This window comes from Hordeum vulgare, chromosome 3H (assembly GCF_904849725.1).
Source record: "Hordeum vulgare subsp. vulgare chromosome 3H, MorexV3_pseudomolecules_assembly, whole genome shotgun sequence".
NCBI classification, from domain to species: domain Eukaryota; kingdom Viridiplantae; phylum Streptophyta; class Magnoliopsida; order Poales; family Poaceae; genus Hordeum; species Hordeum vulgare.
In genome coordinates this window covers 600,363,532-600,507,710 of record NC_058520.1, presented here as the reverse complement: position 1 = coordinate 600,507,710, position 144,179 = coordinate 600,363,532, and the positions used below count along the sequence as shown (strand labels likewise).

Here is a 144,179-nt window from a genome sequence, read left to right as displayed (position 1 = left end):
TGGCCGTCGGACAAGCTTTACCTTCTGGCCCTGATGCACGCTGGCATGACCGTGAGATTCCAGCTGGCTTTGCTAAAGTCGGGGTGGATGAAATCATGGCGGGGTTTCATGATATGGAGCTCGACATAGCTGGACCGAAGATGAGAGGACACTCGGAGAAGTACTGGGTGGAGTCATCCTATGGTATAAGAACTACATCAAGCTTCCAGGCTCGGTCCCAAGGACAACACTGCCTCCGAGTCGTCGTAGGTCACCTACACCTCCATTACCTCCAAGCCCTTCACATGACGTCGGCCAGCACAACACGAGTCCATCTCAATCACCGCCGCCGGACTTGGGTCGTCCATCTCCGCCGCCGCCCGCTCCGGATACTAAGCGGAAGCGTGCCAGCAAGAACACTCCGCCGACGATTTCTAAGCGACGGAGCCCCCCAAAGCGCAAACGGTCGCCCCTCCCAAAGGTACCTCATGCTAATCTTCCTATCAGACCTTATGATCATACCCCCGAGGAAAACGCCAGGATAGCAAAGGAACATCATGATGCGCAGATGAAAAAGAAGGAACCCGAGCCCCGCCCGGAATACACCGAGAAGCAAATAGCATTTGCAAAATACTTCACGACCCTTCCATCACAGTATGACTTACACCATAAGCCTGATGACTATACACGCACATTACAGAAGGAAGTGAAAAAGAGCAGATCACGTGCAAGTGCAAGTGGGAGCAAATCAAGTTCAACTACAAGCAAGAAAAAATCAAACGTTCCTCAGCTTGGACAACATGCCAAACAGTCGATCCCACCCCTCAGGGTGTTAACCGAGAATGTCCCCCCTCCGGTGCAGGGGCAAGATTTGGAATTAGCAAAGAAGTGGGCGGATGAATGGGGTATCCCGCTTGAAGACATTCTGGCTTCCCAAGACGACAGGTTACCCAAGGCTGTGGTAGCCCCTAAGCCACAGTTTGTCATGGGAGCGCCTTTGGTCAGCAAAGATGATCTCCCAACAAATATGCATTACTTGCATACATGGTACTTAAGTGAATCAAAGAATGGGAGAACGATGATCGTGGTGAGTGTCCCACGGGAGTACTACGGCCACCCCGAAGAAATCCATATCGACTTTGATGAACTCTTCCAGATGTACAATGGCGACGCCCTCGACAAATCGCTTATGAGTTGCTATTGTTTGTAAGTTTTTCAATTCGTTGTCTACATATAACTTGTTTAGTTATTTCAATTCATTGTCTATATATAACTTGTACTCTATTATGCAGAATGAAGATTCTGGATTGTAAAAGTAGGAACATCCTAAATATTGGGTTTATTGACCCAGATAAAATACATATAGCGACGCTAACTCATAAACCCAAGGAGACAGAGGAAAACCTTCTAAGGTTTCTAACAGATCAAAATTTCTGTGACCACATACTGTTTCCATACAACTTCAGGTGAGGGTCTTTACTCTGTTGTGTCCATTCACTTATAAGTGTAATTGATAAGCTACTGACACACACACACACACACACACAGATATATATATATATATATATATATATATATATATATATATATATACATGTGCAGCTTCCAATGGATTCTGTTGGACATTCAAATTGATAAGGGAAGAGTTGATGCCTTCGACCAATTATCGAGATCCTTGGAACAGTTCCAAAGCCTGCAGGACATGCTCCAAGGGTAATTTCAATCATTCTTGCGCTCTATCGGTCTCTTTCGATGATTTTCTGATATATCAATTAATGAAAAACTTAGCAAATCATTATCCTTGTCGGGCAGGGTTTGGAAGCGGTTCAAGTGCGTGACTCCCGGTATCGAGCCTGAGAAGCTGACCTTTAGAGCGGCTCAGGTAAGTAGTAGTATGATATACTTCTATTTTCAATACATTTATGATGCTAGATTATTATTTTGATTATATATATTCTATTCTCGTAAAGTGCGACCAGCAGCCACGGGGACGCATCTATGCAGATACTATGTTTGCGAGACCATTTGCACGTTTACCTCTGAGCAAAAGGATCACAGATTCGACGTAAGCAATGAACATTCACACATCTATTTTTACCCGTCATTCTTTGTTATCATGATTGATATTCATATTCATCTCCTCTTCTTATATAGTACACGACCATGAGGGAGAAGGTCCTACCAGAGCAACGCGCGATTGCTGTTGCAGAGGAGCTTGCGACCTTTCTGAGGACGGAAGCTATAGATGACAAAGGACGATTTAGTGTAGCTAGGGGCCATTACTGATGTTCGTCCATGTAATCGAATAGACGGGCTCTAGTCCCGATAATTCAGATCTCCGTATAATTGTATATACATGCTCGCTTGTAAGATAAGTTAATCTTATATATATATGCATAATTATTTCTATTTAGAATTATATCAAAACTAATTCCCGAACACCAAACGAGGCATCATGTTAATCTCCCGAACACCTAAACCCTAAAACCCTAAAACCCAAAAATAAACAAAATCTGAAACTCTTTAGTCCCGGTCCGTGTAATGAACCGGGACTAAAGGGCCTGCCCCTGAGGGGGTACGAGGCACCCACGTGGAGCACCTTTAGTCCCGGCTTGGAACAGGGCCGTGACTAAAGGTTAGGCCTTTAGTCCCGCCCCTTTAGTCCCGGTTGGTGAACCGGGACTAATGCCCCTTACGGGCCGGGGCTAAAGGCCCCGTCCCCACTAGTGGTAGTGGAACATCTTCACGTCCCTCGAACCGCCCCACGAACCGTCCCACAAACCGTCCCGCGATCCGTCCCACGATCCGTCCAATGAACCGTCCCGCGATCCGTCTCACGGACCGTCTTGCGATCCGTCTTCATGATCCGTTCCGATCTAGTGCCGACGACACCTCGGCGTTCAGCACACGTACAGCTCGATGACGATCTCCACCTTCTTGATCCAGCAAGAGGGGGTGGAGAGGTAGAAGAGTTCTCCGGCAGCGTAACGGTGCTCCAGTGGTGGTGACGATCTAATCCTGCAAGGCTCCGCCCGAGCTCCGCAGAAATACGATCTAGAGGAAGAACTATGGTGTCTAGATCTGAGTTGCACGTGGAAATTTTTTGTCTCAAATCAGCCCTAAATCACCACTATATATAGGAGGGAGGGAGGGGAGGAGGCAACCTCGAAACCTCAAGGTTTGGCCGAAATTGGAGGTGGAGGAGTCCTACTTCAATCCTAGTTGGAGTAGGATTCCACCTTCCCACTTGGAAACTCTTTCCACCTTGTGTTTTTTCCTTCTCAAACCTTATGGGCCTTAGTGGGAACTTATTCCAGCCCACTAGGGGCTGTTTTATCTCTTCCCATAGCCCATGAGACCCCTTGGGGAGTGACACCCCTCTCGATGGTCCCCGGCACCCCTCCCGGTACACTATCAATGAGCCCGAAACTTTTTCGGTGACCAAAACAGGACTTCCTATATATTAATCTTTACCTCCGGACCATTCCGGAGCTCCTCATGACATCCTGGATCTCATCCGGGACTCCGAACAACTTTCGGTTTCCAACACCTATAGCTCAACTATACCGAAACATCATCGAACCTTAAGTGTGCAGACCCTACGGGTTCGAGAACTATGTAGACATGCCCCGAGGTACTCCTTGGTCAATATCCAATAGCCAGACCTGGATGCCCATATTGGATCCTTCATATTCTCCGAAGATCTTATCGGTTGAACCTCAATGTCAAGGATTCATATAATCACGTATGTCATTCCCTTTGTCCTTCGGTATGTTACTTGCCCGAGATTTGATCATCGGTATCCGCATGGCTATTTCAATCTCGTTACCAGCAAGTCCCTTTACTCGTTCCGTAATACAAGATCCCGTGACTTACACTTAGTCACATTGCTTGCAAGGCTTGTGTGTGATGTTGTATTACTGAGTGGGCCCCGAGATACCTCTCCGTCACACGGAGTGAAAAATCCCAGTCTTGATCCATACTAACTCAACGGACACCTTCGAAGATACCTGTAGAGCACCTTTATAGCCACCCAGTTACGTTGCAACGTTTGATGCACACAAGGTATTCCTCCGGTGCCAGTGAGTTATATGATCTCATGGTCATAGGAACAAATACTTGACACGTAGAAAACAATAGCAATAAAATGAAACGATCAATATGCTACGTATATAATTGTTGGGTAACGTAGCATATATTCAAAAAAAATTCCTACGCATATTCAGATATTCCTATGGAGAGACCAGTAATGAGAGAGGGGTGAGTGCATCTTCATACCTTTGAAGATCGCTAAGCGGAAGCGTTGCTAGAACGCGGTTGATGGAGTCGTACTCGCGGCGATTCAGATCGCGGTGTGATTTCGATCTAGTGCCGAACCACGGCACCTCCGCGTTCAACACACGTGCAGCCCGGTGACGTCTCCTGCACCTTGATCCAGCAAGGAGGAGGGAGAAGTTGGGGAAGATCTCCAGCAACACGACGGCGTGGTGTCGATAGAGAGACAAGGTTTCCCGGCAGGGCTTCGCCAAGCACCGGCAGAGAGGAGGAGAAAGAAGACCAGGGCTGCGCCGAGGGAGAGGGAAAACTGTGTCTCCAAGAGCCCAAAAGTGCCCACTATATATAGGAGGAGGGGAGGGGGGGTGCCACCCCTAGGGTTCCCATCCTAGGTGGTGCGGCAGCCCCCCAGATGGGAGGTGCGGCGGCCAGGGCAGGGGGGAGGGGTGGCGCACCCCTAGGTGGGCCTTAGGCCCACCAGCGCCTAGGGTTTGCCCCCTCTCCACCTCCTGCGCCTTGGGCTGAGTGTGGGGGGCGTGCCAGCCCACCTAGGGGCTGGTTCCCTCCCGCACTTGGCCCATCTAGCCTCCCGGGGTCGTTGCCCCCTTCCGGTGGATCCTCGGGGCCATCTCCGGTGGTCCCCGTGGTCCCGGTACGTTACCGGTGATGCCCAAAACACTTCCGGTGTCCGAAACCATCCGTCCTATATATCAATCTTTACCTCCAGACCATTCCAGAGCTCCTCGTGACGTCCGGGATCTCATCCGGGACTCCGAACAACTTTCGATAACCTCGTATAACAATTCCCTATAACCCTAGCATCATCGAACCTTAAGTGTGTAGACCCTACGGGTTCGGGAGACATGCAGACATGACCGAGACACCTCTTCGGCCAATAACCATCAGCGGGGTCTGGATACCCATGGTGGCTCCCACTTGCTCCATGATGATCTCATCGGATGAACCACGATGTCAAGGATTCAATCAATCCCGTATACAATTCCCTTTGTCTGTCGATATAGAACTTGCCCGAGATTCGATCGTCGGTATACCTATACCTTGTTCAACCTCGTTACCGGTAAGTCTCTTTACTTGTTCCGTAGCACGTCATCGTCTGACTAACTCCTTTAGTCACACTGAGCTCATGATGACGTTCTACCGAGTGGCCTAGAGATACCTCTCCATCACACGGAGTGACAAATCCCGATCTCGATTCGTACCAACCCAACAGACACTTTCAGAGGTACCCGTAGTGCACCTTTATAGTCACCGAGTTACGTTGTGACTTTTGATACACCCAAAGCACTCCTACAGTATATGGGAGTTGCACAATCTCACGGTCGAAGGAAAAGACACTTGACATTAGAAAAGCTTTAGCATACGAACAATACGATCTAGTGCTACGCTTAGGATTGGGTCTTGTCCATCACATCATTCTACCAATGATGTGATCTCGTTATCAATGACATCTAATGCCCATGACAAGGAAACCATGATCATCTATTGACTAACGAGCTAGCCAACTAGAGGCTTGCTAGGGACACATTGTGATCTATTTATTCATACATGTATTACTGTTTCCTGTTAATACAATTATAGCATGAACAATAGACGATTATCATGAACAAGGAAATATGATAATAACCATTTTATTATCGCCTCTAGGGCATATTTCCAACAGTCTCCCACTTGCACTAGAGTCAATAATCTAGTTACATTGTGATGTATCGAACACCCATAGCATTATGGTGTTGATCATGTTTTGCTCATGGAAGAGGTTTAGTCAATGGGTCTGCGACATTCAGATCCGTGTGTACTTTACAAATCTCTATTACTCCACTCTCGACATGGTCCTGGATGGAGTTGTAGCGGCATTTGATGTGCTTCGTCTTCCGGTGAAACCTGGGCTCCTTGGCTATGGCAATGGCCCCAGTGTTATCACAGAAGAGTGTCATTGGACCCGACGCGCTTGGAACCACTCCAAGGTCGGTGATGAGCTCCTTCATTCAAATTCCTTCATGAGCCGCTTCTGAAGCAGCTATGTACTCTGCTTCACATGTAGATGCTGCCACGACTTCTTGCTTGCTACTGCAGTAGCTCACCGCCCCACCATTCAAAACATATATCTATCCAGTCTGTGACTTAGAGTCATCCGGATCTGTGTCGAAGCTAGCGTCAACGTAACCCTTCAAGACGAGCTCTTCGTCACCTCCATAAACGAGAAACATTTCCTTAGTCCTTTTCAGGTACTTAAGGATATTCTTGACCGCTGTCTAGTGTTCCATACCGGGATCACTTTGGTACCTCCCTACCAAACTTATGGCAAGGTTTATATCAGGTCTTATACACAGCATGGCATACATAAGAGAGCTTACGGCTGAAGCGTAGGGGACAGAACTCATCTTCTCTCTATCTGCTGCCGTGGTCAGCGACTGAGTCTTACTCAATTTCATACCTTGCAAAACTGGCAAGAACCCTTTCTTTGAGTTTTCCATATTGAACTTCTTGAATATCTTGTCAAGGTATGTACTTTGCGAAAGACCTATGAGGTGTCTCGATCTATCTCTATAGATTTTGATGCCTAATATGTATGCAACTTCTCCAAGGTCCTTCATTGAAAAACTCTTGTTCAAATAGGCCTTTATGCTCTCCAACATCTCTATATCATTCCCCATCAATAATATTACATCCACATACTGTATGAGGAAAGCTACAGAGGTCCCACTCACTTTCTTGTACAGACAGGCTTCTTCGTAAACCTGTATGAACCGAAACGCTTTAATCACCTCATTAAAGCGAATGTTCCAACTCCGAGATGCTTGCACCAGCCCATAGATGGAGCGCTGGAGCTTGCACACTTTGTTAGCACCCTTAGGGTCGACAAAACCTTCTGGTTGCATCATATACAACTCTTCCTTAAGGTTCCCGTTAAGGAACGCTGTTTTGACGTCCATTTGCCAAATTTCATAATCATAAAAGGTGGCAATTGCTAACATGATTCAGACTGATTTTATCTTCGCTACGGGAGAGAAAGTCTCTTCGTAGTCAATTCCTTGAATTTGTCGAAAACCCTTTGCGACAAGTCGAGCTTTATAAACGGCCACATTACCGTTTGCATCAGTCTTCTTCTTCAAGATCCATTTATTTTCTATGGCTTGCCGGTCATCGGGCAAGTCCACCAAAGTCCATACTTTGTTCTCATACATGGATCCTATCTCGGATTTCATGGCTTCAAGCCATTTGTTGGAATCCAGGCCCGCCATCGCTTCTTCATAGTTCGAAGGTTCACCATTGTCTAACAACATGATTTCCATCACAGGGTTGCCGTACCACTCCGGTGCGGAGCGTGCCCTTGTGGACCTTCGTGGTTTTGTAGTAACTTGATCCGAAGCTTCATGATCATTATCATTAACTTCCTGTTCTGTTGGTGCAGGCACCACAGGAACAATTTCCCGTGCTGCGCTACTTTCCTGTTCGAGAGGGGGTGTAATTACCTCATCAAGTTCTACCTTCCTCCCACTTACTTCTTTCGAGAGAAACTCTTTCTCTAGAAAGGATCCGTTCTTCGCAACAAAGGTTTTACCTTCGGATCTATGATAGAAGGTATACCCAATAGTTTCCTTAGGGTATCCTATGAATACGCATTTCTCCGCTTTGGGTTCGAGCTTTTCTGGTAGAAGTTTCTTCACATAAGCATCGCAGCCCCAAACTTTAAGAAACGACAACTTAGGTTTCTTGCCAAACCATAGTTCATACGGTGTCGTCTCAACGGATTTAGACGGTGCCCTATTTAAAGTGAATGCTCCAGTTTCTAATGCGTATCCCCAAAATGATAGCGGTAAGTCGGTAAGAGACATCATAGATCGTACCATATCTAATAAAGTGCGATTACGACGTTCAGACACTCCGTTGCGTTGCGGTGTGCCACGCGGCGTCAGTTGTAAAACGATTCCACACTTCCTTAGGTGTGTGCCAAACTCGTGACTCAAATATTCTCCTCCACGATTAGATCGTAGACACTTAATTTTTCTGTCACGTTGATTCTCGACCTCACTCTGAAATTCCTTGAACTTTTCAAATGTCTCAGATTTGTGCTTCATCAAGTAGATATACCCATACCTACTCAAATCATCGGTGAGAGTGCGAACATAACGATAGCCACCGCGAGCTTCAACGTTCATTGGACCACACACATCAGTATGTATTATTTCCAATAAGTCGGTTGCTCTCTCCATTATTCCTGAGAATGGAGTCTTAGTCATCTTACCCATGAGGCACGGTTCGCATGTGTAAAATGATTCAAAGTCAAGAGACTCTAATAGTCCATCAGTATGGAGCTTCTTCATGCGCTTAACGCCGATATGACCGAGGCGGCAGTGCCACAAGTATGTGGGACTATCATTATCAACTTTACATCTTTTGGTACTCACACTATGAATATGCATAACACCACGATCGAGATTCATCAAGAATAAACCATTCACCAGCGGAGCATAACCATAAAACATATCACTCATATAAATAGAACAACCATCATTCTCTGACTTAAATGAGTAGCCGTCTCGCATTAAGCAAGACCCTGATACAATATTCATGTTTAAAGCTGGTACTAAATAACAATTATTAAGGTTTAAAACTAATCCCGGCGGTAGATGTAGAGGTAGCGTGCCGACGACGATCACATCGACCTTGGAGCCATTCCCGACGCGCATCATCACCTCGTCCTTGGCCAGTCTCCGCTTATTCCGCAGTTCCTGCTTTGAGTTGCAAATGTGAGAAACATCACCAGTATCAAATACCCAGGAGCTACTACGAGCGCTGGTAAGGTACACATCAATAACATGTATATCACATATACCTTTAACGTTGCCGGCCTTCTTGTCCGCTAAGTATTTGGGGCAGTTCCGATTCCAGTGACCCTTTCCCTTGCAATAGAAGCACTCAGTCTCAGGCTTGGGTCCATTCTTTTTATTCTTCCCGGCATCTCGCTTACCGGGTGCGGCAACGGCTTTGCCGTCTTTCTTGAAGTTCTTCTTACACTTGCCCTTCTTGAAACTAGTGGTCTTGTTGACCATCAACAGTTGATGCTCTTTCTTGATTTGTACTTCTGCAGACTTGAGCATCGAGTACAACTCGGGAATGGTCTTCTCCATCCCTTGCATGTTGTAGTTCAGCACAAAAACTGTGTAGCTTGGTGGGAGAGACTGGAGGATTCTGTCAATTATAGCATCATTCGGAAGTTCGACTCCAAGTGAAGTGAGACGATCGTGTAACCCATACATTTTGAGTATGTGCTCACTGACAGAACTGTTCTCCTCCATCTTACAGCTAAAGAACTTGTCGGAGACTTCATATCTATCGACACGGGCATGAGATTGAAAAACTAGCTTCAGCTCTTGGAACATCTCATATGCATCGTGTTGCTCAAAACGCCTTTGGAGCCCCGTTTCTAAACTGTATAGCATGCCACACCTAACCAGAAAGTAGTCATCACTCCGTGTTTGCTAGACGTTCAGAACGTCCTGGGCTGCTGCGGGAGCGGGAGGTTCACCTAGCGGCGCATCAAGGACATAAGCCTTTTTAGCTGCTTCAAGGATGAGCTTCAAGTTGCGAACCCAGTCCGCATAGTTGCTACCATCATGTTTCAGCTTGTTTTTCTCTAGGAATGCGTTGAAATTGAGGTTGACGTTGGCCATCTACAATATTTATAAAGACAACTTTTAGACTAAGTTCATGACAATTAAGTTCATTTAATAAAATTAAGTATGAACTCCCACTTAAATCAACATCCCTCTAGTCATCTAAGTGATACATGATCCATGTTGACTAACCCGTGTCCGATCATCACGTGAGACGGACTAGTCACCATGGTGAGCAACTTCATGCTGATCGTATTCAACCATACGACTCATGTTCGACCTTTCGGTCTCTTGTATTCGAGGTGATGTCTGTACATGCTAAGCTAGTCGAGTCAACCTAGGTGTTTCGCGTGTGTAAATCTGGCTTACACCCGTTGTATGTGAACGTTAGAATCTATCACACCCGATCATCGCGTGGTGCTTCGAGACAACGATCCTTCGCAATGGTGCACACTTAGGGGAATACGTTCTCGAAATTTTAAGAGGGATCATCTAATTATGCTACCGTCGTTCTAAGCAATAAGATAAAAAACATGACAAACATCACAATGCAATCATATAGTGACATGATATGGCCGTTATCATGTTTGCTCTTTCGATCTCCATCTTCAGGCATCGCATGATCATCATTGTCACCGGCGTGACACCATGATCTCCATCATCGTGTCTCCGTGAAGTCATCACGCCAACTACTACTATCACTACTACTATAGCTAACCGTTAGCAATGAAGTAAAAGTAGTAAGCACATGGCGTTGCATCTCATACAATAAATTAAGACAACTCCTATGGCTCCTGCCGGTTGTCATACTCATCGACATGCAAGTCTTGAAACCTATTACAATAACATGATCATCTCATACATCATACATGCAACATCACAACTTTGGCCATATCACATCACATGTCAAACCTTGCAAAAACAAGTTAGACGTCCTCTAATTGTTGTTGCAAGTTTTACGTGGCTGATTTGGGTTTCTAGCAAGAATGCCTTCTTACCTACGTGACAGCCACAACGATGATATGCCAAAGCTATTTACCCTTCGTAAGGACCCTTTTCATCAAATCCAATCCGACTAGAGTGGGAGAGACAGACACCCGCTAGCCACCTTTATGCACGGTGTGCATGTCTGTCGGTGGAACCAGTCTCACGTAAGCGTACGTGTAAGGTCGGTCCGGGCCGCTTCATCCCACAATACCACCGGAAAATAATAATACTAGTAGGGGCAAGAAATTGACAAATAATTTCCCACAACCTTTTGTGTTCTACTCATGCATAGAATCTACACATAGAAAACTTGGCTCTCATACCACTGTTGGGTAACGTAGCATAAATTCAAAAAATTTCCTACGCATATTCAGATCTTCCTATGGAGAGACCAGCAACGAGAGAGGGGTGAGTGCATCTTCATACCTTTGAAGATTGCTAAGCGGAAGCGTTGCTAGAACGCGGTTGATGGAGTCGTACTCGCGGCGATTCAGATCACAGTGTGATTCCAATCTAGCGCCGAACCACGGCACCTCCGCGTTCAACACACGTGCAGCCCGATGACGTCTCCCGCACCTTGATCCAGCAAGGAGGAGGGAGAGGTGTTGGAATTATTCCCTAGAGGCAATAATAAATATGATTATTATTATAATTCCTGTATCAAGATAATAGTTTATTATCCATGCTATAATTGTATTGAATGAAGACTCATTTACATGTGTGGATACATAGACAAAACACCGTCCCTAGCATGCCTCTAGTTGGCTAGCCAGTTGGTCAATGATAGTCAGTGTCTTCTGATTATGAACAAGGTGTTGTTGCTTGATAACTGGGTCACGTCATCGGGAGAATCACGTGATGGACTAGACCCAAACTAATAGACGTAGCATGTTGATCGTGTCATTTTGTTGCTACTGTTTTCTGCGTGTCAAGTATTTATTCCTATGACCATGAGATCATATAACTCACTGACACCGGAGGAATGCTTTGTGTGTATCCAACGTCGCAACGTAACTGGGTGACTATAAAGATGCTCTACAGGTATCTCCGAAGGTGTTAGTTGAGTTAGTATGGATCAAGACTGGGATTTGTCACTCCGTGTGATGGAGAGGTATCTCGGGGCCCACTCGGTAATACAACATCACACACAAGCCTTGCAAGCAATGTAACTTAGTGTAAGTTGCGGGATCTTGTATTACGGAACGAGTAAAGAGACTTGCCGGTAAACGAGATTGAAATAGGTATGCGGATACTGACGATCGAATCTCGGGCAAGTAACATACCGAAGGACAAAGGGAATGACATACGGGATTATACGAATCCTTGGCACTGAGGTTCAAACGATAAGATCTTCGTAGAATATGTAGGATCCAATATGGGCATCCAGGTCCCGCTATTGGATATTGACCGAGGAGTCTCTCGGGTCATGTCTACATAGTTCTCGAACCCGCAGGGTCTGCACACTTAAGGTTCAACGTTGTTTTATGCGTATTTGAGTTATATGGTTGGTTACCGAATGTTGTTCGGAGTCCCGGATGAGATCTCGGACGTCATGAGGGTTTCCAGAATGGTCCGGAAACGAAGATCGATATATAGGATGACCTCATTTGATTACCGGAAGGTTTTCGGAGTTACCGGGAATGTACCGGGAATGACGAATGGGTTCCGGGAGTTCACCGGGGGGGGGGGGGCAACCCACCCCGGGGAAGCCCATAGGCCTTTGGGGAGACCCACCAGCCCTTAGTGGGCTGGTGGGACAGCCCACAAGTGCCCTATGCGCCAAGGAGAAGAAAATCAAGAGAGAAAGAAAAAAAAAGGGAGGAGGTGGGAAGGAAGGGGGACTCCCTCCCACCAAACCTAGTCCAACTTGGTTTGGGGGGGGGGGGAGAGTCCTCCCCCTTGGCTCGGCCGACCCCCTTGAGGGTCCTTGGACCCCAAGGCAAGGCCCCCTCCCTCCCACCTATATATACGGAGGTTTTAGGGCTGATTTGAGACGACTTTTCCACAGCAGCCCGACCACATACCTCCACGGTTTTTTCTCTAGATCGCGTTTCTGCGGAGCTCGGGCGGAGCCCTGCTGAGACAAGGTCATCACATACCTCTGGAGCGCCGTCATGCTGCCGGAGAACTCTTCTACCTCTCCGTCTCTCTTGCTGGATCAAGAAGGCCGAGATCATCGTCGAGCTGTACGTGTGCTGAACGCGGAGGTGCTGTCCGTTCGGTACTAGATCGTGGGACTGATCGCGGGATTGTTCGCGGGGCGGATCGAGGGACGTGAGGACGTTCCACTACATCAACCGCGTTCTCTAACGCTTCTGCTGTACGGTCTACAAGGGTACATAGATCACTCATCCCCTCTCGTAGATGGACATCACCATGATAGGTCTTCGTGCGCGTAGGAAATTTTTTGTTTCCCATGCGACGTTCCCCAACAAGAGGTTGGGGAAGATCTCCAGCAGCACGACGGCGTGGTGTCGATGGAGAGACGAGGTCTCCCGGCAAGGTCTTCGCCAAGCACCGGCAGAGAGGAGGAGAAAGAAGAGCAGGGCTGCGCCGAGGGAGAGGGAAAACCGTGTCTCCAAAAGCCCAAAAGTGCCCACTATATATAGGAGGAGGGGAGGGGGGTGCCACCCCTAGGGTTCCCACCCTAGGTGGTGCGGCAGCCCCCCTAGATGGGAGGTGCAGCGGCCAGGGCAGGGGGGAGGGGTGGCACACCCCTAGGTGGGCCTTAGGCCCACGAGCGCCTAGGGTTTCCCGCCTCTCCACCTCCTGCGCCTTGGGCTGAGTGTGAGGGGCGCACCAGCCCACCTAGGGGCTGGTTCCCTCCCGAACTTGGCCCATCTAGACTCTCGGGGACGTTGCCCCCATCCGGTGGACCCCCGGGGCCACCTCCGGTGGTCCCGGTGGTCCCGGTACGTTACCGGTGACGCCCGAAACGCTTCCGGTGTCCGAAACCATCCGTCCTATATATCAATCTTTACCTCCGGACCATTCCGGAGCTCCTCGTGACGTCCGGGATCTCATCCGGGATTCCGAACAACTTTCGATAACCTCGTATAACAATTCCCTATAACCCTAGCGTCATCGAACCTTAAGTGTGTAGACCCTACGGGTTCGGGAGCTGGATACCCATGGTGGCTCCCACTTGCTCCACGATGATCTCATCGGATGAAACACAATGTCAAGGATTCAATCAATCCCGTATACAATTCCCTTTGTCTGTCGGTATAGAACTTGCCCGAGATTCGATCGTCGGTATACTTATACCTTGTTCAATCTCGTTACCGGTAAGTCTCTTTACTCGTTCCGTAGCACGTCATCGTGTGACTAACTCTTTTAGTCACACTGAGCTCATGATGACGTTCTACCGAGCGGGCCCAGATATACCTCTCCATCACACGGAGTGACAAATCCCGATCTTGATTCGTACCAACCCAACAGACACTTTCAGAGGTACCCGTAGTGCACCTTTATAGTCACCGAGTTACGTTGTGACGTTTGATACACCCAAAGCACTCCTACGGTTTCCGGGAGTTGCACAATCTCACGGTCAAAGGAAAAAACACTTGACATTAGAAAAGCTTTAGCATACGAACAATATGATCTAGTGCTACGCTTAGGATTGGGTCTTGTCCATCACATCATTCTCCCAATGATGTGATCCCGTTATCAATGACATCTAATGCCCATGACCAGGAAACCATGATCATCTATTGACTAACGAGCTAGCCAACTAGAGGCTTGCTAGGGACACATTGTGATCTATTTATTCACACATGTATTACTTGTTGGAATTATGCCCTAGAGGCAATAATAAATATATTTATTATTATAATTCCTGTATCAAGATAATCGTTTATTATCCATGCTATAATTGTATTGAATGAAGACTTATATACATGTGTGGATACATAGACAAAACACTGTCCCTAGCAAGCCTCTAGTTGGCTAGCCAGTTGATCAAAGATAGTCAGGGTCTTCTGATTATGTACAAGGTGTTGTTGCTTGATAACTGGATCAGGTCATTAGGAGAATCACGTGATGGACTAGACCCAAACTAATAGACGTAGCATGTTGATCGTGTCATTTTGTTGCTACTGTTTTCTGCGTGTCAAGTATTTGTTCCTATGACCATGAGATCATATAACTCACTGACACCGGAGGAATGCTTTGTGTGTATCAAACGTCGCAACGTAACTGGGTGACTATAAAGATGCTCTACAGGTATATCCGAAGGTGTTCGTTAAGTTAGTATACTGTAATACAACATCACACACAAGCCTTGCAAGAAATGTGACATACTGTAAGTTGCGGGATCTTGTATTACGGAACGAGTAAAGAGACTTGCCGGTAAACGATATTGAAATAGGTACGCAGATACTGACGATCGAATCTCGGGCAAGTAACATACCGAAGGACAAAGGGAATGACATACGGGATTATATGAATCCTTGGCACTGAGGTTCAAACGACAAGATCTGCGTAGAATATGTGGGATCCAATATGGGCATCCAGGTCCGGCTATAGGATATTGACCGAGGAGTCACTCGGGTCATGTCTCCATAGTTCTCGAACCCGCAGGGTCTGCACACTTAAGGTTCGACGTTGTTTTATGCGTATTTGAGTTATATGGTTGGCTACTGAATGTTGTTCGGAGTCCCGGATGAGATCACGGACGTAACGAGGGTTTCCGGAATGGTCCGGAAACGAAGATTGATATATAGGATGACCTCATTTGATTACCGGAAGGTTTTCAGAGTTACCGGGAATGTACCGGGAATGACGAATGGGTTCCGGGTGTTCACCGGGGGGGGGGCAACCACCCCGGGGAAGCCCATAGCCCTTGGGGGTGGCGCACCAGCCCTTGGTGGGCTGGTGGGACAGCCCAAGAAGGCCCTATGCGCCAAGGATAGAAAATCAAAGAGAAAGAAAAAAAAAGGAGGTGGGAAAGGAGAGAAGGACTCCACTTTCCAATCCTAGTTGGACTAGGATTGGAGGAGGACTCCTCCTCCCTTGGTGGCGCAGCCCTTGGGGTTCCTTGAGCCTCAAGGCAAGCCTCCCCTCCCTCATCCTATATATATGGAGCAATTAGGGCTGATTTGAGACAACTTTCCAAAGGCAGCCCGACCACATACCTCCACGGTTTTACCTCTAGATCGCATTTCAGCGGAGCTCGGGCGGAGCCCTGCCGAGATCAGATCACCACCAACCTCCGGAGCACCGTCACGCTGCCGGAGAACTCATCTACCTCTCCATCTCTCTTGCTGGATCAAGAAGGCCGAGATCATCGTCGAGTTGTACGTGTGCTGAACGCGGAGGTGCCGTCCGTTTGGCACTAGATCGTGGGACGGATCGCGGGACGGTTCGTGGGACGGTTCGCGGGGCGGATCGAGGGACGTGAGGACGTTCCACTACATCAACCGCGTTCACTAACGCTTCTGCTGTGCGATCTACAAGGGTACGTAGATCGGAAATCCCCTCTCGTAGATGGACATCACCATGATAGGTCTTCGTGCGCGTAGGAAATTTTTTGTTTCCCATGCGACGTTCCCCAACATTACTGTTTCCTGTTAATACAATTATAGCATGAACAATAGACGATTATCATGAACAAGGAAATATGATAATAACCATTTTATTATTGCCTCTAGGGCATATTTCCAACAATAATTTGGGTCTTGTACATCACATGATTCTCCTAATGATGTGATCCCGTTATCAAGTGACAACACTTGCCTATGGCCAGGAAACCTTGACCATCTTTGATCAACGAACTAGTCAACTAGAGGCTCACTAGGGATAGTATGTTGTCTATGTATCCACACATGTATTTGAGTTTCCAATCAATACAATTCTAGCATGGATATTAAATGATTATTATGAATAAGGAAATATAATAATAACTAATTTATTATTGCCTCTAGGGCATATTTCCAACAGTCTCCCACTTGCACTAGAGTCAATAATCTAGTTCACATCACTATATAGTTCTGGGGTCTGATTACGTCTTGCTCGTAAGAGAGGTTTTAGTCAACGGTTCTCAATCTTTCAGATCCGTGTGTGCTTTACAAATCTTTATGTCATCTTATAGGTTCTGCTACTATGTGCTATTCGGAAATTCTCCAAATATCTACTCTACTATCACTAGTAGAAAACAGGGCTACCGTTCGGCCCTGGCCAGCCCATTAGTCCCGGTTCTTCAAGAACCGGGACCAATGGGGGGTATTAGACCCGGTTCGTGAGCCCAGGGGGCCAGCTGGGGCCTCGTGGGCATTGGTCCCGGTTCGTGTGGAACCATTTGTCCCGGTTCGATCCACGAACCGGGACCAATGGTCCTTGCTGCTGGCCCACAACCTTTAGTCCCGGTTCATGCCACGAACCGGGACAAATAACTTGCCTACATATATACCCACCGCCGCGGCAGAGCACTCCACTGTGCTCTGTTTTTGTCGAGCCGGCGAGGGGAGGGCATTTGGGTGCTCTAGTTCACCTCCTATGCACATGAGGTGTTCGATGAAATGCCCGAGCCACACTAGTTAAGCTTTCTCCTCTCGAAACTCGACCTCCGAGCTCCATTTTCAATTAGACTTGTCTAGATTTAGCGGTCCATCACGCCCCGTCCCTCCCCGTCTTCACCACCGTTGATCGCGCGCGCCGATCTCGTCGCCGGCACGACCATGGTGAGCCTCTTGTTCTTATCTTCTTTCTGAAAGAAAAAAATTCTGACTTCAGATAGATACTTGTCTAATTTTCTTACTTTTATTATTCCTTGTTATTATATAGTGCGATGATTTTGGTATCCACCCCCGTCGGCCCTCGTCCTGTCTATGATTCAGATGTGGTATATATTATCTTTTCATAACTATTTGGTTCATTTATTGTTGATGACAATTATGATGACCAACGTGACATATATTTTTAATCTAGGAGGTATGTGAACCGGAAATTCCAACCCACCTAGAAATGCTTCTCGAGAAGTTAACTTTGGTTGGAAAAGAAAACAAATACTTGAAGGAAAAATTGAAAATAATTGAGGATAAGAATATGGAAATGGAGTTGCATGTTGCCGAGGTCATTGACGATCGCAAGATGAAGATCGATGCGATGCGGTTGAAGATGGATGCAATGCGCTTGAAGATGGATGAAATGCGCTTGAAGATTAGGAATATTAGAAAATATGCCATTGATAAAGAGGCTTGGTATCATTATGTTGTTGGGTCAATTGTTACCTTACTTGCGATTTTGATCGCGTTTGTTGTTGCATTTAAATGTCGTGTAAGAACCGGCATTAAAGGCCAAGGGCATTAGTAACAACCTTTTAGTCCCGGTTCCGGCCCTTACGAACCGGGACAAAAGGCCCTTTTTCTACTAGTGTATACGAATCCGTTTTACTACTCATAGTTATTCGGATTAGTGTCAAAGCTTGCATCAATGTAACCCTTTACGACGAACTCTAACCACCTCCATAATCGAGAAAAATTCCTTAGTCCATTAGTTACTAAGGATAACTTTGACCGATGTTCAGTGATTTAATCCTGTATCACTCTCTATACCTCTTAATAGACTTGTTGCAAGGCACACATCAGGTGTGGTACACAACATGGCATACTTTAGAGTCTACGGCTAAGGCATAGGGGACGACCTTCATCCTTTCGCTTTTTTCTGCTGTGATCGGGCTTTTGAGTCTTACTCATATTCACACCTTACAACACAACCAAGAACTCCTTCTTTGCCGATCTATTTTGATCTCCTTCAAAAACTTGTCAAGGCATGCATTTCATTTGAAAGTTATATTAAGCATTTTGATCTATCTCTATAGATCTTGATGCTCAATGTTCAAATAGCTCTATCCAGGTCTTCGTTTGAAAAACTCCTTTCAAACAACCTTTTATGCTTCACAGAAATTCTACATTACTTCCGATCAACAATATGTCAACCACATATAATTATTAGAAATTCTATAGTGCTCCCACTCACTTCTTTGGAAATACAAGTTTCACATAAACCTTGTACAAACCCAAAAGCTTTGATCATCACAACAAAGTGTATATTCCAACTCCAAGATGCTTGCACCAGTCCATTGAAGGATCGCTCGAGCTTGCATACTTGTTAGTATCGTTAGGATCGAAAAAAACATTCTGGTTGTATCACATACAACCTTTCCTCAAGGAAACCGTCGAGGAAACAATGTTTTGACATGCTATGTGCAATATTCACAAATAATGCAACAACTTCTAACATAATTCCAACAGACTTTTAGCATCGCTACGACTTAGAAAGCGTCATCATGGTGAACTCTTTGAATTATGTCGGAAACATCTTTGCGACAAATCGAGCTTTTCTTAATGGTGAATAGTCACCATCATCGTCTGTCTTCCTTTTAAAGATCCATCTTTACTTAATAGTCCTATGCTGATGCAACAAAAGACCTTCCAACGGCGCCTGAAACACGTGCTGACGGGAGACTATTCTTGTCTTGATTCTCCTCTGCAACGGCACCAGGAATCCTTCTGCTACGGCTACGCCTCTAGGGACTTCCTAGGCAAATATGCAAAGGATTTCCCCGTGGCCTTGGAGCCTTGCGTTGGTGTTCCCTCAAAGCGGAAAGGGTGATGTAGCGCAGCGGTGGTAAGTATTTCCCTCAGTTTTGAGAACCAAGGTATCGATCCAGTGAAGGAGTATCACAAGTACCTGCACAAACACAAAAAGCTTGCTCCCAACGCTATGAAGGGGTTGTCAATCCCTTATGGATTGTTTGCCAAGTGAGAACTGAAAGCAACAAAGTAACAAAGCAAAGTAAAAGCGAAAGTGGAAACGATAGGTGCGAATAGACCCGGGGGCCGTAGTGTTCACTAGTGGCTTTGTCACGCCCAAGATGCGACCCTATCCTTAATTTGGCACGAAGGCCTCGTCAGGGATAGAAGCGCATCTCGTCGTGTCGCAAGAATGGATATCGTTACAAGTAGATGTACTGGAAAGATGAGATATAAATAGAATTGGCTTACACTCGCCACAAGCTACATCAGAGTCACATCAGTACATTACATAAACATCAAGAGTAAGAGCAGGGTCCGACTACGGACGAAAACAAACGAGAAAAATAAGAACGACATCCATCCTTGTTATCCCAGGCTGCCGGCCTGGAACCTATCCTAGATCGATGAAGAAGAAGAAGAAGAAGCAACTCCAAATGAACAATCAACGCGCTCGCGTCAAGTAACCTTTACCTGTACCTGCAACTGGTGTTGTAGTAATCTGTGAGCCACAGGGGACTCAGCAATCTCATTTCCAAAGGTATCAAGACTAGCAAAGCTTAATGGGTGAGGCATGGTTAAGTGGTGAGGTTGCAGCAGCGGCTAAGCATATATTTATGGTGGCTAACTTACGAGTACAAGAAAATAAGAGAGGGAAGATCTACGCATAACAGACGTGAACTACTGATGATCAAATGAATGATCCTGAACACCTACCTACGTCAGACATAACCCCACCGTGTCCTCGATCGGAGAAGGAACTAACGAAAGAGACAGTCACGGTTACGCACACAGTTGGCATATTTTAATTAAGTTAACTTTGAGTTATCTAGAACCAGTGCTAAACAAAGTTTCCACGTTGCCACGTAACCGCGGGCACGGCTTTCCGAAAAGATTTAACCCTGGAGGGGTGCTCCAACTAGTCCATCACAAATTACCACAAGCCGCATAGAAATCCTCGATCATGAAACTCACAATCTCGTCGGATTCCTTAGCGGAAAACCTCAACTCTGAGATTACCCAAAGCATCACCGGAATCCCGATGCACAAGATATCTCGTCAAAGGTAAAACTAATCCAGCAAGGCCGCCCGGCGTGTCGACGATCCCGATAGGTGCCGCGTATCTCGTTCTCAGGACACGACGGATAAGCTACGCGTACGAGTGCCAAACCTCGAGTTTCCTCGCGGTGGCCCCACACAATGCTCTGTTTTGGACCAGTACCATCAGCACAGGCCCTACCTGTATTATGTAGAATTACTCATCGGGTAGCGCTAACCCCCTATGCGTTTCAATTTAACAGAATTATTATGTTGGGCAAATGTAGTACCAATGTTGGGCCTTGCTAGACCAGCTTTAATCTAAAACGAATTATCAAGGGGGTCCCCATAACAACCCCGATCGTGTTAGGAGCGCTCAATTATGGAACATAACACCGGTAGCCGAAACTAAGGGGGCAAAGGTGGAATAAAACACCAGGCTAGAAGGGCCGAGCCTTCCACCTTTTACCAAGTATATAGGTGCATTAAATTAAATAGCATTAATATGGTGATATGACAAGGAACCCATGTTTTCACATGGAAGCAATGCACCTGCAACTAGCAACGCTAACAACAGGGTTAAGCAAGCGGTAACATAGCCAATCAGTGGTTTGCTAGGTTCAACAGGTTGAAGGTTTCATGGCATTGTTGAGAGGCTGATATTTAAGATGTGGTAGGCAACAAGACATAATTGATGGACGCGATAAAACTAGCATGGCAATGATAGTAATGGTATCTGGGGAAAGCCTATGTTCACCCGGCTGCCCTGCCTGTCGCAGAACAATGAGCATCTTGCCTGAGATCCCGCTTGGAAGAAGAATGACTCCATGAAGCAGACGAACCGACGTAGTCGAACGGGTCCTCACAATCCGACACGCTTGCGGAACTCTATCGAGACGGAGGAAACCGGAAACACAAATCAACACACGAAATTCACCACACGATGCACAACACATATGATGCATGAGCAGCTGAAAACATGCAAGACACGGCATGAAAATTCACACAATCAAACACTACACATTAAGTGAAGTTCAATATGCAACGAGTTGCATATTGACGAAACTCCACGTTTATTTATTTAGTTCTATCCCGATTAGATACACGGCAATATTAAATGTGGTTTAACATGGCAAGAGGTGAAGCGCAATTAAACTACCTATCTAGGCATTTTAAATGAGGTCGGAAATGACTCGTATAGCACCTCCGAAACGACCTCACATGTTAATTTACAATTCTGTCCAGATCTGAACTAACACATTTAATGAGTTGTTAAACAGAAAAACAATTAGGTTCAAGTGATTCTACGCGTCATTTCAAGCAATCTACACATAAAGAACATCTCCAACGGAGCTACGGATCAAAAGATACAAGCACCGCAAGATATGATGACATGAATGCAATATATATGCAACGGTGGTCACGAGCACTTCAAATCATACAACCAGCAAGATAAAATGAAACTACACGAGATTCTAAGCAAGTTTCATGTAGGACACGATCAAATCGGAGCTACGGTTCAACAACTACGAGCAAAACAAGAAATGACTACAATCTGCCAAAATCAGCCACATAGCATTTTCTACGCCCCACAACTACGGCTACACAACTCTGATAAACTCAAGCAAGGCATGAAACGAAAGAGGGAAAGAAGCACTACTACAAAAAACTAACAACAACTATCATGGCATCATGGATCACTAGGAAAAGAAGTCACAAAATGGCTTCTCATACACAATTTCTGACTTAGTGAAAATAACACTTCATGGAAGTGCAGTTTTCGATCTGAAGCCATATTGACAGCAGCAAAACCTATAGCTACAGGACTCCAAATGGCATGTAAATTCACAGCATGCTAGAGAAACACAAGGGTTACAACTAACTCCATTGCACCAACCTCAAAAGAGCTACAGATCACAAGTTACAAGCAAGACAAGACAGCAAAAAAAAATAACAGATCTCAGACTTAGAAATATTTCAGCTCCTCCAAATCAGCACTATTTCTAGCAACTTGAGAGCAAGCAAAGCACACCTAAATATGCATTTCTATTGCAACTAAAAATACCAGGGGCTAGTCTAAACATCAAAGAAGAACTCCCTAGTTGACAACTCAATCAAACGAAGCACGGAATAATTCCTACGAAATAAACAAAAGGGCATCACGGCAAAATATCGCACGAACTAACTTGCTCAAAAGCTAAAACTAATTGCACAACAAAAATAAAGCCACACATAAATGCGGGAAAATAACCTATATACGGGAAAATAAACTAGCGGCAAATCCCTACACGTAAAAAATACCAATGACCGCTCTAAAATGCATGGCAAATAGGTTCCTAAAACATGGGCATTTTATCTATGTCATACGAGCAACCCGAGCACGCACGAAAATTAAACACGGACAATATTCTAATGGGACAGCACGTAAATCTAAGCATTTGGCACGGCAAACAACGTCAAATAATTATGCAAGTTTTATAAACGGGTTCTACGTGTAAAACTACATGAAAACCATATACAATACACCTCAAACCGACTTACGGTTTAAGAGATACGGTCGATCTAATATGTCTATTAATCTGGAAATAATATTTTCCTAAAACATCCTAAATTCCCTAATGGGCCGAACTAGGGCAACCTAACAAAACTAAAAGAATGCACATGCGGGGGATAGTCTCGGCTGAATGGGGGAGCTCACCTTGGGCCTAGGGCGTTGGCAGGCCGCGGAGAGGTGAGGCGGAGGAGCTGGGCCGCAGTGCTGCTCCTGGGCCTCGGAGCGCTGTGGGCGAAGCGGTGGGACGAGCTGGGCCGGGGCGCTTGCTGGGCCGCGATGAGGCGGTCAAAGCCAGGGGGATCGAGCGCTGGCCTCCCGATGGGACGAAGCCCCAGGCGATGGCGGCGCACCTCGAGGCACAGGCCGGCGATGCTCCAGCGAGGCGGCGGGGCAGTCGACGAGGCCGAGAGGCGCCGAATCGAGCGGGGCGGCGTGCCGGCGGCGGGGCAAAGCGGATCCAGCTGCTGGGCGTGGCTCGGCTGACCGGCGGCGGCAGCAGGGCCGGCTGGCGCGAGAGGAAGCTGCGCAGCGGCTCGGGACATGGGCAGGGAGCTCCGGCAAGGCCGCGACGCTCCGGCGGCGGCCGGTGGCCGGCGCGAGGCGCAAGGCTCTGTTGCGCAGGTGCGAGGTAGCTCGAGAGGAGCGGATCCGGCGTGATCCAGCACGGGAGGAGAGGGAGCCGGCCGGGGCGGCTCGGCGATCCGGGCCCGGTGGGCCGGCTGCGGGCTTGGGCGGGCCCCGGCGGCTGAGGAGGGGGATAGGGAGGAGGCTGCGGCTAGGGTTTGATGGGGGGCTCGGATTTCGAGGCAAAGGGAGAGGGGGCTGTCTAAAAATATGATGGAGGGGTATTTATAGGCAAAGGGGGCTAGGTTAACCGGAATCGCGTTCCGGACCCAACCGTGCAGTCCGATTCGGACGATTCCGCACGCGGGAATGGGTACGTGGCCGTGTAGAGTGGATATCCGGAGACGAGAGGGAAAACGGGCGGCGCAGCAACGAGTTTAAAACACCCAGGCACGTCCGACGATAGACCGAATATGGTGCCGCTACGGTCGACCGTTCGGGTATCAGACGAACTCCGATCGCGACGAAATTCGACAGGAGGCGTGGCTATATTAAAATACGATCGCACGTCAAATCTCACCCCAATCAGAGAAAGTTTTACGCACATTAAAAACAGGGTTTTAACGATGCCACGGGCGCGTGCATGTGCGGTCGGGCTCAGAACAGACAACGACGTGAACCGGCAACTAACAACGGATGCAAGTTTTGAAAACTGGCGGCAACGGAGATGTCGATGCAATGCTGATGATGCTCATGATGCGATGATGATGCGACAAATGAAAATACCCACACGACTAAAACAGAAAGAAAGGGGAATCTTCTAGAACGTCGGCATCGGGCTGTCACAGGCTTCTCTCATGAAAGCAAGTAGACGGTGGGTGAACAAATTACTGTCGAGCAATTGATAGAATCGTGCAAAGTCGTGACGTCATCTATGGCAATGATCATATATATAGGCATCACGTCCAAAACAAGTAGACCGATACTTTCTGCATCTACTACTATTACTCCACACGTCGACCGCTATCCAGCATGCATCTCGTGTATTAAGTCCAAAAGAACAGAGTAATGCCTTAAGCAAGATGACATGATGTAGATGGACAATCTCATATCTACGACAAAGCCCACCTTGTTACCTTTGATGGCAACTACACGATGTGTGCCTTGCTGCCCCTACAGTCACTGGGAAAGGTCACCACACGGTAAGAACCCAAAACCAAGCACTTCTCCCATTGCAAGAATCATAGATCTAGTTGGCAAATAAAACCGAAGACTCGGAGAGACTTACAAGGATATCAAATCATGCATATAAGAAATCAGCAAAGACTCAAATATATATGATAGATAATCTGATCACAAATCCACAATTCATCGGATCTCGACAAACACACCGCCAAAGAAGATTGCATCGGATAGATCTCCATGAAGATCATGGAGAACTTTCTATTGAAGATCCAAGAGAGAGAAGAAGCCATCTAGCTACTAACTACGGACCCGTAGGTCTGAAGTGAACTACTCACGAGTCATTGGAGGGGCGATGATGATGACGAGATCTCGCGGAAATGGGAAGGGTCTCGAGATGAGATCTCGCGGAAACGGAAACTTGCGGTGGCGGAAACGGAAACTTTTCGTGGATTCCCTGATTTTTTTCTGTATTTTAGGGAATATATAGGCGAAGGAGCTAGGTCAGGGAGGCGCCAGGGAGGCCACAAGCCTGCTAGCCGCCGCCCCCTGGTGGCAGCTAGGGGGCTTGTGGGCCCCCTGTAGCTCTCCTGGCTTGGCCCTCAAGCCCCCTGATCTTCTTCCGTTCTGGAAAAATTCATTTCAGGGATTTTATTCTGTTTGGACTCCGTTCCAAAATCAGATCTGAAAAGAGCCAAAAACACAGAAAAAACAGGAACTGGCACTTGGCACTTAATTAATAAGTTAGTCCCAAAAAAGATATAAAAGGTACATAAAACATCCAAAGATGACAAGATAACAACATGAAACCATCAAAAATTATAGATACGTTTGACACGTATCATCCTACGACCACCAAGAAGTTCTCTCAAAGTCTACACTTTGTTTTCATACATGGATCCTCTCTCAGATTTCATGGCCTCGAGCCATTTGTCGGAATCCGGGCCCACCATCGCTTCTCCATAGCTCGTAGGTTCATTGTCGTTCAACAACATGACCTCCAAGACAGGATTACCGTACCACTCTGCAGCAGTACGCGACCTTGTCGACCTACCAGGTTTGTAGTAACTTGATCCGAAGCGCAATGATCACCATCATCGGTTTCTCCTCTTCAATTGGTGTAGGCGCCACAGGAACATCTTCATGTGCCCTGCTACACACTGGTTGAAGTGACGGTTAACTAACATCATCAAGTTCCACCACCCTCCCACTCAATTCTTTCGAGAGAAACCTTTCCTCGAGAAAGGACCCGTTTCTAGAAACAAACACTTTGCTCCAGGATCTGAGATAGGAGATGTATCCAACTGTTTTGGATATCCTATGAAGATGCATTTATCCGCTTTAGGTTCGAGCTTATCAGACTAAAACTTTTTCACATAAGCGTCGCAGCCCTAAACTTCCAAGAAACGACAGCTTAGGTTTCTCCAAACCATAGTCTATACCGTGCCATCTCAACGAAAATACGCGGTGCCCTATTTAAAGTGAATGCGGTTTGTCTCTAATGCACAACCCATAAATGATAGTGGTAATTTTGATAAGAGACATCATAGTATGCACCATATCAAAATAGGGTGTTGCTATGACGTCCGGACACACTATCACACTATGGTGTTCTAGGTGGCATAAATTGTGAAACAATTTCCACATTGTCTCAACTGTGTACCAAAAACTCGCAACTCAGATATTCATCTCCATGATTATATCGTAGACAGTTTGTCCTCTTGTCACGACGATCTTCACTCTGAAACAGCTTTGAACTTTTCAACATTTCAGACTTGTGATTCATTAAGTAAATACTCTTGTATCTACTCAAATCATCAGTGAAGTAAGAACATAATGATATCCACTGCGTGCCTTAGTACTCATTGGATTTGAACACATCAAAAATGCATTAGTCCCAACAAGTTAGTCTCTTATTTCATGTGGCATGATTTGCATGTCTCAAGTGATTCAAAATCAAGTGAGTCCAAACAATCCAATTGCATGTCTCAAACGTTTCAAAAATGAGTGAGTACAAAGATCCATCAGCATGGAGCTTCTTCATGCATTTTATACCAACATGAATCAAGTGGCAGTGCCACAACTAAGTGGTACTATCATTATTACTTTGTATCTTTTGGCACCAATATTATGAACATGTGTAACACTACGATCGAGATTCAATAAACCATTGAGGGTAATTATTCAAGAAAATAGAACAACGAGTATTCTCTTTAAATGAATAATCGTATTGCAATAAACATGATCCCATCATGTTCATGCTCAACGCAAACATCAAATAACAATTATTTAGGTTTTACTACCAATCCCGATGATAGAGGGAGCGTGCGATGTTTGATCACATCAACCTTGGAAACACTTCCAACACATATCGTCACCTCGCCTTTAGCCAGTCTCTGTTTATACCGTAGCTTTCATTTCGAGTTACTAATCACTTAGCAACCGAACCGGTATCCAATACCCTCATGCTACTAGGAGTACCAGTAAAGCACACATCAATATCATGTATATAAAATATATTTTTGTCGACTTTGCTAGCCTTCTTATCTACCAACTATCTAGGGTAGCTCCGCCTCAGTGACCGTTCCCCTCATAACAGAAGCACTTAGTCTCGGGTTTGGGTTCAATCTTGAGTTTCTTCATTAGAGCAGCAACAGGTTTGCCGTTTCATGAAGTATCCCTTCTAGCCCTTACCCTTCTTGAAACTAGTGGTTTTACTAACCATCAACAATAGATGCTCCTTCTTGATTTCTACTTTCGCAGTGTCAAACAATGGGAATCGCTCAAGGATCATCATATCTATCCTTGATATGTCATAGTTCATTACGAAGCTCTAGCAGCTTAGTGGCAGTGAATTTGGAGAACCATCACTATCTTATCTGGAAGATTAACTCCCACTTGATTCAAGTGATTGTTGTACTCAGACAATCTGAGAACATGCTCAAAGATTTGAGCTTTTCTCCTTTACTTTGCACGCAAAGAATCTTGTCAGAGATCTCTTACCTCTCAACAAGGGCACGAGCATGAAATCTCAATTTCATCTCTTAGAACATCTTTTATGTTCCGCGACGTTTCAAAACGTTTTTGGCGCCTTGCTTCTAAGCCATTAAGTATTACGCACTAAACTATCACGCAGTCATCAAAAACGTGTATGTCAGATGTTCACAACATCCACAAACGACGCTCGAGGTGCAGCACACCGAGTGGTGCATTAAGGACATAAGCCTTGTGCACAACAATGAGGACAATCCTCAGTTTTACGGACTCAGTCCGCAAAGTTGCTACTATCAAATTTCAACTGAACTTTCTCTAGGAACATATAAAAAACAGTAGAGCTATAGCGCAAGCTAAATCGTAATTCGCAAAGTCCATTAGACTATGTTCATGATAATTAGTTCAATTAATCATATTACTTTAGAACTCCTACTCAAAAAGTACATCTCTCTAGTCATTTGAGTGGTACATGATCCAAATTCACTAACTCAAGTCCGAGCATCACGTGAGTTGAGAATAGTTTCAGTGGTAAGCATCTCTATGCTAATCATATCATCTATACGATTCATGCTCGACCTTTCGGTCTCATGTGTTCCGAGGCCATGTCTGGACATGATAGGCTCGTCAAGCTTAACCCGAGTGTTCCATGTGTTCAACTGTTTTACACCCGTTGTATGTGAAGTTGAGTCTATCACACCCGACCATCACGTGGTGTCTCGAAACAACGAATTGTCGCAACGGTGCATAGTCGGGGAGAACACAATTTCGTCTTCAAATTTTTGTGAGAGATCACCTCATAATGCTACCGTCGTTCTAAGCAAAATAAGGTGCATAAAAGGATTAACATCACATGCAATTCATAAGTGACATGATATGGCCATCATCATGTGCTTCTTGATCTCCATCACCAAAGCACCGGCACGATCTTCTTGTCACCGGCGCCACACCATGATCTCCATCATCATGATCTCCATCAACGTGTCGCCATCGGAGTTGTCGTGCTACTTATGCTATTACTACTAAAGCTACGTCCTAGCAATATAGTAAACGCATCTACAAACACAAACATTAGTTTAAAGTCAACCCTATGGCTCCTGCCGGTTGTCGTACCATCGACGTGCAAGTCGATAATAACTATTACAACATGATCATCTCATACATCCAATATATCACATCACGTCATTGGCCATATCATATCACAAGCATACCCTGCAAAAACAAGTTAGACGTCCTCTAATTGTTGTTGCATGTTTTACGTGGCTGCTATGGGTATCTAGTAGATCGCATCTTACTTATGCAAAAACCACAATGGAGATGTGCAAATTGCTATTTAACCTCACCAAGGACCGCCTCGGTCAAAACCAATTCAACTAAAGTTGAAGAAATCGACACCCGCCAATCATCTTTATGCAACGAGGTTGCATGTCAAGCGATGAAACCAGTCTTTCGTAAGAGTACAAATAATTTCGGTCCGGGCCGCTTCAATCCAACAATACCGCTGAATTGAGGAAAGACTAAGGAGGGCAACAAATCGAACAACACCGTCCACAAAACCCTTTGTGTTCTACTCGAGATAACATCTACGCATGAACCTAGCTCATGATGCCACTGTTGGGGAACGTTGCATGGGAAACAAAAAATTTCCTACACACACGAAGACCTATCATGGTGATGTCCATCTATGAGAGGAGTGATACGTCTCCAACGTATCTATAATTTTTGATGGTTTCGTGCTATTATCCTGACAAACTTTGGATGTTTTGTATGCCTTTTATATCTTTTTGGGACTAACTTATTAACTCAGTGCCAAGTGCGAGTTCCTGTTTTTTCCGTGTTTTTTACCCCTTTGAGAGGAGGATTTTAAACGTAGTCCAAACAGAACGAAACTTCCAAAAATATTTTTTCCGAAACAGAAGAAGATCGGGAAACTTGAGAACCAAGGCAGGGGGCCACCAGGGACCCCACAAGCCCCCTCGCCGCGACCAGGGGCGCCCGCGCCTCCCAGGCTTGTGGGATCCCTGGGCCACCTCTGCCCTAGGTCTTTCTGTTGGAATTATGCCCTAGAGGCAATAATAAATATGTTATTATTATAATTCCTGTATCAAGATAATCGTTTATTATCCATGCTACAATTGTATTGAATAAAGACTTATATACATGTGTGGATATATAGAAAAAACACTGTCCCTAGCAAGCCTCTAGTTGGCTAGCCAGTTGATCAAATATAGTCAGTGTCTTCTGATTATGAACAAGGTGTTGTTGCTTGATAACTGGATCACGTCATTAGGAGAAACACGTGATGGACTAGACCCAAACTAATAGACGTAGCATGTTGATCGTGTCATTTTATTGCTACTGTTTTCTGCGTGTCAAGTATTTGTTCCTATGACCAGGAGATCATATAACTCACTAACACCGGAGGAATACTTTGTGTGTATCAAACGTCGCAACGTAACTGGGTGACTATAAAGATGCTCTATAGGTATCTCCGAAGGTGTTCGTTGAGTTAGTATGGATCGAGGCTGGGATTTGTCACTCCGTGTGACGGAGAGGTATCTCGGGGCCCACTCGGTAATACAACATCACACACAAGCCTTGCAAGCAATGTGACTTAGTGTAACTTGCGGGATCTTGTATTACGGAACGAGTAAAGAGACTTGCCGGTCAACGAGATTGAAATAGGTATACGGATACTGACGATCGAATCTCGGGCAAGTAACATACTGAAGGACGAAGGGAATGACATACGGGATTATATGAATCCTTGGCACTGAGGTTCAAACGATAAGATCTTCGTAGAATATGTAGGATCCAATATGGGCATCCAGGTCCCTCTATTGGATATTGACCGAGGAGTCTCTCGGGTCATGTCTACATAGTTCTCGAACCCGCAGGGTCTGCACACTTAAGGTTCGACGTTGTTTTATGCGTATTTGAGTTATATGGTTGGTTACCGAATGTTGTTCGGAGTCCCGGATGAGATCACGGACGTCACGAGGGTTTCCGGAATGGTCCGGAAACGAAGATTGATATATAGGATGACCTCATTTGATTACCGGAAGGTTTTCGGAGTTACCGGGAATGTACCGGGAATGACGAATGGGTTCCGGGAGTTCACCGGGGGGGCAACCCACCCCGGGGAAGCCCATAGGCCTTGGGGGTGGCGCACCAGCCCTTAGTGGGCTGGTGGGACAGCCCAAGAAGGCCCTATGCGCCATAGGAAGAAAATCAAAGAGAAAAAAAGGAGGTGGGAAAAGGGGGAAGGACTCCTCCTTCCAAACCTAGTTGGACTCGGTTTGGAAGGGGAGATCTCCCCCCCCCCCCTTGGCTCGGCCGAAGCCCTTAGGGGTCCTTGGACCCCAAGGCAAGGCTCCCCCTCTTCCCCCTATATATACGGAGGTTTTAGGGCTGATTTGAGACAACTTTGCCACGGCAGCCCGACCACATATCTCCACGGTTTTACCTCTAGATCGCGTTTCTGCGGAGCTCGGGCGGAGCCGTGCTGAGACGAGATCATCACCAACCTCCGGAGCGCCGTCACGCTGCCGGAGAACTCTTCTACCTCTCCGTCTCTCTTGCTGGATCAAGAAGGCCGAGATGATCGTCGAGGTGTACGTGTGCTGAATGCGGAGGTGCCGTCCGTTCGGCACTAGATCGTGGGACTGATCGCGGGACGGTTCGCGGGGCGGATCGAGGGACGTGAGGACGTTCCACTACATCAACCGCGTTCACTAACGCTTCTGCTGTACGGTCTACAAGGGTACGTAGATCACACATCCCCTCTCGTAGATGGACATCACCATGATAGGTCTTCGTGCGCGTAGGAAAAATTTTCTTTCCCATGCGACGTTCCCCAACAGTGCCATCATGAGCTAGGTTCATGCGTAGATGTCTTCTCGAGTAGAACACAAAAGTTTTTGTGGGCGGTGATGTGTGTTTTGCTGCCCTCCTTAGTCTTTTCTTGATTCCGCGGTATTGTTGGATCGAAGCGGCTCGGACCGACATTACTCGTACGCTTACGGGAGACTGGTTTCATCGCTACGAGTAACTCCGTTGCTCAAAGATGACTGGCGGGTGTCAGTTTCTCCAACTTTAGTTGAATCGGATTTGACCGAGGAGGTCCTTGGATGAGGTTAAATAGCAACTCATATATCTCCGTTGTGGTGTTTGCGTAAGTAAGATGCGATCCTACTAGATACCCATGGTCACCACGTAAAACATGCAACAACAAAATTAGAGGACGTCTAACTTGTTTTTGCAGCGTATGCTTCTGATGTGATATGGCCAATGATGTGATGTGATATATTGGATGTATGAGATGATCATGTTGTAATAGATTATATCGACTTGCACGTCGATGGTACGACAACTGGCAGGAGCCATAGGGTTGTCTTTATACTAACGTTTGTGCTTGCAGATGCGTTTACTATTTTGCTAGGATGTAGCTTTAGTAGTAATAGCATGAGTAGCACGACAACCCCGATGGTGACACGTTGATGGAGATCATGGTGTGGCGCCGGTGACAAGAAGATCGTGCTGGTGCTTTGGTGATGGAGATCAAGAAGCACGTGATGATGGCCATATCATATCACTTATGAATTGCATGTGATGTTAATCCTTTTATGCACCTTATTTTTCTTAGAACGACGGTAGCATTATGAGGTGATCTATCATTAAAATTTCAAGACGAAATTGTGTTCTCCCCGACTGTGCACCGTTGCTACAGTTCGTCGTTTCGAGACACCACGTGATGATCGGGTGTGATAGACTCAACGTTCACATACAACGGGTGCAAAACAGTTGCGCACGCAGAACACTCGGGTTAAGCTTGACGAGCCTAGCATGTGCAGACATGGCCTCGGAACACATGAGACCGAAAGGTCGATCATGAATCATATAGACGATATGATTAGCATGGGAATGCTTACCACTGAAACTATGCTCAACTCACGTGATGATCGGACTTGAGCTAGTGTAAGTGGATCATGAACCACTCAAATGACTAGAGAGATGTACTTTTTGAGTGGGAGTTTAGCGAATAATTTGATTAAGTTAAACTCTAATTATCTTGAACATAGTCTAAGTCCACTTTGAATATATTTGTGTTGTAGATCATGGCTCACGCGACAGTCACCCTGAATTTTAATACGTTCCTAGAGAAAGCTAAGTTGAAAGATGATGGAAGCAACTTTGTAGACTGGGCTCGTAATCTTAAGCTAATCTTACAAGCTGGGAAGAAGGATTATGTCCTTAATGCTGCGCTAGGAGATGAACCGCCCGCTACGGCTGATCAGGATGTTAAGAACGCTTGGTTAGCACGTAAGGAGGACTACTCAGTAGTTCAATGTGCAGTCTTGTATGGCTTAGAACCGGGACTTCAACGTCGCTTTGAGCGTCATGGAGCATTTGAGATGTTCCAGGAGTTGAAGTTTATCTTTCAGAAGAACGCCTGGATCGAGAGGTATGAGACCTCCGATAAATTCTATGCTTGCAAGATGGAGGAGAACTCGTGTGTCAGTGAACATGTGCTCAAAATGTCTGGGTACTCAAACCGTCTAGCTGAGCTGGGGATTGAACTCCCGCAAGAAGCTATCACTGACAGAATCCTTCAATCACTGCCGCCAAGCTACAAAGGCTTTGTGTTGAACTACAACATGCAAGGGATGAACAAGTCTCCCGGCGAGTTGTTTGCGATGCTGAAAGTCGCAGAGTCTGAACTCCGTAAAGAGCATCAAGTGTTGATGGTGAATAAGACCACTAGTTTCAAGAGAAATGGCAAAGGCAAGAAGGGTAATTCAAAGAAGAGCGGCAAGCCTGTTGCCAATCCGACGAAGAAACCCAAAGCTGGACCTAAGCCTGAAACAGAGTGTTACTATTGCAAGGGTATGGGTCACTGGAAGCGCAATTGCCCCAAGTATCAGGCTGATAAGAAGGGGGCCAAAGAAAAATCAGGTATATTTGATATACATGTTATTGATGTGTACTTAACCGGCTCTCGTAGTAGTGCCTAGGTATTCGATACCGGTTATGTTGCTCATATTTGCAACTCGAAACAGGAACTGCGGAATAGATGAAGGCTGGCGAAAGATGAAGTGACGATGCGCGTAGGAAATGGTTCCAAGGTTGATGCAATCGCCGTCGGCACAATTTCACTTCAGTTACCATCAGGATTAGTTATGAACTTGAATCATTGTTATTTAGTGCCTGCGTTGAGCATGAACATTATATCTGGATCTTGTTTATTGTGAGGCGGTTACTATTTTAAGTCGGAGAATAATGGTTGTTCTATTTCTATGAGTAACATATTTTATGGTCATGCACCCAATGTGAGAGGATTGTTCATATTGAATCTTGATAGTGATACACACATACATAACATTGAGACCAAAAGAGTTAGAGTTAACAATGATAGCGCCATATTTTTGTGGCACTGCCGCTTAGGTCATATTGGTGTAAAGCGCATGAAGAAACTCCATGCCGATGGACTTTTGGAGTCACTTGACTTTGATTCACTTAACACGTGCGAACCATGCCTCATGGGCAAGATGACTAAAACTCCGTTCTCCGGAACAATGGAGCGTGCAAGTGACTTGTAAGAAATCATACATACCGATGTGTGTGGTCCGATGAGCGTAGAGGCACGCGGCGGATATCGTTATTTTCTCACCTTCACTGACGGTTTGAGTAGATATGGTTATGTCTACTTAATGAAGCATAAGTCTGAAACATTTGAAAAGTTCAAGCAATTTCAGAGTGAAGTTGAAAATCATCGTAACAAGAAGATCAAGTTCCTACGGTCTGATCGTGGGGGTGAATATCTGAGTTTCGAGTTTGGTGCTCACTTAAGACAATGTGGAATTGTTTCACAGTTGACACCGCCTGGAACACCACAGCGTAATGGTGTGTCCGAACGTCGTAATCGTACTTTATTAGAGATGGTGCGATCTATAATGTCTCTTACCGATTTGCCATTATCATTTTGGGGTTATGCATTAGAAACAGCTGCATTCACTTTAAATAGGGCACCATCAAAATCCGTTGAGACAACAACATACGAACTATGGTATGGCAAAAGGCCAAAGTTGTCGTTTCTTAAAGTTTGGGGATGTGATGCTTATGTCAAAAAGCTTCAGCCTGAAAAGCTGGAACCCAAAGCGGAAAACTGCATCTTCATAGGTTACCCAAAAGAGACAGTTGGGTACACCTTCTATCTCAAATCCGAGGGCAAAGTGTTTGTTGCTAAAAACGGAGCTTTTCTCAAGAAGGATTTTATCTCGAGAGAATTGAGTGGGAGGAAGATAGAACTTGACGAGGTTGTCGAACCTCTCATCCCTCTGGATGGTGGCGCAGGGCAAGGGGAAACCGTTGTCATTGCGACGCCGGTTGAGGAGGAAGTTAATGATGATGATCATGAAACTCCGGTTCAAGTTTCTGTCGAACCACGCAGGTCAACAAGACCACGTGCTGCTCCAGAGTGGTACGGTAATCCCGTCTTATCAATCATGTTGTTAGACAACAATGAACCTGCAAATTATGAAGAAGCAATGGTGGGCCCAGATTCCAACAAATGGCTAGAAGCCATGAAGTCCGAGATAGGATCCATGTATGAGAACAAAGTGTGCACTTTGGAAGTACTACCTGAGGGCCGCAAGGCTATTCAGAACAAATGGATCTTTAAGAGGAAGACGGACGCTGACGGCAATGTGACCGTTTATAAAGCTCGACTTGTGGCAAAGGGTTTTTCACAAGTTCAAGGAGTTGACTACGATGAGACATTCTCACCCGTAGCGATGCTTAAGTTCGTCAGAATCATGTTAGCAATAGCTGCATTTTTCGATTATGAAATCTGGCAGATGGATGTCAAAACGGCGTTCATTAACGGTTTCCTTAAGGAAGAGTTGTATATGATTCAACCCGAAGGTTTCGTCGATCCTAAGAATGCTAACAAGGTGTGCAAGCTCCAGCGATCCATTTATGGACTGGTGCAAGCATCTCGGAGTTGGAACAAACGCTTTGATGAGGTGATCAAAGCATTTGGGTTTATACAAGTGGTTGGAGAATCTTGTATTTACAAGAAAGTGAGTGGGAGCTCTGTGGCGTTTCTAATATTATATGTGGATGACATATTGCTGATTGGAAACAACATAGAGTTTTTGGAGAGCATAAAGGATTACTTGAATAAAAGTTTCTCTATGAAGGACCTAGGAGAAGTTGCTTACATTCTAGGCATTAAGATCTACAGGGATAGATCAAAACGCCTGATAGGACTTTCACAAAGCACATACCTTGATAAAGTTTTGAAGAGGTTCAAAATGGAACAGTCCAAGAAAGGGTTCTTTCCAGTTTTACAAGGTACGAGATTGAGTAAGACTCAGTGCCCAGCAACTGATGAGGATAGAGAGCATATGCGATCCGTCCCCTATGCTTCAGCCATAGGTTCTATCATGTATGCAATGCTGTGCACTAGACCGGACGTTAGCCTGGCCATAAGTATGGCAGGTAGGTTCCAGAGTAATCCAGGAGTGGATCACTGGACGGCGGTCAAGAATATCCTGAAGTACCTGAAAAGGACTAAGGAGATGTTTCTCGTGTATGGAGGTGATGAAGAGCTCGTCGTAAAAGGTTACGTCGATGCAAGCTTTGACACAGATCCGGACGACTCTAAGTCACAAACCGGATACGTATTTATTCTTAATGGGGGTGAGGTCAGCTGGTGCAGTTCCAAACAGAGCGTCGTAGCAGATTCTACATGTGAAGCGGAGTACATGGCTGCCTCGGAGGCGGCTAAGGAGGGTGTCTGGATGAAGCAGTTCATGACGGATCTTGGAGTGGTGCCAAGCGCACTGAATCCAATAACCTTGTTCTGTGACAACACGGGTGCCATTGCCCTAGCAAAGGAACCACAGTTTCACAAGAAGTCCAGACACATCAAACGACGCTTCAACCTCATCCGCGACTATGTCAAAGGGGAGGACGTAAATATATGCAAAGTGCACATGGATCTGAATGTAGCAGACCCGCTGACTAAACCTCTTCCACGGGCAAAGCATGATCAACACCAGAACTGTATGGGTGTTAGATTTATTACAATGTAATTCGCATGATGATGTGAGGGCTAGATTATTGACTCTAGTGCAAGTGGGAGACTGTTGGAATTATGCCCTAGAGGCAATAATAAATATAGTTATTATTATAATTCCTGTATCAAGATAATCGTTTATTATCCATGCTATAATTGTATTGAATAAAGACTTATATACATGTGTGGATATATAGAAAAAACACTGTCCCTAGCAAGCCTCTAGTTGGCTAGCCAGTTGATCAAATATAGTCAGTGTCTTCTGATTATGAACAAGGTGTTGTTGCTTGATAACTGGATCACGTCATTAGGAGAAACACGTGATGGACTAGACCCAAACTAATAGACGTAGCATGTTGATCGTGTCATTTTATTGCTACTGTTTTCTGCGTGTCAAGTATTTGTTCCTATGACCAGGAGATCATATAACTCACTAACACCGGAGGAATACTTTGTGTGTATCAAACGTCGCAACGTAACTGGGTGACTATAAAGATGCTCTATAGGTATCTCCGAAGGTGTTCGTTGAGTTAGTATGGATCGAGGCTGGGATTTGTCACTCCGTGTGACGGAGAGGTATCTCGGGGCCCACTCGGTAATACAACATCACACACAAGCCTTGCAAGCAATGTGACTTAGTGTAACTTGCGGGATCTTGTATTACGGAACGAGTAAAGAGACTTGCCGGTCAACGAGATTGAAATAGGTATACGGATACTGACGATCGAATCTCGGGCAAGTAACATACTGAAGGACGAAGGGAATGACATACGAGATTATATGAATCCTTGGCACTGAGGTTCAAACGATAAGATCTTCGTAGAATATGTAGGATCCAATATGGGCATCCAGGTCCCTCTATTGGATATTGACCGAGGAGTCTCTCGGGTCATGTCTACATAGTTCTCGAACCCGCAGGGTCTGCACACTTAAGGTTCGACGTTGTTTTATGCGTATTTGAGTTATATGGTTGGTTACCGAATGTTGTTCGGAGTCCCGGATGAGATCACGGACGTCACGAGGGTTTCCGGAATGGTCCGGAAACGAAGATTGATATATAGGATGACCTCATTTGATTACCGGAAGGTTTTCGGAGTTACCGGGAATGTACCGGGAATGACGAATGGGTTCCGGGAGTTCACCGGGGGGGGCAACCCACCCCGGGGAAGCCCATAGGCCTTGGGGGTGGCGCACCAGCCCTTAGTGGGCTGGTGGGACAGCCCAAGAAGGCCCTATGCGCCATAGGAAGAAAATCAAAGAGAAAAAAAGGAGGTGGGAAAAGGGGGAAGGACTCCTCCTTCCAAACCTAGTTGGACTCGGTTTGGAAGGGGAGATCTCCCCCCCCCCCCCCCCCTTGGCTCGGCCGAAGCCCTTAGGGGTCCTTGGACCCCAAGGCAAGGCTCCCCCTCTTCCCCCTATATATACGGAGGTTTTAGGGCTGATTTGAGACAACTTTGCCACGGCAGCCCGACCACATATCTCCACGGTTTTACCTCTAGATCGCGTTTCTGCGGAGCTCGGGCGGAGCCGTGCTGAGACGAGATCATCACCAACCTCCGGAGCGCCGTCACGCTGCCGGAGAACTCTTCTACCTCTCCGTCTCTCTTGCTGGATCAAGAAGGCCGAGATGATCGTCGAGTTGTACGTGTGCTGAATGCGGAGGTGCCGTCCGTTCGGCACTAGATCGTGGGACTGATCGCGGGGCGGATCGAGGGACGTGAGGACGTTCCACTACATCAACCGCGTTCACTAACGCTTCTGATGTACGGTCTACAAGGGTGCATAGATCAGACATCACCCTCTCGTAGATGGACATCACCATGATAGGTCTTCGTGCGCGTAGGAATTTTTTGTTTCCCATGCGACGTTCCCCAACACTTTCGCCTATATGTTCCCAATAATTCGAGAAAAAAACAGAAGATCATCGAAAGTACTTTTCCGCCGCCGCAAGCTTCTGTCTCCACAAGATCCCATCTGGGGCATGTTCTGGTGCCCTGCCGGAGGGGGATTCGGATATGGAAGGCTTCTTCATCAACACCATGACCTCTCCGATGATGCGTGAGTAGTTCACCGTGGACCTACGGGTCCATAGCTAGTAGCTAGAAGGCTTCTTCTCTCTCTTGGATCTTCAATACAAAGTTCTCCATGATCTTCATGCAGATCTATCCGATGTAATCTTCTTTTGTGGTGTGTTTGTTGAGATCCGATGAATTGTGGATTTATGATCAGATTATCTATGAATCTTATTTGAGTTTCTTCTGATCTCTCTTATGCATGATTTCATATCCTTGTAATTCTCTTCGAGTTGTGGGTTTTGTTTGGCCAGCTTGATCTATGATTCTTGCAATGGGAGAAGTGCTTGGTTTTGGGTTCATACTGTGCGGTGACCTCACCCAGTGACAGAAGGGGTAGCGAGGCACGCATGTGTTGTTGCCATCAAGGGTAAAAAGATGGGGTTTTCATCATTGATTTGAGTTTATCCCTCTACATCATGTCATCTTGCTTAAGGCGTTACTCTGTTCGTCATGAGCACAATACACTAGATGCATGCTGGATAGCGGTTGATGTGTGGAGTAATAGTAGTAGATGCAGAAAGTATCAGTCTACTTGTGTCGGACGTGATGCCTATATGTATGATCATTGCCTTAGATATCGTCATGACTTTGCGCGGTTCTATCAATTGCTCGACAGTAATTTGTTCACCCACCGTAATATTTGCTATTTTGAGAGAAGCCTCTAGTGAACACTATGGCGCCCGGGTCTACTTCACACCATATTTTCAGCCTTATACTTTTTCTTCATTGCACTTTCCGCCTTCAGATCTCACTTTGCAATCAATCTTGAAGGGATTGACAACCCCTTTATAGCGTTGGCTGCAAGCTCTTTTGTGTTTGCGCAGGTACTCTGGACTTGACGAGATTCTCCTACTGGATTGATACCTTGGTTCTCAAACTGAGGAAAATACTTAATGCTCATGTGCTGCATCGCCCTTTCCTCTTCAAGGAAAAAAAACCAACGCAAGCTCAAGAGACGACACAAGATTTCTGTCGCCGTAGCTAGGAGATTTGGATCTACGTACCCTTGTAGATCGCACAGCAGGAAGTGTTAAGAAACGCAGTTGATCTAGTGGAACGTCTTCACGTCCCTCGAACCGGCCCACGAACCGTCCCACGAACCGTCCCGCGATCCGTCCCATGATCCGTCCAATGAACCGTCCCGCAATCCGTCTCACGAACCGTCTTGCGATCCGTCTTCATGATAAGTTCCGATCTAGTGTCGAACGAACGGCACCTCCGCATTCAGCACACGTACAGATCGATGACGATCTCCACCTTCCTGATCCAGCAAGAGGGGGCGGAGAGGTAGAAGAGTTCTCCGGCAACATGACGGCACTCCGGTGGTGGTGACGATCTAATCGTGCAGGGCTCCGCCCGAGCTCCGTAGAAATACGATCTAGAGGAAGAACTATGGTGTCTAGATCTGAGTTGCACGTGGCAAAAAGTTGTCTCAAATCAGCCCTAAATCACCACTATATATAAGAGGGAGGGAGGGGGGAGGCAGCCTCAAAACCTCAAGATTTGGCCGAAATTGGAGGTGGAGGAGTCCTACTCCAATCCTACTTGGAGTAGGATTCCACCTTCCCACTTGGAAACTCTTTCCACCTTGTGTTTTTTCCTTCTCAAACCTTATGGGCCTTAGTCGGAACTTATTCCAGACCACTAGGGGCTGGTTTATCACTTCCCATAGCCCATGAGACCCCTTGGGGAGTGACACCCCTCTTGATGGTCCCCGGCACTCCCGGTACACTACCGATGAGCCCGAAACTTTTCCGGTGACCAAAACAGGACTTCCTATATATTAATCTTTACCTCCGGACCATTTCGGAGCTCCTCCTGACCTCCTGGATCTCATCCAGGACTCCGAACAACTTTCGGTTTCCAACACCTATAACTCAACTATACCGAAACATCATCGAACCTTAAGTGTGCAGACCCTGCGGGTTCGAGAACTATGTAGACATGCCCCAAGGTACTCCTCGGTCAATATCCAATAGCGGGACCTGGATGCCCATATTGGATCCTACATATTCTTCGAAGATCTTATCGGTTGAACCTCAGTGTCAAGGATTCATATAATCACGTATGTCATTCCCTTTGTCCTTCGGTATGTTACTTGCCTGAGATTTGATCGGCGGTATCCGCATACCTATTTCAATCTCGTTACAAGCAAGTCTCTTTACTCGTTCCGTAATACAAGATCCCGTGACTTACACTTAGTCACATGGCTTGCAAGGCTTGTGTGTGATGTTGTGTTACCGAGTGGGCCCCGAGATACCTCTCCGTCACACGGAGTGACAAATCCCAGTCTTGATCCATACTAACCCAACGGACACCTTCGGAGATACCTGTAGAGCACCTTTATAGTCACTCAGTTACGTTGCGACGTTTGATGCACACAAGGTATTCCTCCGGTGCCAGTGAGTTATATGATCTCATGGTCATAGGAACAAATACTTGACACGCAGAAAACAATAGCAATAAAATGACACGATCAATATGCTATGTATATAATTTGGGTCTTGTCCATCACATGATTCTCCTAATGATGTGATCCCGTTATCAAGTGACAACACTTGCCTATGGCCAGGAAACCTTGACCATCTTTGATCAACGAACTAGTCAACTAGAGGCTCACTAGGGACAGTGTGTTGTCTATGTATCCACACATGTATTTGAGTTTCCAATCAATACAATTCTAGCATGGATAATAAATGATTAATATGAACAAGGAATATAATAATAACTAATTTATTATTGCCTCTAGGGCATATTTCCAACAAAGTTCTCATGACTAGGAGCTAAATTGAGTTGCGGGATTCTCCAGACTTCATCGACAAACTACACCGCTTCCGCTACTCTTCTGTTGGTGAGTTTGATTGTTATCCACACCTTCATACTGTTCCTGGGTGTGATTGTGTAGCACAATTTTGTTGCTGCATAACACGTTCCCCTACAACGATGGCGGTGGTGGATGCTCAATGGACGTGCATGCGACTTGGCCGCCAGACTTCATGTCAGGCTCCATGCCTCCCTCCCACACGATGTTCCGTTTCCACAGGATACTTCGTATTTTGGTGCTTGTCAAGATGTGCTCCTCGGATCGACCCAGTTGTTAGCATGCTTATCGTTTGCATTTGCAGATTTGGTGTCTCGTTAAGTACCCCATTGTGTGGAGTTCACCTTGATCCACAATTTTGATGCTGATCTAGATATTGCAGTCAAATTTCCTCGTCGACAATCTGGTGGTAGCAACACGTTAGACTTCATCTATGGTGGCTCTCATTGAGTATTAAGTCTCGAGTTCTAGGGTAAAAAAACCTAGGTTTGGCCATCCGTGATCATATGTGGCAGTGGTGATATAGTTTCATTTGTTGATCTAACTCAATCTTCTCTTCTGGTTGAGAATTATACTACACGATCATACCCAAGAACACTATCATTTGTTGAGCCAAACATCAACTACTTTCATTTGTTGTTGTTGCTGTGGTGGTGGTTTTATTGTTGTTGTTGTTGTTGTTGTCGTCGTCATACTGTTGGATCTGACAATGATGTTCATGCACCATTCTTTGCTGAAGGGGTCGATGATGGTGAACCTTCTCATCAGCTTTCTCAATGATGGTGATAGTAGTTGATGTTTGGGTGCAGCGGGTCATTTATCTCATCTGTGATCCCTAAGGATCATTTTCCCTTGTTTTCTTCATTGGTGTCTACATTTTAATAGTGTAGAATTCAGGTGTGTACTTGTTGCATTTTGTATCGATTAAAATCAACATTATAAGTGTAAACATCACCAACACCCATCCCTTGATCGTCGCCCGTCGCATGTCGCGTCCGCCTTGGCCATACTTTTAGATTCCCTGACCTCATGTTCTTATTCAGCGCCAAAACTCCTCCACTCATCCCAAACCGTCAACCTTTGACTCCCTTCCACATGAGATGTCAGCGTCGCATCATGATCCGTCTCCGACGTATCTATAATTTTTTATTCTTCCATGCCAATATTATACAACCTTCACATATTTTTGGCAGCATTTTTATATGATTTATTAGTCTAACATATTGATCCAGTGCAAAGTGGCAGTTCCTATTTTTTGCATGTTTTTTGCTTCGTAGAATATCCATATCAAACAAAGTTCAAACACGAAATTTCAGAAGAATTATTCTGGAATATATGTGATTTTTCGGAGGCGGAATCAACACAACGGAGGCCCATAACCTCCACTAGGTACCAGGGTGTGGCACATACCCCTTGGCGCGGGGTGGTGCCTAGTGGCCACCTCGTAAGTCGGTTGGGGCTCTTCTTCGGGCGCAAGAAATATAATTTATGAATTAAAATACCCTCAAAATTTCAGCCCGGTCGGAGTTACGGATCTCCGGAATTTAATAAACGATGAAGGGCCAGAAAACAGGAACGCAAAACGGAAGAGAACAGAGAGGGAGATCCAATCTCCGCCCCTCCGATGGCATGGAGGCCATGGAAGAGAGGGGGAACTCTCCTCCCATCTAGGGGGGAGGCCAAGGAAGAATAAGAAGGGGGGTGAGTAAGGGAGTTTTGTGCGTATGGGAGTAAAGAGGACTTGATGTTTAATGATATGGTTGAATTTACTTTAATGATTTCTAGTAGTTGTGGATGCTTACTAGAGGTCCAATCATAAGTGCATATGATCCAAGTACGGAAAGTGTGTTAGCGTATGTCTCTTCCTCATTGCACATGATAAGTATCTGTCATGATATATAATTGTCTATGAACAATCTTTTTCTTGCGCTATACAAAAAGCTTTCTACTAAACAACCCTAACTTTTATTTCCACGCTCTTTATTTTCTTGCGAAACAACACCTAACTTTTATTTACTTATTCTTTATTATCTTGCAAACCTATCTAGTACACCTACTAAGTACTTCTAGTTTTATTCTTCTTTTTGGTAAAGCAAACGTTAAGTGCGTGTAGAGTTGTATCGGTGGTCGATAGAACTTGAGGGAATGTTTGTTCTATCTTTAGCTCCTCGTTAAGTTCGACACTCTTATTTATTGAAAAGGGTTACAAACAATCCCTCGCTTCAGGTTGTTCCTATTAGAGGCCTAGCCATGGTCATGTCATCTTCGGCCTCGTGGCTTCATGCTACTCCCGAATTGACCAATCTAATCGAAAAATTCAATTGCTTGTGAAACAAAAATTACCCATAACAATCTATCCTTATTCTTAGGGAAACAATTGCTTGAGGAAACTGATTTCTTGGCTCCCGTCCACCGTGTCACTCGTGGAACACTTGTCCCACATGATGTGTGCCCTTGGCTCCTCACGATTCCACTCAATTCTTTCTACAACATTATCAATGTTGCAGAAGTTTCTCTCATAACGTATCAATGCTTGTACTGCGGTATGGTTGAACTCAAACCCTCTGTTCTGTGAGGATTTGCCATCTCGAGATTGTAGCCCGACTTTTTTGGAATAAAACTTTCTTTAACCTCGCAAAAAAAAAAAACTATGTTACAAAAATGTGGAAATGAAAAAAAAAAAACTTGTTGCAAAAAGAAAACTACAGCAACACCTTAGTTGCAAAAATAAAAAATTGCAACAAAAAAACAAGTGTGTTGCAATTGTGAAGATCAGCCACGGACACATACCACGTCTAACGTCCTATTCTTACTCTCACCGTGAAGTCGGTTGTGAGCTTGTGCCTATAAACCTAACTGATAAAGTTAAAAATTAATATATGTCCCTAAAGCCATGAAAAGTTAGCAGGCTAGGATTCTAGCTCAATTGGTACTTGCTGGTACAAAGTACTCTCGAGGGCCTTGGCTACCTGGCTGTAACAAGCACTTGTGCCTTCTTTGTACGAATGCAAAGATAATAAAGTCAGGAGGCCAAACAATTCTAACCGCGTGGCAGCGGCAAAGAATTCTTGGCCTACATATATATACACCTCGACGCTTCCATTCCATGTACACCCGGCCAGCCACCTTCGCGTCTCACTTCTCGCCAAGCACTAAGCTGGAGCGAGCTGCTGGAGCAGACATGTCCATTCTAAGACTATCCACCGTCCTCGCCGTGCTCTTACCTTCGTTTTGGACGGCCGCGACCGCCGTGCGCAGCTCGACGTTGCTTCTGGCACGCTCGCACTCGCTGCCGCCGCCCAACACCGGCGCGCCGCTCACCGCATGGGCGGCTTCCCTCGCTGCGCAATCGGCCGCCGACGTGACACGCGTTGCCATGCTCGCGGCGGTCGTGCCCGCGAAAGCCAAACCACATAGCAAGGGCCGGTCGTTCGTGCCGATCGCGCCGGGCCGGCAGATCCTCAGCATCCCCAACTACGTTGCCCGTGCGCGGCTCGGCACACCGCCGCAGACGCTGCTGGTCGCCATCGACCCCAGCAACGACGCCGCCTGGATCCCGTGCAGCGCCTGCGTCGGCTGCGCGCCCAAGTCGTCCCCGTCCTTCGCCCCGACGGACTCGCCCACGTACCGGCCCGTGCGGTGCGGCTCGCCGCAGTGCGCGCAGGTGCCGGGCTCCGCGTCCTGCCCCGGCGGCCTCGGCGCGTCGTGCGCGTTCAACCTGTCTTACGGCTCGTCCACGTTCCAGGCCGTTCTCGGGCAGGACGCGCTCGCCCTCGAGGGTGGAGCCGTCGTGTCGTCGTACACGTTCGGGTGCCTCCGCGTGGTCACCGGCGGATCCGTGCCGCCGCAGGGGCTCCTCGGCTTCGGGCGCGGGCCGCTCTCCTTCCTGTCGCAGACCAAGGACACGTATGGCTCCGTCTTCTCCTACTGCCTCCCGAGCTACAAGTCCTCCAACTTCTCCGGGACGCTGAGGCTCGGCCCCGCGGGCCAGCCGAGGAGGATCAAGACGACGCCACTGCTCTACAACCGCCACCGCCCCACCCTGTACTACGTCGACATGGTCGGCATCCGCGTGGGCGGCAGGGCCGTGGCCGTGCCGGCATCGGCACTCGCGTCCTTCGACCCGGCCACAGGCACCGGCGGGACAATCGTGGACGCGGGCACCATGTTCACGCGGCTCTCGCTCCCCGTGTACGCCGCGGTGCGCGACGCGTTCCGGCGCAAGGTGCGGGCGCCCGTGTCGGCGCCGCTGGGCGGGTTCGACACGTGCTACAACGTGACCGGCGGCGGCGTGCGGGTGCCGAGCGTGACGTTCGCGTTCGCCGGCGGGGCGGGGGCGGCCGTGACACTGCCGGAGGAGAACGTGATGATCCACAGCTCGTCGGGCGGGGTCGCGTGCCTGGCCATGGCGGCGGGCCCGTCGGCTGGGGTGAACGCAGGGCTCAACGTGGTGGCCAGCATGCAGCAGCAGAACCACCGCGTGCTCTTCGACGTGGCCAACGGTCGGGTCGGGTTCTCGCGCGAGCTCTGCACGGCCTGATCCATATACGCGCGCGAAAGATGTATTCACGTTCATGTCGTCGTGTATTATGCCCTAAAAAAATGTCGTCGTGTAGCAGTTGGTCTGTATTATGCCATGCAAGTTGGTGATTTTGTTTTGTGCGTGGCACTAAGAAATGTTGGGTTTCCGGATTCAAAATTTGCTCATAAAGTTGTGTAGTTGTACGTTTCTTCTGGGAGCTGAAGCCAACGATCAACGCCAGCAGTCAACTTTTCAGAGTTCGTCTGCTAATTAAACGTTCCATATTAAACTTTGGTTTATAACTAAAAATAGTACAAATGCCCGTGGGACCCACCGGGTAAGAAAAAATATATAATCTGATTGTTGTGTTATTATGGGGCATTAATTAAAATAAATGTATAATAATGTTAAATGTTTTCTTTTAAAATATTTGGTACTGCTTAAATAAAAACTGGATGAATTTTTTCATAATAGTTAAAAAAATATTAAATTTTTGAATTTGTTGTAAAAGATAAATTGTTAATTATTTCAAAAGGATCTTTTTATTGTGTGATAATAACTTTTTTTTATTGGAAATGGTATTTCTGTGTACAACATATTTTTTATAAATATTTTTTGAATAATATTTTTTATTGTTTTTTGTGAAACTTGCTTCATGTGTTATTGTGCATCATTTTTATATGGATTGTTAATAATTGTCGATGATAAGGTTAAATGTTAATTTATTTTAAAAAATTGATGTATGCATAAAAATTGTAATACTTTTTAAGAAGTACTCCCTCTGTAAACTATTATAAGAGTGTTTAGATTACTAAAATAGTGTTCTAAATGCTCTTATATTAGTTTACAGAGGGAGTATTGTTTTTATGAATTTTCAACTTTTGTTTAAAAAGGAATCCTTTTAAAATAAATATTTTTCTTGAACATTTTATGAATTTTGGCCTTGGCCCAATCGACTTGCAGTACAAATTAAAAAAAAGACATTCTCGTTTGGTAATTTTATGTTGAGTTTCTGCATGTTTTGGATAAGCTGAAAGTCTCTGGTTGAATCGGGAGATGACAGCATGCAACAACACAAATACAGGATGCAAACTCACCAGATCTTCAACAGAATCACAGCCACCTGTTGAACATGGTGAAACAATCGTTTAGAGCTGCAACCAAACCTTCTAAACGCCCCCATCTTTCTCCAGCCACACCAAACAACTTCTTAAACAGTTAATAAGATGAAATATATTACCAAAACAACGGGCACACGCAACGTGCGCACCACAAAGACCTAGCAGGGCATTGCATTGAGCATCAAAATATGTGTGACAACAACACTCACAACGCAAAAGGGTTTAAGAAGAATCGCGTTACAGATAACATCATGGGTTTTCTCTGAAAGCAGAAAAATACAGTGTCAAAACTGGATTCTCCAGGTGAGCAGAGCATCTTGCGCGTAGATTACGTTTTTGCAACTTGCATAATTGTTTGACGTAGTTTGAGCCGTCATATGCATAGATTAACGTGTTGTTCCAATAGGATACGTCCCGTATTTTATTTCTCGTGCGTGTCCGGATTGCTCGTATGCCGTAGTAGAAATGTCCATGTTGTAGGAACCACTTTTCCATGTATTTTAGAGTAGCCGTTGGTATTTTTGCGTGTAGGATTTGCCGCTAGTATATTTTCCGTGTTTAGGTCATTATCTCACGTTTACGTGTGGCTTTTTTTTTGTTGTGCAACTCCACATATTTTATATGTTTTCGGGGTAGAAAAAGCAAAACTTTTCCACTAGCATGCCCGATGGAGAGGAACCCGCTCCCTGGGCTGAAGTCCAGGCACCTCGGGTACTGGAGGGTGAATCGAGGCCCCGACCAGTTCTGGTACACGGTGAAGGACGGGACGTGCACGAGCCTCATCCCGTTCCTATCCCTGCCTGAGCTTATCGCCAGGATCTGGCCGTCGTGGTTGAACTTCATCTGGCCCGTCTCGGTCGTGAGGTTCTCGATCGTCTTCAACGGCTTCCTCTTCCCTCCAAGGAACTCGTCCCAACAAATGGTGCGTTTCTAGTTGCTCCGTTCCATCACTGTAACCCTCCATTCCGTTCGGAGCCGAGGCGAGCCCACCGTCACCATGGCCAAGCTTCATGCCGGCGCCGCCAACACCCTGCGCCACCGCTCCTCCTCCGCGCCAAGGCCACCCGCCAACCGCAGCTCCGTGGGCTCCTCCTCGTGTGCGCGTGATCGATGGAAGACCGCCTCGGGCCTCTCCCCGCTGCTCACCAGGAGGCCGGAAAGCTCCTCACCTGCGACGACGACGACGCCGCCGTTTCCCACGCCACGCAGCAGTCGGACCCCGCGCCGCCCGAGGGCCTCGCCGTCGCCACACTCGACCTCCCCGGCCCCAACAACGACGCCGCATCCTCCTCCGCCGTCTCTGCCCCTCCCCTCGACGCGTTCCCCGCCCCCGCCTAGTTTGCAGTTGCGACAAAAGTGTACCGATTAAGAGCATCTCCAACAGACGCCGAACACGCCGCGCGCAAAAAACTGGTTGGTCGCGCGCCCATCGCCTGGTTTGGCACGGCGCGCAGCGCTGGCTCCAGCAGCCACGCTAAAATGCAGCGCGCGCGCCGCTCCAGCAGCGCGAAAAAATACAGCGCGCGCGACTCCCCGGGCATTTTAACATATATGGCATTTTGGACACAAAATGAGTTTGAAACATTCATCAAAATGCAATGAACATGTGAAATTTGACACAAACGAGTTGATGAATAAAAGTTCATGCCCACAAATTCATCCAACCAAGTTCAAAATTCAAACTAAAGTTCAAGACATAAATGAAAGACACATCAATCATCTTCCTCATCTTCGTCCTCATCTTCCGACGGTGCGGCGGCGGCACGGGACGGCGCCGGCGTGACGCCACCCGTCGCCGTGGTCATCCGCGGCGGCAAGAAGAGGCTGCACGCGAGGCCGACGCTCGGCGGAGCTCCGGCGGTGGCGACGCCAACGCTCCCCGCGCTAGGGTTTCCGACGGCGGCGGCGAGGGGGTGGGGGGTTGCGGCTGTACAACGGGGTGAGCGGGGTGCCGGTGTGCGTGTCCATGGGTGGCAGGGCGCCGGCGCGGGCGCGCGCGGTGCGTAGGAGGAGGAGAGGAGAGAGTGCGGCGCGAGCGGAAGCGGGCGCCCCCAAATACACCGCGCGGGATAGTGTATCCGACCGCGTGCCCAACTTGTTATAGCGCGCGGTTTTTGCGCGCCCGCTGAAGCCTCCCGACGCGCCGCGCGGGCTAAAACAACCTAATTTACGGCGCGACGCTAATTTAACGCGGCTGTTGGAGATGCTCTAAGGCCGTAGTTCATGTGTGCGGTAGAGATCAGAAACAGGCATATAATTTACCTGCTCCAGACGGTGTATTCGCAGCAGATGCCCTGAAAGAAGGAACTGAAGCTGCCGTAGAAGCAGCTACCTCGTTGTAGACTACATTTGCCGGCCGATACCTCGCGATATGCCTTGCAGCCTGCAATACACACATATGCGTGCATGAAAGATTTAGTCAAGAATTCGGTCTAGCAACAATATGGCTCTACTTAACAGTTTTGGGTTTCAGCATCAAGCATGATGAAAGAACAGTTCTGTGTGTCACAACTCACAACACAGGGACCCCAAGACAGGATTCAACATAATTTTGGGTGTGCACTATATACGGATTAGCAGTCAAGTCAAGGCCCAGTAAAAATTATTTTTCTGTAAATAAAGTGTTTGTTTTGGGGAGAAGAAGACGAACACGTTATACACGTTCACGATGCCGCTGCTGGAGCCTGTGGCAATGTATGAGCTGTCCTGCGAGGTGCAGAGGGAAAGGCCAGACATGGAGCCTTCGTCAACAGCCTTGTGCATACACTTCCTTGTCCTAAGATCCCAGTGGTAAACATGACCATTCCCACCGCTTCAGGTTGGAGATGCTACTGCAACAACACATATACAGGATGCAAACTCACCAGATCCCAGTTAATAAGATGAAAATGCGGTTCTCCAAGGGCTGCCGGTGGAAGGTGACCCTGCAGGTCGAGCCGGGAGGCGCTCCGGTGGTGAGGACGGCGGGGCCCGGTCAGATCCGGGCGGATCTCGTCGGGGTAGATCCATTTTCAACGGATTTGTCGTGGAGGCGGCCGGATCCGGCGAGATTGAGGGTGGACGGCTTCAGCCAGATCCCCCCTCATGGTGACAGCAGGTCCGCGAGAATGGCAGCCACCACCAGCTCCTGCTCGCCGAACTCCTCCTTCCGCGTGCGTCCGCTCTAGCCGCCGGGTCCGTCTTGGATCTCGGCGAGCGAGTAGGGATTGGGTGAAGTTCTGCGGGCGATGGTAAGAGCAGGGGAGGAGGCAGGGCAGTAGATAAGATAGAAGAAAGGAACTCGAACTAAAAATGAAACGATTTTTCCACTTAATGAAGGACCGCGGGTTGATTTGATAAAACAGAGGGGGCTTTTCGCAAAAATGCCATGACGGACGACTAGAAACCCTATTTGCTTTATTATTAGGGAGAGATACGGGGATTGCTATGCGTTCACCAGTTGATCCGTCCGAAGCATCTGTCACCTCGATGGCCGTTCGATGTACGAATACAGCCATCCGATTTACGCGACTCAGTGGCCTCCCCGGACCCAATAATTCCTTTAGAAACGATCGAGTTAGAGAAACAATCGTTTTGCTGCAAAATAACTCTGGACCCATTAATTCCTGAAGCAACGGGCGAGTTGCAGAAAGAAGCGCTCGCAACCATCACCCGAATGACCGTTTGATGCACACGCTCGGAGCCATCCCATCTACATGCTTGCACATGGCTTGGTCGCCTCCCCCGACCAATTAATTTCTAAAACAACGGTCTAGTTGCAGAAACAATCGACGGCTACGCGTTACCAGCAGCCGACCGACGTTCTTCACTTTTGCAACAGAGGTAATTTTGCGGAAACATTTGCATCGTCACAGGTCATGCCATAAAAATCTTTGCAACAGAGGTATTGTTGCAGGAAAAACTTTTGCAACAGAGGTCATCTTGTAGTTTTTTCTTTGCGGGAGAAACTTTTGCAACATAGATGATAGATAGTGTTGCGGAAAATTGTTGGTAACATCACCTATGTTACAGAAAAAAATGCAATCAAGATGATGTTGTAGAAACACCATCGTTGTTGCCGACACATGTCACAGTAGCACCACTGTGGTTCGTCGTCATCGTTTGCAACTTCGTCGTTGCAATTGTGAAACGGAGGTAGATAGTGATGGCCTCGTCGCAGCGCTGTCACCGATCCTCTTCGGGCTCCTCAATGTCGTTGCCGCATGCATCGTTGTCGTCTCTGTCCTGTCTACCCGGTGATCAACCACATCAACGGGCGATAAGAAGCATCGGGGCGGAGTCGATCCGGTGACTCTTGCAATGTTGACGGCTAGCCGTGGAGCACGCCCAGTCGCCAACGGGCGGTGGCGGATGTGGGCATGTGGGAGCTTGGAGGGAGGGACATCAAAAGGTGGTGGTCACGAGCTACCGAAGCGATTTGGGGGAAAACAATGTGCATGCGAGGAAGACGATGGGTGTAAAAGGATAAGGCAACGTGTGGTCGGATGTTGGAATACGTGGCTATGCGGGTCAAAGCCAACAACGGTGCTCTCTATACCACATGATCAAAATGGATCGAACGGTTTGGAAAGCAGCAGATGCAACGACACGATCCGCCGAGTGATCGATGATGGATGCAAAAGGATAAGGCAACGTGTGGTCGGATGTTAGAATACGTGGCTATGCGGGTCAAAGCCAACAACGGTGCTCTGTATACCACATGATCAAAATGGATCGAACGGTTTTGGAAGCAGCAGATGCAACGACACGGTCCGCCGAGTGATCACGATCATTTCGTTTATAATACATATCACTTAGCCTTGATTCAACAGATAGAATAATTTTAAAATTTGAACAGAATGCCCGTCTAGCTCAGTTGGTAGAGCGCAAGGCTCTTAACCTTGTGGTCTTGGGTTCGAGCCCCAAGGTGGGCGTTTACACTTTTTGCATTATTGATTGCATAGAATGAAATTAGTTGATGTTGTTTTAAAAATATTTCCACCTTTTTCCTTCTAATTCACAAGTGCAATGGAGTGTACAAGGAATGACATTTGCATTAAGATTTACAATGGAGTATACAAGAAATTTATTCTCAATTGAAACAATAAAAGTGCCACCTTTTAGTACGGTGCATAATTAAAATAGAAGAATGTAAAAATGTGGAGAGATAAAAATGTCAGTAGAAAACTTACCATGATTAATATGAAAAGACAAAAAAATCAAATGGCAAGTTTTATGAATTTTGTTTCCAAAAAAGGTATGGAATGTTTTGGAAAAATATATTGATTAAAGAAGGAAGTACTTGTAAATTTGCATGTACATGAAAAACAAGTGTATACAAATAAAAAAAGAAGACTTATGCAATTTTGCACGATATTATGACCACGACAAGTTTTGTTACATCAATGGACAATTATATTATTTTTCTACCATGGCTAGTTCATTTTCCCGGTAAAACCTTAAGTTCTCATGGATATGAAAATACATTCTCCATGTGTATAAAAATAAATTTGCCATTTCCTTAAAACTGAATTTTCCATGTGTATGAAAATACATTTTCCACGTGTAGAAAAATAAATTTCTCATGTCTTCAAAAATGATTTTTACATGTGTATAAACGAATTTTGAAATTTGCACCAATTGCCCGTCTAGCTCAGTCGGTAGAGCGCAAGGCTCTTAACCTTGTGGTCTTGGGTTCGAGCCCCAAGGTGGGCGTTCACACTTTTTGCATTATTGATTGCATAGAATGAAATTAGTTGATGTTGTTTTAAAAATATTTCCACCTTTTTCCTTCTAATTCACAAGTGCAATGGAGTGTACAAGGAATGACATTTGCATTAAGATTTACAATGGAGTATACAAGAAATTTATTCTCAATTGAAACAATAAAAGTGCCACCTTTTAGTACGGTGCGTAATTAAAATAGAAGAATGTAAAAATGTGGAGAGATAAAAATGTCAGTAGAAAACTTACCATGATTGATATGAAAAGACAAAAAAATCAAATGGCAAGTTTTATGAATTTTGTTTCCAAAAAAGGTATGGAATGTTTTGGAAAAATATATTGATTAAAGAAGGAAGTACTTGTAAATTTGCATGTACATGAAAAACAAGTGTATACAAATAAAAAAAGAAGACTTATGCAATTTTGCACGATATTATGACCACGACAAGTTTTGTTACATCAATGGACAATTATATTATTTTTCTACCATGGCTAGTTCATTTTCCCGGTAAAACCTTAAGTTCTCATGGATATGAAAATACATTCTCCATGTGTATAAAAATAAATTTGCCATTTCCTTAAAACTGAATTTTCCATGTGTATGAAAATACATTTTCCACGTGTAGAAAAATAAATTTCTCATGTCTTCAAAAATGATTTTTACATGTGTATAAACGAATTTTGAAATTTGCACCAATTGCCCGTCTAGCTCAGTCGGTAGAGCGCAAGGCTCTTAACCTTGTGGTCTTGGGTTCGAGCCCCAAGGTGGGCGTTCACACTTTTTGCATTATTGATTGCATAGAATGAAATTAGTTGATGTTGTTTTAAAAATATTTCCACCTTTTTCCTTCTAATTCACAAGTGCAATGGAGTGTACAAGGAATGACATTTGCATTAAGATTTACAATGGAGTATACAAGAAATTTATTCTCAATTGAAACAATAAAAGTGCCACCTTTTAGTACGGTGCGTAATTAAAATAGAAGAATGTAAAAATGTGGAGAGATAAAAATGTCAGTAGAAAACTTACCATGATTGATATGAAAAGACAAAAAAATCAAATGGCAAGTTTTATGAATTTTGTTTCCAAAAAAGGTATGGAATGTTTTGGAAAAATATATTGATTAAAGAAGGAAGTACTTGTAAATTTGCATGTACATGAAAAACAAGTGTATACAAATAAAAAAAGAAGACTTATGCAATTTTGCACGATATTATGACCACGACAAGTTTTGTTACATCAATGGACAATTATATTATTTTTCTACCATGGCTAGTTCATTTTCCCGGTAAAACCTTAAGTTCTCATGGATATGAAAATACATTCTCCATGTGTATAAAAATAAATTTGCCATTTCCTTAAAACTGAATTTTCCATGTGTATGAAAATACATTTTCCACGTGTAGAAAAATAAATTTCTCATGTCTTCAAAAATGATTTTTACATGTGTATAAACGAATTTTGAAATTTGCACCAATTGCCCGTCTAGCTCAGTCGGTAGAGCGCAAGGCTCTTAACCTTGTGGTCTTGGGTTCGAGCCCCAAGGTGGGCGTTCACACTTTTTGCATTATTGATTGCATAGAATGAAATTAGTTGATGTTGTTTTAAAAATATTTCCACCTTTTTCCTTCTAATTTACAAGTGCAATGGAGTGTACAAGGAATGACATTTGCATTAAGATTTACAATGGAGTATACAAGAAATTTATTCTCAATTGAAACAATAAAAGTGCCACCTTTTAGTACGGTGCGTAATTAAAATAGAAGAATGTAAAAATGTGGAGAGATAAAAATGTCAGTAGAAAACTTACCATGATTGATATGAAAAGACAAAAAAATCAAATGGCAAGTTTTATGAATTTTGTTTCCAAAAAAGGTATGGAATGTTTTGGAAAAATATATTGATTAAAGAAGGAAGTACTTGTAAATTTGCATGTACATGAAAAACAAGTGTATACAAATAAAAAAAGAAGACTTATGCAATTTTGCACGATATTATGACCACGACAAGTTTTGTTACATCAATGGACAATTATATTATTTTTCTACCATGGCTAGTTCATTTTCCCGGTAAAACCTTAAGTTCTCATGGATATGAAAATACATTCTCCATGTGTATAAAAATAAATTTGCCATTTCCTTAAAACTGAATTTTCCATGTGTATGAAAATACATTTTCCACGTGTAGAAAAATAAATTTCTCATGTCTTCAAAAATGATTTTTACATGTGTATAAACGAATTTTGAAATTTGCACCAATTGCCCGTCTAGCTCAGTCGGTAGAGCGCAAGGCTCTTAACCTTGTGGTCTTGGGTTCGAGCCCCAAGGTGGGCGTTCACACTTTTTGCATTATTGATTGCATAGAATGAAATTAGTTGATGTTGTTTTAAAAATATTTCCACCTTTTTCCTTCTAATTCACAAGTGCAATGGAGTGTACAAGGAATGACATTTGCATTAAGATTTACAATGGAGTATACAAGAAATTTATTCTCAATTGAAACAATAAAAGTGCCACCTTTTAGTACGGTGCATAATTAAAATAGAAGAATGTAAAAATGTGGAGAGATAAAAATGTCAGTAGAAAACTTACCATGATTGATATGAAAAGACAAAAAAATCAAATGGCAAGTTTTATGAATTTTGTTTCCAAAAAAGGTATGGAATGTTTTGGAAAAATATATTGATTAAAGAAGGAAGTACTTGTAAATTTGCATGTACATGAAAAACAAGTGTATACAAATAAAAAAAGAAGACTTATGCAATTTTGCACGATATTATGACCACGACAAGTTTTGTTACATCAATGGACAATTATATTATTTTTCTACCATGGCTAGTTCATTTTCCCGGTAAAACCTTAAGTTCTCATGGATATGAAAATACATTCTCCATGTGTATAAAAATAAATTTGCCATTTCCTTAAAACTGAATTTTCCATGTGTATGAAAATACATTTTCCACGTGTAGAAAAATAAATTTCTCATGTCTTCAAAAATGATTTTTACATGTGTATAAACGAATTTTGAAATTTGCACCAATTGCCCGTCTAGCTCAGTCGGTAGAGCGCAAGGCTCTTAACCTTGTGGTCTTGGGTTCGAGCCCCAAGGTGGGCGTTCACACTTTTTGCATTATTGATTGCATAGAATGAAATTAGTTGATGTTGTTTTAAAAATATTTCCACCTTTTTCCTTCTAATTCACAAGTGCAATGGAGTGTACAAGGAATGACATTTGCATTAAGATTTACAATGGAGTATACAAGAAATTTATTCTCAATTGAAACAATAAAAGTGCCACCTTTTAGTACGGTGCGTAATTAAAATAGAAGAATGTAAAAATGTGGAGAGATAAAAATGTCAGTAGAAAACTTACCATGATTGATATGAAAAGACAAAAAAATCAAATGGCAAGTTTTATGAATTTTGTTTCCAAAAAAGGTATGGAATGTTTTGGAAAAATATATTGATTAAAGAAGGAAGTACTTGTAAATTTGCATGTACATGAAAAACAAGTGTATACAAATAAAAAAAGAAGACTTATGCAATTTTGCACGATATTATGACCACGACAAGTTTTGTTACATCAATGGACAATTATATTATTTTTCTACCATGGCTAGTTCATTTTCCCGGTAAAACCTTAAGTTCTCATGGATATGAAAATACATTCTCCATGTGTATAAAAATAAATTTGCCATTTCCTTAAAACTGAATTTTCCATGTGTATGAAAATACATTTTCCACGTGTAGAAAAATAAATTTCTCATGTCTTCAAAAATGATTTTTACATGTGTATAAACGAATTTTGAAATTTGCACCAATTGCCCGTCTAGCTCAGTCGGTAGAGCGCAAGGCTCTTAACCTTGTGGTCTTGGGTTCGAGCCCCAAGGTGGGCGTTCACACTTTTTGCATTATTGATTGCATAGAATGAAATTAGTTGATGTTGTTTTAAAAATATTTCCACCTTTTTCCTTCTAATTCACAAGTGCAATGGAGTGTACAAGGAATGACATTTGCATTAAGATTTACAATGGAGTATACAAGAAATTTATTCTCAATTGAAACAATAAAAGTGCCACCTTTTAGTACGGTGCGTAATTAAAATAGAAGAATGTAAAAATGTGGAGAGATAAAAATGTCAGTAGAAAACTTACCATGATTGATATGAAAAGACAAAAAAATCAAATGGCAAGTTTTATGAATTTTGTTTCCAAAAAAGGTATGGAATGTTTTGGAAAAATATATTGATTAAAGAAGGAAGTACTTGTAAATTTGCATGTACATGAAAAACAAGTGTATACAAATAAAAAAAGAAGACTTATGCAATTTTGCACGATATTATGACCACGACAAGTTTTGTTACATCAATGGACAATTATATTATTTTTCTACCATGGCTAGTTCATTTTCCCGGTAAAACCTTAAGTTCTCATGGATATGAAAATACATTCTCCATGTGTATAAAAATAAATTTGCCATTTCCTTAAAACTGAATTTTCCATGTGTATGAAAATACATTTTCCACGTGTAGAAAAATAAATTTCTCATGTCTTCAAAAATGATTTTTACATGTGTATAAACGAATTTTGAAATTTGCACCAATTGCCCGTCTAGCTCAGTCGGTAGAGCGCAAGGCTCTTAACCTTGTGGTCTTGGGTTCGAGCCCCAAGGTGGGCGTTCACACTTTTTGCATTATTGATTGCATAGAATGAAATTAGTTGATGTTGTTTTAAAAATATTTCCACCTTTTTCCTTCTAATTCACAAGTGCAATGGAGTGTACAAGGAATGACATTTGCATTAAGATTTACAATGGAGTATACAAGAAATTTATTCTCAATTGAAACAATAAAAGTGCCACCTTTTAGTACGGTGCGTAATTAAAATAGAAGAATGTAAAAATGTGGAGAGATAAAAATGTCAGTAGAAAACTTACCATGATTGATATGAAAAGACAAAAAAATCAAATGGCAAGTTTTATGAATTTTGTTTCCAAAAAAGGTATGGAATGTTTTGGAAAAATATATTGATTAAAGAAGGAAGTACTTGTAAATTTGCATGTACATGAAAAACAAGTGTATACAAATAAAAAAAGAAGACTTATGCAATTTTGCACGATATTATGACCACGACAAGTTTTGTTACATCAATGGACAATTATATTATTTTTCTACCATGGCTAGTTCATTTTCCCGGTAAAACCTTAAGTTCTCATGGATATGAAAATACATTCTCCATGTGTATAAAAATAAATTTGCCATTTCCTTAAAACTGAATTTTCCATGTGTATGAAAATACATTTTCCACGTGTAGAAAAATAAATTTCTCATGTCTTCAAAAATGATTTTTACATGTGTATAAACGAATTTTGAAATTTGCACCAATTGCCCGTCTAGCTCAGTCGGTAGAGCGCAAGGCTCTTAACCTTGTGGTCTTGGGTTCGAGCCCCAAGGTGGGCGTTCACACTTTTTGCATTATTGATTGCATAGAATGAAATTAGTTGATGTTGTTTTAAAAATATTTCCACCTTTTTCCTTCTAATTCACAAGTGCAATGGAGTGTACAAGGAATGACATTTGCATTAAGATTTACAATGGAGTATACAAGAAATTTATTCTCAATTGAAACAATAAAAGTGCCACCTTTTAGTACGGTGCGTAATTAAAATAGAAGAATGTAAAAATGTGGAGAGATAAAAATGTCAGTAGAAAACTTACCATGATTGATATGAAAAGACAAAAAAATCAAATGGCAAGTTTTATGAATTTTGTTTCCAAAAAAGGTATGGAATGTTTTGGAAAAATATATTGATTAAAGAAGGAAGTACTTGTAAATTTGCATGTACATGAAAAACAAGTGTATACAAATAAAAAAAGAAGACTTATGCAATTTTGCACGATATTATGACCACGACAAGTTTTGTTACATCAATGGACAATTATATTATTTTTCTACCATGGCTAGTTCATTTTCCCGGTAAAACCTTAAGTTCTCATGGATATGAAAATACATTCTCCATGTGTATAAAAATAAATTTGCCATTTCCTTAAAACTGAATTTTCCATGTGTATGAAAATACATTTTCCACGTGTAGAAAAATAAATTTCTCATGTCTTCAAAAATGATTTTTACATGTGTATAAACGAATTTTGAAATTTGCACCAATTGCCCGTCTAGCTCAGTCGGTAGAGCGCAAGGCTCTTAACCTTGTGGTCTTGGGTTCGAGCCCCAAGGTGGGCGTTCACACTTTTTGCATTATTGATTGCATAGAATGAAATTAGTTGATGTTGTTTTAAAAATATTTCCACCTTTTTCCTTCTAATTCACAAGTGCAATGGAGTGTACAAGGAATGACATTTGCATTAAGATTTACAATGGAGTATACAAGAAATTTATTCTCAATTGAAACAATAAAAGTGCCACCTTTTAGTACGGTGCGTAATTAAAATAGAAGAATGTAAAAATGTGGAGAGATAAAAATGTCAGTAGAAAACTTACCATGATTGATATGAAAAGACAAAAAAATCAAATGGCAAGTTTTATGAATTTTGTTTCCAAAAAAGGTATGGAATGTTTTGGAAAAATATATTGATTAAAGAAGGAAGTACTTGTAAATTTGCATGTACATGAAAAACAAGTGTATACAAATAAAAAAAGAAGACTTATGCAATTTTGCACGATATTATGACCACGACAAGTTTTGTTACATCAATGGACAATTATATTATTTTTCTACCATGGCTAGTTCATTTTCCCGGTAAAACCTTAAGTTCTCATGGATATGAAAATACATTCTCCATGTGTATAAAAATAAATTTGCCATTTCCTTAAAACTGAATTTTCCATGTGTATGAAAATACATTTTCCACGTGTAGAAAAATAAATTTCTCATGTCTTCAAAAATGATTTTTACATGTGTATAAACGAATTTTGAAATTTGCACCAATTGCCCGTCTAGCTCAGTCGGTAGAGCGCAAGGCTCTTAACCTTGTGGTCTTGGGTTCGAGCCCCAAGGTGGGCGTTCACACTTTTTGCATTATTGATTGCATAGAATGAAATTAGTTGATGTTGTTTTAAAAATATTTCCACCTTTTTCCTTCTAATTCACAAGTGCAATGGAGTGTACAAGGAATGACATTTGCATTAAGATTTACAATGGAGTATACAAGAAATTTATTCTCAATTGAAACAATAAAAGTGCCACCTTTTAGTACGGTGCATAATTAAAATAGAAGAATGTAAAAATGTGGAGAGATAAAAATGTCAGTAGAAAACTTACCATGATTGATATGAAAAGACAAAAAAATCAAATGGCAAGTTTTATGAATTTTGTTTCCAAAAAAGGTATGGAATGTTTTGGAAAAATATATTGATTAAAGAAGGAAGTACTTGTAAATTTGCATGTACATGAAAAACAAGTGTATACAAATAAAAAAAGAAGACTTATGCAATTTTGCACGATATTATGACCACGACAAGTTTTGTTACATCAATGGACAATTATATTATTTTTCTACCATGGCTAGTTCATTTTCCCGGTAAAACCTTAAGTTCTCATGGATATGAAAATACATTCTCCATGTGTATAAAAATAAATTTGCCATTTCCTTAAAACTGAATTTTCCATGTGTATGAAAATACATTTTCCACGTGTAGAAAAATAAATTTCTCATGTCTTCAAAAATGATTTTTACATGTGTATAAACGAATTTTGAAGTTTGCACCAATTGCCCGTCTAGCTCAGTCGGTAGAGCGCAAGGCTCTTAACCTTGTGGTCTTGGGTTCGAGCCCCAAGGTGGGCGTTCACACTTTTTGCATTATTGATTGCATAGAATGAAATTAGTTGATGTTGTTTTAAAAATATTTCCACCTTTTTCCTTCTAATTCACAAGTGCAATGGAGTGTACAAGGAATGACATTTGCATTAAGATTTACAATGGAGTATACAAGAAATTTATTCTCAATTGAAACAATAAAAGTGCCACCTTTTAGTACGGTGCATAATTAAAATAGAAGAATGTAAAAATGTGGAGAGATAAAAATGTCAGTAGAAAACTTACCATGATTGATATGAAAAGACAAAAAAATCAAATGGCAAGTTTTATGAATTTTGTTTCCAAAAAAGGTATGGAATGTTTTGGAAAAATATATTGATTAAAGAAGGAAGTACTTGTAAATTTGCATGTACATGAAAAACAAGTGTATACAAATAAAAAAAGAAGACTTATGCAATTTTGCACGATATTATGACCACGACAAGTTTTGTTACATCAATGGACAATTATATTATTTTTCTACCATGGCTAGTTCATTTTCCCGGTAAAACCTTAAGTTCTCATGGATATGAAAATACATTCTCCATGTGTATAAAAATAAATTTGCCATTTCCTTAAAACTGAATTTTCCATGTGTATGAAAATACATTTTCCACGTGTAGAAAAATAAATTTCTCATGTCTTCAAAAATGATTTTTACATGTGTATAAACGAATTTTGAAATTTGCACCAATTGCCCGTCTAGCTCAGTCGGTAGAGCGCAAGGCTCTTAACCTTGTGGTCTTGGGTTCGAGCCCCAAGGTGGGCGTTCACACTTTTTGCATTATTGATTGCATAGAATGAAATTAGTTGATGTTGTTTTAAAAATATTTCCACCTTTTTCCTTCTAATTCACAAGTGCAATGGAGTGTACAAGGAATGACATTTGCATTAAGATTTACAATGGAGTATACAAGAAATTTATTCTCAATTGAAACAATAAAAGTGCCACCTTTTAGTACGGTGCGTAATTAAAATAGAAGAATGTAAAAATGTGGAGAGATAAAAATGTCAGTAGAAAACTTACCATGATTGATATGAAAAGACAAAAAAATCAAATGGCAAGTTTTATGAATTTTGTTTCCAAAAAAGGTATGGAATGTTTTGGAAAAATATATTGATTAAAGAAGGAAGTACTTGTAAATTTGCATGTACATGAAAAACAAGTGTATACAAATAAAAAAAGAAGACTTATGCAATTTTGCACGATATTATGACCACGACAAGTTTTGTTACATCAATGGACAATTATATTATTTTTCTACCATGGCTAGTTCATTTTCCCGGTAAAACCTTAAGTTCTCATGGATATGAAAATACATTCTCCATGTGTATAAAAATAAATTTGCCATTTCCTTAAAACTGAATTTTCCATGTGTATGAAAATACATTTTCCACGTGTAGAAAAATAAATTTCTCATGTCTTCAAAAATGATTTTTACATGTGTATAAACGAATTTTGAAATTTGCACCAATTGCCCGTCTAGCTCAGTCGGTAGAGCGCAAGGCTCTTAACCTTGTGGTCTTGGGTTCGAGCCCCAAGGTGGGCGTTCACACTTTTTGCATTATTGATTGCATAGAATGAAATTAGTTGATGTTGTTTTAAAAATATTTCCACCTTTTTCCTTCTAATTCACAAGTGCAATGGAGTGTACAAGGAATGACATTTGCATTAAGATTTACAATGGAGTATACAAGAAATTTATTCTCAATTGAAACAATAAAAGTGCCACCTTTTAGTACGGTGCGTAATTAAAATAGAAGAATGTAAAAATGTGGAGAGATAAAAATGTCAGTAGAAAACTTACCATGATTGATATGAAAAGACAAAAAAATCAAATGGCAAGTTTTATGAATTTTGTTTCCAAAAAAGGTATGGAATGTTTTGGAAAAATATATTGATTAAAGAAGGAAGTACTTGTAAATTTGCATGTACATGAAAAACAAGTGTATACAAATAAAAAAAGAAGACTTATGCAATTTTGCACGATATTATGACCACGACAAGTTTTGTTACATCAATGGACAATTATATTATTTTTCTACCATGGCTAGTTCATTTTCCCGGTAAAACCTTAAGTTCTCATGGATATGAAAATACATTCTCCATGTGTATAAAAATAAATTTGCCATTTCCTTAAAACTGAATTTTCCATGTGTATGAAAATACATTTTCCACGTGTAGAAAAATAAATTTCTCATGTCTTCAAAAATGATTTTTACATGTGTATAAACGAATTTTGAAATTTGCACCAATTGCCCGTCTAGCTCAGTCGGTAGAGCGCAAGGCTCTTAACCTTGTGGTCTTGGGTTCGAGCCCCAAGGTGGGCGTTCACACTTTTTGCATTATTGATTGCATAGAATGAAATTAGTTGATGTTGTTTTAAAAATATTTCCACCTTTTTCCTTCTAATTCACAAGTGCAATGGAGTGTACAAGGAATGACATTTGCATTAAGATTTACAATGGAGTATACAAGAAATTTATTCTCAATTGAAACAATAAAAGTGCCACCTTTTAGTACGGTGCGTAATTAAAATAGAAGAATGTAAAAATGTGGAGAGATAAAAATGTCAGTAGAAAACTTACCATGATTGATATGAAAAGACAAAAAAATCAAATGGCAAGTTTTATGAATTTTGTTTCCAAAAAAGGTATGGAATGTTTTGGAAAAATATATTGATTAAAGAAGGAAGTACTTGTAAATTTGCATGTACATGAAAAACAAGTGTATACAAATAAAAAAAGAAGACTTATGCAATTTTGCACGATATTATGACCACGACAAGTTTTGTTACATCAATGGACAATTATATTATTTTTCTACCATGGCTAGTTCATTTTCCCGGTAAAACCTTAAGTTCTCATGGATATGAAAATACATTCTCCATGTGTATAAAAATAAATTTGCCATTTCCTTAAAACTGAATTTTCCATGTGTATGAAAATACATTTTCCACGTGTAGAAAAATAAATTTCTCATGTCTTCAAAAATGATTTTTACATGTGTATAAACGAATTTTGAAATTTGCACCAATTGCCCGTCTAGCTCAGTCGGTAGAGCGCAAGGCTCTTAACCTTGTGGTCTTGGGTTCAAGCCCCAAGGTGGGCGCCATATTTTTTTAGTTTAGCTTGATTTTCGTTGAATTTGCCTAGAGTTATGCCATTAGCATGGAGATGTCAATGAGATTCCAATCTCCTCTCACAAAAGTTGCAACCTACTCCTCAAAGCATCAAAACCCAAACATAAAACACCCGTTACCGATGGATCCGACAATTCAATTTTGGGTGTTCAATTTCTTTCACCCTAACTAAGGACCTGTTTGGAACCACAATAGATTATGATAATCTAAATTATGAAGATAGATTATATAATCAGGTTTATAAAAAAATAGGTGAACATGTTTGGAGGCCAGATTATATAAACTACAATTAAGGTTTTTACATTGCATAATTACATGTCTGTCCTATGCGCGCGCTGAGGAGAAAAAAGGAGGAGGATGGCGGTGGCAGAAATTAGTAATTACCTCCAACTTTACCAGAATAATGGATCATTAGCAATCCATAATCTGATTTATCTATGATAGAGTAGATTGTGAGTTTTTAATAATCTGTCTATCTAGCTTATATAATCTAAAACATAATTTGTCTTGTTTCAAAATATTATAGATTATAAAAACTGGATTACTATAATCTGAGTGATTTCAAGCAAGGCCAAAGAAGCCAACTGCTTCACGGCAATACAAATACTTATATGAATTGTTCATAATAACAACAATATCTCAGAAGGTTAAGAGAATTACATAATAGAGAACAAAATTACAACACGACCATACTCTTTGTCATGGCCTGAAAGCGAGATATGAGTATATGACAACATCATTCTTTACTTGAACAAAGAATTCCATCATCCTTTACGTGTGTGTATACACAATTATTTTAAAAAGTGACCCATGGCACATTGAGGAACAAAACCCCAAATTTGACCAACCAAACAGGCAAAGGTTAAAAGCGAGACCGACGGAAGTAGGAATTTCAGAACAGTCGTATTTTTTTACAGGAATAATTTTTAGTATGGTTTAAATTAATATTTGCACCCTGATTTTTTCTCCATCAGTCTGAAGTACTAGCTGCGGAGTGCATTATTATCTCCACTAGTACAGCTTTGTTCCTCACTGTCATTATTTATTTTGCCACAATCAAAGCATCAAAATTTATGTTGACCAGGTTCGTTAAGGCTATGTTGACCACTAGAGTGTTGGTTTTCTGAAGAGAATGACAGGGGAAGGCTTCCCCACCAATTCTATTGATCGTAGTAGGTGCGGACAAGTTGGGCAAGCCAATGGTGGGATTAACAATTTGCCCAAATGGCGCTGTCAGGGCCGTCGCCGTCGCCTTTGAAGTGCTACCGGAGACTAGAGGTCTTCCCATTGCCGTCTGCGCCACGAGTGCCCAGCCATCTTCGCCCAACAGCCAAGAAGCTTCCGCTGAAGATGAAGCTGCAGCAGCGGCGAGCGATGGCTCTGACCCACCGGTTCCGGCTCCTCTTCCTTGCCGCCGTCCTGGCCGGGCTCGCCTCCGCCTCCGCCTCCGCGTCGCCCTCCCTGTCTGTGTCTCGTGCGTGCTCTGGTGCTCCCAACTACCGCACAGTACCTAGTATTTTGCTTCTTGAAGCGGATTGTCATGTGTTCGTTCTGTTTTCCTGGTGCTTGAGCAGGCAACGTCTTCCCGGCCAGCGCCGGATCTACGGGGAGGAGCTTGCTTCAGAACAAGATAGGTACGTGGTTTCCTTTCTTTATCTTGCTCGGTTTAATCCCCTGACAGTTTCGGGGTAGGTGCGATTTGGTCTGATCTTAGAGAAGATTTGGTTGGAAGTCATGTTGTTAGGTACCACTCCTGTAATCCTGTGTCACCTGAATTCGAGACTGGTATGACACTGGCCTGGGTGGATTTCGTCCTTGTTGATGTGCTATTAGGGGGTCGGAATTGGGGAACGAGCGTACGCCTGTTCTGCAACCAGCCGCATATGATGGTTCCCATACCGAAGATACTGAATTCACATGCTTGTTAACGGAATGTATCGTCTTAATTGTTCTCAAATGCATTTGGGACTGACAAGGCTGGTGTGGAGTTTCTGGACTGATGAAAAACAGAGTTAAACGGTAATAAACTACTAATGGAAATTACAAACTATCCTTCAGAAATAAAAGCTGCCGAACTCTAAAATTCAAATGGCAGTCTGTATGTCCAGAAATAGTTAAGGAGCTTATGCAAGTGTGCACCATTATTCACTGAAAAATTATGTAACAGCAAGAAGAAAATAAGTTCTGTTGTGCGCTACAGGTCACATAGTATACTACTTCTCGCCATGTTCAGGACTTTCAGTACTTTCATCATCTGATATTCTTCCGTTTATTCATGTCCATGCTTATCAGGCTGTCCTGTGGGCTTCGAGTCCCAGAACTACACAATCATCACAAGCAAGTGCAGAGCGCCACTGTATCCTCCCACGGAATGCTGTGATGCTTTCAAGAAATTTGCATGCCCATTTGCCACATATCTCAACAACAGGAGCACTGACTGCGCAGAGACAATGTTAACCTACATCTACTTCCATGGCTCGTACCCAGCAGGCCTATTCTCTGCCCAGTGCCTAAAAGGCAAGCAAGGGGTTTCTTGCGAAGGCATCCCAGGGATAGACACCGGCGTGCCAAGTGCCGGGCGACGAGCTCACGGGATTTCGCGCCCTTTGATCGCTCTCTTGTGTGGACTAGGAGGATTGTTGTTCCATTGGGTGTTGCCTTGCACTTCCCCATAGATGGCATGTTGTCAGTTGGAAGTTGTAAGTAGGAAGTCTCATGATTCATTTGCCTCTTAAAAATGCACTTGGTTACCATTTCGCATACTGAAGAACTACATGCCATCTTGACATTCAACATTACATGATCACATTCTGTTATTGCCAGAGTGCACACCCAAATTATAAATCAGGGAATGAATATCGATTTAATCAATTATTTTCCAGTCTAACTGATAATCGTGTGTTCATTTGTTACTGCATTGCCATGTCCATATATTTATATGTAGTGCCTTTTGGGTACGTTTTCCACGTAGTACAGCAATCGAGATGGCGTCTTAGAGCATCTTCAGCCATGCCCTTCACACATAAGCACATCATGTTAATAAATTGGCCCCAAGAATCCGCCTTGCTTCGAAGCAGCCACCGCCTGTCCTACGACATTGTAGACCTGCCAACATAGCAAATAGGAACAATCATGCAGACATTTGTTAGAGAACTACACGGCATCTTGACATTTAACATTATGTATTCACATCCTGCTATTGGCAGACTGCAAACCGAAAATATAAATCATCAGGGATCAATTAAAGTCTAAGTGATAATCTTGTGTTCGTTTGTTACTGCATGTTCAATGTTCATGTGTCTTGCTTTCTGGCTAGGTTCTTCTATGTACTGCAATGGAGATGGGTAAGACACCTCAAGCCACTCCTATGAAAGAGTCTCACCTTACTATGAGAAATAACATATATCTGTAATATAAAGATCGCTGACAATTGAGCACAAGTGTCACATGACACCAGTTTTTCAGTCGAATATAATAGTGCATTTGGATTTATAAGGGACATGATTCATGTTTTGTTAAATACATGGAGTATTACGCATGGTTCAATCTATTGTTTTCGCTCCGTTTGCGGAAACCAGCCACTAAGGTGGGCTTCCAAATTTCCGAGGGGCTCAACTTGCTGGCGAGAATGCAGCAGCAGAACCACCGTGTTTCTGCATATTCAATTTTCGACCAGGGATTTGGAATGTTTTGGCTTTTAAGTTCATGCCGTCGTGTTTTATGCCACCGGGCAGTAGGCCCTAAGCTATATTTGAACTACTAGGCTTATTTCGTGCGATTGGAACTGGTGATTTGTTGTGCGCATGTCACTAGGAGATGTTCTGTTTCCGGTTCAGGAGTTTGGTCATTACTGGAGTTCTACGATTCTTCATTTTCGAACCGAGCTACTCCCCATGTCCAGTAACCGGTTCAGGAAAATTAATCAAATTGCCCCTCTAGCTCAGTCGGTAGAGCGCAAGCTCTTAACCACGGTATAGGCTGCAATTTTAGCTTACTTTTTTTAACATACATATCCTATATGAGGATCAATTGCTTAAAGTTCTTTCATATTTAATCTACAATTTTGCCGTTTTCAATTCACAAGCGCAATGTTTCATATAACTTAAGTAAATGGGAATTGTCTTTTTTTAACAATATATGTATAGGCTGCAATTTTACCTTGTTTATTTACATAAAAATCTTATTTTATGACCAACTGGTTTAAGTTTATCTCAAAAACAATATATAGCTTTGTCTTTTTAAATTCACAAGTGTGATGTTTCATATATTACTTAAGTAAATGATTTTTTTCTGAAAACTTATATGAACACACGATCATATAACCTGGACAGGGGTTAAAATTTTCCAAACTTTTGACACTAAAATCATCTTCTTCTTTTTTGTCACCGGGCGTATATGCTCCCGGGAGCACTACCAGCTAATTGGAGTCCACACATTGCGCTGTCATAGCGGTCGTCGTTTTTGAAGTGCTAGCGGAAAGGTCGCCATAGCCGCACCCAAACTGGTCCACCAGGAGTGTGCCAAGAGCAGCGTGCGCAAGTTGGCCGTGGTGCTAAGAGCATGGCTAAGGGTGTTTGTTTTCAGGAATTTTTTGATGTAGGGACTAAAAATGAAACAAATATGAGGTACTTTTAGGGATTAAAAAGGGTATTTGGGATTAAAGGAAGAAGTCCCTATGGAAAAGTCTTTTTGGAACTTTTTTTTGGCAATTTTTCTAACATTGCCCTACTTTTAGCATGTCATTTAATAACTTCTAATACATTATTAGGGGTAACATGGTCTTTTTGTATCTCATTTAATGACCTCTAGTCCCTGTTTAGTCCATGAAAACAAACGGATAGGGACTAGGGACTTTTTAGTTGGGACAAAAAAAATCCTGGGACTTCTGAAACAAACAGGGCCTAATAATACAACCAATTACTGGCTATAAGATGTTGTCATATTATTTATAGCCAATATATACATTCACTCATACAATAAGGTTTTGATGAAAAAAGATTTTCTCCGCTTTGTATTATAAAGCAACCATCCGAAACATCGATCAATAGGTGCTGGGACGGAAACAACACAATCACGTCCAAAAAAATGATAAAAAAAAGACAAAAGAAAGAAATGCCGACACAGACGGATCGACAAAAACGCAAAGGACTCGCGACCGTTGCGCCCATCAAGGCTCTCCCACCAAGCTCCAAGACTCTTCTTGAAAGCGTTGATACAATAAGGTTAACTATAAGATTGACTATAGAATTAGTACTTTTTCTCATTTTCTCTTTATCTCTTTTTTCACATTCATTACATCTGTCTAAAAATACACATATAGTTAGGGTCTTGTATAAGGCTGCCCGTAATGGTGATATCATAAGTAATACTCCCTCCGTCCCAAAATAACTGTCTCAACTTTGTACTAGCTCTAGCACAAAATTATACTAAGCTTAAGACACTTATTTTGGGACGGAGGGAGTATTATGCATGCCAACTAGACAATTTTAATGAAATGACATAGAATTAAATAAAGAAAGAGATGGTTGAGTATCATATTATGATACCATATAATATTAAATGATGTGCTACTACGTGTCATGCATGATAATAAATAAACCATACTATGCACTACAGATATAGTATCATACACTAGTATCATATGCATGATACTAGTATATGATACTCTCCATTACAACCAGCCTAAGAGCCTACTCCCTCTTTTTTCATGCATCTCTTCTCCAAGTAAGCAAAATTATTGCTCTAAAACGCTAGGAGCGCATGTTCCAGTAGCGTGGCACCATACACCAGTCTTTGAGTCTTCAACCATTTCTAAGAGCAACTCTAGCAGACCCCGCATTCGTCCCCGACCCAGAAAATAATCGTCAAAATGCGGGTTGGGGGCGGAAAAACCTGCCCGATCAGACCCTACATATCGCCCCGACCCACAAAAACATTTAAGGGGTGCGGCAAAATCTCGACCCTAACCTGCGAATACGCGGGTTTCCCCGTCGCAGCTGCGGTGCCCTGCATCACAGAAAAGCAGTTGGCGGGAGGGACATTTTAGCCCGCGCGCATTTTCCCCACCCCCTTCCGCCGCCAACCGCCCTTGCTTCCGCCGTTCCGTCGCCGGCGATTCCGGCCAAATCTGCGGGCAGAATCGCGTCGCAGGGCCGTTCTCCACCCTCTCGCATCGTCACGCTGCACCGACCCCCGGATCCATCGAGAAGAAGTCGCCCTCGTCGTCGCCGCCGCCGGGGATCGACCACCGCCCTTGCCGCATCTGCCACCGGTTAGTACGTATTTTGTGATTTTTGTGAGCGCGGTATAATTGATTGATGCGGCATGCATGTAGATGGATTTGAGCCCGTGCAAGAAGTTCTTGCTCACCGATTCGTCCGATTCGGACAACTCGGATGTTGAGACCATGCTTGCGAACTTTCGGCACCAGACATTAGTCATGGCACTTGCCGTGAAGGAGCACGAAGACGAGAACCGGAAGAGAAGGCGAGAATCGACCGTCGGGCGTCTTTGCATTCCTCAGAATCGTCATCTTGGGAATGAGATGCTGATGCAAGACTACTTCACGAAGAATCCTACATATCCACCGCACCTCTTTCGGAGAAGGTACCGAATGCGCCGATCTCTCTTTGTGAAAATTGTTCAAGCTTGCGAGGCAAATTGCCGGTATTTTACTCAAAGAAAAAATGTTGCGGGCTTAAAGGGATTTACTCAAAGAAGGCATGGCAAGGAATGTATTGTGGCAAGTTTCGTGATGCAACAATTGTGCTAGAGGTTGTAGCATACGAGGATTTATGGATTTGGTATTGCTTCTTTGGTATGCCGGGCACTCTCAATAATATCAATGTGTTGCAACGGTCTCATTTGTTTGCTAGGCTTGCTAGTGGTGGTGCTCCTGCTTGCAACTACACTATCAATGTGCATGAATACACAAAAGGGTACTATCTTACAGATGGTATATACCATCCTTGGTGCACATTTGTCAAGAGCATCAAAGAACCCAAAACTAAAAAATAGTGTGAATTTGCAAGGATGCAAGAGGCAGCCCGAAAAGACATTGAAAGAGCATTCGGTGTTTTGCAATCTAGGTTTGCCATTGTCCGTGGTCCTGCTCGTTTTTGGGATAAGAAAACCTTAAAAAATATCATGCCATGTTGTGTTATCCTTCACGATATGATTCTTGAAGATGAGAGAGGAATAAACTTGGAATTCTTGTACGAAAATTTGGGTACCCGTGTCAAACCAGCTAGAGACCCTAGCCGCATTAAAGCTTTTCTTCAGACATACAAGGAGATTGAAAATGCAAACACACATTTTGAACTTCAAGAGGATCTCATTGAACACCATTGGCAAAGAGTTGGACAGTAACTCATTTATATTCGCACTCATCATAAGATTTGTATTGCATTATTTAAGATTTGAATAATTATTTGTAATGTGGATGATTGTTGTATTCTGTTGAATTTGAAGAATTATTTAGTTTGCTTCCGTCTGTTGTATTATGTTGGATTTGATATTTTGTGGACCGATAAGATGCGGAAAGCAGCGGTGTAAGAACAGACACCGCAAAGCCGATCCGTATAAAAGCATATTCGGTGAATATACTTTTATACAGGTCCGTTTGGGGGGTCTATATCTGCAGCCGTCCTTGCCGGCCTGCAAAAGCCGCGGACTGCAAAAGCGTTTTGCGGGCCGGCGGAATACAGGGTCTTCTAGAGTTGCTCTAAGAGCAACTCTAGCAGACCATGTATAATTGCGACCTGCAAACGCGTTTTACAGTTCGACGAAGTGGGGTTTTGCGGGACGAAATGTTGCGCTGCAAAACAGAACCCGTATAATCAAACTGCATAATTTGAAATAAAACATTCGCGGGCGAAATTGGAACCACAGTCATTGAGAGCTACATAGAACATGATCATACAAACTACATTCACAGCCTGCATCACTTACTAGAGGGGGGAGCACACCTACTGGAGCTCATCGGAGCTCATCAGAGCTACTAGCTATCCTACCGCACTACTCAAAATTGAGCTCACCGGAGTCGAGCTCGTGCGGTCGTAGATGCGCAGTGCGCTCAGTCGTCGTCGTTGTCGGAGGAGAGCTCGGTGTAGATGCGCTCATGCGCAGTCGCTCCGCGGCGCCACTCCTCCACCTTGTGGCCGAAGGCGAGGGCCGAAGCGACACCCTGCTCGTAGAGCATGGTGTCGATCTCCTCCTCCCTCCGACGGCGCTGCTGGTCCTCTTCCATCTCTCATGCACTCCGCGCCAGTAGCACGGGCAAAAGGCTATCCGCCTCCGCCGGAGGGAGGAAATCCTTCGGTCCGACGACGGCCCCGGCATGTCGCTCCGGCACAGCCTCGGCCTCCGGCTCCATCTTCACCGACGGGAGCTCTTCGAGCTCCCTCTTCACCGGGGGGAGGGAGGAGCACGAGCGCGAGCTCGACGCCTCGAAGGAGTTGCCGGAGAAGAGGCGGCCGCGCGCGCGGTCGTACTCCTCTGTCTCGCGACGGAGGAGCGACGGCGTCTGGCCCCACTGCATGTACCGGCGGGCGGCGCGCTTACGTGCGGCGTCGGATCTGACGCAACGAGCCCTCTCGGGGTCATCGTTCCTACGGCTACCGGAGTTGGCCATCGAGGGCGGTGGAATGGAGCGGCTACGCGGCGGAATGAAGGCGCGCGGCGGCGGATTGGAGGCGCCGGCGGTGAGGTGGGGGACTTTTCGCGGCGGCGGAGGGATAAGGTTTCGACCTGCATCCAGCAGTCGAACCCGCAGATATACTGGTTGAGCGGTTGCGTTTACGAGCCACCGCAAAAGTTTTAGGGGTCGGGCTGCGTTTACAATTTCTGATCTGGCAGGAAAAACAGGTCAAACCCGTTTAATGGTTGGAATTTTACAGTTCCGACGATTATACGGGGATCTCTAACAGAGTCAAACACAGAGCACGAGACCAGCTTCAGATTTTTTCACTATTTTAACCTTTTTCTAAACATGAGCATAAAATGAACCAAATTTAAAAGCATTTCACGATCTGACCCTTTTAGAAACGCCACAAGCCGTGGCGTTGCTGCCCCACTATGCAACGCCTGTCTACCATGGCGTTGCTGCCCTACAGTGACACGCCTGTCTACCGTGACGTTTTTTCTTTTATGCAACGCCAGTCTAAAGTGGCGTTGCAGGCCCACTGTGAAACGCCAACAGTGCTGGTATTGCTGCCCAACAGTGACATGTCTGTCTACCGTGACGTTTTTTCTTTCTTGCAACGCTAGTCTAATGTGGCGTTGCAGGCCCATTATGAAACGCCAACAGTGTTGGCGTTGCAGACCCACTATGGAACGCAGCGACGACATCCAGCCAGCCCACGGCATGCTACCAGCAACATGTGTACTGCTGAAACGCCATGGACCATGGCGTTTCACTAGTGGCCTGCAACGCCACATTAGACTGGCGTTTGAGTGGGCCTGCAACGCCACATTAGACTGGCGTTTGAGTGGGTCTGCAACGCCACATTAGACTGGCGTTTCTATGTGCGTCTGCAACGTCACGGGCTGTGGGGTTTCAAAAAAGTCAGATCATGAAATGATTTCAATCAGAGTTCATTCCGTACAATACTTTCATCACATGGTTAAAATCGTCAAAAAATCCACCAGCTTCGACCATTCCGCGCCTTCCTACTTCCTTCCCTTATCCGGCCTATATTTCCAGCTCCGTCGCGCAATAATTGGCTGCGGCTGTACCACCGCGAGGCTCGCTGCCCTGCCATGCGCTCTCTGTCTCCGCCGCCGTCGTCCTAGCTGCTAGATCCAAGAAGCTTCCGGTCGACTTCCGTTCCACTTCCCCAACTCAAAGAGCCACACCCTCTTCCGGCTAGGAAGCCGCAGGCCGCAGCAGCGAGCGATGGCGCTGGTCCGCTGGTTTCTGTTCCTCTTCCTTGCCGCCGCCCTGGCCGGGTTCGCCTCTGCGGCTCCCTTCGTGTCTGGTCCGTCATCCCTGCGTGCTCCGGTGCTCCTTGCTGGGTAGCGGGTACTACTCCCTCTGATCAGAGGGAGTAGTTTTTTTGCTTCTTGATGCGGATTCTGATGGCTTCGTTCCGTTTTCGTGGTGCTTGAGCAGACAGCGTGTTCCATACCAGAACCGGGTCGACGGGGAGGAGGAGCTTGCTGCAGACCAAGGACCGTACGTAGTTTCACTTTCACCCTCTTCTTCTTGCTAAGTTTACTCTAAAATAATTTTTCTGATTGAGATGTTCTGCGACCAACTGCATATGATGGTGTGCACGCTGAAGGTACTGAATTAATACTCCTTTCGATTCATAGTATTCGTCGCTCAACCGGATGTATCTGGCGTATTTCAATGCTAGATACATACGTTTGAGTAGCAAGTAATATAGACCAGAGGGAGTACCTTTGTTTCTAAATACAAGACGTTTACATTTACAAACAGAGGGTATAACATTCTTGTCGACTGAATATAACCCCTTCATATGCGTTTAGGACTGACAAGGCTGGTGTGGAGTTTCTGGACTGATGAAAAACAGAGTTAAACGGTAATAAACTACCAATGGAAATTACAAACTATCCTTCAGAAGTAAAAGCTGCTGAACTCTAAAATTCAAATCTCCATTCATCAGTAAGAACTTGTAGTCTGTATGTCCAGAAATAATTAAAGAGCTTATGCAAGTGTGCACCGTTATTTACTGGGAAAAAAAAATGTAACAGAAAGACTATGAATAAGTTTTGTTGTGCGCTACAGGTCACATAATACTACTTCCCGTCATGTTCAGGACTTTCAGTACTTCTTCATCATCTGATATGCTTCCATTCATTCATGTCCATGCTTATCAGCCTGTCCTCTGAGCTTCGAGTCCCAGGACTACACAATCATCACAAGCAAGTGCAAAGCGCCACTGTATCCTCCCACGGAATGCTGTGATGCTTTCAAGAAATTCGCATGCCCATTTGCCACATATCTCAACAACAGGAGCACTGACTGCGCAGAGACAATGTTGACCTACATCAACTTCCTTGGCTCGTACCCATCAACCTTATTCTACGAATGCGTAGTAGGCTTGGTAGGGCTTTCTTGCGAAGGTGTCCCAGCAATAGAAACCGGTATGTCAAATGGTGGGCAACGAGCTCAAGGGAGTTCTCGTCCTTTGATTGCTCTCTTGTGTGCACTGGGGACTAGGAGCATTAATTGAGCATTGTTGTTCCATTGAGCGATACTTTGCTCTCAACGATCTTGTACATATGTTAGTTGATTTAGTCTTGATAGTGGTGATTTCCACTTACAAAGATCTCATACTTAGATCTTTATGACAATTAGCTTGTTATGTACGTGGCAACGTTTTAGAGTAGATGAATAAATATAAATAAGTAGAAGAACTACGTTATGTGAATAAAAAATAAAAAAGATGTCGATTGAGATGGAGATAGATGCTTGAATCGGAATGGTTCAAAGGTCAAAGAAATAGGTGAAGTTTCCTTGTGAAATGGGCCTGACCCATGTACGAGTTAATGCTGAAGTGTGTTCGACAGTTCGAATGAGATAATCCACAACCAACAACTGATTTTTCAGCGTTTCTATCACTAAATGGATTCTTTTTTATTTATATATGTGTACTATATATGAATTCATGTTTTTTCCTAGGACGCAAATCGCACAACTCACGCCGGACGGTGTTGTGGATTATTGCTGTGGCAGCTCCATTATTGTCAATACTCTTGTGCTTTATCTGTTCTGCTGTATGGATGAGAAGACGACGAAAAGGTTTGTTTAATCACGATTCATTTACTACAACATTCCTCTGAAACGAAAACCTACCACTTATTTATGTAGTCAGCCATTAGGTTATAGCCCCTGATTAACGGTGTATATTTCTGTGTCCTCTCAATTTAGGAAATTTAAACGTACATGATCAAGCTGCCATGAATAGGGCGGAAGAAGATACATTGGTTTGGAGATTAGAAGAGAAGAGTTCAGAGTTCACTCTCTTTGACTTCTCTGAGATATTGCATGCTACACACAATTTCTCCAAAGAAGCCTTACTTGGGCAAGGTGGTTTTGGCCCTGTATACAAGGTAAATCTGTCGTCTTGAAAAGATTCAATCGTATGCTCATTCCTAGAAACGTATTAAATCATGATTAGCTTAAATAAATTTGAGATGTAGTTGGCCACGAACCAATACATTCATGTGCGTGCGCGTAAAGAACATTCACGTATATTTACAGTAGCACTATTTACAGTTACAGTAGCCCAATTTATAACAAATTGTGCAGTGATGTGCTTAATTTTTTTATGCTACGTTGGAAAATAATCTATATAAGTTCCAATTAATATCTATAGTGCAAGTTATCATATCATTAATCTTGTAGTAGCAACCTATGGCCAAGAAGGCCACATGCTTTCTATTATATTATCCATGCCCCAGAATGGAAAAATATATATACAATTGTAGCTTGATAAACATATATGTAGCCTGAAATCCAGTTTTACAAATGCATCTCCACCAAATATGGTTAGCATAGGTAGCCTCATACGGAGCCTTATTCTAGAAAGGAAAAAAGATAAGAAACTCTTGATAAACTTGTTTATTTTCCCTTATTCGACAGTGGACTGAAATTCAGAAAGAAATATAAGTAATGCACTGAAATGGAATATTAAGGCAATATTAGATATAAGTAATGCATTGAAGCTGTATATCAAGCGAAAGTGCCCTTCTCAGCTCTAGCTAATGTGAACTTGATACGAACTGTAAAATCTGGAAAAAGATCAAAGTAAACTCAAGAAATTGCTTTCCCCATAGAGTGCACGTAATCCATTTTCTATAATATAATGCCTCCTGTTTTTTTACATACTTCCAGGGCCAATTACCTGATGGAATGGAAATTGCAGTTAAAAGGCTTGCCTCACATTCAGGACAGGGCTTCGCAGAATTTAAAAATGAAGTTGAACTTATTGCAAAGTTACAACACAACAATCTGGTGAAGCTCATGGGATGCTGCATTCATGGAGACGAAAAACTTTTGGTGTATGAATATTTGCCAAATAAGAGTTTGGACTTCTTTATCTTTGGTATGCACATTGTAGTTTCACCATGTTATGGATTGTGATTTGTCCATGTTACAAAGTGCACTCTCTAATGTACAGATGAAAGCAGAATAGCGTTGGTTGATTGGAATAAAAGATGTGTGATAATTGAAGGGATAGCCCAAGGTCTTATGTATCTCCACAAGCACTCTCGGTTGCGTATCATACACAGAGATCTTAAGGCCAGCAACATTCTCTTAGACCTGGACATGAATCCTAAAATTTCTGATTTTGGGCTAGCAAAAATTTTCAGCTCCAATGATACTCAAGGAACCACAAAGAGGGTGGTGGGAACATAGTAAGAATATAACACAATCAATTAGTATACGGTTAGTCATCTGATTCATCAACCTTTAATTGATATAATATTTTACTTGTGCTTCCAACTCATTTCAGTGGTTATATGTCTCCGGAGTATGCATCTCAAGGTATTTATTCGGTCAAATCTGACGTGTTCAGCTTTGGTGTGTTACTTCTTGAGATTCTTAGCGGGAAAAGGAATTCTAGTTTCCATGAGCATGAAGACTTTCTTAACCTCCTTGGATACGTGAGCATCCCGCGAACCCTTGCACACTCGTATGTATTACTCCCTCCGTTTCTAAATATAAGTCTTTCTAGAGATTTCGCTAATTGACTACATACGGATGTATATAGACATACTTTAGAGTATAGATTCATTCATTTTGCTTCGTATGTAAACACCTAGTGAAATATCTTAAAAGACTTATATTTAGGTACGGAGGGAGTAGTATTTGTTAGAACGAAGTAATTCCTATATCATGTACATATCAGTCTGTGATGATAAACTTTCTGCAGTCGTGGCAGCTGTGGGAAGGTGGACGTTGTCTTGAGCTTCTAGAAGCATCGGTTGCTAACGAGGTGCATGCGGCGGAGGCTAGGAGGTACATTAACATTGCACTAATGTGCGTACAAGAGCATGCAGACGATCGACCGACCATGTCAAATGTCGTCACGATGCTAAACAGCCACAGTGTTGTCCTTCCGAAGCCTAACCATCCGGCATATTTCAACCTGATGGCATCTAAGGAAGATGAGTCGGATCCATGCAGCTATAATGGCGTAACCATCACTGTGGAGCCATATGGCAGATAGTTGATCACTTAATTTGCTTCGGTTCCTAATGAAGATCTAGCAAAGCAGACAGCAGGCATGGGAATTTTATATTTATCTCTTTATATTTCTGCATTAGTTCAAGCTTAATTACGCCTAAGATAGGCAGATAGACCGGACCCAGTAAGCCTATCATTTTTGGGTTCTGAAGTATAGCGACCAGCGTATTTCTGTAGCGGATGTTCGATCCTGCGGTGAATGAAGCTCTGCCGGTATGCATAGGCGGTATTGATACGACATCCTCCAAGCCAATACTGTATTGAGCTTTTATGCATCCGCTTCATCATTTTCCACTGGTGGCTGCTACCGTAGGCTTTGAAGGATTACAGAAGATTTTAATCCGCAATTCATGTTTATCTCAAGTTTATTCTGCTGACGTGCAAGGCCAACTAGAATATTGATATGCCTGTTATAATGAGCTATGGCGGAGGCCCTCATCTGCTAGTATCCTGGAAACCTTGAGACCTTAACTAATAAGGTTCCGATGCTGCAGTTGATCTGCTCAGGGCTTTAGGCTCGTAGCAGTTCCACACTATTACGAAAGCAAGCATTTTCATAGTCTTCATGGTAAGACCAACATAAAGGGCTTCTTCCTTTCGGTACTTAGCAAAGAGATAACTGCACAAATTAATACACGTCATTAGTGGCCGAGGCAACAAAAAATCACAGTTCTAGGGGATTTAAGAATCGAGTGGATGTTCTACTCTCTAGTGTACTATATTTCAGATTCTAAAAATCTGAAGAAAAAAAGCTGAGAACAAATCAAAACATTCTGAAAATTTGAGACATCATACTTTAGCAAATGTTCGACCATCTTACCAAATTTTCAGCCAAAAATAACACCTGAGGAGCTCTCACTGAAAAAAAAATCAATGTTCAAAGTTGTGTGCACTTTTTGAGCACTGATTTTTTTTAGTGAGAGCTCCTCGGATGTTATTTTTGGCTGAAAAACTGCAAGTAGCTCAAAAACATTTGGAAAAGTTTGATGTCTCGATTTTTCTGGATTTGGTTTGATCATGTTATTTTACTTTTTTGCAACCTCGGGTGTAGACCAGAGAGTAGTGGATACTTTCCGCCTTAACAATCTACGACTCTAGCCTTAGAAAAACTATCTAGGACTCTAGGACTAAATAACAACAAAGAACACAAATTGCTCCTACTAGTTCTTACTAATGAGAAATATGACTTTTGGCAAGTGCACTAATATCATGTACTTCATGAACTATCGGCATGTGGTTTGGACTTGTTGGCTTGGCGCGGCGTTCATCTCGGTCCTCCGGTAGATTTTTGTTATGCCATGTGAATTAGTGATTTGTTGGCTTGGTGCGGCGTTCATCTCGGTCCTCCGGTAGATTTTAATTTTGTTATGCGCATGGTGTCAAGACATCATACTTTAAAGTTTGGTATTTTCGGCACTATTAATCATCCGGTTACCTATTATTATTATGCCTGATTGAGATGACGATAAAGCGGATCTCGGGGAGTGACTTGATGTGAGCGAGTGTGGCGATTCACAAGGGCTTCACCTTTACCGTCCAACTCCCCTATTGTTCGGATGAGCCAGCCAAAAGGTCTTCAAACCCCATGCCAAGAAACCCGCAATCCGCTAAACCAATTTCAGGTGGTCTAGGCCAAATGCTCATACGGGTTACAGCCAAAGCCAGAAAAAATGACGTCAGTCGAATAAAAAGAATGGCCTCAACCACTAGTTTGGGGGTATCCCATTTTTAGCTACGATACGTTGGGTATTTCCAATAGAGAGTTTTGCTGAGTTTGTCGTTGATGGCAGCAATTATCAATCCTGTACATGGATGTCAAGATTAACTTGGTTGCCAGAATATCAATTTCTCATAACCACACTCGCTCAGGGACTCCTGCTATAACTGATATAACAAAGTATGTTATTCGGTATATGGCAACATACAACTCTACTATGTATCAAATCTGCTTGAGTTTTTTGTTGTTACTTTTGTGAGTATACATACTATTTTTGTTTCACTTATCCTTTAGTTTTTTTTTTGCGCAGACACTTAGCCTTTAGTTGTAAAGTTCGAGCATACAATTTAACTATGCTGCCGCAACAAAAACTAGAAATCAGTTATTAATTTGTAATGTTTATCTCATTAGCTGAAATAGCCCAAGATGGGATCAGTATCCCCCTAGTTATATTTTTTTTGTCACAATACATTGTAATGTATTATTTTGTCACAATCAAAGCATGAAAGTTCATATTGACCACTAAAGAGAATGACACGTGAAAGCCTCCACATCTCTCTATTGACGGTTGGCGATTCAATGGAAGCTGAGAGGAGTTAGATTCGACTCCCCGTATTGCGTTGTAACGGCCGCCACCATCGCCTTTGATGTGCTAGTGCAGACTAGAAGTCCCATATCTTTTTTTTTAATAGGCTAGAACCTCTAGCGTCTGTATCATCATGTTGCACGCAACCATATTTACTTATGCCAACATGTGGAGTACAAAATAAGGTCAACTACGGCAGAATCATTATAAGATATGAGTGCAACACCTATAGCTATGAGTATAACGAGTGGCGATTCTACTGGGCAGGCTTCAATAGGATGAAGCCTGCCCTCCGAAACTAAAACCCAGTCTATTCCAGCCAATCTTAGCCTAATTTCAGCTCATCCTAGTTCAGATTCATCCTTTGTATTAAAGTTGGGCCTGCCCTTCAAGTTCGTCCTAGATTTGCCACGGAGTGTAACACCTTCTCAAAAAACACCTATGGCTATGTTGACTTTCTGCCCAATACTTCCTTTAAAAAGGGATAAACGCCCTCATGCCATCGCCCTCCTGCAGACAAGGTAACGACAAAAGTTCACCGTTACTGAATCCGACGACCGAAAGTTAGAACCAAAGTTTTCATCGTACCGGACATGAAATGTATTTTAAACACTATCTTTAACAATGAATCTTCGAACGGTCACACTTAGTTCTCCACGCTAGGCTGGAGCTTTGTTCTTTATACACTTTATTTATTTATTCTATTGCAGTTAAATCATCAAAGTTTATATTGACCACTATAGTGTGTGTTTTACATCCGTACTATAGTGTTTGCCTTCGTTTCATAATGTAGGACGTCCACGTTTTTAAGATTTAAATTTAATCATAAATTTAACGAACATGAGATGACTATGATAGGAGTAAACAATATACCATTGAATTCGTATTCAAAAAAGTTTTTAATGATCTAACTTTTACTTCCGTCGAAGTCATCCATATTGATTAAATTTATGATCAAAATTAAATTTTAAAAAATATGAACGCACTAGTATTATGAAATGAAGGGAGTATTATTGACCGTAGGCCAGTGGCGGAAAGGAAGAACTAGGCTCGACCTCGCATGTTGCGCTGTTGGCAGTCGTCGTCGTCTTTGAACTGTTAGCGAGCAAGCTCGAGCAGCTAGCGAGCCATGGCACTAATCCATCGGTTCATGTTCCTCTTCCCTGCCGCCGTCCTGGCCAGATTCGCATCTGCCTCCGCCCTCGGGTGGTCCTTCATGTCTGGTCCGTGTGTGCTCTGGCGCTTCCTTCAAAAAAAAAGTTAAATCCCTGATCATCTTTATTAATTAATTCATAAAGGTCTGACAAGAATATATATCAATCCATCCAAAATCATCACTCACACATATAAACTCGTTAATGTAAATTGCTTTCATTTTTCATATCTAAAACCGGTGTCATCGCTAATTCATCTACATAAGATATCGAGACCAACAACCGGTACAGCAGACCTAAAACGCATATCACATGCACACATTTTAGAAGCCTCCATCATCATCGAACCATCGACCCATCTTCAGGAGAATACTAGGGTTTGCCACAAAGCAGCACGAGTGGGTGGACAACACCTACACGACAATGCCTTCAACAAGGTAACAACACAAAACACCGCCATCGCCCGCCAACGGCTCGATTTTACCGGCAACTGTGTCTCCCCAACTTGCAGCCCAGATTAGACGACGGATCATGAGGTCCGACCATCCAGCCTCACGCCGACCACCTCCAACGAAGGAGGTGGCCACCACCGCCACGCCCAGGGTGTAATGCCCCAAGTGTAGGACTTTCCCTTTTTGTAACCTTCCATGTGGGACCACCTTGACTTTGTCATGAGAGTTTCTATGCATGTATGAATTCATGTGTCACCTTCTATTCTTCTTTTGCATGCATGCATCCATGCCATACCATCCTCGTCATACCTTATGATTCTATGTCATGTTATGATTGCATGCCCTTTTGCTTGTGTTGTGCACTATGTTTTTCATGAGGTATTGTGGTCATGATGTTGGATGTGATCTTGTGATGTTGGTGTGTGGTGTGTAGAAGTGGTGGTTGGGTTTCAAAGCTCATTGCATTTTCAAAGCCTTTTTCCCTCCTTTTATCTCATGTTCAAATTCCTTCTTCCCAACAGCAACTTAAAAATGTCTTGAGCCTAAAGGTTTTTGTGGAGATGTTTATGTGATGGGTTGGAATTTTATTCTTGGTCTTGGGGGTGAATACATATCCCAAAACAGATTAAATATATGATGTTTTGGATTTATGAAAGAAGCCCCATAAATGCTGGAAGTATTTTTAGTAAATAGAGTCCAGGGTATTTTTCCTTTTTATTTTATCTTTGTTATTTTGTCCTATGATTTTTTTTCCTTTCTCTGTTTTAATCTAAATAGGAAATGGGCAGAGGGACTTATTTCCTATCTGGCACGCTAAGTGGGCTTCATCCCACCTAGCGGCCCACTCCTCCACCCTCCTTCGCAGCCCGTCACACGTCGTCATCGTCCTCCCGCTTTCCAGCGAGGCAGTGGGGCCCTGCGGTCAGCCTCTCTTCTTTTCTCCTCTGTTTCACCGGAGAGAGCACGCACGCTGGCCACCGCGCGTCCCTCGCTTCCCCTCTCGCCCTATAAAATCCCTTGGCGTTCGTGCCTCGGCTAGGGTTTCCCCTTCCGCCGCCGCTCCACCCAGATCCCTTCTCCCTCCTTTCTCTCTCGTCGCGGTAAGGTAAGCCGACGGATCCGCCATGGCCGACGGGTGAAGGAGATCACCGTCGTCGCTGTGGTACCTTCTCCTCCACGTCGAGAGGTCCAAGAGCACGCGGGCCTCTCCATGGGCTCGTTCCCGCCGCTAGATCGTCGTCCCCGACTCTGCATCATCTTCCTCCCGGAGGCCCTTCTTCTCCGACGAGCTCCACCGTTGCGCGTCCTTCTTCCTGCTACTTCCTCTTCGGCCGCTCCTTCATCGTCCCGTACGTAAGCCAGTGCTCCTCCTCCCTCCTTCCTGTGTTGATTCGAGCACCGTAGCCGTAGTTTCGTTGCGCGCGTGCCTCTATCGCCGGAGCCGCTGGTCACCGTCGACACGCCGGTGTAGCGCCCCTCGGGAGTAGTTAGGTTTAGGAATGGGTTCATGTGGGTGTGGGCTTCCTCCCCTCCACGAGCCAGAGTTGAATTCGACTCGCAGCGCCGGCGAGACACCTCCCCTGTTCCGGTCAGTCGCCGGTAGCAGATGAGCAGGGGGTGTCCTCTTCTGTTTTGCAGCGTATAGAAGTTCAGACGTTGATTCGTAGTGCAGTGGTAGCGCGTGGTTGTGCCTGATGAGAGGGCGCGGGTTCGATCCCCCTCGGCCCTCTTTTGTTTTGCTGTTTTATCTGCACAGTGACCACAGGAGCAGCATAACCTGTTACCTCCTCTACCCTGTCGACTAAGTGACAGTAGTGTGGTGGATTGGTGTTGTTGCTGGTCACCAGAGGCTCTGGGTTCGATTCCCAGAAGCCCCTGTTTCATTTTTGTTGTCTTTACTGTTACTGCCTATTTTCTGTTTTGCTAACTCTTAGACAAAGTGGCATTTTAGTTCTGCCTATTTTCTGTTTTGCTAACTCTTAGACAAAGTGGCATTCTAGTTCTTTTTCCTGCTAGTGTAGTTAGGTGCAGATTTCTTTGTCTGTGTGTTTTGCACACTAATGAAGTGATAGATGATGTTTTGCTAGCCTTGTGAACTCATGATGCTTGCACTTTTGTGGTGTGAAGATACCCTTGGTAGAAGATTGTGTAATTTGTCTTGGTTACTTGTAAGTGGTGTGCCTTAAGGTGTGAGAGATTGCACTAGTTAAGCATGTGTAGCCCTATCTTATGAGCTTTAGATGGGCTATGTTGTGCTTGTAGTTTATTTGCATGTTCAGATTTAGTGGAGTGTGATTATGGGTGTGGATGCCTCCCCCTCACCACAAGTATTTGGTGTGTATGTGATGCACTAGGTTGCTAGCTGTGATAAGCATGTGTAGGTGGAGTTTACTAGTTAGGCATGGGCGCGGGTTCGATCCCCCCTCGGCCCTCTTTTGTTTTGCTGTTTTATCTGCACAGTGACCACAGGAGCAGCATAACCTGTTACCTCCTCTACCCTGTCGACTAAGTGACAGTAGTGTGGTGGATTGGTGTTGTTGCTGGTCACCAGAGGCTCTGGGTTCGATTCCCAGAAGCCCCTGTTTCATTTTTGTTGTCTTTATTGTTACTGCCTATTTTCTGTTTTGCTAACTCTTAGACAAAGTGGCATTTTAGTTCTGCCTATTTTCTGTTTTGCTAACTCTTAGACAAAGTGGCATTCTAGTTCTTTTTCCTGCTAGTGTAGTTAGGTGCAGATTTCTTTGTGTGTGTGTTTTGCACACTAGTGAAGTGATAGATGATGTTTTGCTAGCCTTGTGAACTCATGATGTTTTCACTTTTGTGGTGTGAAGATACCCTTGGTAGAAGATTGTGTAATTTGTCTTGGTTACTTGTAAGTGGTGTGCCTTAAGGTGTGAGAGATTGCACTAGTTAAGCATGTGTAGCCCTATCTTATGAGCTTTAGATGGGCTATGTTGTGCTTGTAGTTTATTTGCATGTTCAGATTTAGTGGAGTGTGATTATGGGTGTGGATGCCTCCCCCTCACCACAAGTATTTGGTGTGTATGTGATGCACTAGGTTGCTAGCTGTGATAAGCATGTGTAGGTGGAGTTTACTAGTTAGGCATGGGTAGATTCTTGTGGGGGTTGCACCTTGAGGGTGACATGACTCCAAGGGTGTTCCTTGTGGTGCATGTGAGAGTGTGTACCATCACATGCCCATATGTGAGGGTGTGCAAACTCTCTTGTTAGCATAGGAATTATATTTTGTTGTGCTTGACGCTAGTGATAGTGTGGTATATGTGTTGGTGTTGTTGATGTGCATGACACAAACATGGGGTTCAAACCCCCATGTCACTTTGTCATTGTGCACATGAAACTCAACCTATGTAGTTGTCATCTTAGAAGAATACCTTATGAAGTTGCATTTACAGTTTTGTTGAAAGTTTGGTCCTTGATTCCATGGTATAGGTGGAGCCCAAGGGCATGGGTTTTTGTGTGTTAATAGTAGGGGTTTGTGCTCAACACCATAGTGGTGTCAATGACCTCTTGGTGTTGTGTGTGTGCAAACTATGTCTAGACAAAGTGGGCATGTGGCTGGAAAATTCCAGATTATTGAACTCTGAAAATTTCACTAAGTCTGGGATTCTGGAAACATTTTCTTCCCCTATAGATGAGGATGTGCTGGTCATTCTGTTGAGAACTGGCCTTAGTTCACTGCTAGTATTTAGAACCTGATATGTTTGTGAAGCTTCCTGTCAATTTTCAAATCATTTGGAGTCCAGTAGCTTGTGTTTTGATTGCTGTCAAAAAGCTTCAGAACAGAAACAGAAACTCAGGTGCAGGAATTTTCACTAAGTCCCTGAGATCTGATGGTTTTGGGAAAGTTTGTGGCCTTGTATCTTCTAGAGTTTAATTCCTTTTGCAGTGATTCTTGCTGGTGCTTGTAGTGTTCTTGGTTGGCAACAGGCACATATATTATTTGTCATGTTTGAAGACCTGTAGCTATGTTGCATGTTGCTCCCAAACAACTAAGATGCAGATTATGGCAGATTATGAAGTTCTGTCATTTTGATCAAAGTATGTGCTTAATTGATGTTGTGGTGTTCTACCTTGGCCCAATTCATTCATGTTGGGTTGATACATGTCTTGGCAACCTGGGAATACAAGATTTGTGCCAATTGGGAGTGTGGTGTTGAATCTTTCACGTAGAGCTTCATATCTTGTTTCGTTGATTCCCGTTAATCCGTAGCTCCGTTTGCAATGTTCTTTATATGGTTTTGCACCGTTTTTACGAGCCACACCTGTTCATGTAATTCTCATGCATGTCAAAATAGTTTAGTGCAAAGTTCTGTCCAGAAACTTGCTGTAGTTTATTTTGCTTGTGCTAGTGATAGAAATAGTGGTGCATGCTCAACTTTCATCTCATGCATCATGTGATTGTTGCATCTTGTGGTGCTGCTGTTCATTGGCTGTTATTCTTATGTTGGGTAGCACCGGGAGCGGAGAACGAATACGTGGAGTCAGGAGAGTACGTGCAGGACGATCCAGAACCATTCCAAGCTGAGGATATCACAGGCAAGATGATATGACCTTGATTCCATCTCTAGACTTGTTATGTTAGTTCGTTTCCATGTCATATTGCTCGCTGCCTACCACTGAATTTAAATTGCCTCTTCATATGCCATGAGCCCAAACACCGTACTCTTTCCTAGCAAACTTGTATGGCTAGGTAGGCTTGCTCAGCTACTAATGTTAGCATTGTTAGCTGCAGGTGTTTTAAACTCATGTGATGACATGAGCTTGATATCATTATATTAAATTCTGTTATTTAATTAATGTACCTATATACTTGGTGAATGACGGGAGGCCTAGTCTTTTGCCGGGTGCTTTGTTCCGTTATTGCCGCCTTAGTTACCGGTTACCGGTGTTTGATTCCATAATGATCGCTCCTAACACGTTCGGGGTTGTTATGGGGACCCCCTTGATAAATCGCGTAGTGTTAAGGCTTGTCCGGCAGGACCCAACATTGGTGTTAATTTGCTAACAACTTAATAATAATCTGCATAGGGAGTAGCTACCCCGAGGATCTTTAATCAACAACCCGGGCCAGTGCTCCTCATGAGTGTTGGTCCAAACTGGTCTGCCTGCGGGGCCACCACAAGGAAACTTGAGGTTTGGTACCTGTAGCTAGTTCCATCCGGCGTGTCCTAAGACTGAGATACGCGGCTCTTATCGGGGTCGTCGACACGTCGGGAGGTCTTGCTAGCCTTGTCTTACCTTCGCGGTATATCTTGCGTATAGGAATCCCAGTGAAGCTTTGGTTTTCCCCAGAGTTGAGGTTTTCCCCTAAGGAATCCGACGAGATCACGAGATTCGTGATAGAGGATGCCTTTGCGGCCTGTGTTCGTTTATGATGGACTAGTTGGAGCACCCCTGCAGGGTTTAATCTTTCGGAAAGCCGTGCCCGCGGTTATGTGGCAACTTGGGATGTTTTGTTAACATCCGGTATTAGAGAACTTAAACATAAGTTAATAAAACTGCCAACTGTGTGCGTAACCGTGACTGTCCCTTCGAAGATCCCTCTTCGATCGGGAACACGGTGGGGTTATGAATGCCGTAGGTAGGTGTTCAGGATCACTTAGTGATCAAGTAATTCCCGACCGTTAGCGTAGACCACCTTCACTTCTCTTTTGTGTAAGTTAGCCACGTATTCAATCATAGGATGCAGCAGCCTGACACACTTCATCCCTTCCCTACCCAATAACATGACTAGTTTTGGCACCAAGGTCTTAGATTGCTGAGTCCCCGTGGCTCACGGATTACTCCGAAACTCCCAGCAGGTTCAGGTACCCCAGAGACAGATGATCCCGACGTCACCCAGCTGGCGTGGCAGTACGACGAGGAGACAGACCGCATCTACGTGAACTATCCAGAGGACTGAGCCGTGGTCGTGATCGTGGGCCTGCAGCAGGGTAGCATAGCATTTTCCATGTTTCGTAGTCCGTTTCGGAACTACCTTGATTGTATCTGTGTTGTACTCTGAGTTATTAATAAGAAGACAGTTGAATCCTGAATTGTCTACCTGTATTATTATTTTGTGCTATGTTACTTGCTTGCGAAACGCTTAGATGCGCTTCTTTCCTATTCGAGGGCCTCGACCCCCAGATCGGAAAGAACCGCATCTTGGTCGTTACACAGGGCCAAAGCCCCTGACGTCCCCATGTTGCAGGTCAAGCCTAGTGAGAGGGCATGCCGATGATGGAACATGGATGGTACACGACAACATCTTGTGCGGCCCGTCGAAGCCCAACTCAGATCAGATCAGGCACCCAAGCCGCTGTCGCAGGAACCATCGCCGTGCTCCGCCGCCTGCATGCCGAAACTGGCCGCCGCCGCCCCGCGTCATTGTCGTATATCCGACCGACGAGGACCCCCCCCCCCCCCCTCGGGCGACCGACTGGGTCTGGCCGAGAAGAAGCACCGCCGCCACCGCTGTGGCGTACATGCTTTACCTGTGAGCCCTCGACGACGGCGACGATAGGGGAGATGGCGTGGACCGGAGGAAGGGGGCGAGGGCGCTTTGGTGCGGGCCAACGTCGCACGGGAGCGGGTCACGTGACGGGTTCTCACCTTAAAATGGAAGATATTTTTACTTCCCGGCCTCTGCACCAACTAAAAATGCATATGGCCATTTTAGTATAAGTACCAAAATAAACAAGGTCCTTCGAATTTTTTTAATGAGCATCAAATTTTAAGCGGATTCTGATGGGTTCGTTCTGTTTTCTTGGTGCTGTAGCAGACAGGGTACTCCCGGCCAGCACCGGATCTACGAGGAGGAGCTTGTTTCAGACCAAGATGGGTACGTAGTTTCCTTCTTTTTGCTCAGTTTAATCCTTTAGTCTCCCTAAGGTTCCCAGATAGGTCAAAAGATGGAGGGATTTGGTCTGAAATTAGAGAAGATTTGGTTGGAAATGATGCTCTTAGATACACTTTCTATGTTACCTGACTTCTGTGTGATGGGCCCGGATTGATGTCACCCTTGTTGCCGTTGGGACAAACCCACCGACGACGAACGCCGACTAGCCCTCCGGCGACAAGAACGTCGGGCGGACCTCCCTGTTTCTCTCTCACACTCGCTGAAACGGAGGTGGAAGAAAGAGCACACTCGACACAAGGTTTTTTCGACGACAAACACCTCGCCGCACGAACAGCCTAATCTTTCATGATCTGGGCACATACCACACCTCGACAGCCCCAGGCCCCAGCGGTCCTCCACGGCGACCTGTTGGCCGGCCACCAAAACTATCGAAGACTACCTCTACATCGGGTCTAGGCTCTGCCAAACAAACAGCCGGATACATGGATTTATAGCCCTGCGTGCATGCATACGGGAGCAGCCACTACCCGAGTCTCTTGCGCATGAAGGCCGCTGAGCCACAGCTCATGCGCTGCTCGCATGCCGCAAGAAGAAACGGTCCTCCAACTTGACCACGAGCCACGTCACGAACGTGCCCGACTAATCTTGTGTATGCAGCTAACTAACCGACCCCTCAATGTATGCATGCAACAAACTCACGCAAACACAGGCACGCCGTCAAGATAATTATTCCTAACAATCTCCCTCTAATCTGGACATCGTGTTCCGCCGGCACTTGCAGCTCCATCCTCGACGCCATGGTCCCTCTCGTCGTGACCCGTTCGCCCAGACTCGACCTTCGCCGCCACAACCTCGACTGTCGACCCATCGGCGACACACGCCGCTGTGTTGTGCACTGCTGCCGGCTCCCATGCGCGGACCCACACACAACTCTCGGTTTGCCGGGCGACACACGACCGTCGGCAACCAATACCATCTTCATGAACAGACCGACACACGGTCCAGACGCTTCTTGATTTTCCAGGCGACACACAGCTGCCAGCGCACGTATGCCTACGGTGACATACGCCGTTCTTCTATGCTGCGATCCGCACTGCTCGGCCATGACACGCTCGTACACGCTTGACTCCGACAGCTTCGGACAGATCGCTCGCCGTCTTGTACTTGTCATCGGCCGCCGCTCGCACGCGTCGCGCCTCCGCGACTTCCTCTCCGCGACCTGGACGCTCTCACGCCGGTCGCCACCATGTGCCTCCACGATCCTCACTTTCATGGTCGTCGTACCGTACCGTTGCGGGCCCCGTGGCCGCTAAGACAGCCGCATCGCCGCACCTTCATAAGCCGACACATGGCCTGGAGCTTCGCACAGCTGTCGACGAACGACGCCATCGCCAGCATACTTTCGACATGACGAACCACACTCAAGACAGCCAAGCTCTGATATCAAATGTTGGGACAAATCCATCACCGACGAACGCCGACTAGCCCTCTGACAAACGAACATTGGGCGAATACAGGAGCAGCCATTACCCGAGTCTCTTGCGCATGAAGGCCGCTGAGCCACAGCTCATGCGCTGCTCGCACGCCGCAAGAAACGGTCCTCCAACTTGACCACGAGCCACGTCACGGACGTGCCCGACTAATCATGTGTATGCAGCTAACTAACTGACCTCTCAACTATGCATGCAACAAACTTACGCAAGCACAGGCATGCCGTCAAGTTTATTCCTAACAGTTGTTGTAAGGGGTTGGAACTGGAAAACTAGCCGCAGTTGATGGTCCACGCAATGAAGTTAGTGAATTCACGTGCTTGTTAACTGAATATAATCTCTTGATTCAGCTCGTACGCGCTTAGGATTGCAAGGCTGGTGTCGAGTCTCAGGACATGTAAAAACAGAGTTCGACGGTGAACTATATAGAACTACCAATGGAAATTACAAACTTTCCTAAGTACTAAAAAAGTTGGGGCTCTAAATTGAACTTTCCATGCGTCAGGTAGGAACTCTCGTCTGTAGATAGTTAAGCAGCTTATTCAAATGTCCACTTAAATTCATATATTAAAATAGAGTATAAGCAGTCATTCTACATGCTGCTTCTCACCATGTTCAAGACTTTCAGTAACTTCACTTCTACTGATATGATTACATTTGTTCATATGCATGCCTGTCCCAGGACTACACAATCATCACAAGCAAGTGTAAAGCGCCACAATATCCTCCTACGGAATGCTGTGATGCTCTCAAGGAATTTGCATGTCCATTTACCGCGCATATCAACAACCAAAGCATAAACTGTGCAGAAATGATGTTAAGCTAAATCAACTTCCAAGGCTCGTACACAGCAGGACTATTCGCCGACGAGTGCCTAAAAGGAAAGGAATGGGTATCCTTTGAAGGCATCCCGGGGATACACACTGCCATGCCAAGTGGCGGGCGACGAGCCCAAGGGAGTTCGCGACATCCTTTGATCGCTCTCTTGTGTGGACTACGGGCATTGATGTTCCATTGAGTGACACCCTGCAGTTCTACAAATACAGTGTGCTTTTACTTGTAACTTGTAAGGTGTAAGTAGTACTACATTCATTTCAGTGACAAGTAATTCTCGACGGAGGGAGTAGTAACTACTAACTAGAAGTCTTAGGATTCTTTTGCATTTGCTTGACACTCTCTTGGTGTTGTGATTGGACATTGGCCTTACCAAGTGATGTGGAACACTTAAAACTTGGTTAACACTTCTTAAAATGCAATTTGTTACTATTTCAAATATTCCACTGCCATCACGTGGCCTTTTGTTACAGAACCACGGGTACATGACATCTTGATATTCAACATGATACGATCACATTCTGCTATTGGCAGGGTGCGCACATAAATATAAATCATGGAATGAAATACCAATTAGTTATCTTACACTCTAACTGATAATCGTGTGTTCATTTGTTACTGCATAAACATGTCCATGTATTTACATGTATTGCCTTTTGGATATGTTTTACTAGGTAGTACTGCAATCGAGATGGGCGAGACATTTGAAGTTGGGAAGGATAATGATCTAAGGGCGAAAAATAACATATGGCGCAGTTGTAATAGACATATATTGCTAACGGTTGAGCACTTTAGCGTCACATGGCCTGAAGAAATCTATGCACCTTGCTTCAAATCAGCCACCGCCTGCTTCCTGGCGTTGTAGACATGCCCAACATAGCAACTAGGAACATCACCCTATGACGTGCATGGAAATATCTTGATTTCTCGGGAAACTTTTAGGTGTTCAAAAGCTTCCCATGGTATATTTACCCGTATAAACTAAGTTGGCATCGCATCGCTTGTCAAAAGGGAAAGGATTCTATTCGACCGACCGATCTGTGCAAGCGTCCGTCATCTTTATATCCGTTGGATAGCTTTTGATCAAAGGTCTGGAGCTAACCTTACGTGCCCATGTTCTGCAACTGGTCCATTGTTTTGAGATTGCCCGTCTAGCTCAATCGGTAGAGCACAAGGCTCTTAACCTTGTGGTCTTGGGTTTGAGCCCCAAGGTGGTCGACGTTTGTTTTTTTACTTATTGGACACAAAAGCCCATTTTGACATTCATGTTCATTACAACTTTTTCATTTTTATGTGTTGCATTTATTTCCTAGTTTACCATTTTTAACTTCTTCATTTTTTTTGCCTTTATTTCACGATTTATCGTGTATTTCTTCCATATAATAACTCATAAATTTTGAACATAAAGGCATGCTATATTCACAAGGTCATTCGCCAAGGTGAGCTATGTTACTTTTTTTTTACTTTGGATGCAAAAGCCAATTTTAGCATTCATGCTCATTTTAACCTTTTCATTTTTCTCACAAGGTGAAAGGATCCCCACCTAGATATATTACTCAAAAAGCTCCCAAAGCCAAGAATCATCCCTTGAGCTTTGGCTGATTCAGTTTATAAGAAAGACCGGATCAAAAATCTAAACAAGCTGACCTCGTTTATGAGGAAAATTGGGCCAAAAATCATATAGGTAACAAGGTTAGAGATGATGAGAAAAAATTGCCACCTAAAAAAGGCATGACATAGCTAGCAGGAAAAAGACAAACATCGCGAGAGCGTGCAAATTGGTGATTTTGTTTTGTGCATGGCACTAAGAAATGTTGTGTTTCCGATTCAAAATTTGCTCATAAAGTTGTCTAGTTGTACGTTTCTTCTGGGAGCTGCAGCCAACGATCAACGGGAGCAGTCAACTTTTCAGAGTTCGTCTGCTCAAGAAACTTTCCATATTAGACTTCGGTTTGTAATACAATCACTTAACCTTGACTCCTCCTATAAGGTAATTTTGAAATTTGCACCAATAGCCCGTCTAGCTCAGTTGGTAGAGCGCAAGGCTCTTAACCTTGTGGTCTTGGGTTCGAGCCCCAAGGTGGGCGACGTATTTTTCAGTTGAACTTAATTTTTAGTACTATAATTTGTCTAGAGTTATGCCATTAGCATCGAGATGTCAATGAGATTCCAATCTCCTTCACAAAAGGTTGCAACCTACTTCTCAAAGCACCTAAACCCAAACAAAAACATCCGTTACAACTAGTGACATAAATAGGAGAAAACTATACGCGTATAAATCTGAGTGTATTAATGTACCGGGTATAGAGGTGATTGAGACCAAAACAAAAACTCAGCTAGCTGAGAACTAGCAAAACCGTTTATAATATACTGGCAAAAGGGCCCATGCGTTGCAACGTGAGAAAGAAATATCACACGGCACACGCTTTTAATTTATAAAAAAATGTCTAGAGTTTGAGAATTTATAGTTACGATACAAATAAAGATGGTCTTATCCTACAAAAATGCAGTTTAAAATTTCACGGGTCTTCGCTTCTATTTTAACACGGCTTGCATGTAGATTTAATACGTACAAAGAATCAGTCAAGTGACCTTCAGTTTCATCTCTAATCCTGATTTTGTTGACATGTTCATCCCCAACCCGGATGAGTACCGTTATGAAAGAAAGACGAAACTTATTTATTAAGATTGCACCCTAGATAGTATTTTTATTAAATGTTTAACAGATAAAATAATATCATATTTAAATTCTACATATTTTTCTAATCAAATTCCATGTATAATATGTTAAATTTGGAGTTACGGTTTAAAAGATATGAGTATTTACAAAAATATTTAATATATATAGTACGAGTTTAATGTCATAAACAGTAAGGGTTTTTTTGTAAAATCACCTCGGTGAGTTTTCCGACGGAAGCGATAGCCTCTTTATTATTATTAGTACAAATGCCCGTGCGTTGCAACGGGTAAATAAATTGCAATACCTGCTACGCGTGCCCGGTGACGAATTTTGGAAGAAAATGAAGGGGACTCAAAGTTAAATATGCGTATAGGAAGTCAAAATCTCTCAATTCTTTGGTCCAAATAAGATCAAATGTTTTATAGAATAATAGTATTTTTTCTTTTCTATTTTTTGGAGGGGGTCTCGAGCTTATCGAAACCGTGCTAGATTCGCCACTCCATGTGCCATTACTCACCATTTCTTACATCCATTGTCATAAATGTGGTCATAACTTTAAATTGATTATCACTTTTTGAAGCATGAATTGTGGAGATGAAGATATCACCCTGATATCCTTCATTTGATGGAAGAGTAGTAGTACATGGATTAGTATGATTAATCACTTGTCTTTGGAAAAACTCTGTGTTGCAAATTGTGAAAACAAATATATCAGATGTTCCTTCCCACAGTAAGCATGACTCGAGACCTCCACAAGCCCATACAATTTAAAAACACATCCATTTGTATTGCCACTTATTATTGTCCTAGCCATCCATGGCTTGCAGGCATTCCGCACGGCTAAGCTTAGCCGCTCGATTGACCTTGTCGGAGTGTGCACCTCGTTTGCCAGTCGACCCCGCCAGCGTATTATCCCTACGAGCTCTTTCTCAAACCTCCTTCAAAACAATCACACCAGTTGGTTTAGTGCCCTTTCAAATCATCCTTTCTTGTTGAAAAAAATGTGGACCAGTCTAGTTCAGCCCATCCGGGAGTTAGGGGACAGAGCGACAACGGACCAAAACAGATGAAATTACGGAAGCCAGAAGTGCGTTGCACCAGGCGTAAAAAAGACACAACATGCTTCATGTGCCATTATGCACCATTTTTTAATCCAATTTTGATAATCATTAATAATAAGGTGAAATTACTCAAGCAGCAACCTTGCATCCGTCCTCACATAAATCAACAACCTCCAGGGGTCGGAGCCCAGCCAGACATAGTTCTCCTTTCAGTTTTTGCACAACTTGCTAAACAAATCACTAACTACATTTTAACCATGGTTGATATGAGTAATAAGGGTCATACAAAGAGACTTCAAATGCTTGATCTCCGCCACCAAAGAAGCATACACATACATGTTTGTGTCCCTCCCATTCAGAATATTCACCGCTGAAAATGAGTAAATCTCGATGCAAGCTGGTACTTTCATTTGTTGTATAGCAATAGATAACTCCTTCAAGTTCGGACGTGAAGAAGCCAACATACCATTCTTCATCCGATGGAAGAGTAGTTTTGCATAGAACAATCGTTTTTCTTTTGTTTTTCTGAAAACACACATAATTCCTTATTTTTAGTAAACTTATCATTTTCATAAAAACTGGAACGCATTAGCTTCCACCCACTCATATGATGCATGCATCCAGAATATATATTTCTTCTTATTCCATACACGATACATAATAATGTTACCAAGATAGCTTGTCAGGCAACACGGATACATTGACACGACAAAAAAGATAACTATATTCATACCTTGTGAGTTATATTCTAAGTAGAATATAGATGACGAAGAATCAAAGCTTCTATGCATACTCCTGACAAAAAGAAGAAATAACAGTCAGCTTTATGTAAAAATCAATTATGCTGCAGTAATAGAAATATAAGTTACGAAAGGCTGACCAGTTATTCCTGCCCACTAAAAAAATATGTAGCACTATCAACCATAAGCATTGCATTATTGCATACGACTAAACTTGACATATATATAACACCGTGCGTCCAAACCTATTTCAGCAAGAGAAAGAACAATTCTTTTAGTTTGACTTGATTTTTATTGACAAGTAAAATTGTTGGAAGTGTAGGATGTCAAATTTACATGGACCATATCAACCACAGTAAGCTGATGTTTGCTATCAGTATAAATTTGACTTTCCCATGTCTGGATTGCAAGAATTTTCATGAGCTTACATGAGTACAATGTCGCTGGTCCATCTTCTTGGTAGAAACCAGATGTGGTCTTGTGGCTGGAGTTTCACTCCACACTGGGACATTCCACTATTGGACGCTCTCGCCGGATTGGCACAACGACTTGTCTGGCCTCATGACGATATCACTTGTCGTCGAGCCTGGAGCATTATACCATGCTTATATCAAGACCCCCAAAACTAAGATAAGATACATAGAAATCTTAAGAGTATGTGTCAAAACGACCTGACCATGAATTTCGAAATATGTTCCGAGGGAAAGTTAGATAAGAAAAATGCAGTATTGTGTTAATTACTTCCTTGCATCAATTGAAATTGCTAACTGCTACAGCTAATTTCACAAAGGAAAGAAGATGGCAAAATAATACAAAGTTTTCATCCTATAACCATAAGTTAACTTGACACCTGCTACTACCTTAAAATTGTGGCTGGAGTATATAGAAGCTAGCGTGGACGGACCAATATGTAGCATAACTGCAGAAAAGAAAAAAAATCGAAGGAGTAAGGACAAATTAAGATTGCTGGATCTGGAGGCCTATATCATAAGTTATTTCAGTAGAGACAAATTAAGATCTTTATAGAGAAAATAACACACCTCTGAAAAGAAAAGGAAGGACCGAACTATGTCAATGACGTACATTACTAACCATGCGCGTGCGTTGCAACGGGAGAAACAAACTCTCTCATCTCTTTCGGGGAAAACAAACGATACTCTGCTCAACTAAAGCTTACAATTTCCCATCATAATGAGGCATAATTTTCCATCTTGTTTTAGCTTACAATTTCTTCTCATATTAAGGCATAATTTTCCATCTTGTTTTATTCATATACACATGGGTCTGTTTTCGACCGAGCTCTGTTTTACAATATAAATTTTCATCCTCCCATTCTGGGCCTAATCATCACCCCTTGCTCTACACAACATTTCTTGAAGAGAATACAAACATTATTTTTTCTTCCACCAATACTTAAAGGATGCAAGGAATGTTTTTGTTGTTAATGTACATGTGCATGTATTTATCCGAGTAATAATATATGACAAACGAAGACACGTGCATAATCTAGAAGATAATCATGCTAGCATATTCATGAGATACGGAAGACAACATATAAAATCTGAACCTGAATCATTGTACTATTTAGGCTTTTCTTTTCTTTTTATACAACGTCTTCTGTTCCACATATTCCTCTGGATTTTTCACTTAAACAACTTCGAACACTACTTAACACATGTTTTCACATGCTAAATGCATTCAGGGCCACATACATCGTAACCTACATTCAGCACCCAGAAATTATGAAATTTAGTCAAACATTTACCAAATTATTTAGACACTTCTATCCAACCTAAGATCAGGCCAAGTCATGCACGCACAGGATATCAGACGCATGTGCCTGAATATTTGATCAAGGCTGTTGCAACTCCTCTAGAAAATATCCATGAGGACTGAGACAAATCTCTATCTGTACGTAGTAGTTTGCAAGGAGCATATACATACTATTTTTTGAAATGGAGCATATACAACGGATACTACTTTAACTGAAAATAAACCTATCGTTGTCTGCTCTCCAATTTCAGAGTAGCATGGTTTAATTCATTCATGACCTCTGCATTTTATTCAGACAGCAGCATGCACCAAGATACCTACTTAGAAAGCAAAATCTTCTCTTTCACAGGGCTATTGTTTCATCTAGCTTTAACGTATCCTCTCTTTCTCCCTTTGAATAAGTAGTATAGTTGATAACATACAGACTTAAGAAGTAAATAGTTGATGACAGATGCAAATCAATGACATTGTAGTGTATGTACCTCAGGTCAGATCAAGTTTCGGCGGAAAGTGGAATATGTGAAGACAGATTTCCGTTGAAGTCGACAGTATACAGCCATGTCTGTGTCAGAAACTTGGCATGCGGATGAGCCATATAACTGTAGATTCTCCAAGAGAGTTAGAACACAAAAAACTATTTGACCTTGCAATAGAATTGAAAGGGTTAGGTGATGTGCGTATCTCTCTCTGTTGTCTATATCTCTCTGCTCTCTGTCTTCCTCACATATCTCCTTTTTCTCCAGAAGACCAGAACAGCAGATGCAACAATCAATGCCTCAATCGCCACCGATCTAGTGCTGGACCGCTTCTCCTCTCTCTGTCCAGGAAGTGGTACACCACAATGGAACTCAACCACCGATCTCGTGCTGGATCCTGCCGACCATGTCCAGCCTCACAATAGATCTAGCATCTCCCGCACTGGTCATCCTCACGCTTGCCATGCGAGACTCGGAGAGTGGAGGCGGGGGCAGCTGCCAGCGCGATGAAGCCTCTGGCAGCACGCTCGTCGGATCTGGCGCAGTCGTGAGGCGGGTCGCGAGCCTCCCTCCTACCAGGGCCCCTCCTGCTATTGGGCAACTCGAAGAGGAATGGAGAGTGGAGGCGCCGGCAACAGGACGATGGGCGCCTAAGGGGGTGGGCGGGTAGTCTGGAGGTGGAGGAGAGGTCGAGAGGGCCGGAGGCGGAGGGGAGAGCCATAGCCCGAGGGCTGGGGAGGGAGAGGCCGGTAGATCTGGCATCATACCTCGCTTGCTCGCGACCCAAGCACTGTAACGACAATAGAGAGGAGAACGCACCATACCTCGCCTCCTCGCGACCCAAGCGCCGCCGGCCTCAGCTCCCGTCTTGGTCGATTCCCTCGTCCTCCTCCTTCCTTCATGCGCCAAACCAGGACGGGAGCGCTGCGCCCCAACCATGGCGCCGCCCCGGAGAACCACGATGCCTTGCAAGGTCCCATCGTAGCTCGCCTGGATTCGGATGCGACCGTCGTTCCCCACGTCCAGTCCGTGCGCCGCCGCCGCCCTATGCGGGTGTCACTCGATCAGATCGAACTAAAGAAGGTATTGCGGGTTGAATACAAATAACAACAGGGGCTTTTCTGTAAAAAGGTTGTGGCGGGTTTTTCGACAGAAGCGATAGCCTCTTTATTATGAAGTAAAGACTAAACATCACTTAATAGGTACTTATCATATCAAGAAATTTTTAAATTTGAACAGAATGCCCGTCTAGCTCAGTTGGTAGAGCGCAAGGCTCTTAACCTTGTGGTCTTGGGTTCGAGCCCCAAGGTGGGCGACTATGTTTTTCTCAACACGAAGCTGCATTTTATTTTGTAAACTGACGTAGAATCTGGACGGATATTTGTGCGCGTGTCCATCTCTTACGTAGCTGTCAGATTTAATATGAATCGAACGACCGAAAACAATTCTTACAACTCATCCCTTATATCAGTTAGCTTGACCGAAACAATGTTTTGTTGCAGACTGAACATTCATAACCAGCAGCCAAGCCGAGCACCCCTGCCTGTAAGTCGTCGCGAGCCAAATCTTCGCTGCCAAACTCCTCCCTGTGACTGGATCTGGCGAGATCAATCTCACTGTCGTTTTGGCATCACCGCTGGTCGTACGTCCGTGTCCATTCCAAGTTTCTGCAACAATGTTGTTGCGGAATAGCTATAGGAAAAATCAACTGTGTTAGTGCGTGATGCGTTACAATTTTTGCAACAATGATCTTGTTAGAGAAAATTAGACGCAGTGGGAGATGTGTTCGCAATTTTTGCAACCAGGATCTTATTACAGAAAAATAAAAAAAGGTTTTGCAACAAGGGATTTATTACAGAAAATTAGAGAAGAAGGGGCTTTACAACAAAGCCTTTGTTGCAGGAAATTAGAAGAAAAAGGTTTCGTAGCAAGAGTATTGTTGCAGGAAATTAGAAAAGAGAAGCTGACAGCTTGTGTTATAGACTCGGATGGCTCGCGAGGTGATGGATCTTTTTGAAAAGATCCGCCGACCGATGTGTAACAAGCCCCTTGTTCTAAGCTATTTTTGGTAAATTTTCTCTGTGGATATCTATAACGGCAACACGCAAATTTCCTCCCTCTTTGGTCCACGGATTGGTCTTTTTTCTCAAAGCAAAGCTTCATTTTACTTTGTCAATTGACGTAAAATCTCGACAGTTTGTTCTAAGCTATTAGTTTTGTAAATTTCCTCTAAGCGCATCTCCAACAGCAACACGCAAAATATCCGCCCGTATCCGTCCGTCGATAGGGGGACTAGTTCGTGGATAGAGGGACCAGTTAGCGGACACAGATGTGAGAGGCGACATCGAACCATAGCCGCATACATAAGTCCAACAATTCGAATCAACCGGACGAAATTCGATCATAATGGAGGATTTCATTCAGGTTCGAAGATAATTTATATAAAAATGTCGATATTTCGACCGTTAACTGAAAAACAAGAAAAAGAACCTAAACCCTATACCGGACGACCACCTCGTACGGGTGACCGTCGTGCCTTGCCACCCCTCCGCCTCAGTCCGTGTCATCGCCGTCATCATCGTCATCATCGCCATGATTCCTCTAGAGGCTAAATGGCGTCGAAGGACCACATCAGCCTTGTCCGCCACAGCCAGTGACACTACAAGGAAATTGGTCTATTGCAACGAAAATATTACCACAAAATAATTTTCGTTGCAAAAGTCTCTTTCTATCACCACATTTTGATTTTTGTGGCGACTAGCACATCGTAATGCAACATTATGTTGTTGTGGCAATAAGTGCCCAAAGTGTTGCAAAAAAGGTAGCCTTCTCGCAACAAAAAAAAAATCATTGCAAAAGGTCTAGCCTTATTGCAACGAACAAAGTATCATTGCATTAGCTGTTACTATTACCACAATTTGTGTATCGTTGCAGTATTTTTATTTTCCCACTCCACACCAATTGTCTTTGGCGGTAAAGAGCCTTCTCGTTTCCCACCAAAAACCTTAATTGGTTAGTTTATTTTCCACGAAGAGACCTTTTCGTTCCCGGCAAAAAATCCTTTCCCCGTACAGATAAGGTGAGGTCCTGCACGAACTCCTTATAACTGCTATCAATCTGGATTAAACTTGTCTATAATCTGACTTCACCTATTAGCAAATCAGGTTTACTTCTTCCTCCGTCACGACGGCTTCACGACGTTGGTTGACGGGATAGGCGACTTCATGATGTTGGTCGACTAGAAGATTCCTATACATCGGTAATGCCTTTCTCCACCCTTCTCTGCTACGATGCGGCGACCCTCTTCACCTTTTCCCTGCTAGTCGGCGTCATTGCCTAATCCCCATCCCATCTCCTCGCTGAGTACAAATTCGCTGTCCACAGGCTCTCACCTGCACGAAGGGGAATTTTTACGGCTTCCAATTAAGATGGGGAGGGAGGACCATGTGCCGCTGCCGCTTGCGCGCGTCGGAGGGAACATGTCGACGGCTGCTGCGCCACAGCTAGTTGTGCCGATAGGAGCAGCTTGGGGCGAACGGCCGCCTCGGCGCTGGGGCTTGCCATGTGGCTCCGATAGGAGCCGCTTCAGGGCCGACGGTTGCCAGCGCGCTCAGGGTCGCCTCTGCACCGGGGCTTGCCGTGCGGCACCGACCGGATTAGCTGCAGTGCCCATGGCGACCAACGCACTGGGTGTCGCCGCCATGTCGCGTCGCCGGATGGTCGGTATCTGTCGGAAGCAGGGCGAGATTGCCGTCGCTCCCGTGGACAATACGTGAACAGCTGTCCAGATCTAAAACTATGTCTCCTCTGCTCTGTTTTTCTCTCGTCTATTCCTCTGTTCTCGTCAGGTATTTTTTTTCTTTTATTCAAAACTTGCGGCTACATCGTACAGCATAATCAGGCATCAACTATTGAATGCATATATCAATTGTACGATGATAAACCACATGGGCTGGACGAACTACAAGAATATATGCATGTAGTTTTAAACATTCAGCCCTCGATCCTGCTTTAGCCTGAATCAGATGTGCCTTTCAACACTCTTCCCATGTACATCAAGTGCAGGGACCATGTCATCATATAGTGCCTCGCGGGCTGCAGCAAGAATAGTCAATTGGCCATTTTGAACCGGCTTCTTCTTGCGTGAAACTGGAGCTTAAATAAGAGCTCCGCCCTTTTGTTTAACTGTCTCTTCTCTCTCTCTCTCGTCCCCTCTTCCCTGACAGACGTAAATACCCACTTGTGCTTCTGCTGTGGGCAGCCGCATACTCCAGGTAAAATTGTTGATACCTTCTAAAGTGAAAGGTAAACAGGAATATGGATTTAAGCCTCAAAAATAGTCTTCAAAGCTACGATCTGGTAGTGGCACTGGATTGTGATCTAATTCCGATTGGGACCTTGACCCTACGCTCCCCGATTAAATGTTCTTTTTCAGTTATAGTAAATATAGTTATCGAACAATTGTATGATGCCATGTGCCCATGCATTTAGCCTTTTTTTTTTCTTGTCTAGTTTGAAGTTATGAGGCTTCGTTTTATTGTGATCTTTGTATGTCCATCCTTTCTTTCGATTTCATAACATGCTCCCCATATCAAAACATTCAAGATACCCGTCAGATTTTGGCTCATATAAAATCTGATACATAACTCTTGTATACAACAAATGGTATTACCTTGTAGTACAATTGGTTCAAATTTTACTCATCCTTAGAAAAAAATTGTATGCAGGAAAGGTCGAAGTGAGGATAAGGAAGAAGCTTGTTCCTTGTTGCCTCAAGTACGACGTGTGAGAAGGTTTGTTTCAGTTATGTCAACATTCTCAAATTTTCATATTTCTAATTCAGTCACGAATGTAATAAGTTACATTCAGTACATGTGTTTTCTCATTTTGCTAATACCTAATTTGCATAGTGTTCAATGTTAAATTCGATAAGGTTTGTTTTGGTTATGCCAACATTCTCAAATTTTCATCTTTTTAATTCAAACTGAATCAAACAAGTTACATTCGATACATGTGTTTCTTGTTTTGCTAATACCTAATAATGCATATGTTGTAGTCCTATTCTATAAGCAAATGTAACTACTATGCCTTATTTCCTGTTGTATGAGTATCTATGAGGATCAAAAGTTATTTGTATTATTTTGATAAAAGTAGCTCATGTCCTAAATGGACTACATTGTGTTCTATTATGCATACTATTTCCATATTTCAGATTCATTTTGTTGACAAGTGTGTAAATCCCTTGTCTAATTTTCTAGTTTAAAATCAGCTAGATGGCTCGAGATAGGAGTTGGATAGATATGAATAGGGATTCTGCAGAGTGGCAGAGTGGCGTTAAGGAATTTTTAGATTACGCTTTTGAAGGTAGTCCTGGAAGATCAACCGCTCTATGCCCGTGTAGAAGATGTCTCAATGCTGTTTACAAGGAAAGGGATGATGTACACGTTGATCTGCTGATGAATGGGATGGATCCCAGTTATACTTGCTGGAAATATCATGGAGAGGATTCAAATGATGAAAGTACGGCTGAAGAATCTGAAGGTGAAGGTGTGAGAGGTGATGACTTTGTAGTTCGTGATTTGCTCAACACTCTCATACGTAGCACCGAGCCAGAAAGTAGCAAAACCACATGTGAAGCTAGTAGTGAAGAGATGTTCCATGATGATGGTAATATCCCAGAAGGTTCTGCGGAAGGTGGAAGTACCCAAGAGCCAAGTGGATGTGCCGAGGCTTTCTTTTCTTTGCTGAAGGATGCTGAAAAGGAGTTGTACCCTGGTTGCAAGGAGCTCACGAAGCTTTCTTTCATTGTGAGACTGTACCAAATAAAGTGCTTGTTTGGATTGAGTAACAAGGATTGTGAGGCAGTACTTCAATTGTTCACACAAGCGCATCCAAAAGGTCATTGTATTCCAAATTCTCTTGAGAAAGTTCAGAAGGTTATCCGGGATCTTGGGCTAGACTACCAAAAGATAGATGCTTGTATTAATGATTGTGTGCTATTTTGGAAGGAGTATGTTGACATGGACTATTGTCCGACCTGTAAGGAATGTAGATGGAAAGCTGCTGCCATTGATGACTCAGATGTGGAGAGGAGAAACCATAAAGGGAAGAAGCAAGTGGCACGTAAAGTTCTAAGATATTTCCCACTCACTCCAAGGCTACAACGTCTATTTATGACCGATGCTACATCATCATATATGAGATGGCATAAGGAGGACCGTGTGGATGATGGTATAATGCGACATCCTGCAGATTCTTTGGCCTGGAAGCATTTTGATAACATTTATGCTAAAGGGTTCTCTTCGGATGCACGGAATGTAAGGCTCGGGCTTGCATCTGATGGGTTCAACCCGTATGGGATAATAAATGTGGCATATTCTTGTTGGCCAGTGATTCTAATTCCATATAACTTGCCTCCTTGGTTGTGTTTGAAACAACCATATTGGCTAATGTCGATGATAATTCCTGGAAAAAGTCACCAGGAAATAACATCGATGTATATCTACAACCTTTAATAGATGAACTCAAAGATCTATGGTATGTTGGTGCCGACACATATGATGCCACAACGAAGAAGAATTTTCGGATGCATGCAGCCCTCATGTGGACAATTAATGATTTTCCAGCTTATGCAATGCTATCTGGTTGGAGCACAAAAGGAAAACTAGCATGCCCATATTGCCACACGCAGACAGACCATTTATGGTTGAAATATGGGCACAAGTACTGTTACATGGGTCATCATCGTTTTCTAAGCCGTGACCACAAGTGGCGTAGAAACAAGAGTTGCTTCAATAACGAGACAGAAAGTAGAGATGCTCCAGTTCCACTCTCTGGCAATGACGTGGTACAACAACATGCAAGTTTTGAGCAGGAATAAGTTTGTACTTCAGCAATTTTCATAGCCTATCCAATATCTATTTATCATTAACAGGCTCATGTCCTTCGGTTTTAGGCCAAGTGGGATTTGGAGGACACATATTCTACTAAGGGAAAAATACTAACAATTGCTAGAGAGCGCTATAGAGGATAGCGGTCAACTTTGCATTCCACATACAAAGCATACAATACTGATGCTCAAAGAAGGGCCAATAAGCCCGAGGATGTTACTCCAGAAGAGTGGGATTATATGATCAATTATTTTGGCACTGATTTAAAATTCCAGGTTACTTCTATGTACATTACTAGTAGGTGTAGTAAGTAAATTGTATTAGTTACAACATACCTCTTAGGTGTAGTAAGTAAATTTTATTAGTTACGACATGCCTCTTATTGTATTGTGTATGGCAGGAGCTTAGCCAAAAAAATACGGAAAATCGCCAGAAGCAGAAGGCAAGGCATATTGCTGGTTCAAAATCGTACTCACAGATTAGCTATGAGAAGGTACTCAAAAGAGTTGACGTAATGCACCTTTGTACTGTCAACTTTCAAGGTTCTCAATTTGAAATATATCTATACTTGTAGAGGGACGAGGAGACCGGGAAGGAACCAACTATTCTACAACTCTGGCAAATCACTCATACACGCAATGGATCATGGTCTAATAAAGAATCACAAACTGTTTATGTGAGAAACATTTTCAAGCAAAGACATCTTGCTTGTTGCATTACTTATATTTTGTAATATCCTATTAACATTCTTAACAACTAAAGTATGCTATATTTATGTGGTGTAGGACAATGCACACAGCCATATTAGGGAGAAAGAAGGAGATATTGGTGGTCCAGTTTCAAGTGAAGAGCAAAACGATATTTTCCAGAGTAGCTACAGATGTACTATGGAAAGTACATCATTGAAGCCTCGTGGCCATGGATACATGGCTAAACCACCTAGTGGTTCAGAAAGATTACATTCTGAAATCCATAGAAAAAATGCTGAGCTAGCCCTCGAGGTTCATGACTTAAGAAAGCAAATTGTTGAACAACAAGCAGAGTGGCAAAGAGAACGAGAAGAAGAGCGAGTTGCTAGGGAGAAACAGCTTGAGGAGGAGCGTGTAGCAAGGCAGAGAGAACTTGAGGAGGCTAAGCAAGCAATGATGCATGATATTATGAATGAGGTTAGGCAATCAATGAGGTCAGATGTTGTGCAGATATTGGAAACTCGACACGAAGATGCACATCAGGTAATACAAATGCTTTCAATTTAGTATAGTGATGTTCTATGGAAAAAAATTAAACCTTATGAGTTATCGAGTTAAAGCAGTTTTCCCAAGCAAGGGATGCTCCAAGAAACGGAACTGGAAATCAATCAAGTTCTAAGTTGAAAAGTTCGAGCATGATTACTCAACACCAGCTTATGCAAGCAGCTAAACACCATCGTCGTCGTCCAAGTGAAAAGGTATCGTACAAAATTATGAGATCTAGTTTGCACTGAAGCATGTCCATATTTGAGTGCTTTAGCCATACCATCTAAGTACATATGTTAAATGCACATGCTGAACTATATAATTGAACACAACACAAAAGACAAGAAAAAAAAAAGAATATGTACATCCAAGGCAACAACCACACTAGTGCAGCCTGAGTAAAACAACTTCTAAACTTACACTAGGGTGGAGAAAATAGATTTCAGCAACATACTACATTTCTGGGTAAACTAGCATCAAGTGATATATCACATTACAGCATAATTTGTATACTTTTAGTATATGATGGGTCATGCAACAGAAAAAAAAATAACTGATTCAAGAAAATATAAGTACAACAAAGAAAAACTTGTGCCTTGGTTTGCATGTGTTTCTACCACACATGTTGATTATTAAGTGAAATACTAAGTTAAGAAAGATTAGTAAGTAAGCCAGCCTTTTCTTCTATATGTGCAACAACCTATATGATGCAATAGCCAACAGATTACATGCCAAGTATAAATTGGTGGAACTCATGTTATGCATTGGTCTATGGATTATCCTTTCTGATTTTTATTTGTATGTTTACATAGAAAAAAGTCATGATTACTTTCTCAAGTAGCATCATCAATCCTTTTAGTTCTGTGCCTACATTGAGATATCAATGTTTATATGTCACAAGCAAAAAGAGGCAAAAGCAAACTTTTGTTAAGCAATAGTTATTAATAATATCTACATTAAGTAGCACTAAATAGATATTGCCTACAAATAATGCACCATAAATTAAACATATCTTCTTTACTAAATGCAACCTCAACAAGCAAACTGATGGATTTCATTGAAATTTAGTTATTCATGTCACACAAAACAGAAACTTTTTTATTCGGTACTCGCTAATCATCTATTTGTACACCTTGTATCTGTGGCAACCACAACTTTCTTCACTTGCTAAATAACCGTACGGAAGTAGCCATAGTAATATGTGAGAAGTGCTAATTAATAAATACTATAGTACATTCTTAATATTGATTATAAATATGAAGTCATCTCATGTAGCATCATCAACCCTTCTTGATAATTATTTTTAGTGTGCATTGTTTGAACTGTGAACTAACTATAAGTTGCTTCAAATTTTTCTTTTGTCTTGTAGGATGGTTTTCTTTAAGTGAAGAAGAAAGATCCCAACAAGATCTATTACCACTTTAGGAGGCTCCTTGTAGCACGGTTATTTCTACGTGAAGTGAAGAAAAATCATGTCTTGAAGAATGCTTGTTGACTAGATGTAGTCATTGGTGGGGAGCGTCGCATGGGAAACAAAAATTTTCCTACGCGCACGAAGACCTATCATGGTGATGTCCATCTACGAGAGGGGATGAGTGATCTACGTACCCTTGTAGATCGTACAGCAGAAGCGTTAGTGAACGCGGTTGATGTAGTGGAACGTCCTCACGTCCCTCGATCCGCCCCGCGAACAATCCCGCGATCAGTCCCACGATCTAGTACCGAACGGACGGCACCTCCGCGTTCAGCACACGTACAGCTCGACGATGATCTCGGCCTTCTTGATCCAGCAAGAGAGACGGAGAGGTAGATGAGTTCTCCGGCAGCGTGACGGCGCTCCGGAGGTTGGTGATGACCTTGTCTCAGCAGGGCTCCGCTCGAGCTCCGCAGAAACGCGATCTAGAGGAAAAACCGTGGAGGTATGTGGTCGGGCTGCCATGGAAAAGTCGTCTCAAATCAGCCCTAAAACCTCCGTATATATAGGTGGGAGGGAGGGGACCTTGCCTTGGGGCTCAAGGAACCCCAAGGGGGTCGGCCGAGTCCAAGGGGGGAGGACTCCCCCCCCCCCAAACCGAGTTGGACTTGGTTTGGTGGGAGGGAGTCCCCCTTCCTTCCCACCTCCTCCTTTTTTTTCTTTCTTTTCTCTTGATTTTCTCTTCTTGGCGCATAGGGCCCTTTTGGGCTGTCCCACCAGCCCACTAAGGGCTGGTGTGCCACCCTCAAAGCCTATGGGATTCCCCGGGGTGGGTTGCCCCCCCCCCCCCCCGGTGAACTCCCGGAACCCATTCGTCATTCCCAGTACATTCCCGGTAACTCCGAAAACCTTCCGGTAATCAAATGAGGTCATCCTATATATCAATCTTCATTTCCGGACCATTCCGGAAACCCTTGTGACGTCCGTGATCTCATCCGGGACTCCGAACAACATTCGGTAACCAACCATATAACTCAAATACGCATAAAACAACGTCGAACCTTAAGTGTGCAGACCCTGCGGGTTCGAGAACTATGTAGACATGACCCGAGAGACTCCTCGGCCAATATCCAATAGCGGGACCTGGATGCCCATATTGGATCCTACATATTCTACGAAGATCTTATCGTTTGAACCTCAGTGTCAAGGATTCATATAATCTCGTATGTCATTCCCTTTGTCCTTCGGTATGTTACTTGCCCGAGATTCGATCGTGAGTATCCGTATACCTATTTCGATCTCGTTTACCGGCAAGTCTCTTTACTCGTTCCGTAATACAAGATCCCACAACTTACACTAAGTTACATTGCTTGCAAATCTTGTGTGTGATGTTGTATTACCGAGTGGGCCCCGAGATACCTCTCCGTTCACACGGAGTGACAAATCCCAGTCTTGATCCATACTAACTCAACTAACACCTTCGGAGATACTTGTAGAGCATCTTTATAGTCACCCAGTTACGTTGCGATGTTTGATACACACAAAGCATTCCTCCGGTGTCAGTGAGTTATATGATCTCATGGTCATAGGAATAAATACTTGACACGCAGAAAACAGTAGCAACAAAATGACACGATCAACATGCTACGTCTATTAGTTTGGGTCTAGTCCATCACGTGATTCTCCTAATGACGTGATCCAGTTATCAAGCAACAACACCTTGTTCATAATCAGAAGACACTGACTATCTTTGATCAACTGGCTAGCCAACTAAAGGCTTGCTAGGGACGGTGTTTTATCTATGTATCCACACATGTAAATGAGTCTTCATTCAATACAATTATAGCATGGATAATAAAAGATTATCTTGATGCAGGAATTATAATAATAACCATATTTATTATTGCCTCTAGGGCATAATTCCAACAGTCCCCCACTTGCACTAGAGTCAATAATCTAGCCCTCACATCACCATGTGAATTACATTGTAATAAATCTAACACCCATACAGTTCTGGTGTTGATCATGCTTTGGCCGTGGAAGAGGTTTAGTCAGCGGGTCTGCTACATTCAGATCCGTGTGCACTTTGCATATATTCACGTCCTCTCCCTCGACGTAGTCGCGGATGAGGTTGAAGCGTCGTTTGATGTGTCTGGTCTTCTTGTGAAACCGTGGTTCCTTTGCTAAGGCAATGGCACCAGTGTTGTCACAGAACAAGGTTATTGGATTCAGTGCGCTTAGCACCACTCCAAGATCCGTCATGAACTGCTTCATCCAGACACTCTCCTTAGCCGCCTCCGAGGCAGCCATGTACTCCGCTTCACATGTAGAATCTGCTACGACGCTTTGCTTGGAACTGCACCAGCTTACTGCACCCCCATTAAGAATAAATACGTATCCGGTTTGCGACTTAGAGTCGTCCGGATCTGTGTCAAAGCTTGCATCGACGTAACCTTTTACGGCGAGCTCTTCGTCACCTCCATACACGAGAAACATCTCCTTAGTCCTTTTCAGGTACTTCAGGATATTCTTGACCGCTGTCCAGTGATCCACTCCTGGATTACTCTGGAACCTACCTGCCATACTTATGGCCAGGCTAACATCCGGTCTAGTGCACAGCATCGCATACATGATAGAACCTATGGCTGAAGCATAGGGGACGGAGCGCATATGCTCTCTATCTTCATCAGTTGATGGGCACTAAGTCTTACTCAATCTCGTACCTTGTAGAACTGGCAAGAACCCTTTCTTGGACTGTTCCATTTTGAACCTCTTCAAAACTTTATCAAGGTATGTGCTTTGTGAAAGTCCTATCAGGCGTTTTGATCTATCCCTATAGATCTTAATGCCTAGAATGTAAGCAGCTTCTCCTAGGTCCTTCATAGAGAAACTTTTATTCAAGTAATCCTTTATGCTCTCTAAAAACTCTACGTTGTTTCCAATCAGTAATATGTCATCCACATATAATATTAGAAAAGCCACAGAGTTCCCACTCACTTTCTTGTAAATACAAGATTCTCCAACCACTTGTATAAACCCAAATGCTTTGATCACCTCATCAAAGCGTTTGTTCCAACTCCGAGATGCTTGCACCAGTCCATAAATGGATCGCTGGAGCTTGCACACCTTGTTAGCATTCTTAGGATCGACAAAACCTTCGGGTTGTATCATATACAACTCTTCCTTAAGGAAACCGTTAAGGAACGCCGTTTTGACATCCATCTGCCAGATTTCATAATCGAAAAATGCAGCTATTGCTAACATGATTCTGACGGACTTAAGCATCGCTACGGGTGAGAAAGTCTCATCGTAGTCAACTCCTTAAACTTGTGAAAAACCCTTTGCCACAAGTCGAGCTTTATAAACGGTCACATTACCGTCAGCGTCCGTCTTCCTCTTAAAGATCCATTTGTTCTGAATGGCCTTGCGGCCCTCAGGCAGTACCTCCAAAGTCCACACTTTGTTCTCATACATGGATCCTATCTCGGACTTCATGGCTTCCACCCATTTGTTGGAATCTGGGCCCACCATTGCTTCTTCATAATTCGCAGGTTCATTGTTGTCTAACAACATGATTGATAAGACGGGATTACCGTACCACTCTGGAGCAGCACGTGGTCTCGTCGACCTGCGTGGTTCGACAGAAACTTGAACTGGAGTTTCATGATCATCATCATTAACTTCCTCCTCAACCGGCGTCGCAATGACACAGGTTTCTTCTTGCCTTGCGCCACCATCCAGAGGGATGAGAGGTTCGACAACCTCGTCAAGTTCTATCTTCCTCCCACTCAATTCTCTCGAGAGAAACTCCTTCTCGAGAAAAGCTCTGTTTTTAGCAACAAACACTTTGCCCTCGGATTTGAGATAGAAGGTGTACCCAACTATGTCTTTTGGGTAACCTATGAAGACGCACCTTTCCGCTTTGGGTTCCAGCTTTTCAGGCTGAAGCTTTTTGACATAAGCATCATATCCCCAAACTTTAAGAAACGACAACTTTGGCCTTTTGCCATACCACAGTTCGTATGGTGTCGTCTCAACGGATTTTGATGGTGCCCTATTTAAAGTGAATGCAGTTGTTTCTAATGCATAGCCCCAAAATGATAACGGCAAATCAGTAAGAGACATCATAGATCGCACCATCTCTAATAGAGTACGATTACGACGTTCGGACACACCATTACGCTGTGGTGTTCCAGGCGGTGTTAACTGTGAAACGATTCCACATTGTCTTAAGTGAGCACCAAACTCGAAACTCAGATATTCACCCCCACGATCAGACCGTAGGAACTTGATCTTCTTGTTACGATGATTTTCCACTTCACTCTGAAATTGCTTGAACTTTTCAAATGTTTCAGACTTGTGCTTCATCAAGTAGACATAACCATATCTACTTAAATCGTCAGTGAAGGTGAGAAAATAACGATATCCGCCGCGAGCCTCCACGCTCATCGGACCACACACATCGGTATGTATGATTTCCAACGAGTCACTTGCACGCTCCATTGTTCCTGAGAACGGAGTCTTTAGTCATCTTGCCCATGAGGCATGGTTCGCACGTGTCAAGTGAATCAAAGTCAAGTGACTCCAAAAGTCCATCAGCATGGAGTTTCTTCATGCGCTTTACACCAATATGATCTAAGCGGCAGTGCCACAAAAATATGGCGTTATCATTGTTAACTCTAACTCTTTTGGTCTCAATGTTATGTATATGCGTATCGTTTATCAAGATTCAATATGAACAATCCTCTCACATTCAGTGCATGACCATAAAAGATATTACTCATAGAAATAGAACAACCATTATTCTCTGACTTAAAAGAGTAATCGTCTCGCAATAAACAAGATCCAGATATAATGTTCATGCTCAACGCAGGCACTAAATAACAATGATTTAAGTTCATCACTAATCCTGACGGTAACTGAAGTGACACTGTGCCTACGGCGGTTGCATCAACCTTGGAACCATTTCCTACGCGCATCGTCACTTCATCTTTCGCCAACCTTCGCCTATTCCGCAGTTCCTGTTTCGAGTTGCAAATATGAGCAACAGAACCGGTATCGAATACCCAGGCACTACTACGAGAGCCGGTTAAGTACACATCAATAACATGTATATCAAATATACCTGATTTTTCTTTGCCCGCCTTCTTATCTGCCAGATACTTGGGGCAATTGCACTTCAAGTGACCCATGCCCTTGCAATAGTAACACTCCGTTTCCGGCTTAGGTCCAGCTTTGGGTTTCTTCGTCGGATTGACAACAGGCTTGCCGCTCTTCTTCGAATTGCCCTTTTTGCCTTTGCCGTTTCTCTTGAAACTAGTGGTCTTATTCACCATCAACACTTGATGCTCTTTACGGAGTTCAGACTCTGCGACTTTCAGCATCGCAAACAACTCGCCGGGAGACTTGTTCATCCCTTGCATGTTGTAGTTCAACACAAAGCCTTTATAGCTTGGCGGCAGTGATTGAAGGATTCTGTCAGTGATAGCTTCTTGCGGGAGTTCAATCCCCAGCTCAGCTAGACGGTTTGAGTACCCAGACATTTTGAGCACATGTTTACTGACAGATGAGTTTTCCTCCATCTTGCAAGCATAGAATTTATCGGAGGTCTCATACCTCTCGATCCGGGCGTTCTTCTGAAAGATAAACTCCAACTCCTGGAACATCTCAAATGCTCCATGACGCTCAAAGCAACGTTGAAGTCCCGGTTCTAAGCCATATAAGACTGCACATTGAACTATTGAGTAGTCCTCCTTACGTGCTAACCAAGCGTTCTTAACATCCTGATCAGCCGTAGCGGGTGGTTCATCTCCTAGCGCAGCATTAAGGACATAATCCTTCTTCCCAGCTTGTAAGATTAGCTTAAGATTACGAGCCCAGTCTACAAAGTTGCTTCCATCATCTTTCAACTTAGCTTTCTCTAGGAACGTATTAAAATTCAGGATGACAGTCGCGTGAGCCATGATCTACAACACAAATATATTCAAAGTGGACTTAGACTATGTTCAAGATAATTAGAGTTTAACTTAATCAAATTATTCGCTAAACTCCCACTCAAAAAGTACATATCTCTAGTCATTTGAGTGGTTCATGATCCACTTACACTAACTCAAGTCCGATCATCACGTGAGTTGAATATAGTTTCAGTGGTAAGCATCCCTATGCTAATCATATCATCTATATGATTCATGATCGACCTTTCGGTCTCATGTGTTCCGAGGCCATGTCTGCACATGCTAGGCTCGTCAAGCTTAACCCAGTGTTCCGCGTGCGCAACTGTTTTGCACCCGTTGTATGTGAACGTTGAGTCTATCACACCCGATCATCACGTGGTGTCTCGAAACGACAAACTGTAGCAACGGTGCACAGTCGGGGAGAACACAATTTCGTCTTGAAATTTTAGTGAGAGATCACCTCATAATGCTACCGTCGTTCTAAGCAAAATAAGGTGCATGAAAGGATTAACATCACATGCAATTCATAAGTGACATGATATGGCCATCATCACGTGCTTCTTGATCTCCATCACCAAAGCACCGACACGATCTTCTTGTCACTGGCGCCACACCATGATCTCCATCAACTTGTTGCCATCGGGGTTGTCGTGCTACTCATGCTATTACTACTAAAGCTACTTCCTAGCAAAATAGTAAACGCATCTGCAAGCACAAACGTTAGTATAAAGACAACCCTATGGCTCCTGCCAGTTGCCGTACCATCGACGTGCAAGTCGATATTTCTATTACAACATGATCATCTCATACATCCAATATATCACATCACATCGTTGGCCATATCACATCACAAGCATACCCTGCAAAAACAAGTTAGACGTCCTCTAATTTTGTTGTTGCATGTTTTACGTGGTGACCAAGGGTATCTAGTAGGATCGCATCTTACTTACGCAAACACCACAACGGAGATATATGAGTTGCTATTTAACCTCATCCAAGGACCTCCTCGGTCAAATCCGATTCAACTAAAATTGGAGAAACCGACACTTGCCAGTCATCTTTGAGCAACGGGGTTACTCGTAACGATGAAACCAGTCTCTCGTAAGCGTACGAGTAATGTCGGTCCAAGCCGATTCAATCCAACAATACCGCGGAATCAAGAAAAGACTAAGGAGGGCAGCAAAACGCACATCACCGCCCACAAAAACTTTTGTGTTCTACTCGAGAAGACATCTACGCATGAACCTAGCTCATGATGCCACTGGTAGGGAACGTCGCATGGGAAACAAAAAATTTCCTACGCGCACGAAGACCTATCATGGTGATGTCCATCTACGAGAGGGGATCAGTGATCTACGTACCCTTGTAGATCGTACAGCAGAAGCGTTAGTGGACGCGGTTGATGTAGTGGAACGTCCTCACGTCCCTCGATCCGCCCCGCGAACAATCCCGCGATCAGTCCCACGATCTAGTACCGAACGGACGGCACCTCCGCGTTCAGCACACGTACAGCTCGACGATGATCTCGGCCTTCTTGATCCAGCAAGAGAGACGGAGAGGTAGATGAGTTCTCCGGCAGCGTGACGGCGCTCCGGAGGTTGGTGATTACCTTGTCTCAGCAGGGCTCCGCCCGAGCTCCGCAGAAACGCGATCTAGAGGAAAAACCGTGGAGGTTTGTGGTCGGGCTGCCGTGGAAAAGTCGTCTCAAATCAGCCCTAAAACCTCCGTATATATAGGTGGGAGGGAGGGGACCATGCCTTGGGGCTCAAGGAGCCCCAAGGGGGTCGGCCGAGTCCAAGGGGGGACGCCTCCCCCCCCCCAAACCGAGTTGGACTTTGTTTGGTGGGAGGGAGTCCCCCTTCCTTCCCACCTCCTCCTTTTTTTTCTTTTTTTCTCTTGATTTTCTCTTCTTGGCGCATAGAGCCCTTTTGGGCTGTCCCACCAGCCCACTAAGGGCTGGTGTGCCACCCTCAAGGCCTATGGGCTTCCCCGGGGTGGGTTGCCCCCCCCCCCCCGGTGAACTCCCGGAACCCATTCGTCATTCCCGGTACATTCCCGGTAACTCGGAAAACCTTCCGGTAATCAAATGAGGTCATCCTATATATCAATCTTCGTTTCCGGACCATTCCGGAAACCCTCGTGACGTCCGTGATCTCATCCGGGACTCCGAACAACATTCGGTAACCAACCATATAACTCAAATACGCATAAAACAACGTCGAACCTTAAGTGTGCAGACCCTGCGGGTTCGAGAACTATATAGACATGACCCGAGAGACTCCTCGGCCAATATCCAATAGCGGGACCTGGATGCCCATATTGGATCTTACATATTCTACGAAGATCTTATCGTTTGAACCTCAGTGCCAAGGATTCATATAATCCCGTATGTCATTCCCTTTGTCCTTCGGTATGTTACTTGCCCGAGATTCGATCGTCAGTATCCGTATACCTATTTCAATCTCGTTTATCGGCAAGTCTCTTTACTCGTTCCGTAATACAAGATCCCGCAACTTACACTAAGTTACATTGCTTGCAAGGCTTGTGTGTGATGTTGTATTACCGAGTGGGCCCCGAGATACCTCTCCGTTCACACGGAGTGACAAATCCCAGTCTTGATCCATACTAACTCAACTAACACCTTCGGAGATACCTGTAGAGCATCTTTATAGTCACCCAGTTACGTTGCAACGTTTGATACACACAAAGCATTCCTCCGGTGTCAGTGAGCTATATGATCTCATGGTCATAGGAATAAATACTTGACACGCAGAAAACAGTAGCAACAAAATGACACGATCAACATGCTACGTCTATTAGTTTGGGTCTAGTCCATCACGTGATTCTCCTAATGACGTGATCCAGTTATCAAGCAACAACACATTGTTCATAATCAGAAGACACTGACTATCTTTGATCAACTGGCTAGCCAACTAGAGGCTTGCTAGGGACGGTGTTTTGTCTATGTATCCACACATGTAAATGAGTCTTCATTCAATACAATTATAGCATGGATAATAAACGATTATCTTGATACAGGAATTATAATAATAACCATATTTATTATTGCCTCTAGGGCATAATTCCAACAGTCATATGTATCTTGATTTCTTTGAACATGTAGATTTCGTTTCAGACTTTGTAGAACTTGTATCTCACTTGGATATTTTATTCTTGAACTTATTAATGAATGGATGCTTTGGACATGTACTCATGATTTTCTTCTACTGTTATCAACATGTGAGCATTGTTGTGTACTTGTAAATGGTGCCTGGATAATGCAATATTAATGTAATACAAACTCGCAATTATGTTTGTTGCAGTAGGTCATAGCCATGGAATTATATCTGTTGCAAAAAAATATTGCCATGAAAACTGGCCTGTTACGATAACATATCACCACCAAATTTGCATGTTGCAATAAGTTTTTGCTACAAATCGGTGGTTGTTGCGATAGGTATGTTTCCACAAAATCATATCGTTGTGATATGGTATTGCCACGAGAACTCATTCGTTGCGCTAGGTTATTGCCACAAAGAGTTTTTCGTGGCAATATGTGCATCTTGCAACGACATGACTCGTGGCAATATAATTCAATTGCCACGACGACAACCGTTGTGATACCACTACATGTTGCCACGATACAAAAAACTGTTGCGACATCCTATTGCCACGGAGTTTCTTGCAACGCTTAGCAACGATTTTTACTTTGTCGCAATAGATACATATTGCCACGGTTTGTTGCTTATTGCAACAGAAAAATTCATTGCAATAGACTGTTTCCCCTGTAGTGTGACGACGTGGCTTTCGGAGTCCTCGCAATGGTCTTGACGCGACCGGCACTAGCGAAGCAGTTGCTAAGCGACCACTCCTCGTCGATCTTGGTGAGATCGCTGTCAAGGTGGCGACGACGCCTGGCGGCCATCTCTGCGTGGTCACAGAGCCGTCAAGCGCCCACGCCGCAGTGAGGTCCGGGTCGTTGCAAACCCATTCCAATGCCATGTCCGTCTTGGCGGATGCAGAGTGGCGACCGACATTGTGTCAGGCGTACCTCGCCTGCTGCCGTGCCATGCGCTCGGCCCCGAACACCACAGCCCGAGAGCCAGAGGCACCGCTGAAGCCTCCACCTCCCGGGTAATGGAGGATGCGACCACACGCCTTGGCGATCGCGAGCAGCACCTATTGGGGGTGGTGGCGTCGAGGTGGCCACGATGGTGAGTCGATTCGCGCATAACATTTGTGTCGTGAAGACGGTGGCTCGGGTTTCACGCGGTGGATGCGCTGGGGGACGTGGGCTACTGCTTCACGTGGCCGCCGGTGTGAAGGTCGCAGTTTGGGTGGCGTGGAAGTCGGCTCGTCCTTGACCTGCTGGAGCGGGGATGCTAGTTCGTTTTGATGCACACCCGTGGCGGGGATGGTGGCTCGTCCTTCACGCGCGTCGATGATGGTGACGTCGGTCCCATCTAACGGTGCGAAGGCTTCGTCATGATCTCCATCTGACGGACGAATCCGCCTTGAAGAGCAGCGTGGCCGCTGTTGTGGCTGCTCCTCCTTGCAGGAGGAGCCCGTCGTCATGGACGCCGATGACCCGGGTGACCAAGGGCGGCGATGCCACGATCCGCCGGACGACAAGCTCCCACCGAGTCCGCTTGCTGGTGCGGAGAACCAGGACTACGACATCGCCGTTGGCTTGGCTTAGAGAGGATGAAAAGAAGGAAGCGTGGGGAGGGGGAGAGGAGGAAGGTCTGATGCTCTGGAAAGCACCAGAGCGTGGCTTAAATAGCCGTGACCAGTCCAGACAGTGGGGCGGTCAGCCCGCTTCAATGCGGTGCAGCTGCCAGAGTTTGTTCCTTAGGACGTTGCGTCCGCACTAAAGCAGCAAGGCCCGAGAGGTCGTGTCCGTCTATGCCATCTTCATGTCTGGTCAATCACGGTTTCAATGACGACCATTGGATGCTCTGGGTTGGCATGAATGCGGCGCGGGAAGTGGCACGTCGCGTGGTATGGAAAGCGTGGGAAGGGCGGATGGTTTTTTTTTGGTGGGCCATGGCGGTGAGGATCATGCAAAGTAGCAATTCAGACTCCCACAAACCTCCCCACGTTTGTCTATGGTTTGCAGGACAAATCGCGTTTGCGGGAGAAATCGCATCTGAGCCGCTCGACGAACCGGTACAGGACCGCGTTCAATGGCTTCCGTGGTCCGGACCGTTGTGGGAGGTTTACGGGTCCGTCTTGAAGATTCCCTAAGTTATTTTTGAAAAGTTTATAGAGTTACGTATTTTTAAATACACAAAGTGCATTGTTTCATATTATCTTTTTAATGATCAGATTTACCGGTAACTAGATGAATTATAGTAAATACTTTCGTGAAACTTAAGTTGGAAAAAAAAGACGCAAACAACAAGTTTATACGATCAATGTGAAAGTTACAACAAGGATATTTGGAGTCAAGATCTCTACACCCACCCTTTAAATTTCGATCTTCCACCATGACACAGATGAACTATTTTTGAACAACACAAAAAAGATGCACAAACTAAACTAATCTTGAAGATTTGGAAAGTCACATGAATAGCTTATTGTGAGAACACACGATCACTTAAATATTTGGGTGCACTTGGGTAAGGATACAAGGTGTGTAAAGCATGAGATATCATTCTTCATTGTTATACCGTGGTTATTTTATCAGCGAAATAAATTCAGGGCACATAAATGTTGAAATAGGAGAACCTCTTACCAAAGAATATTTGACATCATCTGTGACCGCCACCATCGCCAAGGTAACCGAACCGCGATTCAGGGAACTAAGTTCCGTCCTTATCACAGAACTATTTTTTAGCAACTAACGTAACCAATGACTAAACAAAAAAAATTAGGAATATAGTAATGAGAAAAATGTGCCATAAAAGTGAAATTTACTTCAATGATATTTGAAGTCGTGGTTTATGTACTCTCCTTTCACAACTCGATGTTTCACCATGATTTGGCTTGAGAAGATTGTTGAACACAAAATTTGCACACACTTGACACAAGGTTTGCAAGGTGAGCTAGCACTGCATCACTGTTGTTGTACTATCCGCAAAGATCCTAGAAACACAAACAGTCTAAACAGGAGATATCTGTAACAAAACATTATTTGATGTCATTATGGTCGCCACAATCGCTAAGAGGACAATCCACTGAATGAAGAGAAGATGTTTTGTGGGCCGGCGTGTGCGGCGGGGTTTGCTATTTTTACATTATTTTTGGGGCTCTCATCATCAGCCGTGTCCGTGTCCGCATACATGAGTAGTCACATCATGATCACATCGGTCCTTTCACACATGGGCGGGGAGTACTCACCACACGGTTTTCCATAGGGTGACAGGCCCTTCTTAACGAATTTTTATAGCCGCGCGTCACCGGCTACTGTCCATGTTGGGGAACGTCGCATGGGAAACAAAAAAATTTCTACACGCACGAAGACCAATCATGATGATGTCCATCTACGAGAGGGGATTTCCGATCTACGTACCCTTGTAGATCGCACAACAGAAGCGTTAGTGAACGCGGTTGATGTAGTGGAACGTCCTCACGTCCCTCGATCCGCCCCGCGATCAGTCCCACGATCTAGTGCCGAACGGACGGCACCTCCGCGTTCAGCACACGTACAGCTCGACGATGATCTCGGCCTTCTTGATCCAGCAAGAGAGACGGAGAGGTAGATGAATTCTCCGGCAGCGTGACGACGCTCCGGAGGTTGGTGATGATCTTATCTCGGCAGGGCTCCGCCCGAGCTCCGCAGAAACGCGATCTAGAGGTAAAACCGTGGAGATATGTGGTCGGGCTGCCGTGGCAAAGTTGTCTCAAATCAGTCCTAAAACCCCATTATATATAGGAGGGAGGGAGGGGAGGAGGCAGCCTCAAAACCTAAAGGTTTGGCCGAAGTTGGAGGTGGAGGAGTCCTACTCCAATCCTACTTGGAGTAGGATTTCACCTTCCCACTTGGAAACTCTTTCCACCTTGTGTTTTTTCCTTCTCATACCTTATGGGCCTTAGTGGGAACTTATTCCAGCCCACTAGGGGTTGGTTTATCTCTTCCCATAGCCCATGAGACCCATTGGGGCGTGACACCCCTCCTGATGGTCCCCGGCACCCCTCCCGGCACTCCCAGTACACTACCGATGAGCCCGAAACTTTTCCGGTAATGCACGAAAACCTTCCGGTAACCAAATGAGGTCATCCTATATATCAATCTTCATTTCCGGACCATTCCGGAAACCCTTGTGACGTCCGTGATCTCATCCGGGACTCCGAACAACATTCGGTAACCAACCATATAACTCAAATACGCATAAAACAACGTCGAACCTTAAGTGTGCAGACCGTGCGGGTTCGAGAACTATGTAGACATGACCCGAGAGACTCCTCGGTCAATATCCAATGGCGGGACCTGGATGCCCATATTGGATCCTACATATTCTACGAAGATCTTATCCTTTGAACCTCAGTGCCAACGATTCATATAATCCCGTATGTCATTCCCTTTGTCCTTCGATATGTTACTTGCCTGAGATTCGATCGTCAGTATCCGCATACCTATTTCAATCTCGTTTACCGACAAGTCTCTTTACTCGTTCCGTAATACAAGATCCCGCAACTTACACTAAGTCACATTGCTTGCAAGGCTTGTGTGTGATGTTGTATTACCGAGTGGGCCCCGAGATACATCTCCGTCATACGGAGTGACAAATCCCAGTCTTGATCCATACTAACTCAACGAACACCTTCGAAGATACCTGTAGAGCATCTTTATAGTCATCCAGTTACGTTGCGACGTTTGATACACACAAAGCATTCCTCCGGTGTCAGTGAGTTATATGATCTCATGGTCATAGGAACAAATACTTGACACGCAGAAAACAGTAGCAACAAAATGACACGATCAACATGCTACGTCTATTAGTTTGGGTCTAGTCCATCACATGATTCTCCTAATGATGTGATCCCGTTATCAAGTAACAACACTTGCCTATGGCCAGGAAACCTTGACCATCTTTGATCAACGAGCTAGTCAACTAGAGGCTTACTAGGGACAGTGTTTTGTCTATGTATCCACACAAGTATTGTTTTTCCAATCAATACAATTATAGCATGGATAATAAACGATTATCATGAACAAAGAAATATAATAATAACTAATTATTATTGCCTCTAGGGCATATTTCCAACAGTCCAATACCCTCCCCTCACCCTCGCCACACACAACCTTCTTCGCCGTGCGCCCCCACCGAACCCTCACCGCCTCCCCAACGACCATGATCAGCCAGGGCGGTAGCCAACGACGCCCCACGGTATGCACTCCTGGCATACCGCGCACCCCCCGGGTCGACGAAGCCTCGCTCCTCGCCTGCTGCCGCGTCATGGTCCTGTCGGACACGCACTTGCCAGCCGGATGGAACGTGAGCGTCGGGCGCGGTGAAGTCTGTCCCAACTGTCGGCACGCCGGCCATGTCGTCCGCAATACGCGCATTCTAGAAGACCATGTCGCGCGCAATTCGCACGTACCGAAAGAGTATGTCGCTGCAATACGCCTAACTTTCAAACTTATTTGAGGCACTGCCTTCACAAAAAAGTCATTTCTGGTACCAGCAAAATGGAAAATTAGAAATATATTCGTAATTCCTATGTCAACATTGTACACAATGGTACCCATAGATGTGTCAAATTTGAGCATGTTATCATGGACTATGCTATGGATTTGACCATGGCCATGATCATGTGCCTTAAAATCCATGTAAATTTATACTAGATAGTACAAATTTCTAATGGTTTTTTTAAACTAGTTGTATTGCAAGTTCATGATTTCTTCCCATAAACTAGGGCACATAGGATGGCTCAATTCAAAGGCATTTCAATTTTTGTGGTTTTTTCATTTTTTTTTAGTTTTTCCAAATTAGGGTCGAACTTGTAGTGTTGACCATTCATACCAAATAGTTAGGAATTTGAACTTTTGTTGTCCCAAGTGGATCAACCACCAACATTAGAGCATAAATTGTTTTTTGTAATGTAAATTTGAACAATTTCTTATGATTTACTATAAGTCCACTAAATAGATGAAATATATCAATAATACTTTGAAATCACTGAAACTTGGTTAGTGGACATTAAATGTGTCCTATTTTTGATGAAAATGAAAGGGATCAATTATCAAAGTTATTTGAGGCACTCCCTTCACAAGAAAATCATATATGGGACCAGCAAAATGAAAAATTATTATTTTCAATTAATCAGAGTCTAACGCATGGAAATCCTTTTGTACGTACCCTTTTATTATGGACTATTTTCGGGTAAAAAACTGATAAAAAGGCAATTTCAAAAACTAGGGGAAAGCATTAACACCCCCATCGGTATACGCTAATACACACTAGGTCAGTTGGCGCTCGTGCTGCTCTATAAGATGGTCATGTCAAGTTCAAGTACCCTTCCCGTCCTTTTGAATAGACCTTTCTCCTCTGGTCCCACCTACAACCGTCGATATGCCGCTGACAGGGGGTGTGCCACGTGTCAGTAACTAAGCCCAGTACGACCGCGTTGTCGCTGACAGATGAGCCCGGAGGGGTTCTCCTCGCGCCAGTAACTTAACCCACGTACGACAGCACTATAGCTGATAGATGGGACCATCAGGGGTGTCCCACACGTAGGTAACTATGACCATATCCTCGTGCACTAGCCCTGACATATGGGCCCAGAGGGGTTGTCTGTCGGGTCAATAACTTAAACCACGTACGACAGCGCTCTAGCTTGTTGGAAATATGCCCTAGAGGCAATAATAAATTAGTTATTATTATATTTCCTTGTTCATGATAATCGTTTATTATCAATGCTAGAATTATATTGATTGGAAACTCAAATGCATGTGTGGATACATAGACAACACACTGTTTATAGTGAGCCTCTAGTTGACTAGATCGTTGATCAAAGATGGTCAAGGTTTCTTGACCATAGACATAAGTTGTCATTTGATAACGGGATCACATCATTAGGAGAATGATGTGATGGACAAGACCCAAACTATGAATGTCGCATGTGATCTGTCGGTTTATTGCTACTATTTTCTACATGTCAAAGTATATGTTTCTATGACCATGAGATCAGGCAACTCCTGGACACCGGAGGAATACCTTGTGCGTATCAAACGTCACAATGTAACTGGTTAACTATAAAGGTGCTCTACAGGTATCTCTGAAGGTGTCTGTTGGCTTGGCATGGATCAAGACTCAGATTTGTCACTCCGTGTGACGAGGAGGTATCTCGGGGCCCACTCGGTAATGCAACATCACAACAAACCTTGCAAGCAATGTGACTAAAGAGTTAGCCAGGGGATTTTGTATTACGGAACGAGTAAAGAGACTTGCCAGTAACAAGATTGAACTAGGTATAGAGATACCGATGATCGAATCTCGGACAAGTAACATACCGATGGACAAAGGGAATAGTATACAAGATTAATTAAATCCTTGACATAGAGGTTCGACCGATAAAGATCTACATAGAATATGTAGGAGCCACTATGGGCATCCAGGTCCCGCTATTGTTTATTTACCGGAAAGTGTCTCGGTCATGTCTGCATAGTTCTTGAACCCGCAAGGTGTGCACACTTAAGGTTCAGTGACGTTTCGTTATAGTTGAGTTATGTATGTTGGTGACAGGAGGTTGTTCGGAGTCCCGAATGAGATTCCGGACATAGCGAGGAGTCCCGGAGTGGTCCAAAGACGAAGATTGATATATATGAAGAGGGTATTTGGGTTCCAGAATGGTTTCGGGCATTTCCGGTAGTGTACAGAGAATGACGAATGGGTTCCGGAGGTCCATCAGGAGAGGTCCACCCACCCAGGTGTTGGAAATATGTCCTAGAGGCAATAATAAATTAGTTATTATTATATTTCTTAGTTCATGATAATCGTTTATTATCCATGCTATAATTGTATTGATTGGAAACACAATACTTGTGTGGATACATAGACAAAACACTGTCCCTAGTAAGCCTCTAGTTGACTAGCTCGTTAATCAAAGATGGTCAAGGTTTCCTGGCCATAGGCAAGTGTTGTCACTTGATAACGGGATCACATCATTAGGAGAATCATGTGATGGACTAGACCCAAACTAATAGACGTAGCATGTTGATCGTGTCATTTTGTTGCTACTGTTTTCTGCGTGTCAAGTATTTATTCCTATGACCATGAGATCATATAACTCACTGACACTGGAGGAATGCTTTGTGTGTATCAAACGTCGCAACGTAACTGGGTGACTATAAAGATGCTCTACAGGTATCTCCGAAGGTGTTAGTTGAGTTAGTATGGATCAAGACTGGGATTTGTCACTCCGTGTGAACGGAGAGGTATCTCGGGGCCCACTCGGTAATACAACATCACACACAAGCCTTGCAAGCAATGTAACTTAGTGTAAGTTGCGGGATCTTGTATTACGGAACGAGTAAAGAGACTTGCCAGTAAACGAGATTGAAATAGGTATACGGATACTGACGATCGAATCTCGGGCAAGTAACATACCGAAGGACAAAGGGAATGACATACGGGATTATATGAATCCTTGGCACTGAGGTTCAAACGATAAGATCTTCGTAGAATATGTAGGATCCAATATGGGCATCCAGGTCCCGCTATTGGATATTGACCGAGGAGTCTCTCGGGTCATGTCTACATAGTTCTCGAACCCGTAGGGTCTGCACACTTAAGGTTCGACGTTGTTTTATGCGTATTTGAGTTATATGGTTGGTTACCGAATGTTGTTCGGAGTCCCGGATGAGATCACGGACGTCACGAGGGTTTCCGGAATGGTCCGGAAACGAAGATTGATATATAGGATGACCTCATTTGGTTACCGGAAGGTTTTCGTGCATTACCGGAAAAGTTTCGGGCTCATCGGTAGTGTACCGGGAGTGCCGGGAGGGGTGCCGGGGACCATCGGGAGGGGTGTCACGCCCCAAGGGGTCTCATGGGCTATGGGAAGAGATAAACCAGCCCCTAGTGGGCTGGAATAAGTTCCCACTAAGGCCCATAAGGTTTGAGAAGGAAAAAACACAAGGTGGAAAGAGTTTCCAAGTGGGAAGGTGGAATCCTACTCCAAGTAGGATTGGAGTAGGACTCCTCCACCTCCAATTTCGGCCAAACCTTTAGGTTTTGAGGCTGCCTCCTCCCCTCCCTCCCACCTATATATACGGAGGTTTTAGGGCTGATTTGAGACGACTTTCTCACGGCTGCCCGACCACATACCTCCATAGTTTTTCCTCTAGATCGCGTTTCTGCGGAGCTCGGGCGGAGCCCTGCTGAGACAAGATCATCACCAACCTCCGGAGCGTCATCACGCTGCCGGAGAACTCTTCTACCTCTCCGTCTCTCTTGCTGGATCAAGAAGGCCGAGATCATCGTCGAGTTGTACGTGTGCTGAACGCGGAGGTGCCGTCCGTTCGGTACTAGATCGTGGGACTGATCGCGGGATTGTTCGCGGGGCGGATCGAGGGACGTGAGGACGTTCCACTACATCAACCGCGTTCACTAACGCTTCTGCTGTACGATCTACAAGGGTACGTAGATCACTCATCCCCTCTCGTAGATGGACATCACCATGATAGGTCTTCGTGCGCGTAGGAAAATTTTTGTTTCCCTTGCGACGTTCCCCAACAGTGGCATCATGAGCTAGGTTCATGCGTAGATGTCTTCTCGAGTAGAACACAAAAGTTTTTGTGGGCGGTGATGTGCGTTTTGCTGCCCTCCTTAGTCTTTTCTTGATTCCGCGGTATTGTTGGATTGAAGCGGCTTGGACCGACATTACTCGTACACTTACGAGAGACTGGTTTCATCGTTACGAGTAACCCCGTTGCTCAAAGATGACTGGCAAGTGACTGTTTCTCCAACTTTAGTTGAATCGGATTTGACCGAGGAGGTCCTTGGATGAGGTTAAATAGCAACTCATATATCTCCGTTGTGGTGTTTGCGTAAGTAAGATGCGATCCTACTAGATACCCTCGGTCACCACGTAAAACCTGCAACAACAAAATTAGAGGACGTCTAACTTGTTTTTGCAGGGTATGATTGTGATGTGATATGGCCAACGATGTGATGTGATATATTGGATGTATGAGATGATCATGTTGTAATAGAAATATCGACTTGCACGTCGATGGTACGGCAACCGGCAGGAGCCATAGGGTTGTCTTTATACTAACGTTTGTGCTTGCAGATGCGTTTACTATTTTGCTAGGATGTAGCTTTAGTAGTAATAGCATAAGTAGCACGACAACCCCGATGGCAACACGTTGATGGATGATCATGGTGTGGCGCCGGTGACAAGAAGATCGTGCCGGTGCTTTGGTGATGGAGATCAAGAAGCACGTGATGATGGCCATATCATGTCACTTATGAATTGCATGTGATGTTAATCCTTTTATGCACCTTATTTTGCTTAGAACGACGGTAGCATTATGAGGTGATCTCTCACTAAAATTTCTAGACGAAGTTGTGTTCTCCCCGACTGTGCACCATTGCGACAGTTCTTCGTTTCGAGACACCACGTGATGATCGGGTGTGATAGACTCAACGTTCACATACAACGGGTGCAAAACAGTTGCACACGCAGAACACTCGGGTTAAGCTTGACGAGCCTAGCATGTGCAGACATGGCCTCGGAACACATGAGACCGAAAGGTCGAGCATGAATCGTATAATTGATATGATTAGCATAGGGATGCTTACCACTGAAACTATTCTCGACTCACGTGATGATCGGACTTGAGATAGTGGATTTGGATCATGTACCACTCAAATGACTAGAGAGATGTACTTTTTGAGTGGGAGTTCTTAAGTAATATGATTAATTGAACTAATTGTCATGAACATAGTCTAATGGTCTTTGCGAATTACGATGTAGCTTGCGCTATAGCTCTACTGTTTTTTTATGTTCCTAGAGAAAATTTAGTTGAAAATTGATAGTAGCAAACTTTGCAGACTGAGTCTGTAAAACCGAGGATTGTCCTCGTTGCTGCGCAGAAGGCTTATGTCCTTAATGCACCACTCGGTGTGCTGCACCTCGAGCGTCGTCTGTGGATGCTGTGAACATCCGACATACACGTTTCTGATGACTACACGATAGTTCAGTGCAAAGTACTTAATGGCTTAGAAGCAAGGCACCGAAAACGTTTTAAACGTCACGGAACATAAGTGATGTTCTAAAGAGATGAAATTGTGATTTCATGCTTGTGCCCTTGTTAAGAGGTACGAGACCTCCAACAAAATTCTTTGACCACAAAGTAAAGGAGAAAAGCTCAATCGTTGAGCGTGTGCTCAGATTGTCTGAGTACGACAATCACTTGAATCAAGTGGGAGCTAATCTTCCAGATGAGATAGTGATGGTTCTCCAAAAGTCACTGCCACCAAGCTTTGAGAGCTTCGTGATGAACTATAACATATCAAGGATAGATACAATGATCTTTGAGAGATTCGCGACGTTTGACACTGCGAAAGTAGAAATCAAGAAGGAGCATCAATAGTTGATGGTTTGAAAAACCACTAAGTTTCAAGAAAGGCGTGGGCTAGAAGGGATACTTCGTGAAACGGCAAAACAGTTGCCGCACTAATGAAGAGACCCAAGATTAAACCCAAACCCGAGACTAAGTGCTTCTGTAATAAGGGGAACAGTCACTGAGGCGGAGCAACTCTAGATACTTGGTAGATAAGAAGGCTGGCAAAAGTCGACAGAAGTATATTTGATATACATAATGTTGATGTGTACTTTACTAGTACTCCTAGTAGCACGAGGGTATTGGATACTGGTTCGGTTGCTAAGTGATTAGTAACGCGAAATGAAAGCTACGGCATAAACGGAGACTAGCTAAAGGCGAGGTGACGATACGTGTTGGAAGTGTTTCCAAGGTGGATATGATCAAACGTCACACGCCCCCTTTACCATCGGGATTGGTGTTGAACCTAAATAATTGTTATTTGGTGCTTGCGTTAAGCATGAACATGATTGGATCGTGTTTATTGGAATACGATTATTCATTCAAAAGGAATAATGGTTACTCTATTTGCTTGAATAATCACCTTCAATGGTTTATTGAATCTCGATTGTAGTGTTACACATTGGTGCCAAAAGATACGAGTTAAATGATGATAGTACCACTTACTTGTGGCACTGCCGCTTGAGTCATGTTAGTATAAATTGCATGAAGAGGCTCCATGCTGATGGATCTTTACTCACCTGATTTCGAATCACTAGTGACATGCAAATCATACCACATGAGCAAGGCCTTGTTTTCATTGAGATGAAACAAGATAGTAACTTGTTGGAAGTAATATATTTTGATGTATGCAGTCCAGTGAGTGTTGAGGCACGCAGTGGATATCATTATGTTCTTACTTCACTGACGACTTGAGTAGATACAGGAGTATTTACTTAATGAATCACAAGTCTGAAATATTGAAAAGTTCAATTCTGTTTCAGAGTGAAGTTCGTCGTAACAAGAGGATGAACTGTCTATGATATGATCATAGAAATGAATATCTGAGTTACGAATTTTTGGTACACAGTTAAGACAATGTGGAAATTGTTTCACAGTTCATGCCACCTGGAACATCATGGTGTGATGATGTGTCTGAACGTCATAGCCACGCACTATTTAGTATGGTGCATGCTGGGATGTCTCTTATCGAATTACCACTATCGTTTATGGGTTATGCATTAGAGACAACCACATTCACTTTAAATGGGGCACCGCGTATTTCCGTTGAGATGACACAGTATAGACTGAGGTTTAGAGAAATCTAAACTGTCGTTTCTTGAAAGTTTGGGGCTTCGAAACTTATGTGAAAAAGTTTCAGTCTGATAAGCTCGAACCCAAAGCGGATAAATGCATCTTCACAGGATATCCAAAACAGTTGGGTACATCTCCTATCTCAGATCCGAAAGCAAAGTGTTTGTTTCTAGAAACGGATCCTTTCTCGAGAAAAGGTTTCTCTCGAAAGAATTGAGTGGGAGGGTAGTAGAACTTGATGAGGTTATTGAACCATCACTTCAACCAGTGTGTAGCAGGGCGTAGGAAGTTGTTCCTGTGGCGCCTACACCAATTGAAGTGGAAGCTGATGATGGTGATCATTAAGCTTCGAATCAAGTTACTACAAACCTCGTAGGTCGACAAGGTCGCGTACTGCTGCAGAGTAGTACGGTAACCCTGTCTTGGAGGTCATGTTGTTGAGCAACAGTGAACCTACGAGTTATGGAGAAAGCGATGGTGGGCCCAGATTCCGACAAATGGCTGGAAGCCATAAAATCCGAGAGAGGATCCATGTGTGAAAACAAAGTGTAGACTTTGGTAGAACTACTTGATGGTCATGGGACTATTGGGTAAAATGGATCTTTAAAAGAAGACAGACGATGATGGTGATAAGTCACTATTAAGAAAAGCTCGACTTGTCGCAAAGATGTTTTCGACAAGATCAACCAGTTGACTATGATGAGTCTTTCTCACTCGTAGCGATGCTAAAGGTCTGTTAGAATTATGTTAGTAGTTGCTGCATTATTTATGAAATATTGCACGTAGGATGTCAAAACATTGTTTCCTCGACGGTTTCCTTGAGCAAACATTGTATGTGATACAACCAGAAGGTTTTGTCGATCCTAAAGATACTAGCAAGTATGCAAGCTCCAGTGATCCTTCAATGGACTGGTGCAAGCATCTCGGAGTTGGAATAAGCACTTTGATGAGATGATCAAAGATTTTGGGTGTGTACAAGGTTTATGAGAAACTTGTATTTCCAAAGAAGTGAGTGGGAGCACTATAGAATTTCTGATAGGTATATGTGGTTGACATATTGTGGATCAGAAGTAATGTAGAATTTCTGTAAAGCATACAAGGTTGTTTGAAAGAAGTTTTCAAAGGAGTACCTGGATTATGCTACTTGAAGGTTGAGCATCAAAGATCTATGGAGATAGATCGAAAGCGCTTAATAGAAGTTTCAACAAGATGCATGCCTTGACAAGTTTTTGAAAGAGTTCAAAATAGACCAGCAAAGAAGGAGTTCTTGGTTGCGTTGTGAGGTGTGAATTTGAGTAAGACTCAAAACCCGACCACGGCAGAATAAAGAGAATAGATGAAGGTCGTCTTCTATGCCTTAGCCGTAGAATCTAAAGTATGCCATGCTGTGTACCGCACCTGAAGTGTGCCTTGACTCAAAGTATGTTGAGAGGTACAGAGAGTGATCCATGTTTGAATCACTAGCAGCGGTCAAAATTTATCCTTAGTAACAAATGGACTAAGGAATTTTTCTCGATTATGGAGGTGGTGAAAGAGTTCGTCGTAAAGGGTAACGTCGATGCAAGCTTTGACACTAATCTGAATAACTATGAGTAGTGAAACGGATTCATATAGTAGAGTGGATATTTGGAGCATTTCCGAATAGCACGTAGTAGCAGCATCTATAAGATGACATAAAGATTTGTAAAGAACGCACGGATCTGAAAGTTTCAGAACCGTTGACTAAAACCTCTCTCACAAGCAAGACATGATCAGACCCCATAACTATATGGGTGTTGGATTCGTTGGAATCACATGGTGATGTGAACTAGATTATTGACTCTAGTGCAAGTGGGAGACTGTTGGAAATATGCCCTAGAGGCAATAATAAATTAGTTATTATTATATTTCTTAGTTCATGATAATCGTTTATTATCCATGCTATAATTGTATTGATTGGAAACACAATACTTGTGTGGATACATAGACAAAACACTGTCCCTAGTAAGCCTCTAGTTGACTAGCTCGTTAATCAAAGATGGTCAAGGTTTCCTGGCCATAGGCAAGTGTTGTCACTTGATAACGGGATCACATCATTAGGAGAATCATGTGATGGACTAGACCCAAACTAATAGACGTAGCATGTTGATCGTGTCATTTTGTTGCTACTGTTTTCTGCGTGTCAAGTATTTATTCCTATGACCATGAGATCATATAACTCACTGACACCGGAGGAATGCTTTGTGTGTATCAAACGTCGCAACGTAACTGGGTGACTATAAAGATGCTCTACAGGTATCTCCGAAGGTGTTAGTTGAGTTAGTATGGATCAAGACTGGGATTTGTCACTCCGTGTGAACGGAGAGGTATCTCGGGGCCCACTCGGTAATACAACATCACACACAAGCCTTGCAAGCAATGTAACTTAGTGTAAGTTGCGGGATCTTGTATTACGGAACGAGTAAAGAGACTTGCCAGTAAACGAGATTGAAATAGGTATACGGATACTGACGATCGAATCTCGGGCAAGTAACATACCGAAGGACAAAGGGAATGACATACGGGATTATATGAATCCTTGGCACTGAGGTTCAAACGATAAGATCTTCGTAGAATATGTAGGATCCAATATGGGCATCCAGGTCCCGCTATTGGATATTGACCGAGGAGTCTCTCGGGTCATGTCTACATAGTTCTCGAACCCGTAGGGTCTGCACACTTAAGGTTCGACGTTGTTTTATGCGTATTTGAGTTATATGGTTGGTTACCGAATGTTGTTCGGAGTCCCGGATGAGATCACGGACGTCACGAGGGTTTCCGGAATGGTCCGGAAACGAAGATTGATATATAGGATGACCTCATTTGGTTACCGGAAGGTTTTCGTGCATTACCGGAAAAGTTTCGGGCTCATCGGTAGTGTACCGGGAGTGCCGGGAGGGGTGCCGGGGACCATCGGGAGGGGTGTCACGCCCCAAGGGGTCTCATGGGCTATGGGAAGAGATAAACCAGCCCCTAGTGGGCTGGAATAAGTTCCCACTAAGGCCCATAAGGTTTGAGAAGGAAAAAACACAAGGTGGAAAGAGTTTCCAAGTGGGAAGGTGGAATCCTACTCCAAGTAGGATTGGAGTAGGACTCCTCCACCTCCAATTTCGGCCAAACCTTTAGGTTTTGAGGCTGCCTCCTCCCCTCCCTCCCACCTATATATACGGAGGTTTTAGGGCTGATTTGAGACGACTTTCTCACGGCTGCCCGACCACATACCTCCATAGTTTTTCCTCTAGATCGCGTTTCTGCGGAGCTCGGGCGGAGCCCTGCTGAGACAAGATCATCACCAACCTCCGGAGCGCCGTCACGCTGCCGGAGAACTCTTCTACCTCTCAGTCTCTCTTGCTGGATCAAGAAGGCCGAGATCATCGTCGAGTTGTACGTGTGCTGAACGCGGAGGTGCCGTCCGTTCGGTACTAGATCGTGGGACTGATCGCGGGATTGTTCGCGGGGCGGATCGAGGGACGTGAGGACGTTCCACTACATCAACCGCGTTCACTAACGCTTCTGCTGTACGATCTACAAGGGTACGTAGATCACTCATCCCCTCTCGTAGATGGACATCACCATGATAGGTCTTCGTGCGCGTAGGAAAATTTTTGTTTCCCTTGCGACGTTCCCCAACACCAGGGGCCACATGGGCCTAAGAGGTGACGCACCAGCCCTTAGTGGGTTGGGCAGCCAGCCCCTAAAGGCCCTTGCGCCAAGAGGTGGGAGGAGGCCAAGTGGGGAGGGAGTCCTACTAGGAAGAGGACTCCACCTCCCTTGGTGGAGTAGGATTCCTCCTCTAGGGCGGCGGCCAAGGCCCTAGGGGAAACCCTTGGGCGCCCCAACCACCCCTCCTTCCTCCTATATATAGTGGAGGGGAGAGAAGGCAACAACACCTTAATCCAAGGCGCGGCCCTCTCCCCCTCCCTCTAGTTCGTTCCTCCTCTAGATTGGTTCAGCAGTGCACGGCGAAGCCCTGCCGGATCAGCTCCACCACCATCGCCACCACGTCGTTAGGCTGTCGGAGAACTCAGCTACCTCTCCGCCCCCTCTTGCTGGATCAAGAAGGCTGAGATCGTGATCAAACTCCGTCGCGATCGCAGCTTCCCCGTTGCATGCACGCCCCATCATCACCATTCGCAGCTCCTCCGTCATGGTCGCAGCTCCCCCGTCGTTGCACCGCTCGCTGCACACAGCGACGCGTGGTAGCAAAAAACCATACCGCTTGTAGCAAAATCGCTCGCCGGTGGTAGCTTTTAAACTGCAGGTTGCAATAAAAATCGCACCCTTTGTTGGCGGCCACACTTCATCACCTTCATGGTTGTAGCAAAAACGGTCGCCGGTTGTAGCTTTCTCACAACCGGTTACAACGGAGCTCGTCTTCGCCGGCCACACTTAATCATCTTCATGGTTCTAGCAAAAACGATTGCCGATGGTAGCTTTCCCAGACATGGTTGCAACAAAACCGCAGCTCGTCATCACCGGCCACACTTCATTTCTTCATGGTTGCAGCAAAATTTGTCGCCAGTGGTAGCTTTCCTACTGCCGGTTGTAAAAAAATCACATCCGTCATCGTTGGCCATACTTCATCTTCGCCTGATTGCAACAAATCCAGGTGCTGGTGGTAGCTTTCCCGAGGCCGGTTGTAGCAAATCGAAGCAGCGGTTGCAGTGCCCGACACCTCGCCCGCTGCAAAACATCCGACCACACCGAGGTGGAGGACAAAGCGATGGACGGACATGACTTCCCCAGGTTAAAAGAAACCAGTGGCCTCCTTTTACAATACCTCTGCCTAATCTGGAAAACAAAACGCAGGAAAGGGGCTCGTAGTAGCTCACCGGCAGCCTAGGAGAAGTATTCAGTCATGGCGGGGGGAGAGGGGATAGCGATTAGTCTAGAGGAAGGGGAGAGAGAAAAGGGAGAAGGGAATTTAAATGAGTGGTTGGGAGAAGATAAGCATCTGCACGCAGGGGCATGAGCCTGTATGACGTGGTCAGGTTGGAAAGCAAACACGGAACGATGGATGTTGGGTGATCCTATTCCTACGACGCGCGTGACCGACCCAAGTTTCGGCATGTCCCCGGTCGCGAACATTTAGGCCTTGTTTGTTACTAGTGTATTTTAGAGAATTTATGGGAATTATCCCGGTCAAATCCCTTAATCCTCTCACACCCCATAACGCTATTTGGTTCTAGTGTATTTGACACGTTTCATCCCCATATTTCCTCTCAAATCCTCAAATTATAGTGCATTTTTCTCAATACCCATACACTATTCCTACCTAGTGTATTGGGGATAAATGGAGATTTGAAGGGATTGGATGAAGGTTGGGGTTTCACCCAATCTCTTAGGAGATTATCCCTTACAATCTTCTCAAAAACACTAGTACCAAACAAGGCCTTACCAACTATTACTTGAAGAGTATTTCTTTTACAAGTCACTCCCACCTTTTTAAGTTGCAACAAATGGCGTACTCCATGTATGTCATTTGTCGTAACCTGATTTTTTCGAAGATTTGTTATTTTAAAATATTTTATCTCTTAAACCGTGCGTCCAAATCTTAAATCGTTTTTACCGTTGGATTTCTCGCATCGAGATGTGTAAAATTGAATCACATGTTTATACGCTTTGATAAACTTCTTTTCATAAAAAACGAACGAAACATATGTGCTCCATTGGGGAAGGAAACAAAAAAGAGAACACATTTTTTTTGTTTCCGATGGTGACTCTCGCGAAAGCAAATCTATGCCTCCCATGAAAGAAAATCCGTGCCTCCCGTTTAAGCAAAAACGTGCCTCTCGTGAAACAAAAAAAAAAGAAACAGATTTTTTTCGTTTTCGAAAGGCACGACTGTGTTTCTCGCAGAAGCAAATCAATGCCTCTCGCGGAAGCCAAACCATCCCTCTCACGAAATAAAAAAAATAAAAAAATTGGTTTTCAAGATGCGCCTGAAAGCAAAACCGTGCTTCTCCAGAAAGAAAGAAAAATAGAAAAAACGTGTTTTTTCCTTCTCACAGACACGGCCGTGCGTCTCATGGAAAAAAATGTCTTTTAAGATTTTGAGAGGCACGGCCATGCCGCTCACAAAAGCAAATCTATGCATCTCTTGAAAAGAAAAACCGTTCCTCTCAAGAAAAAAAACATGTTTTTTCATGCAAAAAAAATAAATGTGTTTTATAAAAAGGTTAGAGAGACCGTTGGAAAGCCAAAACACCGAAAACCCAAAAAAGTTAAATGTGGGAGGATAAATAGAAAACAAAATTCAGAGGAAACATCCGCAGCACGACACATGACGGTGACAGAGACCACAACAAGTACGGCGCCTCAGAATGACCTTTGAATGGCTCCCGAAGGAGCGCTCCTCACATAGTTGCTCCTCACTTCTGGGAAACTGTCACTGAAAGGAACAACAAGATGGGTCAGTTCAGGCATGCAAGAGGTCATAGCCTTGTTTTTTTGCTTTACCATTTTAATTTTTTGTACTAATAATATTTGAAATATATATTATAAAATAAATCAACAAAAAATATTTCAAAAATGGTTATTGTGTATAGAGTAAATGTTTAACGTATATATATGAAATGTATAAAAAACAATGTGTATGAAGTTTTTTGATCGTGCATATAAAAATGTTAATCAAGCACTTCAAATATGTTGAAAAAGATTTGCAGAAACGTTAATCAAAAATTTGAAAATTGTCAAATGTGTATAGAAAACAATTTGACCATGTATTAAAAGAATGATGATAATTTTGAAAATGCATATAAAAATGTTAATAAAGCATTTATATAAATTTCGAAAAGATACTTCAATAACATTGATCAAGCATTTGGAAAACATAATGTGTAAATTAAAAAGGTTGAAATTTTTTAATTATGCATATAAAAATGCCAACCCACCATTTGCAAAATGTTGACAAAGTATTTAAAATGTTAATTAAGCATTTTTAAAATCTTAAATGTGTATTGAAAAACAATGTGAACCGTGAAGAGAAATAAAGAAGAGAAAAAGAAAACAGAAAGAAAAGAAAAAAACATTGAAAATGGAGAAAGAAACGAAGAAAAGCCGGTGAAGAAACAAAGAAAAAAAAAAGGGAAATCCCAATGGAAAACCTTATCTTTTTCTCTCCAGCAAGGCCTTGTTTGGAACCACCCAGATTATATAATTCAATTTTTATAATCTATTATGTCTCCAAACAGGACAACTTATGATGTAGATTATAAAAACTAGATGGATAGATTATTAAAAACTCATAATCTACTCTATACCAGCTAAAATCAGATTATGGATTGCTAATGATCCATTACCCTTGTAAACTTGGAGATAATTACATTCCTACCAACGCCACCCTCCTCTTTTTAAAAAAACCTAGAGGGCAGACAGGTCATTATGCAATGTAAAACCTGGATTACAGTTTATATAAACTGGTCTCCAAACATAATTACCTAGATTATTTTTATAAACCAGATTATATAATCTATCTTCATAATCCAGATTATCATAATCTATTATGATTCCAAACAGGGCCTAAGTCGCGCCCTACTATACTATGCTAGCAGCGCTGCCTATCATGCCGGAGATCACGAAACGAATCGTGAGTGCTCACCTTTACCCTTTTATCTTCTCCATATTTTCAAAGGTGCGCTATTGGGGCGGGTCCGGAACTATAGACCCTTATGGAGAGACATCCTACTGTTTAGCTTCATGTGAGATATAGTCGTCGTGCATCATCGTGAAACTCCCCTCAAACACACACACACATACGAATGTGTAAATAACTCAAAACGTGGACAGTACTTTGCCCCTGTTAGTTTCCACTTTGATTGGATTTGAATCACCTATGGATTCGCTTTAGGGGCAAAACTGATTCCAAATAGCTTCAACTTATGATTTTTCCTACTAGAATCTACTACCTAAATATGAAACTAACAAAGTGGACATTACATTTTAGATACAAGCAAAATGGCACAAATGATATGTACAAGACGCGTGTTGCGGCCTACCAGCAACACGCCGATGGGTGCAGCTCATTTATATTTTCTTGCTTTAATTAACGTATGGCTGGATAAACTGTATTTCTTCCCTACTTTTCCCCATGTAATTTTCCAAACCTAATTTGTGAAGCTTCTAGAAGCTTCTGACCAGCCACTCTTAGTTTTTTTTGGGGGCGGGGGTTATGTTATAAAAAAAATTCCTTCTCCTATATTTGAAATTTCAATAACTTTTTCTTCAAATTCGTGATTTTTTTAAATCTTCAACAATTTGAAGATTCCTGAACCCTTTTCAATTTTCGTGTACCTTTATTCAAATTCGTGATTATTTGGATTCGTGAACTTTTTTTGAATTTGCACCCAATTTTTCAAAATCGTGATTTTTTATTTTCCAATTCATGAAGAAAATTTTAATATCGTGAACCTTTTTTCAACTGTCAATTTTTTTGTCAATTAGCGAATTATACTTTATACTAGCAAACATTCTTGAAAATAAATATTAAAAAAATGAAATTGATCAAAATAATAACAATACCTAATTTAGTTATTTAGAAGAACATAGCCGATTGAGAATTGTTTTTTTCTAGAACTAGCCACCCAAGCTGTACGAAGCTTGTGGGATAGCTCAACAAGAGCTAGAAATGAGCATGCGCCCATACGCGTGACTGCAAGCGATACATAACAGGAACTGCCAAATACGGCGGGTGCAATATCTCACTTCTTATGAAATTTAGTTCCATCTTGCCTCCGGCGTGAGGCAAGTGGGCTGGCCCAATACTGTTTCCTTTCGAAGCATCTATGAACCGGTTCAGACCGAATTCTATGAAGCGCGCGGTTTCTACAAACCGGTTCAGACTAATTTCAGACCCATATGTGATGTTTCTTTTCTTCCTTTCTGTACTTATGTAATTTTTATATAGGTTTAACGGATTATATTCATATTTGTTCGGTTTTATTTTTGTACCTTTATTCAAATTCGTGTGAAGTTGTTTTAATTCATGTTGTACGTTTTTTGTATTTGCCGAGACATAATTTCAACACACGTTGAAAATTCTTTAAATATGTTTTTTTTATCTTTTTGAAACGCATGCTAACCTTTTTTTTCAAATGGACATCGTTTTTCTATAAACCAAATGAATTCTTAAAATAACATGAAAACATTTTTTACATTGTAATAATAGATATTTGGAAACATGTAAACACTTTGTAAAATGGTCTGAAAACTAAATTAATTTTATATACATTTTTTGAAAACGTCAGGTATATTTTTTAGAATGGGTGAACATTTTTAAATTTTAGGACATCCTTTAAGGCTACGAACATTCTTGAGAAAAACGCAAAGAAAGTTTTAGTGGCATTAACATTTTCCAAGATGTTAAAAACATTTAAGTGAAGTCATTTTTAAAATGTTTACATTTCAATGTATTTTATATGCAAATAGAAAACATTACAAAATATTTTATATGTTTCTTTTTGAGGGGGAAGTCTTTTATGTGTAAACCACCCGAACGAACAAAACTAGCATTCGTAGATACTAATGGGCTAGTCCACCATCACGTCGCTAGAGCCGAAGCGTCTTGCGCAGGGGTGGGGCGCGATTGTGTCCTGTTTATGCGGTACTGTAGCTGAAATGATGCACCATGTTTTTCTTTTGGTTTACATTATTAAAAAGTAAAAAATAATATAGTTGATTTTTTAACGGTGGTGTTCATCGTGCATTTTCAGAAATGTTTGCTCAGCTTTTAAAAAGGTTGTACCATTCAAAATAATTGAATATGACATTATAAAATGGTCATGTGTTTCATGAGATGCTCTGACATTTTTGAAAAATATTAATATGTGCCAAAAATCAAGTTCTACCTCCGTCCCATAATATAAGAGTGTTTTTTACTCTAGTGTAGTGTAAAAAAAGCTCTTATATTAAGGGACGGAGGGACTAATTAATAAAAACAAATCATACCATTCAAGAAATTATAAATGACATTTACAAAATGTTCATGCATTTGAATAATGCTCGTGAATTGTTTTTAAAAATATACCGTAAAAATATATGTGTATTTGTAAAATAATGTTTTGTGCTATTTAAACAAATCTATGAGATATTTGAAAAAAAAATCACCATTTAAAAAGCATGTTCATCACATTTTCTAAAATTTTATGCAATGTAAAAAATATTCACATAGTTCAAACAAGTATTTTGTATCACTCAAAACAATGTTCAACTTGTTGTTGAAAAATGTTTAACTCATGATAAAAACATATTCCAAACATGTATCTGAAAAGTGTTCAACGTGTCTCAAAAAAGGGTTGTCGATTTATACAGCAAATGTCTACCATTCATTGGAAAAAACGTCAATTTATTAATTGAGAAAAAAGGACAAAAAATGAAGAAACCCAGTAAAGAACTATAGAGAAGAAATAACTAAAAATAAAGAAAAATAAGTAATGACAAAACCAAAAATGCCAAGCAAAATAGGAAAACGGAAGCAAAAGCATGCTGAACTACAAAAAAAGGCATTAAAAAGGATTGTGTTACCTACGCGTGCATGAATACCGCTTGATGGGCTGGTCCATTTTGCGGGATGGCCGAAGGTGATACGGAGTTCTATCTCACAATAACTGATAAATAACCATTGCGTCTCTTAGTAAGCATTTTTCCTGTAAATAAGCGGAATAACCTTACTGCATTGATAGAGGAAATATGTTGTAACAAGTACATAAGACATTACACAAGCACGACCATGAGGGCCGGCATGAATAGGAATGCCAAGAATGCATATGAAAAGGGGATGCACTACCCAATAAATAAAACAAATATTTTGTCTCTCGGATCATTGTCCCAGCCACGTGTCTCGAGCGTGATCCAACGCACAAACGTCGTCTTTGATGATATCGGCGTGACGTAGCACAGATGGCTTGTCGCGGTTGAAAATGTAGCCATTTCAATATTTTGAAATATGAGAGGAGGTGAGGATGATGATAGAAGCCACGATGTAAAGGGGTGGGACTTTTCGCATTGTTGCATGCTGTGACATAGACACCACCGAAAAGGCAATGTTAGTATATTTATAACCCTTTTTTGTCAGTCTCATATGACTTGGCACCTATGGCAACTAAGAGCAACTCTAGCAGACCCCGCATTCGTCCGGCCCGCAAAATGTGTTTGCAGTTCGCGTAAAACGGCTTTTGTGGGCTGGCCCGGGCTGGCACAGATGCAGACCCCCAAACGGACCCGTAAAAGAGCATATTCGCGGAATATGCTTTGGTGGGGGAAAGCGCGTGCTGAAATGTTCCCCGCCAACCGCTTTCGCTCATATGCGGGGCACCGCAACGGCGAGGTGGAAACCGGCGAATACGCGGGTTGGGGGCGAGATTTTGCCGTGCCCCGCAAAAATATTTGCGGACTGGGGCGGGATGCGGGGTCTGATCGGGCAGGTTTTCCCGCCCCGACCCGCATTTTGGCGGTTATTTTCCGGGGCGGGGCGGGATGCGGGGTCTACTAGAGTTGCTCTAAGGGCCTATTTGGTTTGCATACCACGATTACCAAGTGTGACCCTAATTGTGTCATAACATCTTAGGTATGTGCTTGCTTCATTGCCACATTTGTGATTTGCCACATTTTTTATATGCATAGATCATAGGCTCAATTCATTGCCAAATCGTGCCACAGCGTGTAGTGACCATTTTAGTTAGCCACACCTATTGTTTGAGCCACACTTTGCCTAAGTTTAGTTCTGGCAAAGTTAGTCATGAACCAAACAGACTCTTAATAATTACATAAATAATTTATTATTTATTATTGAGAAGGGACATTTTTTGGGTGTAAATATGAAGGAACTCTTAAAGGCATCACTACCCGCGAACACCCTATTGACTTTTACAAACATTTTTCGATGTTGTTAAATGGGATCTAAAAGAGCTCCTAGATGATTTTCATTCAGGAGCTCTACACTTGTCTAGGTTGAACTATGGGATTATTCCCCCGGTTCCCAAGGTGATTGATGCTAGACAAATCCAAAATTTTACACCAATTTGTTTGTTGAATGTCAGGTTTAATATCATTACAAAAGGTTTTAGCAAGGAAGATATATCATGGAGGGTGTGGTGGTGTTACATGAAACCTTAAATGCTATTCACCATAAAAAATAAAGTGATGTGTTATGCAAGGTGGATTTTGAAAAGACTGAAAATTAAATAGCTGCTATAGAAAAACTTGAAGTTGAAAAAGTTCCTTGATAAATGGTGTGGTTGGATTATGCACAACATGAGGGGCGGGATCATGTGGGGGTAAAAGTTAATGAGGTGATTGGGCCTTATTTTAAAACACATAAAGGGTTGAGATAGGGTGATGCTATGTCCCCTTGTAGTTTGATTTTGCTAAAGATGCATTTGCTATAATGATTGAAAATGCAAGAAATTCTAGTTTTGTGAAAGGGGTCTTATCTCAATGTGAAATAATGGAGTAAATATGTTACAATATGCCAATGATACGATTTTTCTACCACAAGATGATGAGGAGAGTGCTAGAATTTGAAATTCATTTGAATGCATTTGAACAAATGTCTGTGTCACTATTAATTTTCATAAAAGTGAAATTTTCCTATTTGGGGGTGCCATGCCGTTTTAAACCCCAATGTAACATACCTCTGAAATATTTATGTTTGCCTGTTTAAGATGCCAGGCTTGAAACAAATTTTGGAGAGTGATGACCGAGAAGATTGAAGAAAGATATGTGTGTTGGCAAGGGAGATTAATTAATATGGTTGGTAGAGTGACTTTGGTTCATTCTTGTCTTAGTATATTTTCTCTATTTTCATGATGTCCTCACTTCGGGTTAGGAAGAAGGCTGGTTTCTTTAGAGCTACATTAGTCTCGCAAAGAAGATGAAGATAAGAAGAAATTTCATCTTGTTAATTAGAGAACTTGTTGTTTACCAAAAAAGTAAGGGGGTTTGTGAATACTTAATTTGGATGTAATGAATAAAGTTCTCCTACCTGAATGGTTTTGGAAAATTGAAACTGAGAGGGTGTGTCGGTGCCTCGGTGGACATCTTCATTAGTAAATATGTTTAAAACAAATGTATTTCTAGGAATAAGCCAAAAATGGGAGATTCTCATTGTGTGTCTAGCCGTTTAAAGGTGAAAATATCTTTTAGCAATATGTTAAAACGAGGTTGGGTGATGGTACGAATACTAGGTTCTAGGAAGATTGGTGGGTGGGAAGCAAACCATTGGAACATGCTTACCCTGAATTATAAAACATTAACGTTGATCATAAGAATTATGTGGTTGGGGCCTTTGAAAAAGGTTGGATGAACTTCTCTTCTAGAAGAACACTTTATGGGAATTTCTTAGATCTTTGGAATATATAGCTTAAAAGATTGACGTGTGGAGGTAAGAATGTTTGGAGGACAAGATAGACCTAGGTGGATGCTCGCCGGTGCTGGGATCTTTTCTGTTAAATCGCTCTACATGCTCTTAGTAAAAATTAATATGGGATTTTTACAAAAAATTATGTGCAAAGTGAAAGTCCTGGTTAAGATAAAAATGTTTCTACGATTGGTGATTAGGGAAAGCATTTTAACAAATGATAATTTGCTGAAGGAAGGATGTTTTTTCTATTGGCAAGATAAAGTATTAAGCACTTATTGTTTGAATGTTTTGCCGTTAGACTGATTTGGAGCGTGCTGAAGTGTTGATTTGACCTAAGAACTACTCCTTTGAATTTGCAAGATTGTTTTGGCAATTGGCTCAAAACCTTCCCAAAAGTTGACAAATTGTTGGTCCTTGTTAGGATTTTGGAAACGTTCTGGCCCATTTGGAAAAGCAGGAATGATATTATTTTTCAGAAAAAAGAATATACATGATACATGGTTCTAGTGAGACTGATGTGTAACTGGATCACGGATTGATCCATTTTGCGGGGGGAAAACCTTGGTTGCAAGATTGATAGAACAAATGGCTAGTGAAATCTATCGGGCGATGAAAGGGTGTAGACCAGGGGTGAAAATATGAAGGAAGTCTTAGAGGCATGACTACCCGCGAACACCCTATTGAATTTTACCAACATTTTTTGATGTTGTTAAATGGGATCTAAAAGAGCTCCTAGATGATTTTCATTCACGAGCGCTACACTTGTCCAGGCTGAACTATGGGATTATTACCCCGGTTCCCAAGGTGGACGATGCTAGACAAATCCAAAATTTACACCAATTTGTTTGTTGAATGTCAACTTTAATATCATTACAAAAAATTTGGTGAATAGGCTAAGTACTATGGTGAAAAATATTATTTCTCCCACAAAAATAGGTTTTAGCAAGGAAGATATATCATGGAGGGTGTGGTGGTGTTACATGAAACCTTAAATGCTATTCGCCATAAAAAATAAAGTGATATGTTATGCAAGGTGGATTTTGAAAAGACTGAAAATTAAATATTTGCTATAGAAAATGTTGAAGTTGAAAATTTTCCTTGATAAATGGTGTGGTTGGATTATGCTACAACATGAGGGGCGGGATCATGTGGGGGTAAAATTTAATGAGGTGATTGGGCCTTATTTTAAAACACATAAACGGTTGAGATAGGATG

The 144,179-nt window shown here is 43.5% G+C and overlaps 4 protein-coding genes, 1 long non-coding RNA gene and 19 other non-coding genes across 26 annotated transcripts; all 24 read left to right on the top strand.

The window, feature by feature from the left end:
* The first annotated feature begins 45,121 nt into the window (after positions 1 to 45,121).
* Positions 45,122 to 46,562, top strand: LOC123440986 (aspartyl protease AED3-like). Its single transcript, XM_045117521.1, has one exon. It carries the CDS (start codon positions 45,122 to 45,124, stop codon positions 46,478 to 46,480), a length of 1,359 nt encoding a protein of 452 aa, XP_044973456.1. The 3' UTR covers positions 46,481 to 46,562.
* Positions 46,563 to 52,423: 5,861 nt separating this feature from the next.
* On the top strand, positions 52,424 to 52,496 carry TRNAK-CUU. The gene has a single exon. It is a non-coding gene; the product is annotated as a tRNA-Lys (tRNA).
* Positions 52,497 to 53,204: 708 nt separating this feature from the next.
* TRNAK-CUU lies at positions 53,205 to 53,277 on the top strand. Its single transcript has one exon. It is a non-coding gene; the product is annotated as a tRNA-Lys (tRNA).
* Positions 53,278 to 53,985: 708 nt separating this feature from the next.
* On the top strand, positions 53,986 to 54,058 carry TRNAK-CUU. Its single transcript has one exon. It is a non-coding gene; the product is annotated as a tRNA-Lys (tRNA).
* A 708-nt stretch (positions 54,059 to 54,766) lies between these two features.
* On the top strand, positions 54,767 to 54,839 carry TRNAK-CUU. The gene has a single exon. It is a non-coding gene; the product is annotated as a tRNA-Lys (tRNA).
* Positions 54,840 to 55,547: 708 nt separating this feature from the next.
* On the top strand, positions 55,548 to 55,620 carry TRNAK-CUU. The gene has a single exon. It is a non-coding gene; the product is annotated as a tRNA-Lys (tRNA).
* A 708-nt stretch (positions 55,621 to 56,328) lies between these two features.
* On the top strand, positions 56,329 to 56,401 carry TRNAK-CUU. Its single transcript has one exon. It is a non-coding gene; the product is annotated as a tRNA-Lys (tRNA).
* Positions 56,402 to 57,109: 708 nt separating this feature from the next.
* On the top strand, positions 57,110 to 57,182 carry TRNAK-CUU. Its single transcript has one exon. It is a non-coding gene; the product is annotated as a tRNA-Lys (tRNA).
* Positions 57,183 to 57,890: 708 nt separating this feature from the next.
* Positions 57,891 to 57,963, top strand: TRNAK-CUU. The gene has a single exon. It is a non-coding gene; the product is annotated as a tRNA-Lys (tRNA).
* Positions 57,964 to 58,671: 708 nt separating this feature from the next.
* On the top strand, positions 58,672 to 58,744 carry TRNAK-CUU. Its single transcript has one exon. It is a non-coding gene; the product is annotated as a tRNA-Lys (tRNA).
* Positions 58,745 to 59,452: 708 nt separating this feature from the next.
* On the top strand, positions 59,453 to 59,525 carry TRNAK-CUU. The gene has a single exon. It is a non-coding gene; the product is annotated as a tRNA-Lys (tRNA).
* Positions 59,526 to 60,233: 708 nt separating this feature from the next.
* On the top strand, positions 60,234 to 60,306 carry TRNAK-CUU. Its single transcript has one exon. It is a non-coding gene; the product is annotated as a tRNA-Lys (tRNA).
* A 708-nt stretch (positions 60,307 to 61,014) lies between these two features.
* TRNAK-CUU lies at positions 61,015 to 61,087 on the top strand. The gene has a single exon. It is a non-coding gene; the product is annotated as a tRNA-Lys (tRNA).
* Positions 61,088 to 61,795: 708 nt separating this feature from the next.
* Positions 61,796 to 61,868, top strand: TRNAK-CUU. The gene has a single exon. It is a non-coding gene; the product is annotated as a tRNA-Lys (tRNA).
* Positions 61,869 to 62,576: 708 nt separating this feature from the next.
* TRNAK-CUU lies at positions 62,577 to 62,649 on the top strand. Its single transcript has one exon. It is a non-coding gene; the product is annotated as a tRNA-Lys (tRNA).
* Positions 62,650 to 63,357: 708 nt separating this feature from the next.
* On the top strand, positions 63,358 to 63,430 carry TRNAK-CUU. The gene has a single exon. It is a non-coding gene; the product is annotated as a tRNA-Lys (tRNA).
* A 708-nt stretch (positions 63,431 to 64,138) lies between these two features.
* On the top strand, positions 64,139 to 64,211 carry TRNAK-CUU. The gene has a single exon. It is a non-coding gene; the product is annotated as a tRNA-Lys (tRNA).
* Positions 64,212 to 65,451: 1,240 nt separating this feature from the next.
* Positions 65,452 to 67,058, top strand: LOC123445550 (GPI-anchored protein LLG1-like). The gene is made up of 3 exons (XM_045122547.1): positions 65,452 to 65,716; positions 65,817 to 65,876; positions 66,535 to 67,058. Exons 1-3 carry the CDS (start codon positions 65,467 to 65,469, stop codon positions 66,915 to 66,917), a joined length of 693 nt encoding a protein of 230 aa, XP_044978482.1. The 5' UTR covers positions 65,452 to 65,466; the 3' UTR covers positions 66,918 to 67,058.
* A 6,850-nt stretch (positions 67,059 to 73,908) lies between these two features.
* On the top strand, positions 73,909 to 75,440 carry LOC123442198 (GPI-anchored protein LLG1-like). The gene is made up of 3 exons (XM_045118259.1): positions 73,909 to 74,219; positions 74,354 to 74,416; positions 75,085 to 75,440. The coding sequence occupies exons 1-3, from the start codon at positions 74,138 to 74,140 to the stop codon at positions 75,438 to 75,440; spliced, it is 501 nt and encodes a 166-aa protein (XP_044974194.1). The 5' UTR covers positions 73,909 to 74,137.
* Positions 75,441 to 75,789: 349 nt separating this feature from the next.
* LOC123445548 (G-type lectin S-receptor-like serine/threonine-protein kinase At1g11410) lies at positions 75,790 to 78,751 on the top strand. Of its 3 annotated transcripts, none has more exons than XM_045122545.1 (6): positions 75,790 to 76,009; positions 76,139 to 76,320; positions 77,105 to 77,315; positions 77,391 to 77,628; positions 77,727 to 77,877; positions 78,156 to 78,751. In XM_045122545.1, exons 1-6 carry the CDS (start codon positions 75,868 to 75,870, stop codon positions 78,441 to 78,443), a joined length of 1,212 nt encoding a protein of 403 aa, XP_044978480.1. In that variant the 5' UTR covers positions 75,790 to 75,867; the 3' UTR covers positions 78,444 to 78,751. The 3 variants fall into 3 exon arrangements, with proteins under 3 accessions (XP_044978480.1, XP_044978479.1, XP_044978481.1); XM_045122544.1 differs by having other exon boundaries at positions 78,147 to 78,751; XM_045122546.1 differs by having other exon boundaries at positions 77,727 to 77,906; positions 78,147 to 78,279.
* Positions 78,752 to 92,697: 13,946 nt separating this feature from the next.
* TRNAK-CUU lies at positions 92,698 to 92,770 on the top strand. Its single transcript has one exon. It is a non-coding gene; the product is annotated as a tRNA-Lys (tRNA).
* A 796-nt stretch (positions 92,771 to 93,566) lies between these two features.
* Positions 93,567 to 93,639, top strand: TRNAK-CUU. Its single transcript has one exon. It is a non-coding gene; the product is annotated as a tRNA-Lys (tRNA).
* Positions 93,640 to 99,524: 5,885 nt separating this feature from the next.
* Positions 99,525 to 99,597, top strand: TRNAK-CUU. Its single transcript has one exon. It is a non-coding gene; the product is annotated as a tRNA-Lys (tRNA).
* Positions 99,598 to 106,194: 6,597 nt separating this feature from the next.
* LOC123440985 lies at positions 106,195 to 106,543 on the top strand. Its single transcript, XR_006630388.1, has 2 exons — positions 106,195 to 106,404; positions 106,485 to 106,543. It is a non-coding gene; the product is annotated as an uncharacterized LOC123440985 (long non-coding RNA).
* The last annotated feature ends 37,636 nt before the right edge of the window (positions 106,544 to 144,179 follow it).

What these genes read in the sequence shown, in the direction of transcription:
- LOC123440986 (XM_045117521.1), top strand. Translation starts at nt 45,122, where the DNA reads ATGTCCATTCTAAGACTATCCACCGTCCTCGCCGTGCTCTTACCTTCG.
- LOC123445550 (XM_045122547.1), top strand. Translation starts at nt 65,467, where the DNA reads ATGGCGCTGTCAGGGCCGTCGCCGTCGCCTTTGAAGTGCTACCGGAGA. An exon ending in GCCCTCCCTGTCTGTGTCTC is followed by an intron (nt 65,717 to 65,816) that starts GTGCGTGCTCTG and finishes GTGCTTGAGCAG; the next exon opens with GCAACGTCTTCCCGGCCAGC. An exon ending in CTTGCTTCAGAACAAGATAG is followed by an intron (nt 65,877 to 66,534) that starts GTACGTGGTTTC and finishes CATGCTTATCAG; the next exon opens with GCTGTCCTGTGGGCTTCGAG.
- LOC123442198 (XM_045118259.1), top strand. Translation starts at nt 74,138, where the DNA reads ATGGCGCTGGTCCGCTGGTTTCTGTTCCTCTTCCTTGCCGCCGCCCTG. An exon ending in TGCGGCTCCCTTCGTGTCTG is followed by an intron (nt 74,220 to 74,353) that starts GTCCGTCATCCC and finishes GTGCTTGAGCAG; the next exon opens with ACAGCGTGTTCCATACCAGA. An exon ending in CTTGCTGCAGACCAAGGACC is followed by an intron (nt 74,417 to 75,084) that starts GTACGTAGTTTC and finishes CATGCTTATCAG; the next exon opens with CCTGTCCTCTGAGCTTCGAG.
- LOC123445548 (XM_045122544.1), top strand. Translation starts at nt 75,868, where the DNA reads ATGAATTCATGTTTTTTCCTAGGACGCAAATCGCACAACTCACGCCGG. An exon ending in TTTGGACTTCTTTATCTTTG is followed by an intron (nt 77,316 to 77,390) that starts GTATGCACATTG and finishes TCTAATGTACAG; the next exon opens with ATGAAAGCAGAATAGCGTTG. An exon ending in TTCTTAACCTCCTTGGATAC is followed by an intron (nt 77,878 to 78,146) that starts GTGAGCATCCCG and finishes AACTTTCTGCAG; the next exon opens with TCGTGGCAGCTGTGGGAAGG.